Source organism: Uloborus diversus, chromosome 4 (assembly GCF_026930045.1).
Source record: "Uloborus diversus isolate 005 chromosome 4, Udiv.v.3.1, whole genome shotgun sequence".
In the NCBI taxonomy this organism is placed as follows: domain Eukaryota; kingdom Metazoa; phylum Arthropoda; class Arachnida; order Araneae; family Uloboridae; genus Uloborus; species Uloborus diversus.
The window spans coordinates 54,812,291-54,955,461 of record NC_072734.1 but is presented as its reverse complement, the minus strand read 5'-3'; the positions used below and the strand labels follow the sequence as shown (position 1 = coordinate 54,955,461).

At 34.1% G+C, this 143,171-nt stretch overlaps 1 protein-coding gene across 1 annotated transcript; it reads left to right on the top strand.

Moving 5' to 3' along the window:
* The first annotated feature begins 58,392 nt into the window (after positions 1-58,392).
* LOC129220208 (klaroid protein-like) lies at positions 58,393-132,728 on the top strand. The gene is made up of 17 exons (XM_054854573.1): positions 58,393-58,643; positions 87,370-87,527; positions 90,696-90,868; positions 92,513-92,631; positions 111,242-111,415; positions 113,696-113,764; positions 113,863-113,956; positions 114,032-114,102; positions 119,859-119,983; positions 122,302-122,640; positions 123,532-123,587; positions 125,304-125,487; positions 126,437-126,797; positions 128,610-128,725; positions 128,971-129,138; positions 131,687-131,779; positions 132,467-132,728. The coding sequence occupies exons 4-17, from the start codon at positions 92,544-92,546 to the stop codon at positions 132,578-132,580; spliced, it is 2,052 nt and encodes a 683-aa protein (XP_054710548.1). The 5' UTR covers positions 58,393-58,643; positions 87,370-87,527; positions 90,696-90,868; positions 92,513-92,543; the 3' UTR covers positions 132,581-132,728.
* The last annotated feature ends 10,443 nt before the right edge of the window (positions 132,729-143,171 follow it).

Here is a 143,171-nt window from a genome sequence, read left to right as displayed (position 1 = left end):
GAATCACTCATATTAAATTCAAATGATGAAGTACTGGCAGGTGGGGTCAATAATGGGACAGTTCATCTTAATCATTTATAGAATTTAATAGCTAATCTTTCTTAGGGCTAAAATGTACAAATTTTAGAAATTATTATAAACCTATTCTAACAAGACAGTAATCTAAATCTATGACAGCCAGTTATGCTTCATATTAAAGAAAAAATCAGAAAAAAAAAACCTCTTTTTTTGGGGGGGGGGGGGTGGTCCATTCATAACTATGATATAGTGGTCCATTCAGCCCCACTTATACTTCTAGAATTATATTCAGGCATTTTTAATACATGAAACTCAAATAACATCAAAATACATCTTAAAATTAGTTTACAGATATGGAAAGACTTGCTAACACATATACCTGCAGAGCAATAATAGATATTTTTAGCTAGTATTTATTTTACCGAAAAGAAGAAAAAATAAAAATACAAAAGTGACGACCAGCAACAGGCTCTGGGCTCAGCTAGGCTGGTCCTAGTCAATTTATAATTATTAATATTAATATTATTATTACTTTTTAATCAGATTCTTGACCATCGTACTCTAGTGGAAAAATAGCTTTTCTCAAACAATTGATAATTAATTGCATTAATTTAGTAGAACAAATAGCTCTATCTATTAGTGGAATCTAAAATATTTTTATGAGAATACTTTTTCATATTTTGTTAGTGGTCCAAGGCCCATTCATCCCCATGACCCATTCACTACCGCTCTCTCCTACTACACTACTCGTAAATATCTCTGAAATTTTCCTCCGGCAAAACATTACGACAAAGACAATCAATCGATGAGGAAATACGAGGCTGGGAAAAATATGCTATCAACAAAATATAACTAAACAGCAAAATATAACTTGTATGTTACAGCTGGGTAATTATTTTAGAATAGCTCAAATAAATGCATTTGAAAGAATAAGAAACAGTCAAAATAAGAATTCATACTGAATAAGCTATATCGTGATAATATGTATCCAAATTTTATTTCCATTCCTTCAATGAAATCTAGAAGAAATTTCATTGAATGAAGCTTGTGCTCAATCATTGCGAAATGTAAAATTCCTTTTTTAGCGATGAAGACTTCACACAATATGGTCACTGTAGAAAATCTTGAATGTGAAAGATAATGAAAATCCTAAATTTATTGATAAAACGAAAATTCTCAGAATCGGTAAACAACAGCGACATCTGTTCGTGTTGCGCGCTGTAGTTATACTACATTAGGTAAAATGTGTTAAAGGATGAAAGAGTTAGGCTCAAGAGGCGCCTCCTCTCTTCTTGCGAATTGATAGCTTTCCTCTGGTCATGAATCCAGGGATCGAAATGGGAAGATTGGGCGCCGACTATTGGGCGCCGGGAACTTTGGGCGCCGAGCATATTGTGCCCAGTATTCCCGGGGCCTAAAATGCTCGGCGCCCAATGTTTCCGGCGGCGAATTTTGAAACGCTCTCAATGGTTGCGTTCGACGAACCTCACCGGTCAACCGGTAAGTAACCAGTTACTAACCGCGGCGTTCTATGATCAACCGGTTACCTCAGCGGTTACCATTCTAAGCAATTCATTGGTTGATTGGAGCACGTGATCATTAGCTGTCACGTGATTAACTAACCGGTCGCTCTCGGTCGTTCTCATCGAACGCACTCAATGAGTGCGTTCGACGAGCACGACCGAGAGCGACCGGTTAGTTAATCACGTGACAACTAATGATCACGTGCTCCAATCAACTGCTTAGAATAATAACCGCTGCAGTAACCGTTTGATCATAGAACGACGCGGTTAGTAACTGGTTACTTACCGGTAGACCGGTGAGGTTCGTCGAACGCAACCAAAGCTTACGTTACGGTAGCTACCGGTTAGTTAACCACGTGATAGCTAATGATCACGTGCTCCAATTAACTGCTTAGAACGGTAACCGGTTGATCATAGAACACTGCGGTTAGTAACCGGTCGACCGGTGAGGTTCGTCGAACGCAAGGAATGCTTGCGTTCGCCGAGCTCAACTGGTAGTTACCGGTTAATCGATCACGTGACATCTAATGATCACGCAGCGGTTAGCAACTGGTTACTCAGTGGTCGACTGGTTAGGATCGCCAAACAAAACAAATTACAGTACATTGGCGAAATGAGAAATAAAAACGAGCGCGTTCTATTAAACAGCATGGTGACCTGGATACATTAAAGCAACCCCGAGTAAAATGTAAACAGAGTCGCCCCTTTAAATTGTGAGGTAGAAATTGCAATGCGAAATATTGCTGTTTAAAGTTTTAGTTTGTTTTAATTTCACGATTTACTGTTTTTTATGTTGTGAAATATTTCCGTTTTCGTAGGGTTTCTTCTGAATCTTAATTTACGTCTGTATTGTTGTTATGTTTGGAACCCTTTCCCCCAACTACCAATCACTTCTGAAGTGCTCCAAATTCAGAGTTAATTGCAATACAATATAGCAACCCCTTCTGCAAGTTTTCCGGATTTTTCGCATGCCATGAATGTAAGAGAAAACAACGGAAGCGAACAAGTTCAAAGGGTGAAAGAATGCACTAGCCAAGGGCACTCACTTTGGCTCCCCACCCCCCTCTAACTTAACTATCACAGGTGCTATGAATTCAAAGTCAATTATACAGTATTTGCTGTAAACTTCTTTGATAGGGAACATTTTAATATAATTAAGGTTTTGATGCAATCTGCAAATTGTTATCAATTATCAGTTCATTCAGGCAAAATTAACAAGGCCAAAAAAAAAAAATTTTTTTAGAGCTCTGAATATATTATTATCATTAGCATACAAATGAACTCACACCTATTAGGCTATAATGATTTAGTACAGTTAAGGAGTGACACAAGCTCGGAGCATAAAACAATCGAAATGGAAAAGCTTACAGTTCCTGGGGCCAATGACTACTGATTGCGAGTAGTTAGTGGTAGCCAAACGTGGCATTTTAATTTTTTCTAGGAAATGGGGGGGGAGTGTGCAAAGGCTGACACTGGTCGCTCAAATTCTCACGAGCCCCACAGAGCATAGGAGCAGTGACTCAACATCTTCCCACTCTTCCATTCCCCTTTTTATTTTCTTTTTATAAAACTAAAAACTGAGACAGATGAAGGTGAAATTAAATTAAACGAAAAGGATTATATTCTTTCCTGAGATAAAATGTATTTCTTAGATCATTAAATGGTAGTATTTTTTACAGATTTTCTCACGACATTTTTATTGTTAAAAAAACTTTATGAAATAACCAAAATCTTCAACATATTGCTCAGAGAAAGCCAATAAATTAAAGCATCAACAACATAAGAGAAGCGCACTCAGATTGTATTTCAGTTACTATTCTCAAGAATATAAAAAAAAAATCAACAATCAAAGAAACTCATTTTGAAACAGCATGTATTATCTACCATGTTAAAATCTGTTCTGCGTCTCTTTCAATGTGAGTTTATTGCGAATGTTTACAGCAAGCAGAATTTTCCAAACATAACAACAATACAGATGTAAATTAAGATTCAGAAGAAACCCTACGAAAACGGAAATATTTCAAAACACAAAAAACAGTAAATCGTGAAATTAAAACGAACTAAAACTTTAAACAGCAATATTTCGCATTGCAATTTCTACCTCACAATTTAAAGGGGCGGCTCTGTTTACATTTTACTCGGGTTTGCTTTAATGTATCCAGGTTACCATGCTGTTTAATAGAACGCGCTCGTTTTTATTTCTCATTACGACAATGTACTGCAATTGGTTTTGTTCGGCAATCCTAACCGGTCGACCACTGAGTAACAGGTGGCTAATCGCTGCGTTCTATCATCAACTGGTTACCGTATTAATATGCTGATTAGTTGATTGAAGCACGTGATCATTAGATGTCACGTGAACGAATCACCGGTAGCTACCAGTTGAGCTCGTTCGACGAACCTCACCGGTCGACCGGTTACTAACCGCAGCGTTCTATGATCAGTTGGTTACCATTCTAAGCAGTTGATTAGAGCACGTGATCATTAGCTGTCACGTGATTAACTAACCGGTAGCTACCGTAACGTAAGCATTGAACGCGTTTCAAAATTCGCCGCCAGGAACATTGGGCGCCGAGCATTTTGAACGCCGGAAACATTGGGCGCCGAGCATTTTAGGCCCCAGGAATAGTGGGCACAATATGCTCGGCGCCCAAAGTTCCCGGCGCCCAAAATTCTCGGCGCCCAAAGTTCCCGGCGCCCAAAATGCTCGGCGCCCAAAAATCCCGGCGCCCAAAATGCTCGGCGCCCAAAGTTCCCGGCGCCCAAAACGCTCGGCGCCCAATAGTCGGCGCCCAATCTTCCTAGACCGTCCAGGGGTGCCCACCGGGGAGGGGGTTATGGCGCAGACTGCGCCATTGAAATTTTTGGGGGGTTGTTTTGAGGGGTATTTTTTACTCTTTGGGGGTAGGGCTCTTTTTTTTTTTTGTAGGTGGGGGGTCTTCGCGATAGTTAGGGGAGCGCGCCCTTTCTCTTCGGGTTGGGTGGGGACTAGGGTGGGCCGCAAAAAGGATATTTTCTAGAAACAACTTCTAATAGCAAAAAAAAAGTTGTGTATTGCCATTCTAAATGTGGAGAAATTAATTTAAAAAAATAGTATTTATGCCCTCAGATCACGCACTGGCAGCAAAGTTAGAAAAAAAGGTAAAAAATGATCAATTTTCCAATATTTGCTTATAAAAATCAAAATGTTCAAAATTTTTGTTCAAAAACCCTTTAAGACATGCTTCCTTCTAACACTCTTTCCAGACATCTTTAAAAACATTTACAATTTTTAGGTGTAGTATTAGCCGCAATGCTTACGTGAAATTAACCAAAAATCGATGTTTTCAGCTTGTTTTGCACAATGCAGTATTCTTAATTTTGATCCCAGCTATGAATTTTTTTACAATAAACACACACATGTGCACTATACAGCTCTTTGCTGGAAATATAAGTATATTTAATTCCATTAACAATCCAGAGCCCACCACAAGTAGGTGGCTGCACTTTGTATTCCACCTTGCAATTCCAAAGAAGAGTAGTTATTTACAGTACTTATATATTTGTAAAGTAACTTACACTCAAAATAACTATATTATTTTAAACAAGTTTCTACGTTTCGATCAAGGCTTGAAGTTGGAAATAGACTTAGTTTTGGCTTTGATGTTGGCAAACGTAAAATTTTTCATAAATAGATCTATCTCTTGCGTCTTAATACATCAAATGAATTTCTTCAAATTCACTGAGCAGTTCCTCAATCCTTTCAACTGCCCGAGTTTCATATGGGAATTTTTAGAATGCATACTTAGCAAATGTGTAGTTCCTAGAAGTGATAAAACATCCTTGTTCTCCACTTTATCACTGAAGTGGAGGTAAGAAAACACGTTGTTCAATCAATCAACTCCTTAACTATTATAGTTCGAAGCTTCAAATCTTATTGGTGTAAGAAATTCTCTTATAGTTATAGAAGCGTTTCCTGATGGATATTTTTTTGCGTTGTACTGTACACCGTAATGCAACCCAATTCCCTTGTATTTCGCTTCATGTACACTGCCATCCATGACCAGTAACAATTTTTTAAAAATGGCAAATTAAGCATTTCTTTGAATCATCGGATCCACATACAACGATGTTTAAAAGATTATCAGTCCCTGACTGATTGTTTTGTAACATTAAGTAACTGTAAAAGTTCAAGGAAGTTTGTTATCTTCTTTAAATTTTAGCATAATCGAACCATAGAAGCATAAGTTTTAAAGATATAATTTACGAGCTTAGTGGTTTAGTTTAAAAAATAAAAATCCCTAGTACTCCGTTGGGCACGTATTGAGAAATGCTAATGACTGAAAGGTCTTATTTTTTGGAGAGTGAGATCAACTTTGCACTTTCGTTTCTGAATTACATTGACAACATGCAACAAATATACTTTTGCTTGCTTTTTAAGTCAGTTTTTAAGAGTTCTATTTTTTCTGACTGAGCTCTATAGAAGTTAATAATATATAATTATACAGAAACAGTTGAAGCTTTACCAGTGATTTAGTTAATGTTCCTCTTTTACACTTAGACTGTAGAAAGGGTTATTAAACTGGTTAGGGAGTCAGTAGGTTAGATATTTTGGCATGAGACAAAATATAGATTAATGTGAAAAATTTTGCGCTCGCGATCATCAATGTAAAAATTGAGTCACCAGTTCAACTACAAACCTTGATCCAAACGTAGAAACTTGCTTAAAGCAATACAATTAGTGTGAATGTAAGTTACTTTAATTACAAATTATATAAGACCATCAGTAAGTAGCTACTCTTGGCAATTGCAGGGTGGAACACAAAGTGCAACCACCTACTTTTGGGGTAGATTCTGAGCTGTTAATGGAACAAAATATGATTACATTTCTAGCTAAGAGCTTTATACTGCACATTTACTGAAAAAAAGAACTGGGATCCAAAAGAAGAAATAATGCAATGTGCAAAATAAGCTAAAAATGTCAATATTTGGCTAATTTCTCGTAAATCTGCGACTTATGCGCGAACCAAAAACTGTAAAAGAATGCAAATATTTTGAAAGATATATGAAAATACTGTTATAAGAAAGCATTTAAACGGTATTAGAAAAAAAATTTTAACATTCAAATTTTTATAAAAAATATTTGATAATTGACCATATTTTTACCTTTTTTATTCAACTTTGCTGCCAATGCGCGATCTGAAGACGTAAATATTATTTTTTTTAATTTTTTTTCCTATGTTTAGGATGGCAATACACAACTTGTTTTTGCTATTAGAAGCTTCGAATCGAAAATTTTATTTTTTCAGTCCACCCTAGTGGGCACCCTTAATGTAACCGAAATGAATTATGCATCGACCCGTCATTTCAAAATGTTCCAAGGGCAAAGGGTGCTTACTCTATGCATACTACCTGAGAAAACTGAAATGCATACGGGCAGTTCTCAAAAGGTGGGAACAAACACAGACCTCACTTTGAAGCTTCAACACCAAATAACTTTCATTTTAATTAACTCAAAAATTTTTGAGTTAAACTATAATACTGTATAGAGACAAGAATTGACATAAATTATGAAAAAAATGCTCTTCAAATGCCCTTAAAAAATATTTTCTTCGCTAAAAGGCACAATTTTGGACATACCAAAACGGTAACTGAGCAAATGTACCATTAAGATTTTTTTTTAAAAATTATTTCCATACGTTTCAAAAAAAATTAAAGGTATGAATCTTACACTGAATAACTTTTTGTTAATATTTTACACAAATAACAAAAGTAAAGATAGATTATTTACTTTGTAAACGATTTTAAAAAAACGTAAGTTTGAAATTTAATGTATGTCCAAAAGTTACGATCTTTACAATGCTATTATTTGAGAACTAAGTATATGATGTTTCCGTTTTGAAGGTATTTATCGATCCTCAGAATCAATTTTTAATTGTTTTAAAGTGTTTTCATAAGCTTTTATGCAGTATCTTAGAAGAAAGATGATTTTTCTTAAACATACATGTGAGATGTCCAAATGGTGTTACGATCTTGACGCCGATAATTCTGTCCGTTTATTCATAATTTTTGATGATCCACTGTCTTCTAACCTCAATAAAAAAGGTTATTATAATGTTATCTTCTTTAATCCATTGGTATTTTGCATAATTAATACGTTACACATTGAACAATACATAAATTACAGTAGAAACATGGCTGGTTATGTTCGTAACGAAAGCCATTTTGTGCTAAAATCGCCAAGCAAACCTCCATTGGCGACAACACAGTATACGATAAGCTAAAGGTTACCAGAGAGGAATTCCAGTTTGACAAATGTAGTTTATCGTCAGCTGCACCAGTTTTGGCGACTTTATCACCTGCGCTAGCAATTTTTTTATTTTTTATTTTTTAGAGTTAAAAAAAATCGTCTGCAGTTGATTTGTAAACAAATATCAGTTGGTAATTTTCATTCTATCTTGAGATTTGAGAGATAGTAAGCCTTTTGAATTAACAACATGCTTTGAAAAAGTGCTTTAAACAATTTAATTAAGTTCTTTTATAGAATTTGTATTTATATGCTTTTTGAAGTCATTATTGATTTTTAATACCTATTTGCAAAAGGATTTATTGCAAAGTTTAATGCTCACACGAGATTATGTCTAACAGAAGTAGAACAAAAAGTGAGGTTCTGGTAGAAGTACATCCTAAGTTTGGAAAATATCTGCAGAAATGAAAGTTAATAATCCAGAGAAATACAAATGTTATTTAATAAAAGAAGCTACGAGTTTGTATAGTTATTTCCATTTTTACCTTTCATCAACTTCTTCAAAATCATTCCAAAACTTTATTATATGTAAAGAGCAGTATGTATAGCCATTCAAGTACTTCATTTATATCCTCTTTATTATTAAATTTCAAAATTCAAAAAGTAGTAAATAAAATTTTCATTGGAAAAGTTTAAAATCAGGTTAACAATTGTCAAAAATGGTGAAACTTACATTATGATGATGTTCAAAATCCGTTACCTACAGGACAACAATGTCCAAAATCTGTTACCTACAAACAGCTGATTTAATTTGCTAATTAACAATTTTTACAAATACCTGCTGTCTTTTCATGTTCATATATTGTGTTCTAGGTATGCATGCTGTAGAATAAAAGCAAAATTGATGTCAAATTTGAAAATTTTTGAAATTGCTCAAGGTTAACTTTTTTGTTCCCACCTTTTGAAAACTGCCCATACACAAATGTATATTTGTATTGTTTCTAAAAACCACAGGGAAGAAAGTTGACGGGTCTCTAGACTCCCCAAATGACGGGCTTGCAATGCACTCCAGTTTCAAAAACGAGTAAGGATAAATACCTGTGAAACTTCCTCCTCATTCTCTTTTCATTACAAAAGAAAGAAAAACATAAAAAGTCTTGTTTTTAAGACTTACTATTTATTTAGAAGCTAAACAGCTTCACATACATGCCAAGCTATTTGCCTCCGGCGACACATACAGGAAAGATTTACATCACAATAGAAGGAAATAACACCCAGGGCACCGGCGGGAATCGAACTCACTCAGTGGCGTATCCAGGGTTTTTCCAAGGGGTGGGTGGGGGGGTTGATCATACAATGAATTTAAATGATATACATACATATATATATATATATATATATATATATATATATATATATATATATATATATATAATCACCTCAAAGCCAATCTGAAATCCTTTCGGTCTGAATGACTTACATACGGAATAACTGGGAAGCTGTTTCTTACCGGTGTTTTGTTTTCAATCGAATTGATTGAGCTTGAAAGTGATGAAAGAACTGTTTCATGTAAAATTTTGTGAATGGTCTAGTTTTGGGAATTTAAATTTCCTGAAGTGGCCGCTCATACGATATAGGATATTGTGGAGGTGCAGCAAAGCGCCCCCTTCGCAGTTTCCCCCTTCTTATCAATATCATTGCTATTATCATGTATTTCTGATTTTATGGTTTTATCCCCCAGTTTCACCAACATTTAAAATTTCCACCCCCCTTAGATATTTCAAAAGGCGGGATTGAAACTGAAAACGGGGGGAAGGAAATTTCGTGTCCGCGAAACTAGCGGGGCACCGATTTTATGCAACAGTTTTAAAGAAAAATATACTAAAGTCTAATAATATATCACTCCTCATCTTGTTCGTCATTCCCTCAATTTTAAATTTCGAAAGTAAAATATGACTTTTTTTATGAGAATGTTCCGTCCGTTGCAAAAATAGCATCGAAGTATTATTATTCTTACCTCACCTTAATAAAGTTTGAAAAACATTTTTCATTCCCGAGTATGCTCCATTATGTGACAAAACACAAAAAAAGTTAACATGAATAAATTAATATATAAAGTGCAAACATTAAAAAACTTGATACTTACTTGAAAACAAATGCTAGATCAAACTTCTGAAATCAAAAATAAAGATTCAGAATTATTTTGCGTGTAACTGCAAAATTCATATTCCATTATATTTTATGAAACTTTTTTTTAAAGTTAAAGTGCCAGTTGGAACCATTGCCTCATTGCGTTTTGCTTAAACTGACTTTTGTTTATGATTTTCTATTTACTATGTAATCTACTACTATAGAATATGTTTATATTCTCTTATTAGTTACGTATTTTTTGTAATTTTTACCAAATGTTTTTACCTTTTTCTTTTTTCATAAAATTCTCTTTCACTGGAAATGAAGTATTTTTCAAAGGAAATGAGCTAAAGAAATGAAAAATTTTATGAATCACGATCGTCTGCTGTACAAAAAGAAAATATTTAAAGCGATCGTCTGTGTATCTTTCTTTTCATTTGAAATATTTTTACTGATCAAAGAAGAGAGAATAAAATGAACGATCACGTTAGTTTTTCCTTTCATGATCATTACTGCTTGAAAAACCGGAATATCGGTATTTCGAGCTATTTTGCAATTTTGTAATACCAGTTTTTTCCAAAGTAAAATACCCGTATTTTTGGTATTAGCTGAAAGTAATGAATTGTTTTTAATCAAGGAGTTTTCAGTTTAACTTTTTAAATATACAGTGGCTCCCAAAAGTGTTCGTACACTTTGAAATTTTTTAGAAAAACCAATATAACTCGAAAGTGAATTCGAATATGAAGGTCAATATTTTTTCACATCATTCCTATGTCATTCTAAATACAGCCCATTGGTTTTTTTCAAAATATTGACGGATCTTCTTTTTGAAATGGATCAGAAAACGAAGAGACAGAAATAACACGCCACAAAAGTCATCGTACACTCAAATATTTTCGAATAAATTCAAGAATAAAATTATCATATGCCATTTTATTAATATTTTTGCATTGTGTTGACCCTTAAGAGTCATTTGGCTTTAATTTTTTGTTTATTTATTCCTTAATATTGTGCTTATTACTGTAAAATGGCTGGTATTCGTAAAACCCCACAAACACCACTCAAAATTTTTATTTTTTTCCCACAGTAGAGGTAAATTAGTTTGAAATGTCTCTAAATTAGTTAATTTATTTGTTTGTATAGTAAAGTGCTTGATAAAATGCCTTAAAGAAAGGAATCGGACCGAAAACAAGGTAAAAAAAAAGGTCAACCGGCAACGTTGACAAAACGTGATCGGAGATTTAAAGTTAAAAAATTTATGAAAAATACACATTTGAGTGCTGTAAAAGTTTCTGCAGAGTTAAATGAAACATTTTTCATTTAATTTTCACCTAAAATTGTTCGCCAAGTTCTCTGATTAGCTGGATTAAATGGGACCTCTTCCCGCAGAAATTTTCTTGGTCGTGCGAAAAACAGAAAGCTTACGCTTTTCGCCGCAAAATCAATGATAAATAAGCTAAAAACGTTTTAAATCACGTCTTACTTACAGATAAAAATTAATTCAACATTTTTGGTTAAATTGTTGTATAACGGTAAGTAGAAGAAAAAATTAGGAACTTAATCTTAAGAACTTATTTGGATCAGTTAATCAGGACGGTGGAGGTTTTCTAGTGTGAGGGTGCATATCAGCATCAGGACTTGATAGTCTATAATTTTTTGATGAAATAATGAATCATGATGTTCCTTTAAATATTTTAAAAATCAATTTTGAACTCTTAGCCAAAAATTTGGTTATTGGAAACAACTTTGTTTCTCATCAAAATAACGATAAGAAGCACACGGTTTTCAACGTTTGCATCTAGTGCCTCGAAAATTGTCCTATAGTTTAGAAAATACCCCCTCAATCTCCAGATTTTAACTTAATGTAACGTATTTAGAGATATCTGGAGGCTACATTACGAAAATAGGGCTTTAAAACAAAAATAGAGCTAGAAACAGCAAGACTCGAAGTGTGGTTGAACACTTACTCAGAAATTACGCAAAAAAAAAAGAAAGAAAAAGAATGAAATCTATTCCCAGATGTTTAAAAGGTGTTATAAATACTGTATGATATTCTACTAATTAATAACTTAATCAAAAGTTAGATTATTCAATAATATATAGACATTTTATAAAGTGTACGAAGATTTATGTGAGATAAAATTTCCGGCAATTTTTGGTTTTTGAATTTAAAAAAATAAGATTTTAATATTTTTTGAAAACTTTTCATGTAGTTTTGTTAAAAAAATGATCATAGATCTTATAATTAAATACCCATTCCGAAATATTAATTCTAACTAACAGATTGGGGCCTATTTCGTTGAAAGTCGTAAGTGTACGAAGACTTTTGGGAGCCACTGTATACTGTGATTTTAAATGGGCATTTTTTCCCCCGATGGGATAGTACCAAAATTAATCTACTATGTATATGTAAAATTTTCGCTTCTTAAGCATTAATTAATAGAATATCAATAAAAAAAAGTAGTAGAAGAAACACAAAATGATACTTTCAAATCCTAGATGGTTTGATGTATCGCATTTTCGAGCATTTTTGGGAACCATGTTTTTATTCTTTGCACTTCTTTGATCATTTACTTGTGCTTTTGTAAAAGTTCATGTTTTGCAGTTGTGCATATTAAAGGAAAGATCAAAACAATGAACGCTTCAAAATTAAGAATTCATGTATTATACTAGTTTTAATGTACAAACTAGCTCGAGTACGATCGATGCTGATTTCAAATGAGAATGAAATGATTGGTAGGTTTTCTTTACTTTTGCAATCACAATTCCTGAAAGAACTACAACTGTGCTTTTTCACTAGTCCACAAATTATTCATAAGCGAAAATCAGGGGTGCCCATCCTAACTTCTTTCTCCTTTCAAGTAACTGAAAATAATCAGTACGAAATATTGAATACTCCTGAGGAAATTGTCAGAGCCAACTATAGTCTGACTCTGATAAGAAGAGGCATGACCTTGAGGAGAGAGTTGACTCTTTCTTGAGCATAACAACATTTAGAGGAGGATATGTATACACTACATACTACTTGCATAGTTAAGATTTGCGATGTACGCGTTTTATCATGCGTTTAAAGTCAAAGTTTCGTTCAACAAATTGAGAATTTTCCGCTCCCTAGTTGCCCCTCCCCCTCCGCCTCCGAATAACAACCCTGAGGGGGAAGCATTGAAAGGGCGTTTATTGTATAAATGTGTTACCCTATTTAATTTATTTATTTCACTTTATCACAATGACATTTTCGGAGCAGTCAATACATTAAGGATTTAAATAATTTGTAGCATGTATTTCCCCTTACAAAAAAGAAAAATTGCTAAGAATATCAGAAACACTTTTCCTCAAGAAGCTGTGAGGGTTTTCATACATAGTTTTAATGTTTATTCGGAGATCACTTCTGAAGCGGAAAGCTGGGCTCGAATTTCGTTATCTAATAACGGATGCTCACGTGACTGCCGGAACAGCGGAGATAATGGATCGTTTTCGCCGGTTGGTTGATTTGTTACAACTGTCATCAGTGGGCATGTGGCCTCTCGCAGTTTGTTACAAGGGCGGTTATAACGGGCATTCATTTCATATCGGTACGAGCGGCACATGCTTATTCTCACACTGGATGGAGCAAGCATGCTCTTAACTTCTTTTAACTGATGGTAAGTGTAAATGCTCTTGTTATTTCCAACTTGTGCTTTAATACGCAATTTATGCAGTATTGTAGGATTTTCAGGCCCTTAGGCCAGGCGCAAGGGCCAATTTTTGTGCTTTCTTTTCTTTTACTAAAACTTTTCTATTTAATCAGGCCCGTCATTTCGAATTTTACTAAGAGGGTGGGGAGGCAAAGGGTGTATGCTCAAAACGAATTTAATCAGAAAACAAATACCACTCCCTCTTACATGTAATAACAGTATTTTTTCAAAGCAAGCGGCAATTGACACCCCCTCCCTCTCTAAATCACGGACCTCTACTTGATGATTATATTTTCATTATTTAAGAGACATTTTATTTGTAATCGTCAAATAAAAGAATCGTACAACTTCACTCATGTTCATGTACTTCTGTTGGAAATGGTATGTTTACAAACAAACCATCCTGTCAGATCACTTGAAACCACGTGCTTGAGCCAATTATTAGCTATGAAAATGTAATGATGGTTTCGCAACAGCCAATGAAATTGTTGAATCGTTATGACGTCGAAAAATCTGCTTGAATTTCGTAATCGACTTTTAAAATGTTGGAGCAAATGCTGAAATAGATCGAATGCAGGGGTAGGTCCAACACGAGGTAGGTCCATGCAGGGGGTCCCCTTGACCAAAAATTTTGGGAGGGGGAAAATTCGCATTTTGCCCAATTGAACTTAAAATTTTACCGAATGATAAATTCGAGTGAGCACACATAAGTTCATCTAATGAAAAGGGACATTCGGACATTTAAAAAATGATTTCATTTAGTCCCCCAAATATTCCGATCAGACAAAATTTGCTGATAAAGGAATTGTTTTGGGAGGTCGCTGTGACCTCTCGTGACCTACCATCTGAGCACCCCTAGGTCCATAGGGCTTTCTGCGCCATTGAAATTTGTAGGGAGGAGGTTTACTTTAGTGGTTTTTCTCTCCTTTGGAGGGGGCTTTCTTTCTGTGGAGGTGGGCCATTACCCTGGGGGGGGGGGAGGCTTCCCTGTCTAATCCTGAAGGTTATAATAGATTAATACAAGATTCCTACGCCATTGAAATTTTAGGTGATTGCTTTTAGTGGTATTTTTTCTCTGTTATTAGCAAGGGGGCGGTGCAGGGGAGGGGCTTCTACTCCATGTGGCGGAATCTTCGTGGTAATTGGAGGGAGCGGTGGACTTCCCCTGAGCCTGATTGTCGAAGTATTTGACACTGGATAATTTAGTACGATCACCAAACTTAGGGCAGTTTTTGCTTCATTCTGGCAACGTCGGCAATTCCCAAAAAAATTGTTACCCAGAAGATATTTTTGTCGATGATGATGTGGTAAACGAGACGAGACTGCGATGCTATCAGTTCCCAGGGGTTGGTGCAGCGACAGTACACAACAGCAGGGCTGCGGATTTGGAAGAAAAATTGCCGACACCGACTCCTGGATTTTAAAACGTCCGACTCCGACTTTTTTATTATTTATTTAATTTTTTTTCTCAAATCCCGTTTCCTCATGGGAAGGGGGGAAAACTCCTAAACTGACATTGAAACATTAATTCCTTTTTATGAAATTTTCGCGTTGTGTTTTATTGTAAACGTAAGATGTATACAACGTTAGAAATTCAATTTGAAAATCAAATTATCCAATAGTTGCGATTTCTAAAGTGAGATTACTTAAAAATCCCATTCAAAAAAAAAAAAAAAAAGAATAGGATTAAGTTGCTCCCTTTAATGTTTAACTAACAGATGTTGATCAAATACTGTGCTTTCAATTTTTGAAAGCTGTAACTTGAGGTGTTTTTTTTTTATTTTTTTTCCGCTTAGTTAAAAAACTTTTCTTGACAGGTGGCGGTCCTCCCCCCTTCCGGTGACACCCATCTGGTGGGTACAACCTCAACTTCATCTCAGAGTATATGAAAATTCAAATACTTTAATTCTGAAAAAGTTCCCCAATAATATCCCTCTAAATCTTAAATTTCATCTTAAAAATTTCAACGAAAATATTGCACTATATTGCGGGGAGAGATCGGGTAAATGTATGTCTGGAGCAAATTTCACCAAAATGCGGCGATATATAGCTTTATACGAATAGCTTTTACTGTAGCAACATTTCTTGACTCAATTTTTAATTTCAGTTTTATTGGCAGCTGTAGAATTAACCTTAATACGAAGATTTTAGGATTAACTACATTTATTGAGTGTTGTAACTAAGAAATCATGTACTGATTTTATTTTAAACCTTTTAGTGATAACCAAGCTTTCTTAGATTAAGTCTAGATTTAAAAAAAAAAAAAAAAAACATTTATATTTTATCGGATTTTTTGGATTTGCGCTTTCGGACCAAAACAACACTTTATTTGAATTTACCAAGCACACTCAGAAGTTTCCCGAATTGCTAAAGTGATTCATACATTCCTTTTACTATTTTATAACTGAGACCGAGGTAAAAAAAAAACATATTATTATTTTTATTTGAAAGTGATTACTTAGGAAATCTTAGGCAGCAAAACTGTTTTCTGACAGTTGCTATCACTTAAATAAACGTAAAAAATAAGCAAACTAGGATACGGCGTAGGTAGCTGTTACAGAAAGCTCGATAAACAATCAAACCAGCTGATTGCCACAATGACAAGCATTTTCTTATTAGTATCATGTAATCAAATTAATAGGTAGTCAGTTTTTTTAAAAAATGCAAGGAGAGTCAGTGAGAATTTAAGAAATAAAAAAACCCGGAGTCGAAGTCGGCACGTTTCCGAACGACTCCGACTCTTCGATTCCGACTCCACAGCCCTGTGAAGCAGACAGTAACCCTAACGGTATTTTTCTTTTTATTTTGTTTCTGTATACAGAGGGTGCCTGTTAATTGAATCAGTGCTTCATTGAATCAACCGCTTTAATGACTCAAATTGTCAAAAATTGAACAAAATTCAGCTTTATTGAAACAGCCCTTTTATGAAATCCAAACTGTTTGGAGCAAAGGTGATTCATATAATCAGCGGCCACTGTAATAGGAAGTATCGAAAAAAAAAAGACATTTTATGGAAATTCAAAATTTAAAGTTGATAAAAAGTCGCTACTACAGACCCAGATATACCACACAAAAAAATTTATTCAAATTAAAAAATATTATGGTGTGGGCGCACGAGGCCTGAAGTTTATAATTTTATACCAAAAATAAATAAATTCGCAACTCCAGCGCTCGAATACGCTACCTTGCGGAGATTTACAAAACTGCCGACAAAACTAAAACATTGCGTTCCATGTGTTCATTTTGAGCAAAACAAATAGTTTGTTATGTGTATTTTTTTATTTGCGTAATTCATCATTTGGAATTGTCATCCGCAACAGCGTGTAACATCAAAAATATCTGATATAAACTGTGAGTACACATTTTATTTATCTTGTTCTGAGTGAATTTGAATAAATATCAGTTTTTCAATTCGAGGAAAAAAAAAACCGAACTTAACAACATTGATTGGACATTTTTCCTTAACCTAATTCCACATAAATAATTTAAATAACCTTTGTTACTACAGTATCCTACTGAAATAGACAGTATGCAAATAAATTTTCTTGAAAATATTTATTGCAGAACAGATTGAAAAATCCAGAAAGTACGTTAAGAATTTGAACAATAAAAATAAAAGTTCGCCAAAAATCTGTTTATAGGGTTATGGTTTTAAAATTGTGTGAAAGAATAATGTATCTTGACAAGATTTCGCATATCATGTAAATCATTTCCATGACGAATGAATTAAATGCATGATTTCTTTTGATATCCAATCATATAGTCATAGAAATAAATTATCTAGTGTTAAACGTTACTCTTGATAGTCTGCCACGTATGTGCACTATGTGACAAAAATGTCAACAAATGCCGGAAATGTCACGAAACTGAACTTAATATGTACTAATGTATAGAAAAAACGGTACAAAATAAAAATGCCGTTCGAAGTGAACGAAAAATTTATGAATTCCGAATTCAACATCGTGAAAATGGCTGCTTCAGAACAACTTACTGTGTGTTCTGCATAATTTTTTACTTTCGTAATACTTTTTGATTTCTAATCTCTTTCTACATGGGTCAGAATAACCAAAAGACTTTGAAAAATCTTTTCAAATGAATAAAAACCAAAAAATCATACATGCGAACAAAAATATCTATCATTTCCTAAGTTTAGAAGCAATTTATATGTTACAGCGTGCGTTTGTTTTGGTTTTTTCATCGGCCATTAGACAGTGGCTGCAGCGCCCCCTATAGTTTGTTGGAGTTGCGAATAAATAAATAACTCCTTTTTCTATATATCGCTCGTTTGGAAAAAGAGCCACAATACGAAATTTTTAATTTTCTTTTTTTTTTTTTTTTTTTTTTTTTTCGCTTAAAGGCCTTTAAAGGACGTTATCTACTTTGGAAAATAATGACAAATTTTTTGTTCTTATATTAACCACTGGAGAGCACATCAAACTTACCTTTCGTAATGCTAATTACCCGAAGAGTTCAACTTTAAACGCTTCTGTAAAATTTCATTTCTTCGTATTGTGGCAGTCTTCTTCCAAATGAGCAATATATTTTTTTCAATTGTTTTTTTTTTTTTTAACATTTTTAAGTTGACCCATGTTTATAATGAAGTCGAACATGATGTTCTTACACTCTATTCCTGTTGGTTCTTATGTAAAACAACCTCCTAAATCCAAATATGACCATCGTTTTCCCACCACTTTTTGAAAATGGAGGTCTCTTTTTTTTTTTACAATTGTTGACTGTTTTATTGCCAAAACTTTGATTTGGAGGAGAAAAAAAGCAAAAGTCCAAGAATAAATAAAACAATTCAATAAATATTGATCCCCCTCCCCAATAACTTTTGAGAGAATAGTCCGATTCTTTATTTGTTTCGAAAATTTGGCAACACACCTTAGCCCCATATTTTATTTCTTGAACAAAATGTCGTTGAATTTTGAACAGTTTAAAAAACTTAACATTTGCTATTAAGCGGAATTAGCGAATAATTCGAAAATATTCAAAATTGAAGTTCATCAAAAAACGCCTTTTCGGGCTATCCTTGGAGCTTGGAGTCGGAAGATGAGAGGGGTTCTTAGGGCTTCCTTTGGAAATTTTGCGAATTTGAAATCTTTCAGACATTATTTCAGGCTAACTTTGGAGTAGCTGTGGAGGTTCGAGCATCCTGCCACAGAAAGTTTTTTTGGATTGAAATCTTAAATCGTTTTTTGGGCATACATTTCATGACGTTAGGAGAAAGGTCTATAAGGTTCGGGTTCCCGAACAACTTTTTGATACTGAAGTTATAAAAATGCAATTTTAGGTTAGGTTTATTGAGGCGTTAGGAGAGCCAGTGGGTGCTCTAGGTCGGAATTTTCGACATTTAAGGCCTAAAAATGTACTTTTGTGCTATGTTTAGGGTTGCTATGTATAGGGGAAGTGATGGGGATAGGGTGTGGAAGCTTTACACGTAAATATTTTGTCATTCAGACTTTTAAAACACAACTTTAGGGAGTTAAAGGTAATGCACATAGGTTTCCTATCGAAGAAAAGGGGACCGACTACCAGGACCGAATTTACAAATATGCAGCATAACTTTTCTATGCAGCACAAATATCGTTTTTTTTTCCCCCCGACGACATTTTTTTTTTTTTTTTTGTCAAGTAGTCATTTCTCTTTTAAAAATGAATTATTTTTCAAGCATTGTAATAAAAAAGAAGAGGATAAATGTAAAGAGTACGGAACAAAATGCACTTTTACGTGAAATTGCCCTCTGTACTCACAAAGGTACAAAGCAGAAAAAAAAAAAAAAACAGTTACGTGCGAATGCAGCAAACAACTAACTTAGCAACCTATTAGCAAGTATAGTGCAACTTCCGCTTGCCTTGATATCTTCTTGCAGGGGATTGACATTATTCTGAATGCGTTGAGTGTCGCCGTGTCGGTGATTCATCATTAAGAATGAAAATGCCACGCACATTTTTATTACTGAGTCAAGGCCTCCGCAGTTGATTAAGAATGCAGGATCAAATGGGGAGCATTCCACTGTCGCAAGTGTTCAATGATTAATTCGAGCAATATAAGATAAGTTTTATTTCATCAAGATTGTTGTATAAAATACTGCCACAGCCATATCTCTACATAGTATAAAATGAAGTGTCCAAAAAGCGTCTGTTTGTCTAAACTCGCAAAACTCGAGAACTACCCGGCCAATTTCGCTGAAATTTTCACAATTTGTTCCTTTAAGCCCTGAGAAGGTTTTCAGACCAGTTCGAAAACAATTCGATGAATAGTTCTTTTTTTATTCCAATTTAGGCCCAATTTTCACATAAATTCCCAAATATGGGGGTGAAAAATTACTCGCAGTTAGTAATATTATATATCGTTGGAAAGGGAAGAATTTTCCGCGTTCTACGCAATTTGTTTCAATGCCCTAACTTTATTACGGCGGGAGTTATTTGCGTTTTTAGCTCGATTTTTTTTAGGCGTAGCTGAAATTTAGGCATTACTTCCTTCATTAAATAAATCAGTAAAAAGTGAAGGGATTGTCCCACAGCTTTCTTTTTGACGCCATTGGAAAAAGCGACCTTTTTTATCGACCTATGGTCGAAAAAATAAGCTTTTATCTCGAAAGGAAAAAAAGTTACAAGCCTTTTTAAATCAAGTTTAAGAAATCTTGATTCCATCAAATTGTGAACCATTTTCTTTCGCATTTTAATTCCTTAAACTTATTTTATTTTGTGTTTCCATGGTTACTCATTTTAAATCCATCTTTCTGGATTGAATTTCTTAAAAGTATTTTAATATGTGTCGTCATTGTTTGGAAGGGAAATCATGATGTTTTTTTTTATTTATTTTTTACACTTGGTTGTTGAATATACATCACTTGACACAATTTTTATTTTCAAGGTAGATCGGGCAAAGCCGGGCAACGCAGCTAGTTAAGCATAATAAATGTCGAAATGTCGAAAAATGCTCAAAGCTCGTCGAGGAAACAATTGAGAATCATAATTACTCATTTTGAACGGAGTTTACGCTTTTAATATTCATAGCCCCCCCCTCACCCCCCACAAAATGACCTAAATAATCTCTGGTGTTCACAGAATTTTTTTTTTTTTTCGAGATATAATTATCGGATATGGTTAATTTAGGGGGGTGGATATAAATAATTTCAATACTTTTCTGTGGATTAAAAATGAATATTTTGAAATTGAGGAGGGGGGAGAAGGTGTCCCCAATCCACTCATGGATACGCCTCGGTAAATAATAACGCATGTTTACCATTTCGATGCTAAACCAACACTTCGACCTTCTCTAAATTTCTTTGCTTTTACCTGAAATTTTTGCTTTTTTTGAAACTAAATAGCGAATTTCCACAGCTTTAAACAAAGCGCTAATATTTTAGTTCAAAATGATTTTGAAATCGATGATGCTCTTTAGAGTTGGTTGTCGTAACTCCCCCCCCCCCCATGGGGCGCGCTCTTCAGATTCATTGTAACAGGATTTCACTATAGTAGCCCCAAAGTATTGTTAGCTACCTAAAATTAAGAACTGATAGTTATTTAATAATTATTAAATCCATGTTGAAGGAATAAAAGAAGTATGGTTTCAAGTGATTCTGCAATTTAAGGTAACCTTGAGCCATGTCAGGAAGGGAGCGCAAAATTAATTATTTTAGTAAAAGTTGTTCAACTTTAAAGTAGAAAGGTGCCTCTGAAATAGTACCTTTTTCGGAAGATTTTTATCGATGACTGCAATGCTTTCCTGTATCGAATAAGAGAAACCCAAGAAAACTTTCCCAGGCAGATTGGTAAGTTTAGGCCTCAGACCATTAACACATAGATACGTCAAGCGGGTGTTGTTGTTGACGCAGGAATGTTCGCGGGGGGGGGGGGAGGAAGTGAGGGGAGACCACGTGACTCGGTCTTTCCACGGAGAAGCATTTCGCCAGAGCTGCTCTAAATCTCGTCGAGATTTGAGCAATCTTCGATTTTAATTTTTTACCTTCTGCCTGAAATATTTTGACACATTTTTTTTCTGTCACTCGCAAGCGCATAGTTTTCTGATCCACGTGAATAAGTGTTTCCCCCCCCCCCCCCCCCCATTTTTGCAGTTATGCCGATTTAAAAAGGACATAGGAAGAAATCGTCGAAATCCAAAGGCCCGAACCACGCGTAACACAGCGGCGAAATTATTTTATCACAACAGTCATAATCCCCGGATATAATATATATCTTAATATATAAAAATCTTCTGTGCATACGTTTGTCACCATAAGGCTTTTAAACGGCTGGACCCATCTTGATCAAATTTTTTGTATGTAATTAAGTTGTGGCCAGCATGGTTTCGAAGCGCGATGGATTGAATCGGAAACGTTTTTGTTAATTAATTAATTAATTTAAAGATTGGATGGCAAAATCTCCCAAATGATTCATATTTATTTTAACCTATTGTTGAGCGAGAACTGAAATAAATATTTAACCCGTTGCCAAAGGACAATAAGAAAGCCAGCTCTGCTTTTTAATTGAAATTTCATACTGTGATATGTCAACTGAGAGTAGATAAAACGTAGAGAGTGAGAGTGAAGCCTTCATTTCTTGAAAGCAACGATTTTAGGTCCAGTGATATATTTTAAAGTTAAGTACTGCAAGGTTCACGCAAAACGTGTATTCTGTCGTCGTAGTTGAACCATGTGACCGGATTCGTGCTTTAGGTTTTCCTAACCAATTGATCAGAAAGTACCGTACCTAGCAACATTTGTTTCTCGGCTGAAATCCATCTGAGTTTTGGCACCAATGTCAAGAATATTTTAAAGATTATCTAACTAATCAGTACATTATTAAAGGAAAAGATGATGGAATTTAAAGACGAAACAAATTTTATTTTTGTCCAGATAATTACAACAGGGTAGTTCTGTATACAAAAGATCAGTGCAGTGGAAGATCTTTATCTTTGGTGAAAAGAACAAATTAGACAATATAGGAAGTTTTAAAAGTTTTCGTTCAAAAGATCGGACCGATAATCGATCGGAGTTGGCTTTGCTCACTGATCCGCTGGATTACAGCAACGTGGTGACCTGGCGACTTTGGCTGTAAACAACAGAGTTGCGTGATCATTTGTTTGCATTTTAAAGCTACTGTTAATGTTATTTATTGTATTTTTTGTTTATTTGGCGAAATATTTCAATTGCAAAGAACTGTTTTTCGTATTTAAAGAGATTTTAGTCATTTTAGTTGAAGAATGTGTTTATTTTACATCGGAAGGGGAGGGGGACGGATGAGTGATTTTTGCTTATTCAGACAACTGTTTTTACCTTTATCATTTTTCTAAACGATATCATTTCGATTGTTTTATTCTTTTTTCATATGGGGGATGTTGCAGCGGGATTTTCCGTTTGTTCTAGATGGTTATTTAGATTTTTACACTTAATATCTGAGGACGCCTTTTATCCTTTGAGTAGGCTGAAGAAACAAACCATCAAGTACGGGAGGAAAAATAGTTAATAAAACAATTGCTCAGTGGACATAAGATAAATCAAGTTGTAATAAATATACGCATTCTGACACCAAGCATTTTAAACATTTTCTTTTTACTTATTTTTTTTCAACAAAACGGTTTAAACACTTGATAGTTTATTGCTTTTTTTTTTCAACTTTTCAATTTACAAAATTTGAACAGAACAACGTCTGTCGGGTCCTCTAGTAAATAATATATTAATAATAGTTAAGAGTTTAAATTAAAGTGAGTTTCTAGTTAATTCCAAACTGGGTTTTGCATATCTAAGCACTCAGTGGCGGCGATTCGGGGGAGGGGAGCAAGGGGGGCGACTGCCCCCGCACTTTTTTCATCATCAAAGATTGCCTCAACGTTAAGATTAATCTCAAATTATTCGGGGTGAGATTATCCAAACATTAACGTCACCAAATATTGTTTGAAATTTCAGTTTTAAAACTTCAATTTCGAAAGTTTTCCGGGAGAAAATCCCCGAACGCACTCTCTCCTTTCTTTAAATATAAAGATGACCTAAATTTGCGTTATAAAGACTCCATTTTGAGGGGGGGATCAAAAGAGAGTCCCTATATAGCATAAAATTGCGTTTTTAAGACTCCAATTTGGAAAAAAGAAAATCGGAGATCATTTTCTGTAGTCCCCCAAAGGAAGTTCAAGCACTGAGTTCTTAGGCATCAGTTCAAAAAAAAAAAAAAAAAAAAGGGTAAACCTCCGAACCCTTTTGTTCCTCCATAAAAGAGAAGTGTGAAATAACGTTTTAAAAGACGTTAAAAAACGTTTTAAACTTAGCAAAAATTCTGGGAGAGAACCTCAAACCCCTTGGTCTAAGTTTGCTAAAGATGGCTTTAACGTGCTTCTTTAAGAATCAGTTACGATTTTTTTTCCGGGAAGAGCCTTCCTTACTTTTATATTAACAAAGACAGTCCAAACTTCTTCATTTTTAGTATTGTTAATTAGACATTATTAAAACAAAACAAAACATTACGGAGACAACCCTGGAAACTCCTATCCGTTCCCCAAACGTTGACAAAACTCGACTAAAACAGCGTCTTTAAAACTACAATCCCAAAACATTTACGCGAGAGAACATCAGAAGCCCTCCCCCCCCCCCCCCTAAGTCACTCAAGATAACCTAAACTTCAACTTCCTAAAAGAAATTGCCCCCGCACTTATGAGCCTCACTCGCCGCCTCTGTAAAGCACTGGTACACAACTTTAAATTATCCTTTTTAAAATTAAAGTAGCGCATCATATGGCGCTGAAACAAATATTAATATTTTCAAAAAACTTTTAAATCACGCAGTTTGTCGCCTCTAAAATTACATTGGATTTCTAGTTAAATTCCAAACTACGTTTTGCATATCCAAGCACTGATACACACTCTAAATTATTTTTTTAGCATTGAAGCAGTGAATTTTATGGCGCTGAAGCAGATATTCATACTTTTAAAAAATGTTTCGATTTCGAAATTTTCCGCCCCTAAAATCTGACACCCTAGGCAGCCGCCTAGGTTGCCTACCCAGGAGGCGAGCCTGGAGCAACACTATACATCTCAAGAAAATTGCTTAAAATATGAAACAAATAGATCAACATCAAGACAGTGGCGCTGAACTGATGTGCGTGCTGAGAGCTGAGGAAGGGCATTTGGAGATGTATCCCCCCCCCCCCCCCGAAACTCAGAAAATTTTTTCTTTTCACTATAGAACAGGTCTAAAATTGTCCCACCTAAGCATCCACCTAACTCCCCCCCCCCCCCGCTCAAAAAAAAATCTATGTACGCCCCCTGACTGGAAATATGTTGTTAAACTTTTGATTCATCTTCACTTTTAATCCATTTTTCCATTCCGCCAAGTGAGCGAAACATTTTCTTTCCAAAAGTCACGTGACGTGACTTACACTACTAGTTAAAAAACCTACTATACTCGCGTATAGTTCGATTACCGTTGCATCAGTTTTTTCATTGTTGCGGAGCTAGGGTTACCAGAGCAAAGTTTCGGGTTTTGCCAAAAATAATACTCTATTTAATAAACAATTCACGTGTGCCGCTAATAATTGTTTGCAGTGAAAAAGCACCAAACGTGATAACTCGCCAAAAAAGCAACCACTCAAAACACGCGCTCTGATCCAAAATGGCCGATCTTAAGCTCATGCGTCGACTCGTCTATCTTAATATATAAAAATCAATGTCCTGAGATAACATATATATATATATATATCAACGCACAGCCGAAACCGCTGAAGCGTCAGACTTGAAATTTGGCAGACATGTCCGCATGATTACCCGAACAGTAACCACTAAGAAAGGATTTTTCGAAATCTCAATTAGTTCGGGAGAAATTAATTAAAACCCCTTAATTTCTGCGAAATTAGAATCTGTCATTGAAAATTCAAATCCCTTATTTTCGAAGGCTTTCCTCCATTCAAATCATTATTCAGTACTTCATCTCAACTTTTGGTCGTAGCGAACTATAAATTTGATATTGTTTTTGTTTCTCACGTGATTCTTCGAGGGCTTTTCTCAAGTCAAATCATAATGTTTCTGTCTTTTGCTTTCGTTTTTTCAAAACTAGAAACAAAGTTTTTAAGAACATCATCACAGGCGGGACTATCCTTTTGAATTTAGAAGAGTGCAGTTTCCTGTTAAAGTTTGCTTTGCAATAACCATTAATAAGTCACAAGAACAGACATTAAAAGTAGCAGTGATCGATTTAAGAGAAGACTTTTTTTCACACGGCCAATGTTATGTAGCTTGCTCCAAAGTCAGTTCATCAAGCAGCTTAATAACTTTAGCACCAGAAAAAAAAACTTAAAATGTTGTATACAAAGAAGTTCTTGCTTAAACATAGGTATAACAATAAAATGTGGATGGCCTGTGTTTGCAAAGATAATCAATACTTTAAAAGGATCGTTAGTAACAGTTAAAGATCGGTTAAGGACAAGGGCATATATATAAGGAGTCCAGGGGCCCCGGGATCCTCCCCAAATTAGAAAAAAGTTATAGGTAATAAGTAATTATTGTAGGGGATTTTCGAAACTAGGTGCACCAAGCACTGTTAACCCTCTTCTAATTCCATTACCCGAGCAATGCCGGGTACGGGAATGCTAGTATGAAAAACAAGAAAAACCTTATTAATCATTACATTAATAAGCAGCGATGGCAACATTGAAATTAATATGCGCCAAAATTCAAGCAATGGACGACAATTTGAGCAAAATGAATGTTGCTTCTAATTCTGGTAAGTTTAACGTATTTTTTTCAATTATTGAGATCGGTAAATATGATCAAACGATCCTTTCATGTATGTGTGAACTGCGTCAATCCATAGGGAGAAAACCACTACACCCAGTTCAGGGTTCCCCGTACTAAGCGTTTTTAACCGGTTTGAAGGACCCCGAAGGAACCTCTTTTTTTTAACCAGACCAGAAGACGAACAACCCCTAGCGGTATTGATTTGGAGTGGGTACCTGGTGGACTTTGTGCCCGCGACAGGGGTGCCTACCTTCGATCGGCTGACATAGAACCCGGGGCCCTCGCTGTCACGAGCCCAACGCCTTACCGATCAGGCAACCACCACACACACAACCAGAGTGGAAAACCATCAAAAGTTATTCAATGTATCTTTTTGCCCTGTATGGTACAATTTGCTCCACAATATCATGAATTAGGAAAGATTTCGATAATTGGGAACTGAATAATTGGGAAGATTCCCAATTATCGAAATATCCCCATGAATTAGACTTTCAAAATGTTGTAATACGAAATTGCAGTGATTAATAGGGGGTCACTTTTAAAAGCAGGCTTGGCAAGGCAAAGTTGGGTGGAGTATTGGGATTCTTCGCAATTTTGCCAGTTATACCCGCGAATTTCTAGACGCCAAAGGCTAAGAGCTAAATGGATATCAGCCTTACAGATATTGCCATAAAAAACTAGTTATTGCCCAACATTTGGCCACCACACACAAAATTCTAATTCTAGTTATCGAAATATCCTTTAGATTAGCATAAATAGTGTTGTTTAATTTAGTTGGCTGTTTTTTTTGGGTTTTTTTTTTTTTTTTTTTTTTTTTGAACATTTATGGAGCTCTCAGTATTACTTATAATGCGTGAAATACGCTGCCAGCTGTCATTTCCAGCCGAGGACTGCAGTTTCGTGCTTATTAGCACTTCATCAGCCCAGCATAGGAAAGTGACTGAACTGGAGATGGAAAACCTCTTACGGAAGCCAAGAGTGCCAAACAAACCGGTAGTTAACATAATTAGCACTGACCAGACGAGTGATCGATGCAATGGTTCGGTTCAACTCGAAGATTGAAGGCAAGGCTGGTATATTCAGTAAATTACCGCCCAATTAGCCAGGGCTAAAGCAGAAATACATGAAATACACCACCAGCTCAGTCATTTCCAGCCGAGGACTGCAGTTTCGTGCAGTCACTTTCCTATGCCGGGCTGATGAGTGCTAAATAAGCACGAAACTGCAGTCCTCGGCTGGAAATGACTGAGCTGGCGGTGTAATTCAGTAAATTACCGCCCATTAGCCAGGGCTAAAGCAGAAATATTTAGCCCTGGCTAATGGGCGGTAATTTACTGAATGTACCATGCCTTGCCTTCAATCCTCGAGTTGAACCGAACCATTGCTTCGGTCACTCGTCTGGTATGCGCTAACTCTATAATAGCTACCAGTTTGTTTGGCACTCTTGGCTTCCGTAAGAGGTTTTCCATCTCTAGCTCAGTCACTTTCCTATGCTGGGGTGATGAGTGCTAATAAGCACGAAACTGCAGTCCTCGGCTGGAAATGACTGAGCTGGCGGTGTATTTCACGTATTTTTGCTTTAGCCCTGGCTAATGGGCGGTAATTTACTGAATATTACTTATAATGGTTCTTTTTATTTATTTGGCGATTTTTTTTTTTTTTTTTTTCATTTCAATTTAACTACTGGCATGGTTGTGGCATTTCAGCACGGTAAAAACTTTTGAAAACTCGCCAGGTGTACGTTCTACGTTACCATAACTCTGCATTCTACCAATCAACGCCGAGGTAAAAATCTGTAAGCCATATGTAGGGGAACATGGAGCAATGTGAAATAGCGGGGCAAAGTGAAATGGTGAAATATTTACTGAGCGTTTAGCTCCACCTATCTGGTATTATTTTAACTGTATAGTACCATATGAAGTTTATTCCAGTCAGGAAAAAAATACCACCGAAGATTAAAGCATTTGGTAATAACGGCAATTAAAAAAAAAAAATGATACTTACATTGTAATATTTTGGTGTAGGTCAAAAATTATTTTTATTATTATAAAATGATAAAGTTCTTATTTTTAATATTTTAAATATTAATTGAGACCTCCTGATATTCAATGCAGTATTAATTTGGTTAATATTAAGCTTATTTGTATTTTAAATAAATTGTACAATATTAAGCATATACTGGGCAAAGTGAAATAGTTTGTTTCATTTACTCACTCAATCATCCTCATCTAAATAATAGCCGATGTTCGAGTAACCTGCGTGTTTCGACACTCGTGCCACGGCATGATAATTTGATAATGTGCTTTGGTAAGTTTCAAAACAAATTTCAGATTTATTCATTTTGAAAAATCTCAGTCATCTTAACCATGTCACTTTACCCCACGTTCCCCTATAGAACATTTTTTCGTTGCTAATAGGGTCGTTTCCGAAATTTTAAAAGTGTTTTTTTTTCTGAAAGAGCATGCTTAAAAACATATGATTTGATAATTTTTAAAATAATTTGACAAAATTTAGTATTTTTTAACATTTTTTTTTAAAATCAGTGCCCAGATTCAATTTTATTTTTTACACTTCTGCACATAACATCACAAGTGATTAAATGCCATTCACTGATGCCTTTAGCGCAGAGCGCAATACTTAATTCTCTTCTTTACTCATATGCAGTGGCAACGATATGGTTGATGTTGATAGCAAAGCGTAGAGCGAAATTTTTGATTCGCTTCTGAATGGTCATAACCTGGTTGAATGTGTGCCAAAGTACATCCCTTGCGACGTCATAAAAACCATACCCTGTTTGAAAAATCGGACATTTTAAAAAATAAATTAAAAATTAAATGTTAACTTAAATTACAAATTAAATGCCGGGAAAATAAAAGTAGTTTCTTTGTCCATGTTTTTTTTTTTTCTTTGCTCATTCTATCTATCAACTTTAGCTACTAAAAGTAATACTTTTGACTGAAAGAACAACCCCATTGAGGCAGAGTTCTAGTCAGGGGGCTACGGGGGAAGAAACTGCATTTTGTGATAAAATTATGAAACTTGGCACGTTTTTAGACATTGTAAAAACAAAAGTTTTAGGAAGGGAAGACATTTCAAAATCCCCCCAAAAAACTCCTGGCGGATATTCAAACGTTCTTAAATGACCATTCAATGGTTTGTTTCAAGTTTTAAAAAATTACTAGCTTTGTTTATGATTTTTAGTTTCTAGTTTTATTCTTAGTTTTGTAATCAAATTTTATTAGTAAATTTAAAAATAATATGATCGAATTGTCTACTATTTCGGATTTCTTAGGTTCTGATTAATGGGGTCTACTGTAAAGGAGTTGATTTTCTTTAATATAGTGCTTTAAAATACATATTAAAAAATTATCAAAAGACCCCTCAAAAAACGTTCAAGACTTTGATTAATTAAAGTTATGTTTAAAAAAATCAAAATTTTAAAAATTGATAGTAAAATTAGGAGCTTTAGAGATATTTTGATGACTTTTTACGCTTAAGTACCCATAATAGAACTCCCAAAAGAATATACAGTGGGTATTTTTCTAAAAAAATAGAAAATAAAAATTTTTTTTGATTGTTGACCAAAAATGGCCGGCGATGGGGGGGGGGATATGAAATGTCTCCCCTTCCAAAAATGTTTGTTAGAACATTATCTACATGCATGCCAAGTTTCATGATTTTATCACAAAATGCAGTTTCCGGCTATGTTTTCTACCATAGCCCCTCTACTATTCGGTAAGGTGGTCTTGGCGAGTTTTAAAAAATTTAACTTTGGCCTCGAAGCCCTTCCAAAAGGACAAAGTGAGTAAGTCGACAAAAGTCGAACAGAACATGTCAGAAATTTGCAACAGGTGCTTTTGGTCACATTTGTGGATCCCGAAATCGTGAAGTTTGCCAGTGCTGTTCTAGAAGTCACCAGACGCTGTTCTACAGCCAATCCATTATCGTTTTCAACCAAAGCGTGAAATCGTGCGTAAACAGAAAATGGTTTCGCGGCGCTCTTTTATATTGCGTTAGAATCGTGGCACACTCGCGTGCATTCAAGAAAATAATATAAGAGGGCAAAGGGAGCAAAAAAGGAATGAATTATATGCAGTTTAAGATTTTGACGAAAATGTGAGGTTAAAAACTGTGAGGATTGTTAATATTATTTTTTTTATTGTTATTTACTTTTTTTTTCTCTTATATCAAAAACATGCATAAGAAGGAATAACTTTTGCGAACACTTTCAAGTTTTGGTGGAATTGCTCGTTTTAAGACGCACTGAAAACTGAACACTATTTCACATTTTTTTTAAGTCTCTTTCTCTATCGTCAAAAAGTGGTGGAAGGAATCGACTAAAGTTAGACATTCATACTATATACCCCGATGGGAACGGGTGCACCCGCGTGAGAGCCCAAAAAATGAGATTGCTATTCGGAAGTTTTTCCGTTTAGCGCGACTGCTGTATCTCAGAAACGTGTAAACACCTTAGAGCATAAATATAAATGGAGGGAGCAAGTCCAAAAGCTGAGGCTACGACTCCAAGTCGCGTGACTGAACAACAATGAATGGAGATACGTTTTGGGTGAAATAGCGAAAGAAACCTGATTTCTTTCAATGCTTTGCTTCAAATATCTATCAAGTGACTTGGTGTCTGTGGTTCACGCAAGAAAGTATTCACTCCCTCCATTTTATCTCTTTTCAATGGTAAATACACGATTATCCACGGAATATGCTGGCACGGAAACCGCGGATAAGCGAATTTTGCGGATAATCCGCAAAATAGGTTTAAAAAAAACGCTATTAGTGTGTGAAATAACTTCAGTAACCAAAAACTAGCGCACACATTAATACCTAAAAATGAAAAAAATGTAAACGCTTTAAAAGGATCGCTCATTTTTGCATTGGATTACACGCATACGCCAGCAAATCCAATAAACAGATAAATTGAAACAGATCAATCTACGTTACACAAAAAACTTGTTGGAAAAAATAGAGGAAGGGAATTTTTTTGAATAAAGCTGGTCTCATCACTCGTTTACGCGCGTAAGTTGTGCAGATCTAAAAATCAGTGAGTTCTAAAAATAATTTTTGTACTTGTTCTGTTCAAATAAGTACATTTTTTCTCCTGCATTCACAGTTGATCATCGCTATTTTTTTTTAAATTCTATTAAAAAGTCTTATTAAAAGTTTTTAAAATTCTATTTAAAAGTTATTGCGGACATACGCATCTCGCCATAATAGCAAGTAATGTTCTAATTTTTCACCTGTTCTTTTTTGCCTTCTGTTAAAAAATTAATAAAATGTTAATCCTCCCTTTTCTCATGTGCACCAAGTGTGACAACTGAGCAATTCTTTTCATGTGGCTTTGTATTTCTTTTTTAACCGACTTCAAAAAAAGAGCTTATGGTTTCGTATTGCGGCTTTTTATGTGTGTTTTCGAATTATTCCAACACTACTGAACCGATTTGAATTTTTTTTTTTTTGGAAGGGTATACTTCCCAGATGGTCTCATTGTAATTTGGTCTGGATCTAATAAGGGGTCCCGGGGAAATCCAAGAAACTTTAAATTTCATACGTCATGGTCACTTGGTGTTGCTGTGATCGATGTATTTTCACACCTAAGGTTTTGGCTTTCTCTTGAACGATATTTAATTCTCGCGTCACATGGTGATTAATTCTCTCAACGTAATTTTTTACTATAGGTGAATTTATTACTGCGTAGCAAAGCAGTAAATCTTTACTAATATTATAAAGAGAGAGAGAGCGGATTTCTGTGTGTTTATATGTTCGAGGTAATCTCCGGAACCACTGCACCTATTTGAAAAATTCTTTCACTATATGAAAGATGCTTTCTTGCTGAGTAACATATTCGAAAAAATCCGATAAATAGTTATTTTTTAAATTCAAATTCAGACCCAAATTTCACGTAAATTGCCTATTATTGGCTATTAAAGTGGTGAAAAATTGCTTCCACATATTAATATTATATATCGTTAAAAAGGGTAGAATTTTCTGCGTTCTAAACAATTTATTTCAATGCTCTAACTTAATTCGGAACTCCAGCGCTCGAATACGCTACCTTGCGGTGATTAACAAAACTGCCGATGAAACTAAAACATTGCCACGTTGCGTTCTACGTGTGTCTGTTGACGTAAACACAGGCAGTTTGTTCTGAGTATTTATTAACGCAATCGATGTGTCTTAGTTTGCTTTCAGCTACAGAAATTAATTCGTCCCTTAGTAGTATTCGGAACTCCAGCGCTCGAATACGCTACCTTGCGGTGATTTACAAAACTGCAAATGAAACTAAAAGATTGCCACGTTGCGTTCCACGTGTGTCTGTTGACGTAAACACAGGCAGTTTGTTCTGAGTATTTATTAACGCAATCGATGTGTCTTAGTTTGCTTTCAGCTACAGAAATTAATTCGTCCCTTAGTAGTATTCTCGAGCTCCTCAAAATAATGTTAGTTTTCATTATTTCCTTAATAATTGGTGAAAGCGAAAATTCTGGATTAACAAACTTGGATAACGTTATACAAGTTAAAAAATTTTATTGTTTTGTATGAATTTGTAAGAATATGGGTTTTTTTTAATCTTAAATTAATTAAACTTACCATATTTTACAGCAGCATTTAGTTGGAATGGACAGTATGCAAAATATTTTCTTGAATATATTATCGTAGAACAAAATGAATAACCGAGAAAGAATTTACTTTATTCCTTTTATTCTCAGTTGAAAGGTTTCGCCAAATTTGTTTAGGGTTATAGTTTTAGTATAGTGCGAGCAAAGTAGCCTTGGCGAGATTTCGCGTTTTTAGTTGAACCGTTTTTAATTTTTATCATGAGTGGAATAAAATGGTAGTAAGATTACAGAATTCGATAAGTGAAAAGAAATAATGGTCAATCAACTGAGAAAAGAAAACTACCACCATATATCCGTTAGAATTTTGTTGATGATTTGCATAACATGACACAATTAAATCGTAACTCAGAAATTAGAAAAATCGAAACAGAAAATTTTTGAATTAACCGATTCGGGAATTCGAGAGAAATAACTCAGCTACAAATGGAAAACAATAAGCGCTAGCCAAGCAAGGCAAAAAAGTATCATCTTCTTTCGATAACAATTTGTAATGTCATATTGAATTTTCTAGCATTAATTGTTATTCTTGTCAGGCCACAATTATTATTTAGTTTTATCAAGATTTGATAAATATCGAATTCAACATCGTGGAAATAGCTGCTTAGAACTACGAACTACGTAGTTTGCATTAATCTTTGACGTTTAGTAATGCTTCTTGAATTCTCATTTCTTTCTACGTGGGCCAGACCTACGTGGGTTGTGCTATACCCCCCCCCCCCATTTGGCGACATTCGATTTTTTTTGCACAAAATTAAAATATTTTTCTCGCCAATGAGGCGATAATTTTTTATGCATGGCATCCCTGGCCAAACTAACCTGTGTTTAGCAACCCGATGGCAATCTTACAGATCTGTTCAAACTTGTTTACTTGGGTTGTTTGGGTTTCACGCAGGAGAGATACGTGGTGTTGGTTGTTTCGTGCAATATACCTTACAGGAATGCTTATTTTGTGTTAGTTTAAATTCAGTAGTTGTGTTTTGAAGTAAAAACATTAGAAAATGCCAGTTTCTTCAAACTTGAAGGTTAATTAAAAGTTAACTCCAACGTGGTGTGTATCTGTAACGTGACATTGTCATATGATGTATTGTTTTAGACTGAGTGTGAATATTTATACCATATAAAAAGGTAAGTTCTTTATTTTAGAATTCAAAAAAAAACCTCTCACTTCCAAAATTCTTTGTTTTTACAAATCCTTGAGGGGTTCTTGTAGTTTTTAACTTTATTTTTACTGTATGTAAATTAATTTTACAGAAATAGTACGGTTATTTTGTTCTAAAAGTTAATTCTTATCGATGCCACGAATTATTTAGACATTCTATTAACGTGCCTCCTTTAGGTACTGAATTTTATGTTAACAATTGAAAGTTCTTTCGGTTGTACTCTTAAAAATGCTGAATTTTATTAATAAATCTGCACAATAATGGTGCATATTTCACACTTAAAACTGTGTCATTATTGTACACTGAACGGAAGGAGCCACCCTTGGGTGTCTCCATGAAAATATACATAACTGTGACCATACTCCGTTTGTAATGTATATTAACGGCGAGCCAGAGGTCTCATAGTACTTTCGTAATGAGACCGAGGCAGGGCCGGCGAGCCGAGGTCTCATTACGAAAGTACTATGAGACCGAGGGCTCGTATCCCGGAGAAATGATGAAAAAAAATTTAATGCATTAATTTCGACTTGTAATTAATACAATAATTTATTTCATTGTATTTTAATATGTTTACAAAAAACCCCGGCCCTGTACATTTTTGAAGCATATATTCGTGATGTTTTTTGTTGTGCTTTTATGTTGTTTTTATATATATTGTGTTCTGAAGTGCTTTGATCATGTTTTTTTATCTGATTTTTTCCTGTTGGCGCTAAAAAAGCATCGCTAAGAACGATGTATGACATATGTCGTCATACATCGTTTTCTTGGCGACGCTTTCTTGGCGCCAACAGGAAAAAGTCGCCAAGGGTGGGGTATATCACATCAGTTCCTTAATTTAAAAAGAATAAAGCGAAAAAATCATACGTACGAACAAAACTCACAACACTTTAAGCATTTTCTTCGTTACCATGTGCGTTTGTTTTAGTTTCTAAGTCCGCCATTAGACAATGACTTCAGTGCCCCCTATAGTTTGTTGGAGTTGCGAATTACGGCGGGAGTAATTTGCGTTTTTAGCTCGAACTTTTTTAGGCTTAGCTGAAATTTAAGAACTACTTTCTTTATTAAATCTATCAATAAAAAGTGAAGGAATTGTCCTACAGTTTTCTTTTTGACAGCATTGGAAAAAGCGAGATTTTTACTCCAGATCTCTCTCGAACTTGGTCGAAAAAATTAGCTTCTATCTTCAAAGGGAAAAAAGTTACAAGCGTTTATAAATCAACTTCGAAATATATCATTTTGATTCAGTTTGTCAACCATTTTATTTTCGCGTTTCCATGGTTACGCTTTTTGAATCCATTGTATATTTTCTTATTTTGCATCTGATTTCTTAAACTTATTTCATTTCATGTTTCCATGGTTACGCTTTTAAAATCCATCTTTCGCATTTTAATTTCTTAAAAGTATTTTAATATCTGTGTCATTGTCTGGAAGGGTAATTTTTCATGGTGTTTTTTTTTTCTTTTATTTAAGTTTTTCTTTAAGTTATTAAGTTGTTCTTTTAATTAATTGTTGAATGTATGTCACGGCACAATTTTTGTTCTCAAGGTAGACCGAGCAAAGCCGGGCAACGCAGCTCCTAATATATTGTTACAAATTCTGTAAATAGTAATTATTGTAGGAACGTAACCTGTAAATAGTTTCCCGTAATGAATATACAACCCCTTTTTCATATGGCTAAAATATACGACCCCTATTCCCTTTTTGTTCATTGATAAAAGTTGATAACGGACAACGCATTTCGAGAAGCGTGTGGAATATTTGAGAAAATTCTTTTCGGTGTATTTAAGCCGTTAGCGATGGATAAACAGGGAGTTTCGATTGATATTTCGAACTGATAGCATTTTGCTCTGTTTATAGCGAGGCATTTCGCTGTGTTGTTTTCGTATTTGGAAGTAAATACGTGTGTAAACGTTGAGTTTACGGTGTTGTGTGATAATTGCTGATGAATAATTTAGCAGTTGTTAACGGTTTCTCCTGTACATAGTGTAAATAAATTTCCTGTGTTTTTATCAAGAACTGTGTCTTCATTTCAAGAAAGTGGAAGTCGCACCGAATCCGTTACAATTGGCGCCCAACGTGGGGCTTCCTCTGGACTTTCTTGGAGTAAGTGTGACTTTGGACATTTTTTCATAAAGACTTTTTTTGAATTAGGACTTTATTTTTATGGTGATTACTCGCGCAATGGATGAACAATTAAAACAACTTCTTGACGCAATCACCTCTGTGAAGAGTGATATGGCGGCTAATCAAGAACAATTAAAAAGTGACTTGACTGCAAGTTTTACAGCCAATCAAGAACAATTAAAAAGTGACTTGACTGCAAGTTTTACAGCTAATCAAGAACAATTAAAAAATGATATGGCAGCTAATCAGGAACAATTAAAAAATGATATGGCAGCTAATCAAGAACAATTAAAAAATGATATGGCAGCTAATCAAGAACAATTAAAAAATGATATGGCGGCTAATCAAAACCAATTGAAAAGTGATTTAACGGTGCTGAAAAATGACCTAGTTTCTAACCAAGAGGAAATTAAAAACGATCTTACTTCGGTAAAGACTGTGATGGAAAATAAATTTAATGAGATAGAGCATCGAGTTGATGCTATCGAAGAGAAATTTGAAGAAAAATTAAGTTCCGTGGAAGGCTGATGCAATGCTGTAGAAAATAAACTGGAAGAAGAAGATAGAAAATTTCATCAACTTAAAGAAGACATCTTTAAAGACCTGGAAAGGAGATTGGCGGCGGAAAGCAGCTCTGTACAGTTTGGCGCTCCCACATCGGTTGCTCGACCGTCCATTAAACTTGCCACATTTGATGGGAAAACTTCGTGGCAGGTTTACAAAACTCAGTTCATGATAGTGGCGGAAGCGAACGGATGGGACTCTGCTACCAAGGCCTGCCATCTTGCAGCATCCCTGAGAGGTGACGCAGCGGACATTCTTCAGAACCTTCCGGACGGCCAGCGCCTGGATTTCGCCGCCCTCACATCTGCGTTGGAGCTTCGCTTCGGTGAGAAGTGCCAGAAAGATTTCAGCCGACTCCAGTTGAAGTCCCGTTTCCAGAGAACCGGAGAAACCCTGCAAGAGCTCGCGGTGGACATCGAAAGACTGTCTCATCTTGCTTTTTGTGACTGTCCTGCGGATGTTCGAGACAACCTGGCACTCAACTACTACATCGACGGGGTTCGAGATCCGGAAATCCAGAAAGCTCTACGGATGGCGGATGTCAAAGACCTGAGTTCTGCCGTTGTGTATGCGATGAGATACGAGGCCGCCCAAGAGGCAACCCGTGTGGATCGCCATCTAATCCGGACTCAGGAAGCTGATGAGTCTGATTCCAGGTCGTCCCACCTCGCTGAACTTGAGAGACAACTCGGTGACTTGACAAGACATTTGAGCAGCATAACAGCCCAAAAGAAGCAAGAGCAGAAGTGCTGGAAATGCGGTAGTGAAGGACACCTGCGAAGGAGTTGTCCGGCTCGCCAAGCTACGCGAGGGAAGGAAATCACAACCACTAAAGCTCTGCAGATTTCCTCTTCTAGTAGTGGCAGTGATGGACTTTTCATTTACGCACATGTAAATGGGAACCCCTGCAGACTGATTATTGACACTGGAGCCAATGTGACAATCATTAGAACAGATGTGGCTCGTGAATTTGGATTGAAACTGCTGTGGACCTCGCCACGCGTAAGTCCCCAGACTGTGACAGGTGACAAAATTGAGATTGACGGTAAAGTGGACTTGGAAATAGTGTTTGGGAATGCCACCTACCATCATACGGCATTCGTCGCTAATATCACGGACCCCTTCATTCTCGGATTGGACTTTTTAAAGAAATATGACTTCACTCTCGACTTCAAGACTAATGAGCTGCACTCGATGAGAGAAGACATAGCTGTTTTCCCCGCAGAAAGTGATGTAAAATCCGCTCATCAAATAATAGCCCGAACAGATTTATCGATTCCCTCAAGGTCAGAATCATTAATACCTGGCTCCATTGAAGAAACCAATAGTTTTCGATTTGGACTCATTGAATACCCTAACCTAAGCAATAGCCTAAAAGGAGTGCTGGTAGCATCTACGCTTGTGGACCTTTCTAAGGATGTAATTCCCGTGAGAGTCGCCAACGTGAGTGAAAGGCCAAGGAATATCCGGAAAGGTGAAGTGTTAGCAACTTGTACTCCAGTAAACTGCATCATTAGAAGAATCAATTCCCCCGAGACTGTGTCTTCTGAGTCCTCGACATCGAAGTTAATTGGGAGTGCACCCTTATCGGAGGATCAAAGAACTGCTGCGGAACAATTGGTGGACGACTTCAAGCATCTGTTTTCATCTACATCGGAGGATGTTGGCCGTACGAATTTAACGCAGCATAGGATTTACACTGGAGAACACCCCCCTATTAAACAGCCTCCAAGACGACTACCGTTCGCTAAGAAGGAAGAGGTTGAAACTCTCCTGAAAGAGATGAAGGAGAATGATGTAATCGAACCTTCATCCAGTCCTTGGGCTTCTCCCATCGTCTTGGTCCGAAAGAAAGATGGCTCCACCAGATTTTGTGTCGATTACTGACGGCTGAATGAAATCACCAAGAAAGACAGTTACCCTCTTCCACGGATAGACGACACCTTGGACACTCTTTCCGGACACAAGTGGTTTTCGACCCTGGACTTGAAGAGCGGCTACTGGCAGGTTGAAATACACCCTGATGACCGAGAGAAGACAGCGTTTACAACTGGACAAGGCTTATGGCAGTTTAAAGTGATGCCCTTCGGCCTCTGCAATGCACCAGCTACGTTCGAGCGTCTTATGGAGACAGTGTTAAGAGGACTTTCCTACGAATCCTGTCTGGTCTATTTAGACGATATCATCATCGTGGGACGCAGTTTCGAAGAACATCTGGCAAATCTTAGGAAGGTGCTGCAAAAGCTTAAGGAAGCCAATCTGAAGTTAAGCCCGTCCAAATGTAATTTGTTCCGCCGGGAAGTGAACTATCTTGGTCACATCATCTCTTCTGAGGGTGTACAAACCGATCCAGAAAAGGTATCCGCGGTCAAGAGTTGGAGTCGTCCCGAAAACATCCATCAGCTGCGAAGTTTCCTGGGGCTCTGCACGTACTACAGGAAGTTTGTGAAGGGTTTTTCCAACATTGCACGACCTTTGCATAAGCTGACGGAGAGCAAGCAAAAGTTCGAATGGTCCAAAGAATGCGAAGATGCATTTCTACGACTGAAGGAGGCTTTAACATCAACGCCTATCCTCGCCTATCCTCAGCCTGAAAAATCCTTCATCCTGGACACTGATGCGAGCAACGAGGGCATCGGAGCTGTTTTATCCCAAGAAATTGACGGAAATGAACATGTCATCGCTTACTGGAGCAAATGCTTATCAAAGTCGGAGCGAAATTACTGCGTCACCAGAAAGGAGTTACTGGCCATAGTGAAAGCTGTAGAACACTTCCATCATTACCTCTACGGCCGAAAATTTCTGCTTCGGACAGATCATGCCTCATTAACTTGGCTTTTGAACTTCAAAAATCCGGAAGGCCAGATAGCCAGATGGATACAGCGGCTCCAGGAATATGACATGGAGATCAAGCATCGAAAAGGATTATCTCACGGTAATGCTGACGCTTTATCAAGGAGACCCTGTCCTGAGAACTGCCACTATTGTTCCCGAATCGAGAAACAGTATGGAACGACTAGCCCTACCGCCTATCAGGTGACAGTGACTCCAACATCTTCAGAACCTGATCCATGGAGTGACGACCAAGTTCGAAAAGATCAACTTGAAGACCCCGACATAAAACCAATTTTGGAGTTCATGGAGAGTGACAGTCGGCGACCTAGCTGGCAGGACGTTTCCATCTTTAGTCCTGCAACAAAAAGATACTGGGCTTTATGGAACTCACTCCATTTACGGAACGGCGTGCTACACCGGAAATGGGAATCTGATGACGGCGGAGCATCTAGGTGGCAGTTACTACTTCCCCGATCAAGGATTTCAGATGTTCTGAAAGAAATACATAGTAGTGCGACTGGAGGACATTTTGGTGTCTTGAAAACCCTCAATAAAGTTCGGGAGCGCTTCTTCTGGAGCAAGGCGAAGGATGACGTGGAGAAGTGGTGCCATTCTTGTGACGCCTGTGCTGCTCGTAAAGGACCGAAGAAGAGAAGCAGAGGGAAGCTACATCTGTACAACGTTGGAGCTCCTTTCGAACGAATTGGGATCGACATCCTGGGTCCTCTACCAAGAACTGCTGATGGGAACAAATACATTCTTGTTTCCATCGACTACTTCACCAAATGGCCGGAAGCATATCCCATTCCAGATCAAGAGGCTACCACCGTAGCAGAGACTCTAGTCCAACATTGGATCTCGAGATACGGAACACCTTTGCAGATTCATTCCGATCAAGGGAGGAATTTCATCTCTGCTGTGTTTAAGGGCCTATGTCAAATTTTCGGAATTGAGAAAACTAGGACAACACCACTACACCCACAATCGGACGGCATGGTGGAGAGATTTAACCGCACAATCCTCAATAATCTCTCGCTTATGGTCTCCAGAAATCAACAGGATTGGGACAAGAAGCTGCCTTTGTTCCTGCTGGCCTACCGCAGTGCTGTCCACGAGACTACCGGATATGCCCCATCTCAGATGCTCTTCGGACGGGAGCTTCAGCTACCTTGTGATCTCGTCTTCGGTCGTCCTCCGGATGCGCCTTCATCGCCTGAGGAGTACATCCAGGATCTCCAGGCCCGGTTGGAAGACGTTCATAACTTCGCACGAGAGCGAATCAACATCGCGGCGGAGAAGATGAAGACCCGATACGACACAAGGTCTACTGGACATGAATTCAACGATGGCGACAAGGTTTGGTTATGGAATCCCATCCGACGGAAAGGTCTGTCACCCAAATTGCAGTCGCATTGGGATGGACCCTACAAAGTCCTTAACCGACTGAATGACGTCGTAGTGAGGATCCAAAAATCACCTAATGCAAAACCTAGGGTTGTACATTATGATCGGTTAGCCCCATACTATGGCCATAGTTCATGAGTATTACGTAAACAACCATGGTTGATAACATAAAAGTTGTAGATAATTTTTGCTTTTAATGTTTAGTAATATTTCTTGTTATTATTGTGTTTTTTGTATCTGTTAGTTATTAATTAATGTGTATATTTGTAAACTTGTGATAGAAGTTTGGCACCCTTTCTGGGGATTGTACTGCCCGGGACGTGCAGTCCTTAGGAAGGGGGCAATGTTACAAATTCTGTAAATAGTAATTATTGTAGGAACGTAACCTGTAAATAGTTTCCCGTAATGAATATACAACCCCTTTTTCATATGGCTAAAATATACGACCCTTATTCCCTTTTTGTTCATTGATAAAAGTTGATAACGGACAACGCATTTCGAGAAGCGTGTGGAATATTTGAGAAAATTCTTTTCGGTGTATTTAAGCCGTTAGCGATGGATAAACAGGGAGTTTCGATTGATATTTCGAACTGATAGCATTTTGCTCTGTTTATAGCGAGGCATTTCGCTGTGTTGTTTTCGTATTTGGAAGTAAATACGTGTGTAAACGTTGAGTTTACGGTGTTGTGTGATAATTGCTGATGAATAATTTAGCAGTTGTTAACGGTTTCTCCTGTACATAGTGTAAATAAATTTCCTGTGTTTTTATCAAGAACTGTGTCTTCATTTCAAGAAAGTGGAAGTCGCACCGAATCCGTTACAATATAAAGATTTAAAAGCTACTGTTAATGTGATCTTATACATTTTTGTTTGTTAGGCGAAACATTTATTATTGCCAAAGAAAAAACATCCGCTTCACTCGCAAAACGGCTGCGTTGCGTTAGCGTCGGCTCTTGGCACGTTAGGCGCTGAGCAGTTCAGTCTAGGATTATTGTTTTAAGGCAACCGTTAATGTAATTCATTGTTTTGGCGATTTGTTTCGAAAGAAAGGAAACTTTTGATTTCTTTTTTATCCGAGTGAAATGTACGACATTTTCTTCTTTTTTTCTGACGATGATTTTTGAATGTTCCACGGGATTTTTTTTTTTTTTTTTTGTGAGACGAATGGATTATGATAGCGTGGTAACTGGGCAAATTTGGTGATAAACAATAGAGCTGCAGAATTATTTTTACATTTGAAAGATATCATTTAATGTCTTTTTTTTATTTATTTGGACAAATATTTTAAATTGCAGTAAAAACCGCTTCACTCGCTAAATAGAGTTTTAAAGCAACTGTAAATCTAATTTAACGATTTGACGAAAAGTTTTAAACTCCAAAGAAACGTAAATATATATATATATATTTTTTTTTGAAAAGGTTTGTACGCATTTTATACAAAGAAAAACGATCATTTCACATCAGAGGCGGAGGGGGTATCAATTCTTTTTATTCAACGGACTTCCATTAAATTTTTAGCACGAGCATCGCTGTGCGGGTACTGCTAGTTAAATATATTTTGCTACTTTAATAGTTGAATCAATTACCTTAATATTTTATTTACTAATAAATAACTTTATTTAGGCACTAAAATATAAAGTTCTTTATTTAATATTCCAATTTTTAAATATATTTAGTGTTCAATTGAGGGGGAATTGAATACAGAACACCCCTCCCCCATGATTTAATTTATATTCTTTAATAATATACATTATAACTGTGTATGATTTCTGAAGTTTGACCAATATTCTGGATTTACTATTTCACGATGCCGCCAGTTAAATTTGAAATTAGGGTTATATTAATTAGCAGGCTTCAAAAAAAGGAGGAGGTTCTGAACTCGTCGGATTTGTTTTTTCTTTGTACAATGTTCCATAAATACTCGAAGACACCTGTACCCTGGGGCGTGCACAGGGAGGGGGGAGGGACACCTGTTGGCCCGGGCCCGAGCCTGGAGGGGGCCCAATATTTTTGTAACTAACGTTGAAATATAGAGGTAAACAATATGGAGAGGGGCCCGGAAAAGTCATTTGTGATGGGCTCCAAAATTTCTGTGCACGCCCCTGCCTGTACCGATAAGGAAAAATCTTTTTTTATTTGAAACAGCATAGTTCCTCGGCGGTCTAATGTTAATCAAGTTCAGGTTTGATGAAATTGAGGGAACTCTTCAAATATCATACTCACATTTAAATCATTTTGTACTTTATTAACTTTGTATATCGTCTCACTTAGTGAACCGGTTTTTATGCTTTTTTTTGTTTAGTGGTGGTTTTGTTTAGGGGTTGGTCTAACTTAGGTTCCAAATTTTTGATTTACCCTATTTGTTCTTTAGGGAAAAGTTAAGGGTAAAACAATAAATTTCATGCAACTTCCCTCACAAACGATTAAATATAAAACCCATTGATAAACAAAGGCCATAAAAGAAAGGTTTATACTTTCTTTACCTATAGTTAAAGAAAATACTAAATATATATATTATTAAGAGTAATGATAATGAAAATTTTGAATTAAGGATTCTCTGAAGCACACATAAAATTCATTCTAGTGGAATTTTTAATCTTCATCTATAGTGGAACCATGTGAAGAAACGTGCGACTTTTATCACGAATTACATGACACTAATTGCGAAACATAAATTACAATTTACAATATTACAATTCTAAAATTTATAATTTTACAAATTTCAACTTAAAGCGATTTCGGGTTTTTTTTTTTTTTTTTTTTTCTTTTCTTTTTTTTTTTTAGTGACTCGTGCATTTGCTTTCGGAAAGCAAACTTTGATCAGGTTGAACAAATGATGAAGACATTTTTTTTTGTACATACACTGGTGTGCAAAAATTAAGGACGAAGTCGAAAAATTAGCATATCAGCTGAACGAAGAGGCAGAGCGGACAGAAAGACCAATCAGGAGATTAAGTAAGGTGATGTACGGTAGCACATGCGCAGATATGCAGGCAGACGTAATGGGAGAGTGTCTGAGTAGTATAAAGCATGTTGTCGGTGTAAGATCAGTATTTCTGGCAAAGAGATTGCACGCTGTATAGCAGAATCAGACCGAGTTGCTGCCTCAGCGAGAAATGGCGAATAATCAATCTGTTAGACGATATCTGGATGCTTTTACCCGAGGTCAAATCATTGGGAAGTTGGAGGAAGGCCGCAGTGTGACAAGTGTGGCTGCAGAGTTCGGATTTGCTCACAGCATCGTTTCACGACTTTGAAGACAATTTTAAACTACAGGAACAGCTATCCGGGGGTTCAGTAGTGGTCGTCCACGAGGAACCACACCCGCAGATGACCGGTATATTGTCGTACAGGCCAGAAGAAACAGGCGGCAGACAGCGGGAGAAATCGCTAGACACACGACACAGGCGACTAGACGACCGATATCGCGTTTTACCGTGGCCAGAAGACTGCGCGGTGGTGGTCTGTTTGCACGACGCCCTATACGGTATGTATCTCTAACGCCTGCCCATCGGAGAAGGCGTTCTCTGTGGTGCCGGGAACACCGGAATCGGAGAGACAATGAATGGGGACGAGTACTCTTTACAGATGAGAGCAGATTCAGTCTGAGTAGCGATTCTCATCGCATACTCATCTGGAGAGAGCGGGGAAAACGCAATCATCCCTCGAACATCATTGAAAGGGACAGGTATGGAGGTCACGGTGTTCTCGTTTGGGGAGGTATCATGCTTGGTAGTCGTACAGACCTTCACATCTTCGACACAGGTTCAGTCAACGGGACCCGTTATTGTAACGAGATTCTTCTTCCATATGTGCGTCTTTTTAAAGGCGCTATGGGTCCGCAGTTCCTTTTCATGGACGACAATGCACCATGTCATCGCACAGTAGCTGCCGAACAGCTCTTAGAGAGTGAGGATATTGAACGTATGAATTGGCTGGCACGATCTCCGGATCTCAATCCCATCGAGCATGTATGGGATTTTCTAGGCAGACGCTTGGCAGCTCGTACCTTACCACCAGTAACGATTCGGGAGCTTCGATTGGCGTTGCAAGACGAATGGGCAGCAATGCCTCAATAGTCCAGGATCTGAAGGGGGTTGAGCATGCATGGAAAGGCTGACGCAGTATTATTTCTGATTATTGTTACAGGCACGATGGTGATTATGAAACCACATGTCGTCGCCCCCCTGGGTGGTCGACAACCCCGTGGGAGGGGGGAAAGCAGTGGGGGAGCCGTTTTCTAAAACACTCATAACTCGGGAACTATTTGAGATAAAACACTGAAAAAAGTGGCAATCGACGCAACAAAACAAGGGCTTCATAAAAGCTAAATATAATTATGGACCTGTCTTTGTTGGTTTCTGAGTAAAATTCCATTTTTCGCAAACAAGCAAAATTTTTGAATAAAATGCGCAAAACAAACTTTTTTTGACCAAAATAAATTCCAAATCAAAATTGCTTGATTTTTTTTTCAAATAATGTCCAAAATATCATTATTCAGTTTGTTAAAATCATTTAAGTACTGTTAACGCGTTGAAAAACAAAATGACAGTAGCAAGCTCGAACACAATTCGCATTATAGTTCAGGATCTGAAGGAGTATTTTGAGCATGCGTGGAAGACCTGACGCAAAATTATTTCTGATTAATGTCACAGGCACTATAGTGATTATGAAACCACATGTCTTCGCCCCCCTGGATGGTCGACATTCCCGGGGGAGGGGGGAAAGCAGTGGGGGGAGCCGTTTTCTAAAACACTCATAACTCGCGAATTATTTGAAATAAAACACTGAAAAAAGTGGCAAAAGAAGCAACAGAACAAGGGTTTGAAAAACCTAAATATGTTATGGTCTTATCGTTGTTGGTTTTTAATTAAAATTCCTTTTTTAGCAGCCATGCAAAAATTTTGAATAAAATATGAAAAGCTTTTTTTTTCAAGGATAAGTTCTTTTTAAAAATTATTTAACCGTTTAGGGAATCAATAAAACCTGAAATTATTCAGTTTGTTTAAAACTACTTAATTATTACCAACGTGAGCGTTAAAAGCGAAATAGAAAATGCAAACACTTGCCTAAATTAGCGCATTGAATAAAACGGCAGTATGCTAAGGAGAAAAAAATAGCCTTATTATCCTTATGACGAACTATTCATTCTTCAGTTTACAAACTTATTCTAATTGCAAAGTATTTAACTATGGCTTTAATCTTGTTATATACTGCTTTAAATTTGAGAGGAACTATGGAACCAGGCCCAGAGTAGTTTCAATTCAAATATAATTTTAATTTATTTCTATTAATTTGTGTTTTCAATTTGCACAAAAGGATATTGCGGGTATTATTTTGCGGATATTGCTTTTTACAATTTACTCAACAAAGAACAATGATACAAGAAATAATATGTACTAAATAAATATAAAAAATGAGAAGCTTGAGCTTTTATGAAAACGAATATAAATATAAAATTATACACTAGAGTTCTAAAAAAACTAAATAAATAAAATTAGTAAAATAATGCGTATTAAAAATTATTGTAGAATATCAATATGCATACATAAAGCATTAATATATCAGAAATTCTGAAAGCTGGATCATACTCTTTTTTCTTGACTTGTAATTGTTCTATTGAATCGTTCTCCTCCGAGTATTTTGTAGTTTATGGGTTTTTGCTTTAGTCTTAAAAGCACAGTATTTACAGCAAGATGAATTATTAATAAAACAATTACAAGATTATTTACAGTTCTTGCTTGCGCAGGGTGGAATTAAACTCTCTGGTAACACTGGCTGCATCATAAGGTGTGGGGCTTTATTGTTTTATTTTCATTCAAGTCAAACCCAAACTTGGTTACATCTAAAGGCACTGCTAAGGTACAGGGGAATTGATTCAATAGTAGTTGAGCAATACTTCTTAGCACATGTTGGAAAGAATTGCAGGAGCATGGTAAAGAGCTGATATTATATTTATTTCTGATGGAAATGACAAGAAATTATTGTAATGTACTTTCCGGAACTTCTGGTTTTCAAGTTATGAAAACGACAGTGAGATGTACCGATCGTGTTTAATGTCCACTCGTGTAATTTGACTATTGGAGAGAAAATTTTATTATTTTTTATTTGGAGACCTGCAAAATCTTTGCTACATTTGAAAGTAGTGTTTGGGACATTATGGACTAGAGTCATTCATTCCATCGATAACTTGAACTTTGTTCTTAAAATAGGGTGCTTCTTCCAGAGTTTTGCTGCAAGAAGTATTTTCAATTACATTCACGAAATCGGACCTCGCGCTTTGCTTCAGTGAACCATTCTGATGAACCTAACATAGCATTGGGCTTATTGTATGGGAATTGGGAATGATTTTTAGATGTACTAACATCACTTTTGAGCTAACGTTTCCCAGGTTAAATGTTTTTTTGGTTTCCTTTTGCTGTTTTGCAGTCGCTATTGAAGACATTGCCATTGCAGGACTTCTCTGGATTAGAGACTATTCACATTTTCTTTAACGTTCCACTGAAATTTTGATGCTGCTTATGTGGCAATAGCCTCGCTCACTATGTTTCATAACTCAGGTGTAAAATCTGCAAAAGGGTTATCCTGATCATTTATCCTATCCGTAATTACTTCGTACTTGCAAACTTGCATGTTTTAATTTTTAAAAATGACCCATTGTGACCCATACTAAGCAGCTATAATGCGTTAAAGGTTAAGTAATTACTTAACTGGGACATTGTTTTGATAATATTACGAAATAAAACCGCCACAAAAGTTACTTTGGTTTATGTCGAGTCTTCAAGGTACATTCCGCAAACTTGTTTTTTTTTCCTTTTGTGAATTACCTCAAATGCTTTTTGAGCTTGCTTTTATTTCCCTCTTCAACGCTTTGATAATATTTAAGTAATTTTAAACAAACTGGATAATGATATTTCAGATTTTATTGGCTCCTTAAACAGTTAAATAATTTTGATAGTTTGGAAAAAAATGCGTATTTTATTCAAATTTTTTGCTTGTTTGCGAAAAGTAGAATTTTACTCAGAAATTAACAAAGATATGATCATAGTCATATATAGCTTTTATGAAGCCCTTGTTTTGTTGCGTCAATTGCCATTTTTTTCAGTGTTTTTATTTCAAATAGTTCGCGAGTTATGAGTGTTTTAGCAAACGGCTCCCGCCACTGCTTTCCCCCCTCCCCCGGGAATATCGACCATCCAGGGGGGCGAAAACATGTGGTTTCATAATCACTATAGTGCCTGTGACATTAATCAGAAATAATTTTGCGTCAGGGCTTCCACGCATGCTCAAATTTCAGCATCTTAGTCCAAAAAACGATGCTTAAAGCAGGGAGATTCAGACTTTACCGCGAAATAAGAATTCCGCAAATTTTCCCGATCTTTACTCGAAAATTAGGAAAATTTTCCTATTTTAGCTCGATTCTTTTAACTAAAAACGAAAGACATAAAACGCAGTCTGGCATAATTTTATATTATCTTCCCGATAATTAAAAAAGACTTAAATTACAGTAGAAGCTAAACTTTGCGAAAAAGGCGGGACACTCCAATTATGAATTCATCAGTTTTTTTTATAGTTGGTCGCTTGAAAAAAAAAGCGCGTTTAATAATGCTAAAAGAAATTCAAAAGGAAAATGTTATTATTTTTTGTACAAAACACATTTTGAACACATTTCCGATCATTTCGAAGAGAGTTCCAAACCTTTCATTTTTCCTTCTTTTCAAAATAGTTTATTTTCTGTACAATGTTTTAAACTTTTAAAAAAATAAATAAATAAAACCCACCATATGTGCCGCACCTGCAGTATCCACCGCATCGGCCATTCATAAACTTTTTTTTTCTCGTAAGTGCCGCTGCGCTAACGTCCGTAAATACGGTATAGTTTTGAAATTCTTGTGTGCATTGAGCTATTAGGAATCAAAGGCAGGTGGGAGACTTGCTCCTAGTGGTATCTCTCATCTTCATAAATAACACTTTTGTTACTAGATTTATTGCACTTGTTTTTGTCCCTTCTTTCAACAGAGCATTTCCAAGAAGCAGCGAATTTGCTAGTTTTTCCTTCATTCTCAGAAATTTGGATACCCTATTGATTTCTTAGGAAAAGAAAGCTCCCACCAATGTATGATCTGCAGTGGAGGTATTATTCCCAGAAATATAAGAGCTTATGAATGCAAAGATATCTGCTAAAAGAAGCTTAGTTTTAAAATTTGCAATTTAGCGTAGGGGTTTGCATAGATAGGATCACATAATTGGCAAGAAAATTAGTTCCTTGTAACCCAAAGCATATACCTGCAAGTATTTATTTCTTGTGATTAAAAATGTTTTTTTTTTTTTTTTTTTTGAATCCGGACAATCCCCGACCCGTTTTTTTTAAGCAATCATATTGCTTATTGTTCTCACTTGACTGTTTTGAATTCCTATGATTTTATTTTCCCTCCGCCTCCCTCTGCAGCACCACCGCCGATCGGCCTCACGATGCTGCTCCTTCATCGAAAACCGTCTCCACCCAGGTTGCGTCCATATCCTACACACACACACACACACGCACGCATACACACACACATGCACGCATACACACGCATACACACACATACATACATACACACACACACCTACAAACACATACACACACGCATACCTACACACACACACACACTCTCCTACTCCTTCCACACACTCATGCCTGCACACAGACACACCTACATACACACACACACACACTCGTGATTGCGAAAAACATAATTTGAATTCCAGATGTCAAAATTCAAATTATTTTTTTCTTTTTATTTTTTTCCCCCGTTATAGATAGGCTTGCCAGACGTCCCGGTTTTCAAACAAAATCCCAGTGTCCGGCCGGTTTACATCATGTCCAAGGTAAAAGATAAATTTGATTACAGATGACCAAAAAAGTCTGTTATTAACTGTGAAGAATTATTTAGGATAATTACTTTGTCATTTGTAACATTGACTAGTAAAATTAACATCGGATTAACTTGTAAAGATTTTTACAAGATTAAAACCTAAAACAACTTTTAAAAAAAAGTCCTAGTCAATGAAAAGTACATGTAAGTATTGTTCACATTTTTATTCCTCATTCAAAGTGTTTTACTTTTCCTAAAGTAACTTATAAATATTAACATGTAGGACATAAATGTTCAAAATTTTCTGCTTGTATCATTTATTATTGCACCTGTTTTAGGTTCATAATTAGTAACCATTTATTCATAGCATTTGGAATTCTCTACTCTATAAAACACTCTGAAAACCAGCCAGGAGTGTGTACTTTTTTGAATATTCACGACGTTAGGTAGGAGGAAGGGGGGCGTCCCGGTTGAAAATTTCAGAAATCTGGCAAGCGTAGTTATAGACAATGATTAGCTTGCAGATACTTTTGAGTTGAGTGCGCAGAAACTTCATATTTTTACCTGACTCTGCTAAAGATTCCTGGATTCCTTTAGATAAAGAGCAAAATATATTTTACTAGAGACCACGAATTTGAAAGCGACTTTTCAAAACGTGCTAAACTTCTTTTTGCAGTGTGCTCCAGGAGCCCCTTTAGCATCTATATCTGTGCAAGTTGGTACAAGTTAGTTTGGAATCCAAGAAAGGGATGCTCTTCATTGCGCTTTTTTTTAAATATCTTGGTTACATATTTCTATCAAGTTCTTTTTGTCTTCGGGCGGGAGCGGGATTGTGTTCTAATTGTGAACTCTTTACTTAAATTCCATTTTCTACGGGAGGGAGAGGGGGACTTTCATTTTGCTCGAAACGGAACTCGAAACTCGTTTTTCAATCGGATTCTTTCTAATGGACGATTGAAATCGTTGCAATTCAAATTCGATTGTGAAGCAATCTTCGGGGGTTGGTTTGCGCCAAAGAGCATGGGGTGGAGCTCCATTGTATATGTGTATAAAATAGTGCGATTAAAATTAATTGAATCTCGTGGGCCAGTGATAACGCATTTAGCTGGAAAGCAGTAAGACCTGGGTTCTAGTCCCAGTGTTGCAGTAACTGGGCAAACGGGGTTATGAGGTGTTTATTGTGACGCCAGGAGCAGATACAGACAATGATTTTAGGGGGGGAATGCTGAAGAATGACCCCCCCCCCCATGAGCGAAGCTACGGTTTTGGGCCCCCTAATACGACATGAAGGTCACCAATTAATTTCATTAGCAATGAGAAGTAGTATTTGAAATATTTACTTTTAAAAGTAATTAATGAATTGAAAATATTTTAAAATTGTTTACATTTTATAAAAAAAAGTGTTTGAACACAATGAGGGCTGATAATGTTATCCACGGTTTGGGAGGGGTCATGACCCCCATGACCCTCTCTTTGTATCCGCCACTGCCTGGAGCCCTGTCATGAGTGCCAACACATGTGACTGAAGAATGCTGTTAACGCACTGGTTTGCTGTCCTGTGTAGGACCTAACGGTGACCTGTCACGGTGCTGTGGATCAATATTAGAAGTGACGTTTTGAATATGATTGCACTCCATAACGGCATCCCAGCCGCTGAAAAGCAAAAGCATAAATCGGTAGTTCACAACGTGTTCTCCATAACCTTACAGAAATGTTATTATTGCCAAATTCGATCTGGATTCATTTCTGAGAGCAAATCTGGATCCCTTCGGTTGCAAACAAATCGCTTCGAACTCGAACCTACTCTTAAGTTTATGCGGCAGTGTGAATGTGTCCTAATAAACCCTACTTTTCAGCAGCACACCACATCGACAGCTGGAGTGATGTTATGGGGTTCTGCTGTGTGTGGGACATGATCACCCGATCACCCCTAATATTGATTTGCAGCACTATGACAACCTAACGGTACATTTTTGTCATGCTTCAGTCACATGAGTTGGCACCCATTGGAGGACTTGTTTTTAACTGGGCAATGCTCCGTCACACACAGCAAGGTAGAGGGAGGGGGGGGGAGCTTCCTCTTCCGCAGTATCACCTTTTTTGACCTGCGTGATGTTATGATTTGTCACAAATTGAGCATATCTGGAATGATTTGAGAAGATAAATTGAACAATCTATGATTTTGATCGAATTAGTTGTACTTCACATTAACTGATAGGAGTTGACCTAAGACATCATATGAGACTGCTATACAGTCATCCCTCGCTACTTCGCGCTTCAACTTTCGCGCTTTCACTACTTCGCGGTTTTTTGTTCTTTTTTTCAAATTCAGTAACTAGCCTTTTGCATGCACTCGTGTCAACTTTTTCCTACAAAAGAATAACAATGTATGTCTTTTTAAGTAAGCTGAACTCTTCTGAGGCGTGTAGTTGTACTAGTTGAGAGTGGAGGTATAAAATCACCGAAGAAAGTGATGGGAATCGCTGTCTCATTTTAACCGTTAAACACTAACTGAAAGTATAAACCACTGTATTATTACTAGGAGATGTAAATACGTCTATAAATGGTGTTCAACAATGTTGTATACGGTGTATACTTAATATCTTTAATGAGGATAAATGTAAAGAGGAAGAACGGGGGCTCATACAGTCACTAACTGGCAATTAATTCATCATCGAACAAGTTGAGCTATTTTCATAGTAGATAGATTATAAGAACTTCATATGTGTGTGTGTAGTTTATTTCTCAATGATTAACAGTGTGATATATATTTCGTCTAATTTTGTGCAATATATTAAGTAATACAAATGTAATGGTGGCAAATGATGCTGTTTCATGTCTAGGGGGCTCCAACTATGTTAGAAACCTATTTAAGTTGTCGTAAAGTAAGTTTCATGCACTCTAATTAGGAAAATATTCGGTTTATAAATACAGAATCCTACTTCGCGGAAATTCAGTTATCGCGGTAAAGTTTGGAACGAACTAACCGCGATAAACGAGGGTTAACTGTACTTCAATGCGTGACTGTATCATGTTGTACATTCATGGGCGGATTTATGGGGGGGGGGCGAAGGAGGGCAATCCCCCCCCCGTCTTGGAATGAATTAATACATAGTAACAATACACTTTCCAAAAGCTTAAAAGAAAAAAAATCATGATTTTTTTTTCTTTTTTGAATAGTTCAGAAGCCAAAATGAAGAGAATAGTGACTGTCCTTTTCTAAGGGGGCGGAGGGAGGGCAGGGGCGGCATTTCAGCATTTCATTTGGGGGGTCCAGTTTCTTAAACATGAATTACCTCAGTATGGAACAAAACACATATTGGCTAACAGCAAGTAATCATGGTATGGGGGGAGGGGGAGACTGCATAGTTAAAGAGCCCCCAGAAAAGATATTTGTTGTTGCGAGATATGTTTTTCAAAAATAGTATGTATTTTTAAAGAGTATCTATGAAAGCATACTATGCATGAGCAGCTGAAATGTGTTTCTAGCGGAAGAAAGTGATGAACACTCATTAAATAGTCACACTTAAAGTATGAGCGCAACAATGAATGTAAAATACCACGGCATTTTCTTATGAAAATCATACAGCCACACCACTGCACGGCCTCTCATAAACCATCGTTATGCAGAGCACACAAGAACGATAGCCTATATGAGGAAATTACGTCTTTCGTTAAAACTAACCATGATTCTTCATCAGTTTTTTTTTTTTTTTTTCTGTTCCGAAAAGGCCCGTAAAAGCTTGATGAATTTCTAATAATTTAAAAAACGGAAAATACTTGCTCTTGTCTGGAAATGTGTCAAGTTTCAACCATTACTTAGTACCAGCAAGATTGTTTTTCTTCAACTTTGATTGGCGATTTACGTAAGTTGAATTTGCTCACTTTTTATTATTCCTCTGAAAAAATTTGGGGGTGCAACCGCCCCCTCTTGACCCCCCTATTTGCCGCCCCTGAGGGAGGGGGAGATAGGCAGAAACTATACAATGTACTACAAGTAGTAAAGTGTTCAGCGTAATGCTGAAATGTGTTAAAAACGACTACTTTGAACTGAAAACCATTAGGGCAAGTATATAAGGGTCATTCTCCAGAAAATGTAACTTTTTAACTCAAATATTTTTTAATTTCGAAGCCTTTTGTTTTCTTTTTTTAAATTCTTACATGAAAGTGTTACCTACTAACGACAAACAATGGCCCAGCTAAGTTCCAATTATTTTACTCAAAAATAAAAAAATATTAAAAAATGCCTTGTTTTCGGAAATAAAAAAAAAAAGAAGAAACTTTTAATGTTTAAATATTGTGGCCAATTTAGTATCAAAGTAGTAATTTTGTTAATTGTGCAAACAGTGAACTACTTTAATGATTAGTGTGACTCTAATATTAAGCTCTCTTAATTTAAGTACAGCTTAATTAGTCGATGTCCCTTTAGTTTAAATGTGTGTTAAAAAATAGTATTTAGTAAATTTGAGAATATACTGAAAATTTAAAATTTTGGTAGAATGCCTTTTGTTGATGTATTTCCCCTTCATTATTTATTTTCACCTCAGAAATAATGACATTGATTAATTTACATCCCTGAATTTCAGGGCCTGAAATTCACGTTCACGGAGGTGAGAAATCACATTAACCACGCTTAGTTTTTAAAGCAAAATCTATCTTCTTGTTTTTTTGACAAAAATCTCACAACTTCTTATGGCTGAAAATAAACAAGGGGGCCCCCTTGTATCATGGAAAATAAAATTTGATGTCATTATTGCCACATGTTAATGAGGAATGGCATTTTGTGCTTCAGTAACAGAGGTGAGAATTTATTGTGTGACACAACTCCTCGTCCTACTAAAACTAAAACACAATATTAAAAAATTAAATATACTTAAACAATTGGTATTTGAGTCTCTTGAGAAAGGAATAATAAATAAGTATATACTTTTAATTAAACAAGTTATAAAGCAACATAAACAGTCACACAAGGTGTGACTGTTTATGTTGCTTTATACTTATGCACATGTTGCATTACACATATGCACATGCCACTTTATATTTTGCACATGCCACGGAGGTGAGAATTCACATGTTGTGAACCAAAAATATACTAAAATAAAAATTATTATTAAAAAATTGTTGGCAGGTTTAAATAGATATATTTTTGATGAAATTCAAAAGCATTGTTAAATGAATTGTTTCTTAAAATTTTTACTGCGAAAGGCATGTGACTCAAAAGTTACTTTTTGAAGAATGACCCATAAAATATCGACTGAATGAGCTATGTATTCAGCTGCAATACTTAAAATAATCAACGGTTATTTCAACAAATTAGAATCTGAAATAAAGATTTTAAAAAAAAAGGTATTACCTTTAAACTAAACAACTTATAGCTTAGGGCATTTGCTTTGTTGAAGGCCCCCAACTCCCGAAAATTCCACGATTTGTTCTTTAACAAAAAAAAAAGAAAAGAAAAGAAAAGTATTTGAAAAAATTAATTTCATTTTGAAGCGCTTGAAAACTTTGGAAAAGTGTGGATACAAACCATAAATTTAAACATTTATAACAAATGGGAGGGGGTAGAGGGATAAATGCTAAAGTATGTTAAATTTTGTTCTTTGCCTCATCCTGCATCAAAAATGCAAAAATTATGGTTCTGACGTTTCTGTAACATGTTACTTGAGATAAATTGTTGTGACTCACATGTATCATATCTTGCTGTTTATTTTATCCCTAATGCAGTGCAGTATTTTGGAAATTCTTTTGCACTGCTTGCTTTTATCTTACTTCTTCATATTGTTAATCTGTTCAGCACGAGGGAAAAAAAACACTACCTCTATTCCTTTTTGTTTTCTGCACTGCTTGTAATTGAAGAAAAAGTTGTTGAAATGATAAATCAATATATAAATTTTTTCTTTTAAACTTGAAGTAGTTGTATCTTACAAAGTTAGAACAATACTGTAAAACTGTAAAACCTAGTACTAAATTTCAGAGACTGAAAAGGGAAAATGAAGCCCAAAATAGTTTTAATTGTTCTTAAGTTCTTGAAACGGATTAGATGAGTTTTTGAAATTCCTAAGCAAAGAGTGCTTCAAATTTATTTCTTATCAAAATGTATAAATTATGAATTGTTCAAATAGACAGCATGTTTCTCTCTTGTTACCTATTTTCTAAATCTATACACCATTTCTTTTAAAGCACTTTTTACTATTGATCATTTTTGTATTTAATTCATTGTTGTATTTTTGAGTGAGTTGAAAGCATGATCAAAAACTAATCGAATTGAACCAACAGCCGATATAAGCAAATAACAATGCAAAACCTTCTATTCTCCCTCGCTTTTTCCCTCTGAGGACTGCTGTCACTCATTTGTCACCACGAAAACAATTTTTACCGTGTATTATCGTAATTTGCAAAAGAGTATTTTGCTATATTTTTCTGAGATTTTTGTAGTTCCAATTACACCTTATAAGGCTTAAAAATGCAGAATTTTAGAGCTATTTCAGAAAAATTCCTCAGGGGAGAACCCCCCTGACCCCTTAAAATTGGGGATATTCTATACCCTACTTAAAAGGAACATTATTTCCCATCATATTCCAAATGTATAATGCATAATGGGGGGGGGGGGGACTCGAAAATATGGCCTTTTTTGCCACCGACAAAAAAGGTGTTTGGACTACAAAAAAGAGACTCAAAACTTAAAATAGCGTAGGGCCACGTTAAGTCTAAATCTAGCCTTGATTACAACTAATATTGCTCAAAAAAAAAAAAAAAAATCCTGCCCCCCTAGGAACTCAGTTCTAAATCCGCCTATGCATTCATGCTAGGGTTGGTTCAACAGGGTACTTAAACCTCCATTCATTTGGGATTTTTCCAGTTATAAATGTTTATTTTATTCTCATTTTGTAATCAATGTCGCCTCAAGTGTAAAATTTTGTTTCATTCTGACTGCACCTTCTTGGTGTCGCATTTTGTGCAGCCAGCAGTGAAGAGTAATACCAATAACGCAAGCCACCATTTGTCCAATATTGGCTTTAGATCGGCATGCAATAATGGCTCAAGAGTGTGATTGCAATGTTGGCCAATATAATATTGTCAAAACGTATCCGCTATTTAGCCAACATAACGCCAATACTGGGCTTGGATCGGCATGCAATAATGTCTCAAGATTGCAATAGCAATGGTGGCCAATATTGTACAAATATTTCCCCTACGAGCTTCAGCCAATATTGGTGAAAATCGTACTTCAACCAAGTACAATATTGCACCAAGATTCAATGCTACTTGGGTTATTATTTAGTCAGGGTTGCGCAACCCTAAAGGCAAGCGCGCACCCACCTGAAAATGACAGGTATTCCTCAAAACACCCCCCCCCCCCCTTCTAAAAAGTTCAATGATACAATCTGCGCCATGAACCCCTATAGGATCGCACTTCTGATTTAGTCACTATGCTTAAACTACTATTTTGTCACATTCATACACTCCGTGTAACTCATTTTTGTTAGAATTTGAATATTTCTTAATTGTCACGTATCCAGGGGTGCATATCCCCCCTAGAGCAAGGACGCACCTCCAAATTCACGAAGGGGCAAGGAGCAAGGGCAAGGAGTCCCCCAAAAGAAAAAATTACCCCATCCCCTAGCAGAGCACCTCTAATGTATTAAAATAAAACACCGATTTAGAAGTATGTATATATTTCGAACTGTTTAGTTACACAAAAAACGTCGGAGGACTTCAAAACTGCGCCTTGCCTCCAAATACATTGTATCTGTTTATTTACGTTAATGGAACAAAAGTATCCTGGAAGTTAGGACTTCTTTCATGACAGAGTTGTCTTAAAGCGAAATAATGCAAAAACAATATGCATTAAGATTTTTTTTTTTTTTGAGCAATCACGATTGCTTATTGCTTTCATTTCACCGTCCTTGATGTTGTGGTTCCCTTTTCAGCTTGGACCAGGGACACCAGCACCACCGCCCACCGGCCTCTGCACGCGCGGCTGTCCCCCGGTCTGAGCAATCCGCTTCTCCTGATCGGAGGCGTCCATGTCCTACACACACGCACGTTCACACACATACAAACACACGATTTCACACACATACACTCACCCAAGCCTACAAGCCTACACACACACACACACACACACACACAACTATTCACACGTAACCAAAGAGTAACTGCCCAGGAGAAGGGGCAGGCTTGGGGGGACAGGAGCCGTTTCTAGAAACAATAACTCCAATGAGTCTCCAAACTGTCGCAGTTCGTGATTGCGAAAAACATAATTTGAATTCAAAATTTCAGAATTCAAATTATTATTATTATTATTATTTTTTTTTTGTGTGTGGAAAAACTCTCTTCTTATTTTGATCATGGCTATACTCCATGCCAACTACAAATTCTCAGCTGTCCTACTTTTTCACACTTTTTAACTGTAACCGTGTTAGCTGTACGATCCGTTGATCTGGTTTGTTTGTTTAGTATTTTTTTCTCATTTTAAATTTGACATTACTCTTTGCTCACTGTTATATTTAGTAAAAGAGTCGCGGAGGCGGCTGATCAGAATAAAGCGGAGCAATTTCTTAAATCTCTTTTACAGTGTTATAATTTTTGACACTGTTATGAAGATGATTTCGTAAACATGAGGAAATCTTGTTGCATTGAAGAAGGTGGTATTTGTTCAGAATCGTCAAGCTCGATGGTCTTGCGAAGTGCTTGCTCTCATAAGCATTCACCAATTTTAAAAACGGTCAAGGGAGTCAACATTCGGGAATCCACCCCGAAGCCAAGGTAATAAAAAATCTTTTCTCTCAAAGCAATTCTGAATTATCTTTAGTTTTTTGTTCAATATGAGACTGGATTATGGGAACAAAAAATGTTTTTGCATATCTTGAGTGATTTATGTGTGTGTTTTTTGCTTTTGATGGCTGACATTTCTCTGGGATTCGAACTCGGGCGTTAAAAGCTGTTGAACCGTAGCCAAAACTATTGTTTATGTTTATTATTCGCGTTTTATTTGAAAATTACTTTTTAATTACATATTTTAGCTTTACAATTTCAAAACATTAAATTTCGTATTTTTTAACTCAAAAATTGCTTGTGAAATTTAAAACATTAAACACATACCAAGTAATTCTAATATGACTTTGGTTTGATTTCCTATTTATTTACTTATTTAAAGAAAGTTTATTCACAAACAAGAAGGGTTGGCAAGGTTTTGGACAGTACGGTGAAAACCCTGGTTTTTACCGTCCTGTCCGAAAGTGTCCAAAACTATCTTTAGAAAAATTGTATTTTGTGAGAAAACATTAAAAACAGAATAAAATGTATTAAAGTAATGTTTTATATTGAACATTTATTCAATGAGAACATTTAACTTATTTATGCTGCTGATTTTAATCTAGTTACATAGGATAGAAGTTAAATTCTTGATTAAAATTTCAATTTGTATGCATGAGTTTATTTTATTTTTATCTTTTTTAGATAATAGTAACTGCATTCAAGGGTGCCTGTCTGGGGAGGGGGGGGGGGGGGGGTCATGGTGCAGACTGCACCATTGAAATTTTTAGGAAAGGGGGTGTTTTGAGGGGTATTTTTCTAATTTTTTGGGGGTCTCCATGATAGTGAGGGGGTGCACCCTTAGGGGGGTGGGCACCCCTGCGAAATTTTCCTATGTTTATGCATGTGTGCAGATGAAAGCAGCATTGGCAAGGTTTTACCATCTTGTTCAAAACCCTTGTGTCTGAAAGTGTTCAAAACTATTTTTTGAGAAACTATGTTTTGTGAGAAAATATCAAAATCAGAACAAAATGTGTCAAAGTTATATTTTGGACTATTTAATGTAACTTTTTTTAATGTGAACATTCAAGTATAAATATATATAGTCAAACCTTGATATCTCAAACCTCCTTATCTTGAAACCCTTGATGTCTCGGAAAAAATATTTTCCCTAGCATTTTCTATACAAGCTCCTATGTATTTTCCATAGTTATGTCGAAATTTATTTTTTTCGAAACCTTTGATGTGTCAAAATTTTTGCACAGAAGCAAAGTTCAATTGTCGTTTTTCTTTGACAATTTTCGTAGTAAAACCAGCTACAGGGACAATTGCTTAACGTTTTTCATCCCTTTTCTTAGAAATTTTGTGAATAGGGGATTGAGGCAAAATAATAGGGGAGTGTTGGTATGAGGTTGGGGGGGGGGGGGGTGCTGTGTTTTCCCCAGAGTTTAGAATCTCTCTCTCAAATGTTGTCCACTTTGAAGAGAGGGAGTCGATTTTTCGCCTTTCAGTTTTCAAGCAAAAACGGAAAAAAGTGTTCTTTTTCATCATTATGCTTTTTTTTAACTCTCACAAAAAGGCTGCTGAGAACTTTTTGAATGTGGGGTTATTGGTTGAAGATAAAATTAGGATTATTAAATTTTTAGGTGAAAAAACCAAGTTGAAATTGTTGTTCATTTCAAAATTTCATTCTGTGCACTTTTGACAATTATAAAATTTCAAAGCTTGTAAAATATTGAAGACTACTTTATTGATCGTAATTCAAAGTGATCCCATAGTACATATATGAATGCATATTGCGTACTGTGTAAAAGGGAAGTTGCAACCTATTAAATGTTCATATTTTGGCTATTGGATATTGTTAATTGACCCTCAAAACTAAAAAATTCACCATCGCCGCATTTTAAAACACCGTGGTTGATTTTTAATGAATTTTTAAAAATCCACGCACAGAAGTGCGCGCTTCTGAAACGTCACAGGGCGCGAATGGGCAGCCTTCCGCCGAAAATCCCTTGTTTTCGCTAGGAACATTTTGAGTGCGCTGATATTTTATTTTGTAGAAATTCAATAATCCTTTTGAACACACTATGGAGGCCGGATTCGTTAAAGCACAATCTAAATAATCTTCCTCAAGTAACACCAATGAGAGATTCGAATATTTTCGAGAGGATGAGAGGTTTAATGTTCCAGAAACGCGAGGAGTTAAATGTGAGGAGAAAGCCTTTTACGTTTTGTCTTCGAAGTTGAATGCGTGACCTTCGATTCTCCCCTATCGGAAGAGGGTATGACGTCACTTCCTATGCCATTTGACGTCACAAGAGCTTGAACTTTAAAAATTAATTTAAAAAAAACTACTTATCGTATCGCAAAAATTTTTTCACCTATGATGTTCATACATGTTACTCTATCATATAAAAATATAATTGAAAAATCGAAAACTTCCCTATTGTGAGAGTTACAAGTGTAATTTTTTTAAAACTTTGAAAACTCAAAAACTCAATATCTCAAATTTTTTCTACGTCCCGAGAGATTCGAGCTATGGAGGATGTACTGTACGTAACTTATTTATGCAGCTGATTTTAACCTAGTTATGTAGAAATTAAATTTTTCATTAAAAATTTCAATTAGTATGCAGGAGTTTTTTTTTTTCATTAACCAAATTTTCCGACATTTATGCATGTGTGCAAAAGAAAGTGTTCAAAATATAGTGCAATAATTGACTTAAGTGCAATAAATTACAATTTTTTGTAGTTACAGAATGTACTATATCAAAAATATGAACTAAAAAAAGAATAGCACAAGTTTTATATAATATAAGTGTTTAGTCATCAATTTCTTGTTCTTTAATCTATGATTTAAAAATTAATTTTCGTTAAAACATCCTGGTATAACTTATTTGCAAAAACCATATAAAAAATAAGTCGGTTTTTTTCCACCTAAGTATTGCACATTTAATGACATTCCTTTCAGTTATAAATGAAACTGAAATTAGTTGTCTTGGTAGTGTTGTGAATTTTATTTCATAACTTTACCAACTGTTACATAAGGAAGTTTTTATGCAATAGTTGTTGGCTACTTTTTGAAGTAAAACATTTTTTAAATAAACATTTTGGAAAAAAATATTATCAAACACTCATTAATTAAATCTCATTAATATCTATATTTATGCATCATGGATATTACAGCTGTGGCGGATTTACTTGGGGGACGGTGGGAGCGACCGCCCCCTCCGTGACCGCCATTTTCCAAAACCAATAATATAGAATTGAAAGAATTACTAGCAATCACTACTAGTTTTAATAAAGTACATTCCACAAATTTGCTTTAAATTAATTTTAGAAAATTAGTGTAGTCGAGGATGGACAGCGTTACCCAATTTTTATTTGAACCTAAGCTTGCCTCTTCCCCTTTTTTCGAATTTTGATAATTTTAATATTTCTATATGTGTTTTTCAACCTTTTTCTTCCAGGACTACACTATACTGGTATGATAAGACATTGCTATGATTTAGAACAGTTGTTTCCAACCCTGGTGGGGATCACCCCCAAAAAGGCAATTTGACACACAAGGCGGTGAAAATTCGTTAGAGGCGATTAATATTTATTAAAAGACAGGATAAGGGGGGAGGGCATTTGACCCTTTGCCGCTCTACATGACGGGTCGGGGGGGGGGGGGGCTTTCACTGTCCACCTTGAATAGACTGTAAATCTGCCCCTGTATTACAGTAAATACAAATTGATTAGATTATTCCTTCAGCTTTAGCATAGTTTTGGACGGTAAATACCACTTGTCCTATTCTAAACCAGTTTTAGACAGTCCAAAACCCAACCCTGCAAACAAGATGTCACCAGGTGTATTGTTGCTAACTTTATGGAAATTTAATTTTTATGGGAGCTTTTTTTTTGTTGTGTATGACATTTGTAAGTTTTTTTTTTTTTTTTTTGTAACAACCCGATTCTACTACAAAAAATAGTTTGCAAGTTTTTTTGGACATCATATTAAACAATTTTTCAAATGAAATGACAAACGCTCAGGTTTTTGAAGTGCGGGATTGAATCCGATACTACAGCAAAGTCTGTCATTACATATCGTTTTTGCAAAGAGACAAAAAAAAAAGCACCAATATATATCTGAAACTGGGATGTAATCAAGGTCATGAAAAGTTCATTTTCATACAGAAGAAAATAAGTTTACTGCTGATCTTTTGTGGTAAAAAAAAAATGATTTTTAATATTTTTATTGCCTTTTGATTAAATAAGAGTTCCAAGTTGCAACTTTAATTTCCATAAATTGAAATGAATAGAAAACACCAGTTTTGCTCCTTTACTAAAAAAAGAAACATTTTCTGAGAAATACACTATTCAGTGGGTTTCAAATTTAAAGCAAGCTTTTTTTTACTTTTGATTTTTTGGGGTATGATCAAAAGGCATGATATATCCAACTGGCAGGTACATTTTTTTAAACAGTTTGTGCTTCAGTAGCCAATAGCCACACAGAGAAAGTTTTGGACTATGTTCAAAACAACCCCCCCCCCCCCCCCAAAAAAACTGATAAATATTTTTAAACCGGGGGGGGGGGGGGGGTGAAGTTTAACTTCACATTTTGGAATTTTTTAAAATTTGTATATGCTTAAATGTTGTGCTTTCGTTTCTAAAAGAATACTATTTTGTTCTTCATACTTTTTGCCATTTTACTTTTATGGGTTAGGAAGAACCGACAAAAGTTATTAACGATAAGTTATTAGTTTATTCTAATTAACACGCTTTTATTAGCTTAACTTGTATGTTTGTGGGTCCAACTTTCCTTTGGACAAATAAGTGTTTTGTTAATTACTTTATATACTTGTCTTCCAAAGATTATTTTTAACTTTTTAGTTCATTTTGCTACTATAAAGTATGTTTTTTTAGTTTTTAAACTATTATTTTATTTCTCCTAGAAGAGAAAAATTGCAAAAAAAAAAAAACACTTTTACGTTTACCCCCTAGTTAGCGGGGGGGGGGGGGGGAGAGAGAAATTTTACTTTGCTTAATTTTTGAAGAAGTGGGAAAATGAAATGTAATGAATCATTTATGACCAGAAATGAGATGTTGATATTTTTGCGTAAAAAAAAGTTCAGTTTTTACGATCGCGATTTTCGTAAAGGTATCATTTTTGTGAGTGCCATTTTTGTACAGGATTACAGTGGGTAGATAATTATTAGGGACACTTCTCAAATTCTCTTATTTTCAAGTTTAGGCTCTCTTTTTGAAGAAATAAACCACGAACCACATTTTTTTTAAATTCTGAATTGCTGCTGGTATTATTATTATTGCTTTTAGAAGTGGCAAAACTCTCTGTCTGCGTCATTTTACAAATACGTGAGGTTATTCCACTTTTAGTTTCTAATGAGAAAAAACTGCTGTGTTGTCGTGAAGTTAAGTATTCTAGAATTATTTCTTTGAAAGTTTTGGTGTCTGCTATAATTTATATGTAATTATTACTTATTAATAAAGCAATGTTACTACAGTTTGCGATTAAATTTCAATATTTGATTTATATTGTTGCTTGATATTGTCAAAACTGTTTTTTAAGAATGGACAAGGTTTTAAACATGTCTCCTAGAAAGTGTAGGGAAACACAAGCATTGCTACTTCCTCCCACACATACCCAGAGAGGTATTGCAAGTATTACAGGTGTTTTAAGGTCAGTAGTTAGATGTATCAAAATTAAAATTGCCCAAAACATGCCATAGGAAGTGAATCACTTAGGAAAATGTGAGGAACTGATGTGATATACCCCACCCTTGGCGACTTTTTCCTGTTGGCGCCAAGAAAGCGTCGCCAAGAAAACGATGTATGACGACATATGTCATACATCGTTCTTAGCGATGCTTTTTTAGTGCCAACAGGAAAAAATCAGATAAAAAAACATGATCAAAGCACTTCAGAACACAATATATATAAAAACAACATAAAAGCACAACAAAAAACATCACGAATATATGCTTCAAAAATGTACAGGGCCGGGGTTTTTTGTAAACATATTAAAATACAATGAAATAAATTATTGTATTAATTACAAGTCGAAATTAATGCATTAAATTTTTTTTCATCATTTCTCCGGGATACGAGCCCTCGGTCTCATAGTACTTTCGTAATGAGACCTCGGCTCGCCGGCCCTGCCTCGGTCTCTTTACGAAAGTACTATGAGACCGAGGGCTCGCCGTTAATATACATTACAATCGGAGTATGGTCACAGTTATGTATATTTTCATGGAGACACCCAAGGGTGGCTCCTTCCGTTCAGTGTACAATAATGACACAGTTTTAAGTGTGAAATATGCACCATTATTGTGCATATTTATTAATAAAATTCAGCATTTTTAAGAGTACAACCGAAAGAACTTTCAATTGTTAACATAAAATTCAGTACCTAAAGGAGGCACGTTAATAGAATGTCTAAATAATTCGTGGCATCGATAAGAATTAACTTTTAGAACAAAATAACCGTACTATTTCTGTAAAATGAATTTACATACAGTAAAAATAAAGTTAAAAACTACAAGAACCCCTCAAGGATTTGTAAAAACAAAGAGTTTTGGAAATGAGAGGTTTTTTTTTTGAATTTTAAAATAAAGAACTTACCTTTTTATATGGTATAAATACTCACACTCAGTCTAAAACAATACATCATATGACAATGTCACGTTACAGATACACACCACGTTGGAGTTAACTTTTAAATAACCTTCAAGTTTGAAGAAACTGGCATTTTCTAATGTTTTTACTTCAAAACACAACTACTGAATTTAAACTAACACAAAATAAGCATTCCTGTAAGGTATATTGCACGAAACAACCAACACCACGTATCTCTCCTGCGTGAAACCCAAACAACCCAAGTAAACAAGTTTGAACAGATCTGTAAGATTGCCTTCGGGTTGCTAAACACAGGTTAGTTTGGCCAGGGATGCCATGCATAAAAAATTATCGCCTCATTGGCGAGAAAAATATTTTAATTTTGTGCAAAAAAATCGAATGTCGCCAAATGGGGGGGTATATCACATCTGTACCAAATGTGACAGAAAGCATATCATCAATGCTCGTACCTGCCACAGCTATCTGTGGCAGCTATCTGTGATATTTCTCAGAAAAAATCGCAAAAGGAGTGTATATCATCTTACTTATGAAAGAACAGAGCACAAGAAAATTTTGAAATTTTACAGTTGAAATGTTGGTTTTTAGTTAATTTCAGAGTGATTTTATTGCACTGTTTACTGGAATGATGGGTAAGGACTTTATATCATTTTGAGGAAGTATTTTACAATAATAGTCATATTTTTTGACTTTATTAGCCATGGTTGTTTCAAAGATAAAGAAAATTGCAATGTTACACCAATACATACCCAATTACAAATTATAAAATTATTAATAATGCAGCGCTGAAAAATAGTTAAAGGAATGTTTTTATTTTATTTATGTAATTATTCATTATTTTTCTTTTTTAAATGGAGAAATACTTCTTAATTCGTGAGCACAATTTCTCTCACACTGGCAATGTGTGGTGACTGGGTCACACAATAAGCTGCCTGTTATTGTATTTTTAGATTTGCTTTAGAAGTAAATTTACTTGCATTGTAGCTGTAGAAAAATATAAGTTGTTTTATGAAATTCCTGAGGAAAAATATATATTTTCTCCTGATAATATATATTTCATTTAGGGTAGACCGACCAGTGAGTGAACACCACCCAGTGAATGAACAGCGCGTCATTAAAAAAAAATAAGCTTCCAAAATTTTTTTTTCTGAATAAATTCACTACAAAAGCGTTCTTTATTGATATTCTAAGCTATCTGATACCTGATTGGTTACTTTGGATACGTATTATTTTCCTGGAAAAAATTTGAAATTTTTACTGCCGTGAATCGTTCTTTCTCTCTTTCAAAATAATAAGGCTGGTTTCGTGTTAGCAATTATTTTGATACATATTATTTTTATTAAATTTTATTTTTTAACTCTACGAAAGAAATATTAAGTATACATATTTAGGCTATGGATTTAAATTGTCTCGGTCAATGCAGAATGCGTAGATTTTCAGGTAGAGGGGTGTTCAGTCAATGGGTACGAAAAATTGCAAAAACCCAGTGAATGAACAGTGGTAAAATTTCTTTTGATTTAAAAAGAAATTTGAAGTTTCTTTGAGATATTTTCATTTTCGTACTTTTTTGTAATGCAGATAGTTTTACATGCTTATTTATTTATGTATTTCATAGTATACTCTATAATTTCTTTATTTTTGTCCTTGCAAACAATGCACTTTTTACTGAGTTTTATCTTTTATCTATCTATATCTCTATCTGTATATTAACTTACCTACCTACATCTATCTTTCCATATCTTTATCTCTCTTTATAGATAGACAGGTAGATAGAGAGATAGAGAAATAGAAATATATATACAAAGAGAGAGAATAGATAGGTAGATATGTATGTATGTTTGTATATAGATGGATAGATAAATAGATAGAGGAAGATATAGATATATAAAAAATAAGAGGTAAATAGATATATAGGTAGATAAATATAGAGATAGAATAGGTAGGTAGATAGATAGATTGATAGATTTATTGATAGATAAATAGATAGGTAGTGGTTCATAGATAGATAGCTAGATAGAGAGACCAATATAGAGACAGATAGCTAGGTAGAGAGACTGATATAGAGATAGATATTAGATATATAGACAGGTAAATAGACCGATAGATATAGATAGGTAGATATATTGATAAGGAGATAGATAGATGGGTAGATAGACAGGTAAAAAAGCAGGTAGATAGATAGATAAATAGATTGATTAGGATAATAGATTGGTAGATATTTAGATGTACAGACAGATAAATAGGTAGATAGTTAGATAGATAGACAGATAGATAAGTATATAGATAGATATACAGATAAGTAGATGGATAGATAAGTTATATAAATAGTTAGATAGATATATAGATAGATAGATATGTGGAAAGATAGATAAATTAGTACATAGATAAGTATATAGATAGATAAAGTACATATGTAGATAGATAGATAGAAAAATAGATAAGTACATTGATAAATAGGTAAATAGACATAGAGATAGACCGATAGATGTGTAGATAGAAAAATAGATAGAAAGGTATATTGATGGATAGAGATATAAAAAGATATAGATAGATAGATAAATAGATATAGATAGTTATATAAATAGATAGATAGATAAATAGATATAGATAGTTATATAGATAGATAAATAGATATAGATAGTTATATAGATAGATAGATAGATCTCAAAGAAACTTGGTTTCTTTTTTGAATCAAAATTTATCATGTTCATTCACTGGGTCGTTGTGCCATTTTTTCTTTAAACACCTAAAAAAGTCGGAAGCGGTACCATTTAAGTTCCCGCAATTTTTTAGAGATATTTACATAGATCAATTAAAATGTTTTAACTATCACGATCTGTATAGTATAGAATTAAAAATTACTAGGATTTTTAAAAAATGAAATTGTGCTTAACTGTTCATTCACTGGTTGGTCTACCCTAAATCTTCTTTGAAAATTCAACCAAAAATGTTGGGGGTGTGACGCACCCCCTGGCACCCCCGTAAATACATAAACACACGCCTACACACACACACACATGATTGCGAAAAACATCATTTGAATTCCAGAGATCAAAATTCAAATTTTTTTTTCTTTTTGTGAATAAAAATAGCTTTGTAATTGCAACAATAAGAAAGATAAATCTTATTAGACTGTCGTCTCCGTATTTCGCTTGATTTCAATTGTTGGAAAATGACCAGAAAATTGCGATGATTTAAACTTTTTCACCGTTGCCATCTTGTGTTTGTTAACAAATAAATGTTTGTAATTATTTTAAGCAAGGCTTTTAAAATAATTTTCATTCTTTGCTTTGCTTTTGAGATAAATCGAGATTTTGGGATGGTCGTTAAGTTTTGGCGTTTGTAATTTTGTTTTTGTTGGGAATATTGCTTCCTCATCAAGCAGAGGCGTAGCTAGACCCGACTTTCGGGGGGGGGGGGGGTTCTTTTATATGTATATATATATATATATGTGTGTGTGTGTGTGTGTGTGTGTGTGTGTGTGTGTGTGTGTGTGTGTGTGTAAATTTTTTTAGTATTAAAAAAAATAAGAGGGAGGTGAATCTTACATACTTTGGAATGGGGTGCCCCAATTCCGATACTTGTGTCAAACAAAACAAAAGCCTAGAATTTTTTTTTTTTAATGTTATGGAAAATTTAACTTTTTTTTCTTTTCCCTCCATTGAATTTAAAATGAAATTTTCTAGCAACGTCTTGTCAAAACCAATCTATCCAAATCAGGGGGAAATCAAATATCTGATGAGCGTGTTCCGTTCCTTTCAGTGTGACTGCTTAATTTAGAGGCTAACTCACATCTACAAAAGCTGGCATCCCTGAAAGCTAATAGATACTTCCATTTCCGCCTGTAAACTGGATGTTTGACTTTCAATCTCATCGGTGGTCAGACTATAAAGATATTATATTAATAAAGATGTATCTATAAAGATATTTATTTTTAATTTTATTAGCTGCTTTAGAATTTACATAAATATCTATTTGAGAGAGCAACAGCAATTTTCGGGTATTATAAACAGATATCTTTTTTATTTTCTACTTTTTAATCCGAACCAAGCTAATAGAAATAATCTAGATTCATCTCGTTTTTAAACATTTTATTCATGTAATGCTATGCAGTTTTCCTTTTGAATTAAAATAAAATTACCTTCAGAAGGGTCCGATCTGACGCTCTGTTATCTGGATTAGTACTGTTCTTTGGTTGCTCTCTTTCTTAAAATTGTGATCCTTAGAAAACCGAAATGATAGGAGTAAAAAGAAAGTAAGATTTTTTTTCAAGTGATGAAAAAAGGAAAATCGTAGACTACTGGCCAAGTTAGATTTGCTGCAATTGCTAACCTCAAGAGGATAAATAATGAATCCAAAAAAAAAAAAAAATCAGGGACCAAAAAGCAATAAAGGACTTTTCTTGAAAAAGATATGCTTAAAGTTTCTTTTACTGTCAAAATGATTCCTTAAACTCGCAATAAAGCACTTAATAATGTAATAATAGAATATATACCTAACAAAATTAATAAAGAGGAATTTTAATCAAGAGCCCATATTGTTTTTAGTATCGATTTCAAATTTTCACCATCATATTTCAAATTTCTATAAAAAGTTTCTTAAAGCCTCCGTAATTCAAAATCTCTTTATCTCGATTTTTTTATGTGAAATTCGAAATATACAGATTCGACTGCATGCAATATTCAAACTGCGCGGCTCATAAAATTAAACATATTGTTACAAATTCTGTAAATAGTAATTATTGTAGGAACGTAACCTGTAAATAGTTTCCCGTAATGAATATACAACCCCTTTTTCATCCGGCTAAAGTATACGACCCCTATTTTCTTTCCTTTCGTTGATAACGGTCTACGCATTTCGCGAAGAGGTAAGAATGTTGTGGAAAATTCTTTTCGGTGTATAAAAGCCGTTAGCGATGGATAAAGAGTTAGTTTCGATTGAGATTTCGAACTGAGTGCATTTTTGCTCTGTTTATAGCGAGGCATTTCGCTGTGTTGTTTTCGTATTTGGAAGTAAATACGTGTGTAAACGTTGAGTTTACGGTGTTGTGTGATAATTGCTTAATTGCTGATGAATAATTTAGCAGTTGTTGAAGATCTTTCCTGTACATAGTGTAAATAAATTCCCTGTGTTTTTATCAAGAACTGTGTTTTCATTTCAAGAAAGTGGAAGTCGCACCGAATCCGTTACAATTTGGCGCCCAACGTGGGGCTACTTCAGGACTTTCTTGCAGTAAGTGTGACTTTGGACATTTTTTCATAAAGACTTTTTAAATTTGGACTTTATTTGTATGGTGATTACTCGCGCAATGGATGAACAATTAAAACAACTGCTTGATGCAATCAACTCTGTGAAGAGTGATATGGCGGCTAATCAAGAACAATTAAAAAGTGACTTGACTGCAAGTTTTACAGCTAATCAAGAACAATTAAAAAATGATATGGCAGCTAATCAAGAACAATTAAAAAATGAATTGGCGGCTAATCAAGACCAATTAAAAAGTGATTTGACTGCAAGTTTTACTGCAAATCAAGAACAATTAAAAAATGATATGGCGGCTAATCAAGAACAATTAAAAAGTGATCTGACTGCAAGTATGTTGGCAAATCAAGACCAGTTAAAAAGCGATTTAACGGTGCTGAAAAAGGACTTAACGGTGCTGAAAAAGGACTTAACGTCTAACCAAGAAGAAATTAAAAATGACCTTATTTCGGTAAAGACTGTGATGGAAAATAAATTTAATGACATAGAGCATCGAGTTGATGCAATTGAAGAAAAATTTGATACCGTTGAAAGCCGATTCAATGCTGTAGAAAATAAATTTGAAGATGAAGATAGAAGATTTCATCTACTTAAAGAAGAGATCTTTAAGGACGTGGAAAGGAGATTGGCGACCGCGGAAAGCAGCTCTGTACAGTTTGGCGCTCCCACATCGGTTGCTCGACCGTCCATTAAACTTTCCACATTTGATGGGAAAACTTCGTGGCAGGTTTACAAAACTCAATTCATGATAGTGGCGGAAGCGAACGGATGGGACTCGGCTACCAAGGCCTGTCATCTTGCAGCATCCCTGAGAGGTGACGCAGCGGACATTCTCCAGACCCTTCCGGACAGCCAGCGCCTGGATTTCGCCGCCCTCACATCTGCGTTGGAGCTTCGCTTCGGTGAGAAGTGCCAGAAAGATTTCAGCCGACTCCAGTTGAAATCCCGTTTCCAGAAAACCGGGGAAACCCTGCAAGAGCTAGCGGCGGACGTCGAGAGATTGTCTCATCTTGCTTTTTGTGACTGTCCTGCGGATGTTCGAGACAACCTGGCACTCAACTACTACATCGACGGGGTTCGAGATCCGGAAATCCAGAAAGCTCTACGGATGGCGGATGTCAAAGACCTGAGTTCTGCTGTTGTGTATGCAATGAAGTTGGAGGCCGCCCAGCAAGCAACCCGCAAGGATCGCCATTCAATCCGCGGCGTGAAAACTGATGAGCCTGATCCGGTTTCGTCACGTTTTGCTGATCTGGAAAAGCAAATAAAAGAAATTGCAGGAATCCTCAAAAGGAATTCGGCTCCCAAGGACCATAATGGACAATCACTTAAGTGCTGGAAATGTGGTGGCGAGGGTCACTTACGAAGAAACTGTGAAGCTCGTCAAGAAACCAGAGGGAAGAGCACCTCTCCCTCGCAGGTCCAGGAAAACTAAGCCATGGCAATCTCGCGGGGCGGAGGTCGCCAAATTGGAATGAGCCCCATCTTAAAGTTTTCCAGATTTCATCGACGAGTGGCGGCAGTAATGGACTGTTTGTTTACGCATATGTAAACGGGTTTCCCTGCGAACTGATTATTGACACTGGAGCCAATGTTACGATCATTAGAACAGATGTGGCTAGTCAATTTGGACCCTCCAAACTGTGACAGGTGACAAGATCGAGATTGAAGGTAAAGTGAACTTAGAAATTGTGTTTGGAAATGCCATTTACCATCATACCGCATTCGTTGCTGCTATCATAGACCCCTTCATTCTCGGATTGGACTTTTTAAAGAAGTATGACTTCAACCTCGACTTCAAGACTAACGAGCTGCACTCGACGAGAGAAGACATAGCAGTCTTTCCCGCAGAAAGTGATGTAAAATCCGCTCATCAAATAATTGCCCAAACAGATTTATCAATTCCCTCAAGGTCAGAATCATTAATACCCGGCTCCATTGAAGAAAGCAATAGTTTTAGATTTGGACTCATTGAATACCCCAACTTAAGCAATAACCCAAAAGGAGTGCTGGTGGCATCTACGCTTGTGGACCTTTCCAAGGATGTAATTCCTGTGAGAGTCGCCAACATGAGTGAAAGGCCAAGGAATATCCGGAAAGGCGAAGTGTTAGCAACTTGTACTCCCGTAAACTGCATCATTAGAAGAATCAATTCCCCCGAGACTGTGTCTTCTGAGTCCTTGACATCGAAGTTAATTGGGAGTGCACCCTTATCGAAGGATCAAAGAACTGCTGCGGAACAATTGGTGGACGACTTCAAGCATCTGTTTTCATCTACATCGGAGGATGTGGGCCGGACGAATTTAACGCAGCATAGGATCTACACTGGAGAACACCCCCCTATTAAACAGCATCCAAGACGACTACCGTTCGCCAAGAAGGAAGAGGTTGAGACCCTCCTGAAAGAGATGAAGGAGAATGATGTAATCGAACCGTCATCCAGTCCTTGGGCCTCTCCCATCGTCTTGGTCCGAAAGAAAGATGGCTCCACCAGATTTTGTGTCGATTACCGACGACTGAATGAAATCACCAAGAAAGACAGTTACCCTCTTCCACGGATAGACGACACCTTAGACACTCTTTCCGGACACAAGTGGTTTTCGACCCTGGACTTGAAGAGCGGCTACTGGCAGGTTGAGATACACCCTGATGACCGAGAGAAGACAGCGTTTACAACTGGACAAGGCTTATGGCAGTTTAAAGTGATGCCCTTCGGCCTCTGCAATGCACCAGCTACGTTCGAACGTCTTATGGAGACAGTATTAAGAGGACTTTCCTACGAATCCTGTCTGGTCTACTTAGACGATATCATCATCGTGGGACGCAGCTTCGAAGAACATCTGGCAAATCTTAGGAAGGTGCTGCAAAAGCTTAAGGAAGCCAATCTGAAGTTAAGCCCGTCCAAATGTAATTTGTTCCGCCGGGAAGTGAACTACCTTGGTCACATCATCTCTTCTGAGGGTGTACAAACCGATCCAGAGAAGGTATCTGCGGTCAGGAGTTGGAGTCGTCCCGAAAACATCCATCAGCTGCGAAGTTTCCTGGGGCTCTGCACCTACTACAGGAAGTTTGTAAAGGGTTTTTCCAACATTGCACGACCTTTGCATAAGCTGACGGAGAGCAAGCAAAAGTTCGAATGGTCCAAAGAATGCGAAGATGCATTTCTACGACTGAAGGAGGCTTTAACATCAACGCCTATCCTCGCCTATCCTCAGCCTGAAAAATCCTTCATCCTGGACACTGATGCGAGCAACGAGGGCATCGGAGCTGTTTTATCCCAAGAAATTGACGGAAATGAACATGTCATCGCTTACTGGAGCAAATGCTTATCAAAGTCGGAGCGAAATTACTGCGTCACCAGAAAGGAGTTACTGGCCATAGTGAAAGCTGTAGAACACTTCCATCATTACCTCTACGGCCGAAAATTTCTGCTTCGGACAGATCATGCCTCATTAACTTGGCTTTTGAACTTCAAAAATCCGGAAGGCCAGATAGCCAGATGGATACAGCGGCTCCAGGAATATGACATGGAGATCAAGCATCGAAAAGGGTTATCTCACGGTAATGCTGACGCTTTATCAAGGAGACCCTGTCCTGAGAACTGCCATTATTGTTCCCGAATCGAGAAACAGTATGGAACGACTAGCCCTACTGCCTATCAGGTGACAGTGACTCCAACTTCATCAGAACCTGATCCATGGAGTGATGACCAAGTTCGAAAAGATCAACTTGAAGACCCCGACATAAAACCAATTTTGGAGTTCATGGAAAGTGACAGTCGACGCCCTAGCTGGCAGGACGTTTCCACCTTCACTCCTGCAACAAAAAGATACTGGGCTTTATGGAACTCACTCCATTTACGGAACGGCGTACTGTACCGAAAATGGGAATCTGATGACGGCAAAACGTCTAGGTGGCAGTTACTACTTCCCCGATCAAGGATTTCAGATGTTCTGAAAGAAATACATAGTAGTGCGACTGGAGGACATTTTGGTGTCTTGAAAACCCTCAATAAAGTTCGGGAGCGCTTCTTCTGGAGCAAGGCGAAGGATGACGTGGAGAAGTGGTGCCATTCTTGTGACGCCTGTTCTGCTCGTAAAGGACCGAAGAAAAGAAGCAGAGGGAAGCTACATCTGTACAACGTTGGAGCTCCTTTCGAACGAATTGGGATTGACATCCTGGGTCCTCTACCAAGAACTGCTGATGGGAACAAATACATTCTTGTTTCCATCGACTACTTCACCAAATGGCCGGAAGCATATCCCATTCCAGATCAAGAGGCTACCACCGTAGCAGAGACTCTGGTCCAACACTGGATCTCGAGATATGGAACACCTTTGCAGATTCATTCCGATCAAGGGAGGAATTTCATCTCTGCTGTGTTTAAGGGCCTATGTCAAATTTTCGGAATTGAGAAAACTAGGACAACACCACTACACCCACAATCGGACGGCATGGTGGAGAGATTTAACCGCACGATCCTAAATAATCTCTCGCTTATGGTATCCAGAAATCAACAGGATTGGGACAAGAAGCTACCTTTGTTCCTGCTGGCCTACCGCAGTGCTGTCCACGAGACTACCGGATATGCCCCATCTCAGATGCTCTTCGGACGAGAGCTTCGGCTACCTTGTGATCTCGTCTTCGGTCGTCCTCCGGATGCGCCTTCATCGCCTGAGGAGTACATCCAGGATCTCCAGGCCCGGTTGGAAGACGTTCATAACTTCGCACGAGAGCGAATCAACATCGCGGCGGAGAAGATGAAGACCCGATACGACACAAGATCTACTGGACATGAATTCAACGAAGGCGACAAGGTTTGGTTATGGAATCCCATCCGACGGAAAGGTCTGTCACCCAAATTGCAGTCGCGTTGGGATGGACCCTACAAAGTCCTTAACCGACTGAATGACGTCGTAGTGAGGATCCAAAAATCACCTAATGCAAAACCTAGGGTTGTACATTATGATCGGTTAGCCCCATACTATGGCCATAGTTCATGAGTATTACGTAAGCAACCATGGTTGATAACATAAAAGTTGTAGATAATTTTTGCTTTTAATGTTTAGTAATATTTCTTGTTATTATCGTGTTTTCTGTATCTGTTAGTTATTAATTAATGTGTATATTTGTAAACTTGTGATAGAAGTTTGGCACCCTTTCTGGGGATTGTACTGCCCGGGACGTGCAGTCCTTAGGAAGGGGGCAATGTTACAAATTCTGTAAATAGTAATTATTGTAGGAACGTAACCTGTAAATAGTTTCCCGTAATGAATATACAACCCCTTTTTCATTCGGCTAAAGTATACGACCCCTATTTTCTTTCCTTTCGTTGATAACGGTCTACGCATTTCGCGAAGAGGTAAGAATGTTGTGGAAAATTCTTTTCGGTGTATAAAAGCCGTTAGCGATGGATAAAGAGTTAGTTTCGATTGAGATTTCGAACTGAGTGCATTTTTGCTCTGTTTATAGCGAGGCATTTCGCTGTGTTGTTTTCGTATTTGGAAGTAAATACGTGTGTAAACGTTGAGTTTACGGTGTTGTGTGATAATTGCTTAATTGCTGATGAATAATTTAGCAGTTGTTGAAGATCTTTCCTGTACATAGTGTAAATAAATTCCCTGTGTTTTTATCAAGAACTGTGTTTTCATTTCAAGAAAGTGGAAGTCGCACCGAATCCGTTACAATATTTAACAATTTGCAGAATCTGTGACAAAGAAAGGCTGCCTATACGTGGATTTAACAAACAATCTCATTTCAATAGCGAAGTGTCAAATATCACTCAATTATCAAAAAATTGTCGCAGCAGAGGGAGGCGTCTTTATACTTGAGGGTCACTCATAGAGCAGATTTTCAATGGCATTGGGGGGGGGGGGGGGAGAGCGAAGTGAATTTTTGACCTTTGTTACAGAGAAAAAAGTCGTAGTGATTTTTTTTCTTTTTCTTCTTTTTTTCTTTCTCTTCCCTCTTCTTTTTCTCTTTTTTTGAGACTGACGTTTCGGGGGGGGGGGGGGGGTTGTCCCCAAAATCCCTCCTTAGCTACGCCCCTGTCATCAAGCATGAAGAGGGATTAGAATTATGAGAAAGATATTTTTTTTATTTAAAGATTTTAGTTTCAGAAAATATTCTGACAAGGCTCCATACCGCCTTTCTTTAATATCTTAAGCAATGGGTCTTTTAAACGACACTTTAAAAACATTTAAGTGGAAAATCCCCTGAGTATGAAACATTGCTTTAGTTTTTTGAACCATAATTTTGTAACATTTTCCATTGAAGGGCTTCATATTTTCCTTCCCTTAAATCTTCATTGTCTAAAATTGCGTTTTGAAACTTCAGTTTCGAAAACTTGCAGGGGGGAGGAAAAATTGATTTCAATCTATTTTTTTAAAAAAAATCGATCAGGGACAGTCCCTGAGCTCCATCCTTTACCCTAAAATCAATAAACATGGCCTATAATCGAATTTTTAAGGCTTCAATTTCTAGAAATTTCTACTGAGACCCCTATATCTTTTTTTGTCGTAGCATCTGCCAAGAAAGTCTAAAATTGCGTTTTTAAAACTAAAAGTTTTAAAATTTTGACCAGACCCCTACCCTTTCCTATCAGATCAAACATTTCTTCTTCTTCTTTTTTTTTTTTTTTTTTTTTCAATGTGCCACCCTAAAACTTTTTTCTGCTTACGTCACTGCACGCAGGGGAAAAATTCCAAGGAATTTGGTGGGAACTAAGCAAAGGAGAAGTGCCTTGCGTTTGATTATAAACAATTATTTTCTCAGAATTTTATATTTGTTTCAATGATAAGAAACGAATGTTTTGGAGACTGGGAGATGGGAATATTTTCGTGCACTAGGAAAAAGTTGAAAATCATTGCAATGATCATCTATTTTGTGTGTATATGACGGTGCATCTACGTATTTTCCTGCGTATTATCCGAGGGCGGTCTATAATCCGCAGATCCTAAAATCGGCTTGAAGAAAATGAACTTCGTATAATCCGCGGATAATACGACGTAAAAAAAATTTGAATTTAACAAACTAATTCAGCAACTAAACTAAAAACGTGGAAAAGTAATTACTTTGAAGTTATAATCAAAATCAATCTGAAATATAGTCTAAACAGATAATGATTTCTTGAAATCATGATTATAGTACGCTAATTACTAGAAAAACAAAGAGTCAAGACAAAAGACCAAACGATCTAATCTTGTGCATATGAAGGCTTCCTCCTTCACTGTATTGTTTTTTATTTTACATGGCTATGTAAAATAAACAACATTCAGGCTGCGTAAAGTCTCAATCGGTGGATCCTAGTGTAAATATTGAGTTTCAATGCGTTGGTGTTGAGAAAAAAAATCACAGATAATCCACGGCAGCGTATAATCGCACCTCATTAACTTTGCACTTTTTTAACAGATAACCCGCAGATTATATGCAGGAAAATACTATGTTACATAAAATGATGGGCGCCTTGCGGCGTCCCCTCATTTCGTGGCGCCCGGGGCAATTTCCCCTCTCCCCCCCCCCCCCCTTTGGGACTGTCATGCCTGTTGACCCGGTTCCGAGCCTGAAAGAGGTCCGAGATTTTTCAGATGAGGGGCTAAATATATGTAGGGACGTAGGGGTGAACAGAATAGAAGGGAGAAGGGTGTAAAAGTCATTTGTGACGGGCCCCAAAATTTTTGTGCATGCCCCTGGTACTCACTGGTTGTGACAGATTCAACTAAATACTGTCAGTTGGCAAGATATTTCATTGGTCTATTGTAAATTATCGCTATACGAGTATTTTCATCTCAGAATCGCACAAAAAAGAAAAAAGCATGTCTGCACTACGATAAACTGAATCTGAAACATGACAAAATTTTGACTTAGAAGAGAGAGTTCCTGAAGGCGGAATTAGGACTGAGTTGGGGGGGGGGGGGCAGGTTTCTTTCTTTTCTTTATTTTTTGAGCAACATTAGTTGTAATCAGGACCAGATTTATACTTAACGGGGTAGCTAAGATATTGCACGTATGAGGTTCCTTTGTAGTCCTAAAATCACGAACGATAGTCTTAAGTCTACAGTTGAGGACTTTGACGCAAGAACCAGTTTAGTACAAACTTTTTTTTTAAATTTATTTTTGCGTGGAGAGAATATAGAAGTTCCGATTGGTGCAACAACGGGACACAAATGTAAGATCAAACCTCTTCTTTCTAGTAAATAATGTGGGAAAGATTACCTTTACTTTACCTTTTTACTGGACACTGATGTTATTTGTTGGTCTTACCATAAATGAGTGAGCTGGACTTACCTGATTTTTGCATCAAGGCCCTCAATTGTGTTTTCTCAAATTTAAATACCAAAAAATTGCTAGACAAAGTCTTCGAATCTTCGCCATTCCCTTAAAGTCAGCAAAGATAGCTTAAAATTTCACTTTTTGAAATTTTCGTGGGAGAGCTCCGTAACCCTTTTATCTGCACTATAGCCTAAAATTGATTTCAGTTTTAGAAAAAATGCCCAAAAGGAACTAAAATGTTTCCCCCAGACCAAAAAAAAGGGGGGGGGGGGGACAGTGTGCTGTTAGATAAAAGGGTACTTTTTAAGAGAAGTTTTGTAAACCACAAAAGGTGCTTTTTTACTTTTTGATTTTCTAGGTACATTCAAAGTTCATGTGTTTTCGATAGTAGTAATTTTTAAAATGTTGAAAAACTTTTTGATGTTTAGTTTTAAAAGTAACGCAAAAAACATTCAGACATATTGTGATCAGATTCTTCTGAACGAGAGAGGGACGTTTCAAGGACAGGTTTGTGTGAATCTTTACCTTTTGAAGAAAAAAAAATCGCTTTTGTGAAGTTTTGTTTAAACTTTTAAGGGGCAAGGAAGGTTGATCAAGTTAAGGGTCAAAGGTTAGCTTAAAAGCGGAAGGGCACGGTGCAATCCTAAAAAAAACTTGGGGGAAACACTCGGGAAACAAGTACCCTTTTCTTTTAATATTTTCAAACATATTGTAGCGGATCCGGCGCGACTTCCACTTTCTTGAAATGAAGACACAGTTCTTGATAAAAACACAGGAGCTTTATTTACACTATGTACAGGAGAAATCGTTAACAACTGCTAAAATAATCACCAGCAATTAAGCAAATATAACTCAACACCGTAAACTCAACGGTTACACTCGTATTTACTTCCAAATACGAAAACAACACAGCGAAATGCCTCGCTATAACCAGAGCTAATACACACTTTCAGTCCGAAATCTCAATCGAAACTCTCTTTTTATCCATCGCTAACGGTTTATATACACACTAAAAAGAAATCTCTCAAAGATTCCAGAAAATGCTACAACGTTCTACAACTACACTTTTACACTTTCATTGATAAAATCAGTGAATAAAAAAAAGAATAGGGGATTGTATACTTTAGCCGAATGAAAAGGGGTTGTATATTCATTACGGGAAACTATTTACAGGTTACGTTACTACAATAATTACTTTTTACAGGATTTGTAACAATATAAGATTACTAGAGGACCTGACAGACGTTGTTCTGTTCAAACTTTGTAAATTGAAAAGTTGAATAAACTAACAAGTGTTCGAACCGTTTGGTTGAAAAAAATAAGTAAAAAGAAAATGTTTTAAGCTGCTTGGTGTCAGAATGCGTATATTTTATTACAACTTGATTTATCTAATGCCTACTGAGCAGTTGTTTTATTAACTATTTTTTCTCCCATACTTGATGGTTTGTTCCTTCAACCATACTCAAAGGATAAAAAGCGTCCTCGGATATTAAGTGTAAAAATCTAACTACCCATCTAGAAAAAACGGGAAATCCCGCTGCGACGTGACTCATATGAAAAAGAATAAAACAATCAAAAGGATATCGTTTAAAAAAATGATAGCAGTTCTCTGAATAAGCGAAAATCATCATCCCTCCCCCCTCCCGATATAAAACAAATGTTCTTCAACTTACATGACTAAACTCTTTAAAAACCAAAAACAATTATTTGCAATTTAAAATATTTCGCGAAATGAACAAAAAATACAATAAATTACGATAACAGTAGCTTTAAAATGCAAACAAATAATCCCGCAACTCTATTGTTTATGGCCAAAGTCGCCAAGCCACCACGTTACTGTAATCCAGCCGATCAGTGAGCGTAGCCAACTTCGATCGATTTGCGGTTCGATCTTTTGAGCGAAAACTTTTTAAACTTCATACATTGCTTAATTTGTTCTTTCCACCAAAGATAAAGGTCTTCCACTGCACTGATCTTTTGTGTACAGAACTACCCTGTTGTAATTTATCTGTACGAAAATAAAATTTGTTTCGTTTTTAAATTCCATCATCTTTTCTTTTAATAATATACTGATTAGTTCAATATTCCTTAACCCCTTCAGACCGGGTGTCCGGTGTACCGGACAACCAATTTAAACAGCTGCTAATCATTTAATAATTGATTTAATTAGTTGATTTTTTTTTTGTAGTTGACTCTTTACATTCTGCTTATTATAATCTGTGAAATAATTTTTCGTTTTGGGATTGACAACACTGACATATAAGGATTGAGAGATAGAGAGTGGCTCATTTTTCCAACCATGGATTTTCATCTGAAAAGCGAGGTTTTTTTCCTGATTTTTTAAAAATATATAATCTTTAATTAATCGTTTCAAACGCTTATATTATGTTTTATAATTGTTTGTAAAACATTTTATAATAAAACTAGAGGACCCGACAGACTTTGTTCTGTTCAAACTTTGTAAATTAAAAAATTAAAAAATTTCAATAAACTATCAAGTGTTTGAACCGTTTTGTTGAAAAAAAATAAGTAATAAGAAAATGTTTTAAGTTGTTTGGTTTCAAAATGCGTATAGTATTTATTACAACTTGATTCATCTAATGCCCGCTGAGCAGTTGTTTTATTAACTATTTTCTCTCCCGTACTTGATGGTTTGTTCCTTCATCCATACTCAAAGGATAAAAAGCGTCTCAGATATTAAGTGTAAAAAACTAACTACCCATCTAGAACAAACGGTAAATCCCGCTGCAACGTCTGCCATACGAAAAGAACAAAACAATCGAAAGGATATGGTTTAAAAAAATGATAAATGTAAAAACAATTCTCTGAATAAGCGAAGCCCCCCTTCCGATGTAAAATAAACACATTCTTCAACTAAAATGACTAAACACTCTTTTAAAACGAAAAACAATTCTTTGCAATTTGAAATATTTCGCCAAACAAACAAAAAATACAATAAATTACATTAGCAGTAGCTTTAAAATTTAAACAAATGATCACGCAACCCTATTGTTGCTATATCCAAAGTTTCCAAGCCACCACGTTACTGTAATCCAGCCGATCAGTGAGCAAAGCTAACTCCGACCGATTAGCGGTCCGATCTTTTGAACAAAAACTTTTAAAACTTCATATATTGCCTAATTTGTTCTTTGCACAAAGGATAAAGACCTTCCACTGCACTGATCTTGTGTACAGAACTACCCTGTTGTAATTTACCTGGACGAAAATAAAATTTGTTTCGTCTTTAATTCCATCATCTTTTCCTTTAATAATGTACTAATTAGCTTGATAATTCTTAAAGTATTCTTGACATTGGTGCCCAAACTCAGATGGATTTGAGTCGAGAAACAAATGTTCGGCACTTTCTGATCATTTGGTTAGGAAAACCTAAAGCACCGATCCGGTTACTACTACGACGACAGAACACACGTTTTGCGTGAACCTTCCAGTACTTTATTTTTAAATATATCACGGGAACTAAAATCGTTGCTTTTAAGAAATGAAGGCTTCACTCTCTTTTTCTACGTTTTATCTGTTCTCAATTGGCATATCACATTAGGAAATTTCATTACAAAAAGCACAGCTGGCTTTCTTATTGTCCTCAACGGGTTAAATATTTATTTAAGTTCTCGCTCAGAATAGGTTAAAACAAATATTAATCATTTGGGAGATATAACCATCCAATGTTTAAATTAATTAATGAATTACCAAAAACGTTTCCGATTCGATCCATCGCGCTTCGAAACCATGCTTGCCACAACTAAATTACACACAAAAAATTTGATCAAAATCGGTCCAGCCGTTTGAAAGCCTTATATGGTGACAAACGTCCGCACAGAAGATTTTTATGTATTAAGATTTGGTTTCATTTTGGCCACTAGTGGCGATATTTAGAGAGTTAACCATTGAATCACATCAAAATGTCCAATATTGGGAAAAATTAATCTGTATAAAACTTTTTTTGCTTCAGTTCGCAACAAATTTGGGGCAAAAATATTTAAAGTGTTTCTTTGCTTACTCCAAGGCACTACTTACTATTATCATTAAATTGAGGTAAAAGGAAGCCATGTGATGCACACATCAGCTCGTTTTGATTAGTATGCAAACATGGCTCAGTTGGTACTTTTCGTTCTTAGGAGGTACCAAATAAAATTGAGTATATTGCCTGCACTGTTTCAAAAATACTGATATTTCGCGATGCGAACGCGAATTCTTTTCCATGCATTATAATTCACCGTTTTTATTTGACCAGGATGTATTTTTGATAACAATGATTAAGATATGTACATTTCAAAAAGAATACAATATGAAGATTGAAGAGTTATTTTCAAAAAAAATAATAGACAAATCAATTAATGGGGAAAAAATACGCATGTTGCTTCCGAGACGAATTGAATTTTAACAATTCTATTTACAACTTATTTACATCTTCAAAGTTTTCGCAATTGAAGTTCTTTGTTCTGTATTACATGAGTGAAAAATCAAAAGCTTGCATATTTCGGCGCTAAATAATGTGCATCAAATTTGAGATTGATTCTATCTCTTCAGTAAACAACGATGACGTAATATAGGTAAGAAAATTTTTTTTGGCTTCTTTCCAACGCCGTGGGAGAGAACTTCCGCTTGCAATGTAAAATTTTCTCAAGTATTTCCGACAAACCGCGATTTATGAAAGACGTCATCTTGTATAGACATTATGAGTTGATGAAAAGGAAACCGTTTAGGTTTTTAAACGCCATTTCTTTTTAACTTTCGGAAATTACAATGAAACTTTAATGTTGTCAAAAAACCTTCACTTCCTATCAATCATTTTTTCAAGATTTTTTGTACTGCTTCAAAGTTTCTATGAGATAAATTCTGTTAAAATTCTTTTATATTGTTTATGTTTTGTATTTAAAAGTTTTTAAAAAATTCGGAAATAGTACTCGTAGTCATAATAATAATGTCAACATCAATCACAGTGTGTTTGCAGTTCGTTTGCAGCCTTGAAATTTTACTTCAGAGAGTAAGTATGTGCAATAACATATGTACAATTGTGCATAAATGTTCATGTATAGTCGAACCTCGTTATCACGACACCTTAGGGACTGTCAACAAAGTGTCGTCATAACCGGAGCGACGTCATAACCGGTGAATAGTTTAAAAATTCATAATTAAACAATAGTTAACAACAAAATTAGATTCAATGAAGAAATGAATAGCGTTTACATATGTTTTTAATTAGATTAAACCAATGCAAATTTGAATTGTTGGTAGATATAGCAAAAATTTATTTAAAAAAAAACTTCTCCCCCCCTCCCCCCCCAATTCTAAAATACTTTCCAATAAGTGTTTACGAAACTTTTTAATAACATTTTTAACACTACTCCTTTCCAACAAATTATCAGCAAGAAAGAAACCAATTCAAGACTTCACTTTTGTTCGCAATTTGATTAGATTTTGACGGCTAAACCCCACCTTTCGAAGGTGAAAAAAAACTTTGTAATTCTTTTATCCATTTCAAAGTTGTGTATCCCTTTTCAATCTAATGAGGAGATCTTATCTCTTTTTCTCTCATTGGAGAAGCTAGTAGTGACCACCTACAGCTTCAGGTAGCTATGATCTTTTTCTTCTTCTACTGTTTCCCTTGTACAGTATTGCAATCCACCTGCTTTGAATTCCTTTCTATTGTCCCTCATCCTGTCAAATTCTGAAACCTGTAACTTTCAGAACTTATCTACTCCCCCCCCCCCTCCCCGCCATTCTTGAGATGTCGTGCCTGGTTAAATCTCTTGTCAGAGTCTGAAGTTCCTACAACAAACATTTCCAGGTGTTTTCATTATTTTACTGAAAATTTAACAACTGCAAAGAAGTATCTGATCTACTCTGCATAGCTCGAAGTGTCGTAACCTGAGTTGCACCAAAAAAGCTGTCGTAAAATCCTCTTTACGACATTGATTCGCATTTTACTCTTCATATAGAGCCACTTAATATTAAAATGATACTGCAAAAGTTCAGGACTTAGAAAAAGTCCGGAGTGTCGTGAAATCCGGGTGTCGCAATAATGAGGTTTGACTGTATTGACGTTTTGAAGCTAAAAGTCTGTCATCCATTGACTCTTGTATGCAAGTAAAGAAAAAAGTTCCACATTTGAAATTAGGAAGCAGTATTTGCTATCAATGGTTTATTAAAGGGCGGTTTTTTGCCACTCCATTTGAATTTTCAAATGATTGATGGGAGGGGAAGTATATTTAGCAATTATTACTGCTGCAATGTATTAACAATGTTTCACAATATTTGCATTCAGTCAGCTTTCTAAAACTTTCATCTTGGGAATCAGTGTCTGCTTTTCCTGTGAACAAATGATTGAAAACAATATTTTTCTGTCATTTATTTGTACATTTCGTAATGTTATGTTAATTACTATTGCTCTTCAAAAAAAAAAAAAAAAAAACACCAAGACGGTTTGAAAAAATGCTAAGCATCAAAATTATTCACTTAAAATGACCTTTAGAAGATTTAAAATGTTTTTACTAAATGACTGTCCTATGAATTTTCAATTCATAGAAGAAATTTTATTTTCATATGCATCATGATGCATGAATACAAAATAAAACTTGCATGAATTGGAAAGTAACGACATTCACATCCAGATTTAAAGTCTAATTTCTAAGACAATGTATTATAATTGTATTCTGGTGTTTAATTTCACTTTTTTGCTTTTAATTTGTAGCTCAGTTGATGATGTTATAAGCAAGCACTTAAACATCATGGTCCAAGTAGGCGTTGTTAGGAAATTAATAATATTGTACTGCATAATTTCAGCTTCTCCAAGCAGAACTTTTATATATCCTGTGGTATTTGAACAGGGTTCTTGTATTAATGATATTTGATAGGAGGTGTAATACAATGTTTTTTGTTCATTTTCATTTGCAAAAAGAGAATCACTTGTACGTTTCAAAATTCGGAAATTAATTTTTTTCCAGTCTACCCTAAAAAGGGGGCTCTGATCGCAAGTAGAGTAGATTTAATGCAAACTCACATAATGGAAAATTCAGTACAAAGATTTTTAGAATCTAACAACTTTAATTGGTAAAAAAAAGTTAATTGTTCTTGTTGAGTGCTTGTTAATTGGATTGTACCATCGTTGTATACAAAAAGGATAAAAATGATGCATAGCAAAAGTTCTTAAACATAATGTAATAAATTATCTGAATAATAAAATAAATTTTTAAACTGATAAATAAGTTTAGATTCTGTGTTAAAAATACTTATATTGTGTGCACTTGACTTATTTTTGTTTTACAAGGTCGGGCGAAAATGGAAGAAAAAAAGTCAATTTTTGGTTTATTTTGTGGCTTTTAGAAAATTTGAAGAAATTACTCCATTGACCTAAAATTTTTAGGTTATATTAACCTTACATAGAGTTAAAATTTGCACTTCTAAACATTTTCAAAATAAAATATATTTTAAATTTTGTAAAAATAGTTCAAAAAAGATAAGATTTTTTTTTTTTTACAATTTTGAACATTTTTGGGGCGATTTTGGAACCTAGAGATATTATCCTAGGAAGCTAATATTTTAAGGGTACCCTATTGATGCTAAAGAGCAACTTGTTAGACCCTAGGCATTTTGAAATTTGAAAATTTATTTTTTTCACTCCACTGTACCCTACAAGTGCCCGTCATCTACGTTAGAACTAATTTTCAAAAATAAAGAATTCTTAATTCAATTAAAATTTAAACACTGGGATAAATTTACGTGAATGTTCATATAATGGATTTCAATAAATAAATTTAGTTTAATAATTAGTTTAAAATATGTTTTTACATGAAGAATGCATTGATAAAAGTACATCAGGATCTGCTGAAACAAAGAAGCTGGCACCACATGAACATAAACTGGCTCCTTGATATGAAAGTTTGGTTAAGAAGTTGGGCTGGTACTGCCACTACTTGAGAATTTTTAAAGATTTTTTGCTTGACTAGCTGTTTCTAGTAAAACATACCATGTTCACCCTTTTCCCCTTTCCTGGCAAATTATATGTCTGCTATATTGGTTCTGTTGTCACTAGCCAAAAACTCTCATAGTTACATTATGCTTCCCTATTCATCACTCCTCCTTCCAAAAAAAAAAAAAAAAGGGCGATTTTTCTTGAAAACTTTGAGCTTTCTCATTTTTCAAAAGATGGAACCATTGAAGGGGGAATTTTTCTTCTCACAAAAGTTAGTGGTGCCCGCCTGTTTTTTTTTTATTTTATTTTATGTTTGTTTATGGTATATTTTATCTAATTTTTTGATTTTTTTTTTTTTTTTTTTTTTTTTGCCCGGGGGGTGGGAAGTGTAGATCAAGTTTGCTGCATTTAAAGTTTGTAAATTTCAACAATGCATTTTTATGATGCCAATTTGTTTGTGTATTTGTAATTGTTGTGCTTTCCAATTGACTTTTTTTACTTTTTTTTTTTCAATTGCATCCATAAGGATAATTTTTACTGGTAAGTTTATACTTTGTCATTATAAGGTACAGAAATGTTATATAGTGTTTTGTTGAAAAATATATATATTTCTAAATATTTTTTTTCTTTTCTCCAGAAAAAGAGATGATGAAACTAGTCAAGTGACTATTAAATCAAGAGGGGCACAGTAATTTACAAATTTCATCTATAATAGGAACTTCATTTAAAGAACTTGCTTTTAAATCCATTGAAGAATCATATTCTTGTTCAAAGGAGATCTGTAGTACTTTAGAGGTTTGTACTTTTGAAAACTTATTTTTAAAATCTTTTTAATGCTTAATGCAAAAATGTGTAAAGTGGCGAATTATTTATGAAATTGTATTGCAGAAATAGATAGGGGAATGTGGGGCAAAGTGAAATAGTTAAGATAACTTAAGGGAAGATGGAGCACATTGGTCAGCTTTTTTACTTATCATTTTTTATCTCATCGAAAAATTTAATGAGCAGTTCGATTTTGTACAATAAGTTTCAATAAACGCTTCTCAACACCACGGATTTTTTTGGAAATGTTGAATTGATAAACCTTTTTCACATCAATTTTTTAACAGAACCTTGTAAAAGAGGACCAGCATGCCCCACGGGTGGGATATGTTGGTCCACCTGGTGAAGAACTTTAGGCTGCATAACTCAAACAACATTTGTTATCATTTTAGTGATAAATACTATCAAACATTGTATCTACCTTATTCTCTTTTTTGTGTAGAGTGAAAAAATATAAAGTTTAAAGATACTGCCTATATATATGGCACTTCGAATATAAAATAGCAAGGTAAAATAAAACAATTTACTAAAACATTCTCAATTCTAAAACACCAGTAAAAAGGTTAAAATTAAAGCTTAGCAAAAGCTGGCCCAAAGACCCCAAGTCCTGTTAGTCATCAATGACGAATGGTTGGCGCATTTTACGTGAAACAAGCGAATGAAACCAGATTTCTTCCACAATGCTTTGCTTTAAAATCTATCACGTGACTTGGGGTCTTGCTTTCATGAATGAGTCTTCACTCCCTCCATTTTATCTCTTCTCAATCCATCAGCCACTGCACTGCAGTCCGCATTGGGATCGTTAAAAGACTAGAAGCTTCGTACAAAGAGTGCTGTTGGCTTGTACTTTTCTGTACGGTGAAAATTTTTCCCTTCTTGTAGATAGATGATACAGTGTCACATCCTGTGAAGGCGTATATTGCAAAGAGTACACCTTTCATATCTCCAATGCTTTGCTGAATGTCCGAAATAGTACACCTTTTCCTGCTAATTGCCTTTCTTTGGTACTACCATTTTCAATTTGTTTTCTGATGGTGTGTGAACAGTCAATAAGACTAGTAAGTTCGTATCATCACCAATCACACACAAGCTAAAACTCCATTCTTAGCTTTGCCAATCGCTGGTAAAACTATTAATAAGTCAGCATCTCCTGATGCTTGATGAACTGTTCAACTGCCTTATTGCAAGTGCATTGTAAGGAGAGAAATAAGACCAATTTTGTCCTTAGCGTTAGCTAGAAATTCACTTTGGTTGCTAGTTACATTGATTGAGTAAATTGTTTGATTGTGCCGAAGTTTCAATATTGAAACTTTGAAATAGGGCAACCCTATGATTGGAGCACTTTTGCTTATGCAACCCTATACCATCGGTTTTATAATATTTTTACCTATATTTGTTTATATAACTTATGTGGAAACTTGCTGAGGTTAAATTACCCATTTTTGGCACCTTTTTTGCCCCTGGCAACCCTGATTAGTTCACATGCAACAGGTAGGGCAACCTTATTTTTAAAGTTTTCTTTACAGCTTTTATACTCTTCATTTATTGACAATTTTTGGAAACTTGAGGGTAAATTACTCATTTTTGGGCACTTTTTAACCTCTGGCAAACCTTGCTTAAGGACCGGAAAAAGGTAGACAGCCTTACTTTAGCACTTTATGTACAGCTGTTACTCTTCATTTATGACAACAATTTCCGGAAACTTGATGAGGGGTTAGGCATCTCCCTCATTGAAAGAAAACCTTTTATCGCCTGACAATTTTGATTAGAGAGTCGAAAAAGGTAGGCAGCCTTAGTTTAGCGTTTTATTTCCGTCTTTTGCTCTTCATTTATGGTAACGTTTTTCGTAAACTTGATGAGGGTAAATTACTCATTTTTAGGCACCTTTCAACCCCTGGCAACCCTGATTAGTTCACATGAAAGAGGTAGAAATTTTTGCTTTCACTTTTTATTTACAACTTTTACTCTTCATCTAGAGTAACAATTTTAGGAAACTCGATGAGGGTAGGTCAAGCCTAGTGGGATCCCATGTGGTGCCTCTCTGCTTTTTTTTGCTACAACACAACTGTACAATATTACTTTTTAATAAAATTGTTTAGTTATTTCTGTTTACATAGTTGTTAGAATTTCATTTTTCCAAAAACTCTACAAAAATTTTCTACTTTTACTTCCGGCGTAATTCTGGAACCATTCACGTAACAAAATAATGCTAAGGACCATTTTATTCGTATTTTAGTGTAGATTATTTTGTATATTGCACTTTTCACGCTAAACGCCAGTTTTCTAAGTATTTCCGAAAAACGGATAAAAACTTTATACCGACTTCTTCCCCTCCTCCCCCCAAAACCCAAAGCTGAAAAGGGGGTAACTTTTTACCAAACAATATGTGGACAGTATACAACAATTTAAAATTGGCAGGAAACTTTTACTTTGGATGTTGAGATTTATGTCTAATTACACTGTACTAGTATAGTTCTGTAAATAATTGAATTTTTTGCAAATATTTTAATTGTATTAATACTTAGTTCCATAAGAAATTTTTCAAACGCAGATGACTGTTGCTGAAGATATGTTTTGCTATTACAGGGTTCATTTGTTCCTTGAAATTTACTTGAATTTTGGTTTTAATCCTTACAATTCTTTGATGCTTAATTTTTAATATTTCTTTCATTAAATGTGCTTTCTGTTTTTTTTTTTTTTTTTTTTGATTAAAGTAATTTTAAATCCTTTAAATTCTTTCCAGTGAAGTTAAATATTCACAATCACTACTTGATTGGAACATAGTTTAAAAGTGGCAATTTAAAATTTTTTTGACAGTTGCTAACTTTTTCTACACTTTTAAAATTTGGTTTGAATGAAAGGTTTTTGTACTCTTTTAATTGAGGCAAATTGTTTTTGTGACCATACATTTTTGTATTTTTTATCCCAGTATATATTTCTTGCATTTGCTGATTATATCAAGATTGTTACTACATAAATAGTGCTGGAAAAACTTTGTTTATTAATATTGCAAGAAATCTCAGCATCAGCCCAACATTTAGTTTTCTGTAAAAGTTTGTACTAAAGATGTCTTCTATTAATAATAACATATTAGGATGAAAGTTACTTTTATATAATTTATTTATGTAAAATATCTTCTAGTCTTCTAGAGAAGATAGCTTTACAGTCTATGATGTGAGTTCTCTGAATTCAACGTGTGCAAAAGAGCAGAATTATCATAGAATCGCCATCTCCAGTGATTCTCATTTGAATGATAACGCTCTGCAAAAAGAGAAATGTAGTGATTATTCCAGTGGAGCAGAAAGTGATCTGAGGTGAGTTTTCTATCAGCCTAAATGTCATCCTTAATTCACCCTGTTTTCAGTTAGCATCTGATTTTGGTTATGTTATTACTTGATTAATATCTTAATGATTGCATATTTTTCAAGAAAACTAAGAAACGAAATTAACCAATTATCTCTAATTACAAGGCCATGGGGGGGGGGGGGGGTCATAAAATAAAAAATCAGAAAATTAAATCAGTGAAAAAAAAATTGGATTGTTTTTCTTTTTGGTGCATTTTTTGAACCTTTCATCCTGAGAGTTGAGAGGGGAAGAAATCTCACCCAGTCATTATGACGAGAGCAGAGATGGAAGGGGTTAAGAACAGAATCAGAATTTCAGAAAATATCGAGGAACTAAAAGATACAAATTTTAGAGAATCTTATGAGTGTTCGTTAGGGAAAACAAATCATTATTATTTTTTTTTTTTTAATGTTTTTGTCATAAATTTTATTTTAAACACTAGTGGCACCCGCACGGCTTTGCCCGTAGTGGAAAATTAAAAGGTCTTTTGGTTCGCCTGGTATATTTACAAATAAAATATACCAGGCGAATAAGTTGAATTTCTTGCCAATTGGCTTGCCCATGTTACGGTTCCATGTTGTGATAAGTTGGTAATTTACTTGTCCATCTTATGATAATTTTGCTCGGGTAAATGTTATTAAAATTGTAATAAAAAAAGAACAAAATCGATATTTTGAAAAATCGTTTCAAAGTGCACACCCCCATGCTACAAACTAATTCTGCGCCAAATTTCATGAAAATTGGCCAAACGGTCTAGGCACTGTGCGCGTCATAGAGATCCTGATAGACTTTCAGCTTTATTATTAGTAAAGATTAATGCTGATTTTTTGTATAATATTTTTTTAAAATACTTTAAAACTTCAGCTGTTAATTTTCATTTATAAATTAAACCTCAATATCACAAAACTCACGGGACAGGAAAAAAGAAGTTTCCCTTGGATTTTTTCAATTAAAATCGACTTTAAAAAATCCTTACTAATATTATAAATGCAGAAGTGACTTTGTTTGTTACTTTTTCAAACCTTAACTACTCAACTGATCATCATGAAATTTCGTATACACGTTTTTCAGGAGTGCAGAATAGGGCATAGGATGCTTGTCATAGATAAAAGTTTTTTTTCAGACCAATTTTACAGAAAATTTTCAGTTTTTTCAGAGTATCTCATCAAAACAAAGTGATTTTGATTGATTTTTACAGCATGTTAAAGCCCTTAAAATGCAGCAAAATGAACTTTACCCAAAGTTTGAGGGATAGTTAGAACACCCCCTAATGCCCTAATTCCTCATTTTAAGTTGTTTTTAGCTTATGAAACAAGGCTTATCTTAATTTTTGAAGACTTATAGCCACAGTTTAAATCAGATCTCTGTCCAAATTTGACAGGGAGATACTTTAACACCTGAGAAGGGGGTGTCAAACACCAAGAAAGTACCAAACTGTTGGAATTTAAATTTTATTACCCATGACTCTTTCTCCCCAAAGTAATCATCATATTCCATCAATTTTAGTTTCATTGAAAAGCCTGTGAAAAATGCCCCCTGTGACATATACACTTTCACTTATATGAGTTATGAATTCTTGAAGCTTAACGCTAAATTTTTCAATTCCTTTTCAGCAAAAGTGTTTCGAATGATATATCTTGGAAAATGTCTAGGGGCCAAAGAACCACCAGAAGTTCTTCATCTAGGAGGACTATTTCTGAAACAGACTCTGAAGAAGAATCTTCTGTTCAAAGTAAGATTTATCCCACCAAAAACATTCTGTAGAAAACTAGCCAAGTCGCGATGGAACTGCTTGTTTATCTCTAAAAAGTAATGAAATCTAGACCAGGGATCTGGCCAGAGCAAATTTGGGTCCGTTAACGAACCCTTCACAAAAATCCGATCAACCAAAACGGACCTTTCACAAAAATCCGATCAACCAAAACGAACCTTTCACAAAAATCCGATCAACCGAAACGGACCCTTCACAAAATTCTGGTAAACAAAAACAGATCTTTCACAAATTGTTTATTGAAAGAGCAAATCTCAAATCAAAATAATACAGCATATTTCAAGTTAAAGTAGAGGAATCAACTTATACGAAATCAGCTAATTTTGCAAAAGGAAAAAAAATCGGCACTCTTGTGATGCTCCTGCAAGCCATAAATAATTACTACCGCCAAATAAATATAATGCCTGTTGTTGGTTTCTTTGAAAGAAATTAACAGCTAAAAGTCAGTTTGGTTTATAATTTTGCTTGTTTGTTTTATGCAGTGGTGTTGTTGTAAACTTCTTTGGAAAAGCGTCAACATTCTCTGAATAGGCGTAGTAAGCACTTTTCTCCCCACTCATGATTTAATCATCAATAACATGCAGCGAGATGAATTTAGAACTGCAAAGGATAGTATGGGTGAGGCGGATGTGATCGCTTCAGATAGGGTTACAAAACGTAAACTTATCGGCACTTAGTATCTGGTGATGTGATGTTAAACTGTTATTTTGGGAGAAAGTTATATGGGTTTGGTTTTTCGATACTAAAAAAGGTAATAAACTTTAAATAAACTTTTATTTACCGTTATTTTTTTCTATAGATGTCTACATTTTGAAAAACGCAATCTTTTTGCATCCAATATGAGAATCATATTTTATTCTTTTTTTCAAGCTAACTTCGCTTTATTAGGATGCAAATAAATGAAAAGTCTCTTTATTTTTGTAACAAAGCTTATTTCAAGTTTTTAAAGGGGAATTCCATTTTCTTTTATGAGTCAATAATTAAAATGCTGAATCGATGGTTTATTTTTTATTTTATTTATTTATTTATTTTTGCTTCAACTGTGTTCAGATATTAATGATATTTTTATCATAGGACTCTAAAATGCAATTCAAAAGTAATTTTATCAAAAATACTTATTTTACAAGCCGTTTTTATACTTTTGATTCCTTCACTTTGAGGATTGCAATCTCTTTGCATTTGCTGTGGAAATCTGATTTTTCGAATTTTCGATGTTTAGTACGCTTAGTTAAGAGGTAAACAAATAAAATATTTTTTTATTTTTGTGAAAATCACGAAGTTTATAAGGTTTGAACGAAACTCTGTGCTCTTAAGTAGTGTATTGGGTTAAAAAGTTAAATGCTGAACCCCTGCCTAATTTTTTTTTCTTACAGTTATTTTAAATACTATACAAAAAACATTTCTAGTATAATTTAACATGATGTAGAATGGTAGATAAATATTGATACTTGAGGGGTGCATATCACCCAGGGAGCAATGCCTCCCCCCTCTCTTCAAATACTAGAAAAACACTCAAGAATGATATTCTCAACAGAAAAGAGAGAAAACACTCAACTTTAAGTGTCAATGATGCAGTTTCCACCATCTCAAGAGTCTAAACTTTCGTTTTTAAAAGAAAAATTTTTTTTTTTTAATTATTTGATTTTTCACAGAAATAATTGATTTTTCACAAAAAACGGATCCTGTGAAAAATCCTGGACAGACCCCTGTAGACAAAGTCATGACAAGTCTAAGGTTCCTTACTGCGATTTCTTTATTAATATAGTTAATGTTGTTTGACTTGGCCGTTAAACATTCTTTATACGTTAGTGGGTACAAGTCAATTTTGTTTACAAGTTTTCCAAGTGGCAATATTCCACTTTCAATGGGTAGCGGTTCTGGCGACAGATTGGTGCAATGGTGTCATGGAGCACCCGGTTTTGTACCCTTGTGTACCCTTTAACGGCCAAGTCACACAACATTAACTATAATAATAAAGAAATAGCAGTAAGGAACCTTAGACATGTCATGACTTTGTCTAGATTTCATTACTTTTTAAAGATAAACAAGCAACTCCACCGAGACTTGGCTATTTTTTTACAGAATGTTTTTGGTGGGATTTCACTTCTTTTTGTAGAAACATTTAATTTGTGTAATGTTCAAGTAGACTAAAGTTATGCTAGATTAAATTAGAAGCTGTGTCCCACTACGCTGGACTTTTGCAATGAGTCAATTTTTTATGTGCCAACAGTAGAAGGGGCATTACCATATCTCTAATACAGCTGAGGGTTCTTCATTAGATACTTCAGACTTTCGATTTTTGACATCAAATGAAGCGGCCCACCAAGTTGAATATTTTTTGCAAATGCGGTAGGTCGTTCTCTAATAGTTTGGTTGGGCTCTTGTGTTTTCTAATCAGGGTTTCTCAAGATCTTCGATTAGCCTAGTTTTTATAGTTTTCCCTTTATGTGGTCATTAAACCCTAACTCTGTACCAAATTTCACCTCTGAGTTTATGGGAAGTACTAGTTCTATTTTGATGATCATGAGTGAGTGTCATAAATGAGAAACTTTGCTTTTGCTTAACATCGGAACTAAATGACCTACAGACTTGAAATTTTGGATTTTAAGTATGTGATTATAGCTTACTGGATGACGAAAATTTCTGCGTTCTGGTCTCATCCAGAGGTTCTCAAATAGGGCCTAAAAATGCGGCGAAATGGTTCCAGTAAAGGATGGTATGACAGTGTTTGCTTCGCGCTCGACTTGGTGGGGGCACTGCCGTGCCCCTCAATGAAGTATGAAATATTCTTGTAGAATTTACATGACCTTAAATCTTCTGAAGTTCTTTATAGTAGTAGTTTGAATTCTTTCATATTACAATTCTCTTTGAGAATGATGGTTTACTGAACCAAATCAGTATGTTTACAACTGCTGGCAAAGTTTAGCTGCATTGATCCATTAATCAGATTATTACCTCTGAATGTTTTTTTTTTATTGCTTTAATTTTCTATATTAAGCACCATGCATTTGTTAAGTCATTTTGTGTTTAAGTGCTACTAATTATACTGAAGAGGCAGAGAAGAATTTTCACTGCTAAATACTATTTTGTTTAGGGTTAGGGAAGATGTTTTGGAAGATTCTATGGTGGTGATGGTTGGACTTTTCAGTCGGAGCATTAAAAACTCATGGCTGAAACTTTTTCAGTTCTGACTCAGAGTTTAGGAGGTGTTCAACCGATCAATTCCAGAACTCTTGTATTAAAAAATGAGCCGCTCAGAAGCCAATGTGGTTAAATCCAAAACACAAGAATTGAGAAAATTAATGTTTTTTGATACATTAGTTTTTAAAATTCTTGGTTTATTAATTTAATTAGAAAAGTGTATAAAATCTCTTTTCGATGTGTAAACTCTGCAAAAAATCGAGATATGTACAGGATGTGTAAATAAAAACGTAAGTATTTATTGAAATAATGACAGCATCTTAAAAATTTTAGGACTTATACCTTTTGGCAGCTGAAAAAGATAAGAAATTTATGTAAAAATAATAAAATAGCATTTATTATCATAAGTTTTATGTTTATTCATCACAACAAACACCATCTTCTTCCGAGTTATTTAAATGTAAATCTTGATCTTCATGTGTTGTCCTTAATGTCCTGTAAAAGTCGTGTTTAATTGGAGGTATATACTTTAATAAACATATGATGTCTTTTTTGTTTCTCTTGAAATTGTTCTGCCATTAGGATATAATATAGGTTGAGTTATATTTTTTAAATTTACTGGCCTATCTATTTTTTTTTAAATATCAATTACATGAAAGGTATCATCCTCGTCAAAATTATGTTTGAACTTGAGGCTGCTTGGGTTTGTCCTTTCCAATTTTATCCATCTCATATTAAGCCAATTGACTGTTAGTCCACCTGTTGATTTTTTTCTGTTGGTAACAGCTTCTTCCAATAGTTTTGTGGAAAGAAATTCTTGTTGATTCATTTCGGCAACTCTGAAAGGGTTCTATTTTGCATCTTTTACTATTTTGTATTATATGATACCAGTCACTAGGTTATAAATATACGATTTTTTTTTTTTTTTTTTTTTTTTTTTGCATAAGCTTCTACAACTGCAAAATCAGTATCATTGGGCAAATAACTGTGCCCACTTAATGAAACAGTTTTTATATTTCAGTTCTGTCCTGAACATGAATCTGAGTACATTATAATGTTTTGAAAATCCTTTGCGTACAATTTAATGTGTTTAGTTAAACACTATGACACTTCTTGTGAACCCCGCAATGCTTGGGTTATAGGCTAGACATACATGTAGCCCTCGTTAGCCTTTAAATCATCCAAGATTGTATACATATAAGTTTTTCTTGTAATAAGTCATTGATGTGGATAGTTTCAGAAATGGTAATGCTTTTTCTAAATCAAAACTAAACACGTATATTTCGTCTCAAGCTCTTAGTCGATCATTAGCCATACTATTACGGGCAATTTCTGCATTTTGCAAGTGTTCGTCATGTTCAATTTCAGCTGCATTTTTTTCTTCATCTGTTGTAGATTGTTTTTTATTAACAAATAATCAGATTTTGCACAAGTATCTTTTGGAGGTTGCTAAAAAATGTAAGTTAAATTTTGTCGAAAATATATGGAAATAAAACTTTTCCTTTACTTGTACAATTTGCTCTTCATTACATTGTTTGACATACAGGTGATACATTTTTGCAATAGAAAGATCTGAATTTAAGTATCTGCGTCTGGGATTATGACTTATTGTACTATGAATTTCTTGTTTTTCAGTGTTGCCAACAAATATCGAAAGAAGAAGAATAATTTAATTTTTATTTTAAAGTTTATAAAAAAATATTGATATAAGTTGGACTTATTCACAATGGCTTCTGAAATTATTATACAATATATTCAGAAGCTATTAAAAAAAGGGCTGTCTAACCTAGAAAAATGTAACCAACAAATAAATCCTTTAATAACTAAGAAGATTATTATTTATTTCATCAAAATTTCCAAAAATCAGAAAATATCAAAAAATGGACTTAACCGCATTGGCTTCTGAGCGGCTCAAATGGCATTAAATGAACAGGAATGTACATTTTGAGTTACATAAGGGGAAACTCATGTAACGCAATGAGAAATACTTCATGAAAAATAAGCAAAGCTTAACCCCACAGACAACAAGTGACTTTAAATACAAGAAACAATTCCTTACCACCTGCAACCAAAGTAAGCATACAGTGACTGTGAAATGAAAAGGGGAATTATACTTATCAATGCGTTTAAAAACTTTCATATGTCATGAAAGTTTTTTGTTAAAGAACTTTTGTATAATTTGCCATACTTTGTTTAAATATCCATAACAACAACTATTTGGGAAGTTGCCTTTTTTTTTTGGTGGGGGGGGGTTACAACTTTTAGAAATTCTTAAGTATTTTTTTACTTGCAACTAGAACTGTTCTAAGTTTAGGTCCATTTCAACTCAGTAAACTTTTTTGCTTTCTTTGGTTTTCAAAGCTTTTTTTCTGTAAAATAAAAACTTTTTAAAGTTGAATATATTAGCACCATTTTTTTTAAATATAATATTTTATAACTTTGGCAGGCAATGTAATTTATGGAATTTAAACGTCTTTGATGAGGATATGTATTATTAAATGATATCTCAACATAGAGTATAAAATGAAGTCTCCAAAATGCACCTGTTCGTGTGAACGCGCAAAACTCGAGAACTACCCGGTTGATTTCGCTGAAATTTTCAAAGTATCTTCCTTTCAACACTGGAAAGGTTTGCAGACCAGTTCGAAAAAATTTGATGAATAGTTCTTTTTTTATTCCAATTCAGGTCCAACTTCAACATTAATTCCCGAATATGGGGGTGAAAAATTACTTGCACATATATTAATATTATATATCGTTGGAAAGGATAGAATTTTCCGCTACGCAATTTGTTTCAATGCTCTAACTTAATTACGGCAGGAGTTTTTTGCGTTTTTATCTCGAATTTCTTTAGGTTTAGCTGAAAATTTGGCACTACTTTCTTCATTAATTCATTAAATGCATAAATAAAAAGTGAAGAAATTGTTCCACAGTTTTTTTTTTTTCTCACCATTGGAAAAAGCAACATTTTTTGCTCCAGATCTATCTTGACCCCAGTGGTTTTCAACCTTTTTCATGTTGCGACCCCCTATGTGTCCTTCTCCATATGTGTGTATATATATATATATATATATATATATATATATATGTATATATATATATATACGGGCTGCAAATGGGGGGGTCAAGAGGGGCGGTCGCATCCCCAAATTTTTTGCGCAGAATAATAGAAAATGGGCGAATTCAATTTATGTAACTCGGAAATATATGTTCATGAAAAAAATCTTGCTGGTTTCTCAGTAACTATTTGATGAAACTCGACACATTCCCAGACTATAAAAAGTGTTTTTCGTTATTTGGATAATGACTTAGGAATTCATGAAGTATTTTCCGCCCTTTTCAGAACATAGAAAACTGATAAAGAACCATGGTTATTTTTAACTAAAGGAGACATTTTCTCATATAGGCTAAATATTTCATACTTGTGTGCCCAGTGTAAGGATGGTATGTCCAATATGAGAAGCTCGTGCAAAGTAGTGTGGCTGCATGGTTTTCACAAGAAAATTCCTTGATATTTTACATTCACTTTATACTCATTTTTAAGTGTATATTTAATGAGTGTTCACCGCTTTCTTCTGCTAGAAAAACGTTTCAGCTGCTCAATGCATTATATGCTTTCAAAGAAACTTCTTAAAAATGCATATGATTATTGAATTAAGAAAAAAAAAAATATCAACAAATACCTGTTATGGGTATAATTATGCAATCTCAGAGTGACACAAAATGGTCTTCAAGAGTTAAAGCCATAAAAAAACATTCCTCTATAACTTCAAAGCAGTGATTTGACGACTGGAAGAATTATTACAAAATGATTCTTTCAATGGTGAAAAAGCTCATGCCTTTTAGCATGTTTGACTTCGTTTGAATTTTTATTCAATTTGTTTGTACTGAGGAAAGTTTTTGAAAAATACTTTACTCTATCAAAACATCTTCAATCCACTACCCTTAATTTTCGGACTATTTAAGCCACAGTTCAATCTACAACTGATCTGTGCACCACACTACCATAGTTCAATCTACAATTGAAACTGAACATGTATTTTACATAGATGTATGTTTCAATCAAGTGTGAAACTTTTCAAAAAAAAAAAAAAAAATCCCACAAAAATCCACATGATCATGTGAAGTCAAACATTGATTTTTTAAATTTTGTATGAAGTAATAGATTCAGTTTCGAATGAAATTAACACAAGATTTGATGATAATTATTTTTCTGTATGGTTGGTTCTATATTATCTAGATTGGATTTTTGAAACAAAAAATAAAATGTTTCAATTATGAGTAAAATTTTTAGCACGAGGCAAAAAAATTACAAGCAATATACCAATACAGACCTGTTATCACATCCAGAGACTGTAGTTTCGTCCTTGTTATGGAGTCATCAGTCTGGAATGGTGAAACACAGAGCTGGAGGCAGATGAGATCTCATTAAAGCTGAGAGCACCGACGAGACTAGATTATTCAATGATGAAAAATTAAGCCCTCACAATTTTTGAAGTTGCCTGGGTGATTTTTAAGAGCAAGATATAAAAAGTGTTTTCATACATCACTTTGTTACTTCAATCATCTTAGCTAGTAGAGAAAGATTTTTTTATGTCTCAGGAGGTTAGAGAATTATTTTCGAAGCACAATGAGCAAAATATTCAAACGAAGTCATACATGCTAAAGGCAGGGTGGCGACAGATCAGGGAGATCAGGGAAAAGTCCGGGAACTTTATTAATCAGGGAAAAGTCGGAGAAATATCAGGGAATTTTGAAAAAATAACAAAAAATCAGGGAAAATTGATTTTATGAAAAAAAAAATTTTTTTTTTGCTTTACAAAATTAAGTACTCTAATTCCCTACACATTTTCCGCCAAATTATCCCTTCAAAAACAAAGTAAAATTAATGAGGTGCGATTATACACTGCTGCATATTTGTGCATCTTTTTTCCTCAACGTCAAAGTATTGAATCTTACTTATTAACCACAGGATGAACTTCCTAAGATTGCTTCTGTGTCTGTTAGGTTATTTATTTTACCTATCTTGAAATTTCCTTTTACGCTTTCAATGCTACGTAAAATAAACATACAGGCAAAGAGGAAACCTTCATTAATGCCTTAGCTCCTTTGCCTTTATTCCATTGTCTCAAAGTAGTTAGCGTACTGTAATCACGATTTCAAGAAGAAATCTTTGGTTTTTGAATTAATACTATAAAAGCTTAAAAGTTATTACTTCTTCGCATTTTTAATTTAATTGCTAAAATTGAACTTTCAATTTTTTTTGCGTTATACTATTTGCTGTCACCACAGATTATAAAGGTTTTCTTTTCTTTAGACTTAAGTGATTCTTTAATTTTATAACCAAGTTGTATTCTTTTATATATTTTTAAATTAACTAATTGCTTTTTTTTTCTTGCATTTCAAAATTGTTTGTTACAACTGCAATCTAAGATTTTTTTTTTTTTTCATTACATACTGAAATCATTTGAAATAGAGTTAACCTGTGTACTTAAGTAAATATCTTTATTTTTTTATTGTTAAAATGCTGTATTCGTACATTAAAACCTATGTTCTTGAATAGAGAAAAGCTCCCTATGAATGGATTTCAAATGGTTTCATCTGTTTTGCATAAATATGTCAACTAGTTATATAAGAATAACTACATTACTTCTATTCTTTCACTATTGCAACAATTATTATACTGTTTGAAAACTTAGTTCAAAATAATTTCTATCACTTTTTAGTTCTAACATAAATACACATACGTTTTTAAGAGTAATTTTAATAGGTTCTTAAAAATCTTATTGCTAAATGGTTTCTGAAAGTAATGTTTTTTTTTTGTTTTTTTTTTTTTTTTTTTTGTAAATTTTCTATAATCTTTCCATGTAGAAAAATTTAATATACTGTTTTGTAGGTTTTTTTCCCTAAAAAAATTGACTTGATATGTTTTTTTTTAACCATTTTATTAAAAAAGTAGCATCTTTTTAAAATATATCTTTAGTTCAACAACTTTACCCAATATAAAACATTTAAAATACTGCATTTTATACAAACATACAATGGATTTCAAGTAGAGCAAAGAAAGAAAACCATTATCATTGGTAACGTAAATCAAGAAAATTTGGTGAACTTAATCAGGGAAAAGTCAGGGAACTTTTTTTCACAGTTCCTGTCACCACCCTGTAAAGGGCATGAGCTTTTCTACCATCTTTAATATTTAGCTGTACTGACAAAACAGCACGACACTGGACACTGATAGATTAGTAACACGATTCCCTGCTCTTCCGAATTCGAAAAATCATGCATTAAAACTTTTCCAAAAGGTATAAAATCTTGAGCATCGAGATGTTTTGTATAACTTATTAGAAAGTGAATCAAAATTTTAATTATTTCTAAACACTAATTTTTATTCATATTAAACCGATTTTATGACCACTTCTTGTTAGCTAATGTGTGCTTGGTACCGCACTGTGGTAGTGTACATATTTAAGAAACTCGACCCCCCAAATGAAATGCTGAATTTCCGCCACTGTATATATATATAAGCATCAATAAAACAACAAACAGACAAGGTTACGACATGGATAAATGACAAAGATGAAGCCAGTACTCTTCAGCAGTGAAAACTTCATTCTATGGTCGAAAGACCATAAAATTTATACTAAAACTAACAATAGGATGTCCAATTCTGAAAAAATTCCACATTCGGGATTACATTGGGCAAACGGACCACATGTGAAAAATGAATGCTGAGTTAAGAAACTAAGACCTAAAACTAAGCATTGGGGTTTCGTCTTGGACATTAGAAGCCAGAGCTATCGATAATGTCCCTCCACTGTACCGCCAGCAAAAATCTAAGTCTTACCTATGTATCCGGGTACAAATGTAGATCCATATCCATCAATACCATTTCCGATCCAGTTGATAAAAATAAAATTAAAACAAAACCAATCCAATGCACAAAAAATAAATAAAAATGTCATTCATAAAAACCTTTTCCTAGGACATTCCAAGTCGACCGAAAAACTTAACTCAAACAAGCTGATGTGTGCATCACATGACTTCCTTTTACACCAATTTAAAATTTTCCCCATTATTGGCAATTTTAATGTGATTCAATAGTTAACTCTTTAAATATCACCAACAATGGCCAAATGGAAACCAGATTTTAAAAAAAAAGAGAGAGAACTCAATTCTCTCACAATTTTGGTTGTGTTGGTGAGCTTTCTGCACTGATGAAGAGGCTCCATTGTAGCCTTGAAATAGCTATATGCTGTATCTTCTCCAATATTTGCTTTATTTACGTTGTTTTTCACTTTAATCATGGTACTGTCCTGTTATCTATTTTCTAAATTCGCACCAATTTTTTAAAAGCATTTTTTACTATTGATCATTTTGTATTTAATTCATTGTTGTATTTGTGGGTGGGTTAAGGGCTTGCCCAAAAACTAATTTAATTTAACCGACAGCCCGATGTAAGCAAATAACAAAACATAATCTTATCTTCTCCCTCGCTTTTTCTCTCTGAGGACTGCTGCCACTGATTTGTCCACCCGAGAACAATTTTTATTTTGTATTATCGTAATTGGCAAAAGAGTATTTTGCTATTTTTTTCAGAGATCTTTGTGATTTGAATTGCAGAAGGCTCCAAAATGCAGAATTTTATATCTATTTTACAAAAATTCCTACGGGGTGGAATCCCCCGGACCCCCTAAAATTGGGGGTCTATTGTTTTCCCCTTAAATTGAGGGTTCTATTGGTGTATTCTACTTGGTATATCTAATTGGGTATATTCCCTACTTAAAAGGGACACCATTTCCCATCATGTACCATACATATAAAACATAGTGGGGGGGGGGCACTTTGGCCTTTTTTGCCATCGACAGAAAAGTTGTCCGGGTCTACAAAAGATACCAAAAACCTGAAACAGTTTAGGGCCATATTAAGTCTATATAAAAAATCCAGCCTCGATTACAACTAATATTTCTGAAAAAAAAAAAAAAAACTCCTGCCCCCCCAGGAACTCAGTCCTAAATCCGCCTATGGATACCTCAAAATTTAAATAGGGAATAAAACCTAATTTAAACGGAATTTAAGAGTCTTTTATTCAAATATTTAAAAAATTTTAGAATAGAAATGATCAGTTTAAGATCCGTCGAAAAAAGTAATGGATACGGATACAGATCTTTATTTTCCCTCGGATATCCGCGGACACGGATATCCGGAACACCACTAGTGCCTATACATTCTTAGGCACTTATCCGCGTGTGGTCGGGTTGAAAAAAAAACTTAACATTAATTCAGGTGTGAGCAAAATGGAAATTAAGGCCGAATTTTGAGTGAAATTTTTTTCTTGAATACAATACTTCCTTTTTTGTAAAAGGAAGTAAAAAACATCATCAACTAGAGTCCTAACATGTGGTTTACTCTAGAAAAATCATAATTGTGAAAAATAAGATGATTACAGTGAAGCGAAGTGTTGGTTAAAGGCTATTCCAGAGAAAATATTATTTACGAGATTATTTGGGAAATGGTTTTCAAGTAGTTTATTTTTAAGTAGATTAATTTCTTGGTTGAATGCTGTAACCATGTTATAGATTCTTTTGATTCTGATAGCTTGTGAAACAATGATACCAATAAAAACTTTTTTACGGAGGCAAGAAGAAAAACTTTGTAGACAGTTAACATTGAATTGAAATTCGCGTCTTTTATCATAAATAGTGGTTTCACAGTTGAAGTCAATATTAATTTTAATGTCAAGGAAGTTAAAAATTTTACTATTGGAACTAGTCTTTTTTAATGTGAGGGGTTATCATAACACCCACACATCATATATATACAGTTGGCTCCCTGTTTAACAACGCTCTATTTAACGACTGTGTGTGTGTGTGCACGTAGAAGTAGGCATTGCATATATTTTACATCATAACTCAAAGTGCTTGAGTTATTTTATGCTTTATGGGTAACACTCTTATTGCAGAAATTAAAAAAAAAAAAAAAAAACATAGTCACTGCAATATTAAACATGTATTTTTGGCACTTTGAAAAGTCTTGCGTCCTAGCAGTGGCAAGTGCAGGATTTGGTGTTCGGAGGAACTGAGGTCTTAAAACTGATATAGTCTTAGTGTCTCCAACTTTGATTGAAGTGAAACAAGACATTTTCTTTTAACAAGGCCTACTTGTGGACAAAAAATTGAGAGGATGGCGTTTGGTAGCCACTCAATATTTTTCAAACGTATATATTGCAAAAGAGAGAAAGAGAGTCCAGAATTTTGCTTGGAGGGGTGTAGGATCATTACTAGCATATGAGCAATCAGATTAAGAGAATTGCATTATAAAAGCAGAGAAAGACAGTTAACAATATGGACCTATAGTCGTAAATGGGTCATTCCATGTCAGTTCAACCACACCCCAACACCCACCATCTCAGATTTCAATGAAATTTTATATACTTCTACTTTTCATAGTCCTAAGTAACCTCCTAAAGTATTTCTTCTCTATTAAAAATAGTTTTTATTTTCTGGCCCTTCAAAGTTTTGCGATTTTACGTTAGTTGTCATTTACAGTTCTCTGAGAATGAACAGCAGCTGTTTGCAAAAAAAATTATTTCTCAATAACTAAAGATAAAAAAATTTGGAAATTTTTTTTATTACATATTAAGATTTCAAGTATTTCAGAAAAAAATATGTCAAAATTCTAAATTTATATTCAGCGTTTAAAAAAAATTAACAAACTGAAAAATTTTAAATTTTTTCAATAAAAAAATTCTAGTCAAAATTTTAAAATTTTGACATGAGGGTCTAAATTAAAATAATTTATATATATTTTTTTAACTATCATTAACATGTGTGCTAACATATAAAATGAAAATCTTTAGGGGACTTGGAGGGATTCTGCCCCCCTGCCCCGCCCACTATTTTGATAAATGAAAAAAAGTTGATCACGATATTAAAACTAAGTTAATAATTGCATTAAAGAAAATTCAAATATTGAAATACATTGGTGTTTGAACTTAAATATAAACATTTAAATACTCAAGATTTTTTTGAATTGTAAATAATTAATTAAATTAATTGATAACAAAAAATAAAAATAAGATATCGCGAAATTCGAAATTTTCCTACAACAATTTATGCATACTAAAAATTATTGTTAAACTTAGGGCAACATAGAAATTAAAACTTTTCATCTAATTCAAATTTATACTAAGTATTAAAAATCCTATAAATACCAGCTCAGAGCTTTTAACTTGATTCATTAATCTAATGAAATATCAAACTGAAACTTCTTAGATTTGGTTTAACATAGCAATTTATTGGGTATGAGTTTAAAATGGTTACCATTGCCCAAAATATTTATAATTAAGGCTTTGCAACAATCTTATTTGACCCTAAAAGTGTGTTTTGTTATCTAGAGTGTTTCTATGATCATAAATGGATCCTAATAACCTGGCATTTGTGCAAATGACAGGTATTTTTATGTTACACTTCACTAGTAATTTTTTTAGATGTTTTTTCTTTTTAATATATTTGCCTGTCACCTCCCTAACTTTATGGTTGCTATACTAGCTCCCAAAAAGGAACAGCTGGTATTAGATGACAGCTGATCAGCAAACTGTATGGTTTACATTTATAGTTAGTTGTTTATATTATGACTGTGAGATTGGTAACTACTTTTTATTTTAAATACACTTTCTTTTTCTTGATTCCTCTTTCAACTGCTGCATTAGTTTTATCAAGGGCAGTATGTTCTTTTAAGCCACTTTTTATTTTTTGCAAATGATTTATAAACATTATATATATTCCATTTTAAATACAGTGAAACTTCAGTAACTGGACACACACTGATAATTCAGGTAACTCAACATTTATTTTTTTTAGGGTCTGCCCAATGCTAACTTCAATAGCCGAAAATCTTTAAAACTTGACACTCATTTTGCTAGAACCCCTATAAGTCAACATCCAATTGCTATTCTCGTTCAATTCATTCTTTCATATTGACCTTTTCTCAAAATTTTAGGAAAGTTCTTTCAGAGAGTTCTATCTTTTATCCAGGGGAGTCAGCAACCACTCTGTGCTGTTAATGCAATTCTGATAGGGTAGGATAAAATGTACCCCATGGGAGGCCTGTAAAGAAAGAAGGCACCATTACTTGTTTTCTAAACAAGTGTGAGCAGGACTTGTTTTTTCAACAGACCTGACTAACAAGAAGCTTTTATCTCTTTTCAACAGTTATGTATTAATTCCTCACAAGATATTCAAATCTATTATTGATTTTATTATGTTTTTTCAAAGAAAGAAAACAAAAAGAATAGAAAATTCATTTACTGGAATTAATTTTCATAATGTGTGAATGTTAAGCATTAATAAGTATAAGTGATACAGACAGAAAACTTTTAGGAATTAAAATTTTGGAACCCCAGTAAGTTGAGGAAAAGTTGCGAGTTATGTCATTAAGCTGGGAGGGGGGGGGGGGGAATCTGGACAAAAAAAAAATTCCATGCAAGTAATGATTTGTTTTCCAATTGTCATTGAAAAATATAAAAATCCATTGAATATGACAGGTGCATAAATACTAATTTATTTCTTTATTTGCTATGAGGGAAAGGGGGAAAGGTAATTTACTTTATTTAGAACATATTATTACTAAACAATGAGGTCATTAATTTTTAAGGGAGGTTAAATGTAATTTCAAGAAATTAAAAGGATTAATTTGTCGTTGTGCGGCAGTAAAACTATAATGGAAAAACAGTTCCACTATAGCAATTTTTCTCAAACATAAGGGGGGGGGGGGTGGATCCTGAAAGTACAAGTAATTTCATGATTATGAATTGGTGTTACGACTTTACTTTTGTTTCAACTTGTCTGGACTAAAATGCAGTAATCCGTATGCAGATATTGTTGTCTGCAACTTTTGAATTTCATGATATCTTATTTTAAGAATGTCTATATTTTAAACAATTCTTAACTATTTAAAATAAAAAAATAGCTTTAATATTAAATTTATATGTTTGAGTTCAATATTTAACATACTTTATACTTAAAATTTTAAATAATTGCTGGAAACTCTTGTTTCAAAGACATGGAAGAACTTTTCTCTATGATGCTTTCGTTGTTTCTAGGGCGAGGGGACAGAATCCCTAAAAGACCCATAACTTTTTTCATAGGAAAAGTTAGGGCACATACTCATGATCATTTTTTCTTTAAATCATGATTTTTAAAACTGACCCTGATGTTAAAAATTTAGAATTTCAACAATGGTTTTTTGTGACCAAAAAAAAAAAAAAAAAATGTTTAATTTTCTGATTTTTAAAAAATTCGTTGTATAAACTAAGATTATTATAAAAAATTTTATAAAAATATTCGAAGTCTTAAGATTTTTTATGAAAATTTTCAAAAAGCTAATATCATTAGATGCTGAGAAACATTTTTTTTTTCATTAACAACAGCTCAGTTAGTGTCTTTGAAAATGATAAAAAAATTCAAAATCGAAAAATTTCAGAAGTCTATAAAATTAAAATACATTGAGATTGAAACAAAAGAAACTAGGGGGTTGCTTTTAACTACAAAATAAGGAAGTATACCAAGTTTCATCAAAATCTAGATGGTTGGTGTTAAAATCCCATTTTTGTGGTTGATTTGACAAATTATAAACTATTTCAAATAAAATAGAAGCTTAAATATTATTTTTTTTAATATTTGAGTTCCATATTCAACACACTGTATATTTGAATTTTTGTCATAATATTTGACAGTTCTGTTTTTAAGAATATGGAAGAGATTGTATGATGCTTTATGCTTTTTTTGCAGAATGTGTGAAGGGGGGGGGGGGGGCAGAATCCCTTGAAGTCCCCTAATGTTTTTCATTGGACAAGTTAGAGTACATATTCATGATAATTTTTTTTAAAAAATCATGATTTTTAAAGCCGACCCTTTTGTTGAAATTCAGTTTTTTGCCAACACCTTTTTTTGAAAAAAAAATTCAAAATTTTCAATTTTCAAATTTTTAAAATTTTTTTGTGTAAACTAAGATTATTAAAACATTTTTTATCAATATGTTCAAAGTCTTTCTATTCTGTGTAAAAAGTTTCAAAAAGATTATAGTATTAGTTACCAAGAAATAATTTTTTTCATAAACAACAACATCTCAGCTTGAGTGTCTTGAAAATGACAAAAAATGTAAAATCGCCAAATTTCAAAAGATAAAATCAAAATGCATTGATACTGAAAGAAAAAAAATTAAGGGGTTTTTAACCAAAAAGGGATGAAGTATACCAAGTTTGATCAAATTCCGAGACGGTGGGTGTTAAAATCCCATTTTTGTGGTTGATTTGATGTGGAATGACCCAAATGTAACATTCGCGAAGGTCTTCTCCCGGAAAATGTTCGAGATTGCATTTTTATAATTGTAAGTAACGCGAAATCTGGTGATGTGAGAAGGAGGAAAGGTTTTTGAACAGTTCAAGCTCGAAGACTCTGTCTTGAAATTTCTTGAAATTGAAATCCTTAATTTGAATTTTAGATAATTTTTAACGATAGGAAGGGAATAGGATTCTCTAAATTTTCGGAAATGAAAAGGAAATGTCCTAAAAAAGTGCAGATGTAGACCATCTTTGTTGAAATTAAGGGAAGGTAAGGCATTTGGGTTACCTTTCAATAGAATACTTTTGAATTTGAGGTCCTATAAACACAATTACAGGCCATCTTTGCTAACTTTAGGAAAAAGTTTGGATTTGGAACCTCCTCCTTGAAGATTTTTGGAATTGAAGTTCCAAAAACTAATCTTTAGAAGTGGTTTTAATGACGTGGGGGGTGAAAGGATCAGGGGTACTCCCACGGAAATATTTCGAAATTCCAAAAAACAGAATAGTTGGTTATCTTTGATGACAAAAGGAATTGTTTGGAGGTGTTCAACCTGGAACTTTTTTTGAAATTTCAGTCCTAAAAGCGGGGCCTCAGTGACTCTTGTGGTAGAAGCTTTGTCTTCTATGCCGGAGGTCTTGGGTTTGATTTCCGCCGATGCCGTGGGTGTAATTTCCTTCTCTTGTGTTGTAAATCTTTCCTGTGTGTGTGGCGGGAGGCAAGGTGCTTGACACGCAGTCCTCTATGTGTGTGGAGCTGTTTAGCTTCTAAATAAATAAATGAATTCCTAAAAGCGAAATTTTATGCAATGTTTAGTTATGTGAAGGGGGAAAGTAGGCACTCCCCTGGAATTGTTTTCAAAATTTAGGTCCTAAAAGCCAATTTCTTGGCTATTTTTGACGCAGTTAGGGGACGGGATGGAGTTCGGGGCTCTTCCCTGAAATATTTCCAAAATTAAGTCCTTAAAAACACAATTACAGGACATTTTTCGGACTAAGAGATAATCTCTCAAAGAAATTATTCAGAATTGAAGTTCCAAGCACGAAATTTTAAATGATGTTAGAGGGATGAGAATTCGGTACTCTTTTGCTGAAATTTGTAGAGATTGAAGTCATTAAGTCAAAATTTAAGATAATCTTAGAGGACGTTGGGGATTAGGTTCTCTAGTATAAGGTGAGGGGGAGCGGGGTTGCTACTGCCCCTTAGTTTTTCTTCTGGATTTGCTACTGCGTTCAAGTATTGATGAAACTCTAAAATAATTCTATTTTCCCCTTTGTATTTTGAGTTTTTTAACTATTCAATGATACATTTTTAAATTTAGGAATAATGCCGTCCCTCCCCCCTAAGAAATGCTTCGCCCACAGATTGGGAACCCCCTGCATGGTCGAAACACTAAGCTTTTATTTCCAAAGGAAAAAAAAGTTACAAGTCTTTTTAAACCAAATTCAAAAAATCTCATCTCCATTCAAGTTAACCATTTTATTTTCGCGTTTCCATGGTTATGCTTTTCAAATTCATTGTTTCTTTCTTCCTTTCATTCTCAATTTAATTTCTTAAAAGTATTTTATTATCTATCGTCACTGTTTGGAAGGGAAATTTTGCATGATCTTTTTTTTCTTTTATTTAAGCCTGATTGTTAGATATACATCACTCGACACAATTTTTATTTTCAATTTAGACCGAGCAAAGCCGGGCAACGCAGATAGTCTCGTTATAAAAAAAATATCAGAAATTCTTTTAACTGCATGAGTTTAATACTATTGTTTTGTTTGGTACAGGGAAAAATGACATAAAATTTTCCTTACACTTTACATTGGCAAAGATTAGCGATTTATTGATTCAGTAAAATTAAAGCGCTTCTTTTTCACCAAAGCGTAGAGATAAAAATAATTACTGAACTGCAAACATTTAATTTATATTCGAATCTTTCTACAATTATTTTTTGTTTTGCCTGCCAAAACTTATTTTTCCATTCTCTTTTACATTTATCTTTTAACGGTTTTTTTTTTCCTTCATTTTAAATTGAGTTGCTAAATATTGTAATATATTGCGGTTGTGTTTACAATAATAACATTTTTTACTTACAGGAAATTTGATAACAGGAAGGTCTGACCTAAATTCAAATGTTAATTTAGCATCTGCAAATCATGGTTTTTTCAACCGTGGAACTCACAATCATAATAATATTTCTTCAAGCTCTCAAATGATGAGCAGATCCAATTTAGCACTATCATCCAATAATATGCGTCAACATTCTGAAGGTAAGTATAACTTTCTTCAAAGTTGGCAATTACAGTATTCCTTAAATTCTAAGTTGCACTTTACTAAGTGCCCGCCTTATAATAGCTTTTCTTACAAAATTACCGTATTTGCTTCCCTCTAAAGATTTATAAAAGCAGTAAGATATAACTTTTGTTGAAGAGGTGGGGGGGGGGGGAACCCTTTACTCTTCCACGCCAGCCATTTCCTATAATTTTCGAATCAGTATGCTAGTAAACGAGATCCAAACTGGTTTTACATGTCTTTGTGCAAAAAATGAGCTGCTCCTATTCGCAACTCCAACGAACTATAGGAGGCACTGAAGTCACTGTCTAATGGCGGACTTAAAAACTAAAACAAACGCACATGGTAACGAAGAAAATGCTAAAAGTGTTGTGATTTTTGTTCGTACGTATGATTTTTTCGCTTTATTCTTTTTAAATTAATTTTCAAAGTCTTGCGGATATTCTGGCCCACGTAGAAAGAAATGAGAATTCAAGAAGCATTACTAAACGTCAAAGATTAATGCAAACTACGTAGTTCGTAGTTCTAAGTAGCTATTTCCACGATGTTGAATTTGATATTTATACATTCTTGATAAAACTAAATAATAATTGTGGCCTGACAAGAATAACAATTAATGCTAGAAAATTCAATATGACATTACAAATTGTTATCAAAAGAAGATGATACTTTTTTGCCTTGCTTGGCTAGTGCTTATTGTTTTCCATTTGTAGCTGAGTTATTTCTCTCGAATTCCCGAATCAATTAATTTAAAAATTTTCCGTTTCGATTTTTCTAATTTCTGAGTTACGATTTAATTGTGTCATGTTATGCAAATCATCAACAAAATTCTCACGGATATATGGTGGTAGTTTTCTTTTCAGTTGATTGACCATTATTTCTTTTCACTTATCGAATTCTGTAATCTTACTACCATTTTATTTCACTCATGATAAAAATTAAAAATGGTTTAACTAAAAACGCGAAATCTCGCCAAGGCTACTTTGCTCGCACTATACTAAAACTATAACCCTAAACAAATTTGGCGAAACCTTTCAGCTGAGAATAAAAGGAATAAAGTAAATTCTTTCTCGGTTATTCATTTTGTTCTACGATAATATATTCAAGAAAATATTTCGCATACTGTCCATTCCAACTAAATGCTGCTGTAAAATATGGTAAGTTTAATTAATTTAAGATTAAAAAAAACCCCATATTCTTACAAATTCATACAAAACAATAAAAATTTTTACCTTGTATAACGTTATCCAAGTTTGTTAATCCAGAATTTGCTTTCACCAATTATTAAGGAAATAATGAATACTAACATTATTTTGAGAAGTTCGAGAATACTACTAAGGGACGAATTAATTTCTGTAGCTGAAAGCAAACTAAGACACATCGATTGCGTTAATAAATACTCAGAACAAACTGCCTGTGTTTACGTCAACAGACACACGTGGAACGCAACGTGGCAATGTTTTAGTTTCATTTGCAGTTTTGTAAATCACCGCAAGCTAGCGTATTCGAGCGCTGGAGTTCCGAATTTGTATCCTTGAAGAGGCAGGAAAAAGATGACATATTGTTTTTTATAACGAAGATTCCACCTCCCATTTCTGCTGATACTTCCCTTCTTCTCCATGCTTCCTTGTGATTTTTGTATTTTCCAGTGCTTCTAAAAATAATTAAGAAACTGCTGCAGTCATCTCACATTTATGTAAGGAACTAAAATTAGTTTCGAAAGCCTTATTTCTAGATACCCTTACTTATATCAGGATAATGCAGATGAGATAATACATACAGTTTTTATTTCAAATGAAATTGGAATTGATTATAACTTATTGATTTCATAGAGTAAAACAGAGGTAATGGCATTTGAAATTAAATATCTCTTAAAAGCCAATATTTTTTTTAAAAAATAAATCAGTGGAGCAAATATCACAAAGACGTATCTTACCACGACTAAAACAACAATGTACAAAATAGACCATGTAACTTACGGCAGACTATAAGAAGAACATTACAAAATACTGAAAAAGATAGTACTCTGCTCTCTTAAGAAAACATCTCAATTAAGGATCAATTTTTGCTGGACAAGAGATCTCATTTTAGAGAGGTTTTGCTGTAAATTATTTACGACCTCAATGATTAGATAAAACTAATGAAGTTAATTGCCATTTTTGTCTTATTTCAACAAAAATTTTAGGCAGAACCCTGTGAGGTTTTTTTTTTTTTTTTTTTTTTAACCAAATTTGTTAAAAGTCAACATTTCTGTCTAGGAACTCCTGAAAATAATAGAAGATCATATTTTCCTGAATCTCCACAGCTGAATGTCTCAGATGTTCAATGTAAGCAGTATTTGTTAATTTTGAAGTATGGTAATTCAAACAGCCTGCTTTTTGAATGCACAAACATAATTTAATTTTTTATTGTTTTTTCTTCTTAGATTCTTATTTTGATAGAGCTAGATGGTTCATATGGAAGTGCATTTACATAAAGATCATAAAAAACATTAATTTTGATGTTTGGTGTCTGTCTAGGTATTTAATTTTTTACATTACTGATTGCATAACTATCTGAATTTGCCCTATAAATGATCCAAATTTAATTTTCAGGTTGCATAACTATGGTAAATCCAAAGCTATTTTTATGTTACTACTACCTCTCTTACTATTTGTGATATGGGGTGAGTAAACTTTTTTACTCATTATAGTTGTTTAGTATAATTTTATACATGTTATTTGATAATCTAGAGTTTCAAAAAGTATTTTTTATCTAAGATTTTATTGATACCTTGTTACTAGAATAGTCTGATTAGCAAATGTGTACAAATTTATTTAATTTAATGTTCTAGTGTCTCTGAAAAAAAAAGCCATGTTAAACTTTTACCTTTTGACAAAACTTTTTTTTTTGTGGAAAAAAAATTTCAACACATAGCTTACTTGAAAAATAATTACTAGATCAGATTAAGTGCAGAACTTGATATTAAAGTTATATGGTCTAATATTGAGACATACTTCAAACTTTTTTGTTCTACAGCAGATCCATTATGATTATAGGTTCTTTCAAGGATAACATATGCTGTCTAAGAATTGTTTTGTTGAAGCAGGGCTCCCAAATGGTCCGCTTTTCCCGCCAAAGTCCGTTTTTTAGGGTAAAGTCCGCTTTAGACCGCTTTTTTAACATTTTGGTCCGTTTAGTCCGCTTTTATATTGTTTTTACTCATAAATCAGATTTTAAAAATTTTCATTACATTAAAAGATACTGTGTGCTGACGTTTGTTACGCCCGAACACGCGACCGCGGCGCCATTTTTCTATTGAACCTAACTTTCTGGTATTATTTCGCTTCAGATTGACGTCATTACTCCTCCTTCAACCGCTGTAATATGGAAATCTAGCAAATGGAGAGGTTTGGGGAGGAGTTATGACTTCAAATCAAAGCATTTTGCTACCGAAATTTCTCACAGGTTCGTACGCCCTTGAAAAACCTTGAAAAAAATCAAGAATGTTTCATCATTGCAATTTTCTGAACTTGTGTTCAATATGTAGTATCGCGAAAAATTACTTCCTGCGTTTGCGAATTCAATCTTTTTGCATCTTGTTAATATTTTGATATTTTTGACAATCGAAAGTTATTTTAACATTCATTAACTTAGATTAGCTTATTTTATGATTAATTCCGATAGATAATGAACTACTTTTTTTTTTACTTTCTTCTATATCTAATATATAGAAGAAAGTATTGGATTCGTGCAAATTTTCGAATTTCGAATTTTGACGGATTCGAACGTTTTGAGGTGTGCTGAGTCCATTTCGACCATTTTTGGAAAATGTCTGTCTGTCTGTCTGTGTGTGTGTATGTGTGTGTGTCACGTCTGTGTGTGACCAGTTTTTTGTGGCTGCTCTACAACAAAAACTACCGCATGAAATCGAACGAAATTTAGTACACATATGTGCCCCTATGTGAACTTGTGCCCATTAGTTTTTGGCGCGAATTCCTCCAAGGGGGGGTGGAGCAATGGGACGTTTTTCGAGTTACGCGTGCTTGCTATTCCTCAGGAAGTTACTGGCGGAATCAAACAAAATTTGGTCCATATGTTGGTATTAACAGGAACAGGTGCTGATTCAATTTTGGTGTCAATAACTCAAACGGGGGTTGAGCTATAGAACGTTTTTTGTCGTCAATTGTGACTGCTGTATCTCAAGAAATAATGAACGGAATGAAAGAAAAATTTATCGGCAAGTAGCCCTTAGTGGGTATAAGAACTGATTTTATTTTTGTGTTAACAGCTAAAAAGGGGGTAGCGCAATCACCCGTTCTTTTTTTCCATTTTGAGTGCCCTATCTCAAGAAGTAATGCTACGTTCTGGTTGAAATTTGGAATATATGTGAATCCATATGTAAACAGGCTTTGGTTCTATTTTGACGCCGATCGCTCCAAGAGGTGTTGATTTTTTTTTTGCGAATAAAAATATTTTTATTAATGCAACAATAAGAAAGATAAATCGTAATAGATTGTCGTCTGCGTATTTCTCGTGATTTTAATTGTATGGAAATGATAGGAAATATTATCTCAATGATTTAAAATTTTTAACTGTTGCCATCTTATGTTTGTTAACAAATGAAATATTTGTAATTCATTCAAGCAAGGCTTTTAAAATAACTTTCAATTTTCGCTCTTTGCTTTGCTTTTGCAATAATTCAGACATTGGGTCAAGTTTTTGCATGTGTAATTTTGTTTTTGTTGGGAATATTGCTTCCTCGTCAAGCATGGGGAGGGATCAGAAAAGAAAAAAAAGAAAAAGAAAAATATAGAAGGAAGTTTCGTGATGGCCACAGCATACTAGTTTTTTTGGAACCATGGTAACATCAACTTCGCCGAAAATTGCTTGCTGGGTTTTGATAGTTCAATCTCTTTGCATCTTGTAAATATTTTGATATTTTTGGCAATCGGAAGTTATTTTGACATAACACCTCCCTAGATTAGCTTATTTTTTGGTTAATTTTAATAGACAATTAACTTTTTTATTTTTGGAACCATAGCGACATTGAACTTTCTCGCACTTCGCAGAAAGTGCTTGTCGTGTTTGAGATTTCAATCGTTTTTCATCTTGTAAATAATTTGATATTTTTGTCAATCAGAAGTTATTTTGACACAATCCACCATAGATTAGCTTATTTTTTGTTTAATTTTAATAGATAATAAACTACGTTTTTTTCGAAACCGTGGCAACATTGAACTTACTCGCACTTCACGGAAAATTGCTTGTGTTTGAGATTTCAATCTTTTTGCATCTTGTTAATGTTTTGATATTTTTGCAATCGGAAGTTATTTTGACACACGCCACCCTAGATTAGCTTATTTTTTGTTTAATTTTAATAGATAATAAACTTTCTTATTTTTGGAACCATAGCAGCATTGCACTTACTCGAACTTCGCGAAGAATTTCTTATGTTTGAGATTTCAATCTTTTTGCATCTTGTAAATATTTTGATATTTTGCGCAATCGAATGTTATTTTCACATATGCTATCCTAGACTAGCATATTTTATGTTCAATTTTAGTCATGTTTAGTTTTAGAGAATTTTTTTTTTTTTTTTGGAAATGATGCCAACAGTGAACATACTTCGCAAAAATTTGATTCTCGTGTTCAAGATTTCAATGCTTTTGCATCTTGTAATTATTTTAATATTTTTGAAAATTGGAAGCTGTTTTGACATGTGCTACCTCAAATTATATTATTTAATTTTATTTTTAAAAACTAAAACTTTGTATCCTTATTTTTTTTTTTAAATACTCAAAATGAGTATTTTCAATTTGAAAATATAGCTCTATGAATCTGAAATTATACATTTATTTATTACATTAAGTTATCTAGTAAAGTTTTATCGCTTGAGCGCATTTGTATATTTTTGAGTGTATGAGCTTTAATAAAAAAATTCCTTTCTCACTAATTTTTATATGTACATGAAGACAGTTACAATACTTTTTGGTGCCCGAACAACTAATACATACATATGAAGAAATGATTTGGATACTTAGCGTACTAATAAATGATTTGCAATCCTCTAATATTTTTAAACTTAGTCAATCAGTAGCGTAGCCAGAAATTACCTCCAGCTTTGGTGTTTGATCATAAACTCTCATATGTATATAAACGTACCATATGTAGGCTGGAAATATGTGTAAAAGCCAAGGGCTGTGGAGGGGGAGGGGACCTCATGGCCTCTAAACTATAGCTTCTTGTCTTGCGGTACCTTATATCAAAATAAATTCTCTTTAAACTGGTTATGTGAAAAATTTTGTCAACTACTATGTGCTAAGGTGTTTACTGTAATAACTATATCTAAAAAGTCTTTATTAGGCATGCACTAATTCATCGCTCACTTAGGTGATTATTTTTAATTAGCCAGTTTTTACCTGTTAATTAGTAGAAAATTTATTTTACAATTAAAGTACTCTGTAAGATGGTCAGTTACATGCTTGCTTGTCACCCCCCCCCCCCTCCCTCCCATTCAAATATTTGTGTAAATAATATAATTCAATGGATAAAAAATTCAGTTGTGCAGAAGGTGATGAGGATTTATCATTAAAAATCATTATATGGTTAATTAACAAATTATCTTCATGTATTTAGTGCCAGGCAGCTAATTTGCCTTTTGGTGCTTCCCTGGGTTTAACTATGAATGGTCCTCTCAAGGTCCCTCTTTTTAATCCTAACTGGTCCTCTTTGGTCCCCTTTTTGATTCAAAGTGGTCCTCTTTTACCCTTTTCTATGGCTAAAATGTGTCGGGAGCCCTGTTGAAGTGATTTTAAAAATGTTTTAGATTGGGTGGTATCAATGTTTGTATTTAGATGTTTTGTAATTGTGATTCAAGTTTCCTATTACAAACAACAGTGCTTCAAAAAAAAAAAAAAAATCTGCCAAAAAAATGTTTTTTTACCCTGAATTTACCATGCAGAAGAGGTTTGCCAATTTCTTCTGGATTTTGAAAGGGGTTTACAAGGAAAAAGATTGTGTATCACTGAGTTATCACATTCCACAGTAACTCTGACCTTTGTAACTCATTACTGCAGGGTTTGGCATCAAATCCCAATTGCTTGTAATTTTACAACTAAAGATTAATTTTATATAGCAGAATGAATAACTAAAGAGGAAATGAGTGTAAAAAATCACAACTTGAAATTATGTGGGCATTTTGAATAGAGACATACTGAGTAGCACTTTGGCCGAGTAGCCGAGTACCGAGTACTCGGCCTTTCATTACTCGGCCGAGTACCGAGTTACCGAGTACTCGGCCTTTCACTACTCGACTGAGTTACCAAGTACTAATTACGTTTTAAGAAGGACCACCGACACACGTGATGAATTTTGAACTTATTGGAAGAGTTGTATAGACCTCCTTGTATGTATAATAGTTTTTAAAACTAAATTCCTGCTGAAATTTAATTACGCATCATTTAAAAAATTTTGTTTATGTCAAAAATTTTACAAAAAAATTATATTTAAAATTAAAAATACATAAATAAAAGGTATGAATCAAGTTGGAATTAAAACAAATTATACCAATTATAGTTATAGTCTGCCAAACATAAATAATTTTTAAAAGCAAATAAAACAAATGTGCAGGAACACTGCAGACACGTGTTTCTGCGATATAAGGAACGTCTTTTTCAGTGCATAAAATGTGAGCTAAAGAATGTAAAGACATTTGACAAAAGAATCCGACTTTTGTCGGATGCCTTTAAAGCCACGAGCTCACACTTTGTGCATTGAAAAAGGAATTTCTTATAATGCTATAACAGATGTCTGTAATGTGCTTTTAACGTTGTTTTATTTCCTCAAAGGTATTTTTATAATTCTTATAACTAATTTTTGTTTGTAGCAAAAATCCATTTTTAATATAAAAATTCCATATTTTCTATACTTACTTTTTTTGCACAATTTTTAATAAATAAGTTTTATTTACTTTGGGGACATTAAAATAGAGATTTATTCCATTGAAGCATTACAAACTTCATTACTCTCAAAATTTAAATTTGACTTCTATAAATGATTGCAGAATATTATATATGCTTGCACTTTTTTATAAATTTTAATATCTGTCTTGGACAATATTCAATTTTTTGCAACTACTCGGTATTGGCCGAGTATCGGATCAAAATTTGGCCGAGTACCGAGTACTCGGCAAATTGGCCGAGTAGGCCGAGTACCGAGTAGTTACCGAGTACTCAGTACGTCTCTAATTTTGAATAATTATAATTGCTGAAAGAAATAAAAACTTCTTGCCGCTTTTCAGCTTGATGTTTTTTGGAAAGTGATTTTCACTGGTGTGATTTTCTTCAATCGTACTTGACACATTGGCTCATATAAGACTAAATATCATTTGTAATACTTGTCGCTTTAGTATACAATCGTGAATTTTATTGTTTGCTTTAGGTTCCATGCAGGAAGAATGGCAAACCTGCTTGGCACCTTCCACCGGAGCCATGAGTTATGGTCTTCATTCCATAGCTAATTTTGCTTCATTTCTACCATTTTTGAGAAGTTATTCAAGTCATCAAGTAAAAATACATTTTTTTTTCTTTTGCATTTTATACTCCTTTCTAGTGTATTTTTTGATTATCTTATTATATTATGAAAATCTACTGATGATGTCGCAGCAGCCAGTAACATCGTTGAAGCTTCATGACGTAGAAAAGTCAGGTTGACTTTCATAATCGACGGTTAAAATTTCAAGCAAAGGCTGAAATATACCAAATGCTCTGGTTTCCATTAGATTAATATAATATTAGAGTAGCAGTGTATACAAATTTGTTGCATAGACTGTTTTTGAATTTATTTGACAAAATCATTTGAAGTCAAAGTAGGTCCCAATGGTGAGGAATGTTTTGATTTTTTAGATGTTAGGCAATTATGGTTTCATTCTGGCAATATCGGCAAGGATAACATTTAGTGCCCCTAATGTATAGTTATTTTGAACTTGCTATTGAATCTGCACCTACTGAGCTATATACGTAGTGAGTATGTAGTGAAAAAGAGTGGTGAGTTAGAATTGCGAAGCAACCCAAATGGAGCTGCTTGCAACTCCTAGAGGGTTGGTGAGCTGAGAGCAGGCAGGAACAGTAGTCTCCTAGTACCTTGCAAAATGTTCTGTCATTTTCAGGCAGATTGTCTTACAAAAAATGAGAAAGTAATGTCCATAAACTGTATTTATACAATCTCACTCTTACTTTTTTTTCTGTAAAAGCTTTTAACAGCTCAAACCTGGGTAAAACAACTGGAAAAGTGATGACTTAGCTTTTTAAATCACAAGCAACCTAAAAGTTACATGAGAAACTACAACACTTGGATATTCACTCTTACATGCTGGTGTTTTTGAGGGACGTATTTCAAGTGCAAAGCCAAACTTTAAGTCAATTTAAAAAATTAGTTATTTCAAAAAAAAAAAAAATTTCAAACTTATCCTCATAATTCCAATCAACTGAATTGCCAAAGCTCTTTGACTGTATTATCTAGTTCTGATCCAGGTTTTTATTTTTAGGTCCGCATTTTGTGAATAAAAGAAGTTTATTGGAACTTTTATCCTTTTGTGAAAACAAGAACTAGTTTGGGGGGGGGGGGGGTCTTTCGTATTATTTTGTGATAAAAATCTTATATCGTAAAGAACATGTTTAGCTGTTACAAATCTAATCTGAAATCCCTTTGGTCAAAAGGACTTCACTTGAAATGAATTGAATGTTGGAGGGATTTTTTTTTCCTCCCAATGTTTTGCTTTTAGATTGCTTGCGCTTCAAAAGTGATGAAAGAATTGTTTTTACAAATGAAATTTTATGATGTGAAATTTTGTGAAGTTTCCCATTTTACAATATAGAATATTTGTGAAGGACTGCAAAGCGGATCCAATTTGCATCTGAATTGTCCCCTGATCATTTTTGTGTACTCATTTCATACTAGACAATATTTCCTTGACATTTATGTTTTATTTGTGTCTGTTCTACTGCAAATGTTATTTAATAATGAATTTTTACAACAGTAGGCATCTTCACAAAATTATACACATTTTGGAAAATAGATCTTTTGAACATTATCGTAGGAAAGTGCATAACACTAATTTAAGTTGATTCATCTAGAAAGACAAAATCTTGTTTAATTAAATAAGTATTTGTTCCTTTTTTTTCGCTCACAATTTAGGATGTTAAGTATCATTGTAAATTCTGGAAGACAGGAAAGACAGCAATAAGAAGACAGGATCTTATTGTTGTCTAATAAATTATATTTATTTTCTCCTGTACAATTTTAGTTTGTTAATTTTTTTTTTTTTTTTTTTGACAATCACATGCTTTTCTTTAGAGGTGAAAGACTTCTTATTTTAGAAATTGTGGGGAGAAATATTTTGAACTGTTGAAAAAAACTAAGAAATAATCAAATTTTATAAATTTTAATTATAAGATGTTGTTAGTTTTTAAAAAATATTGAAATTTAATGTTTATAATTTAATTTTTAAAATGAAAAAAGGCTGAAATTTAAAAAGATAAACTTGTAAACAAGAAAAAACAAAAGTGCCCTTTAGCAGTCAACCAAAATTTAAAAAATTTATAGCTTTGTTGAATTTTTCCACTAAAAGATATTATTTTTATTTTTTCTTGATTGGAAGTGCATTTTTGTGTATGTGTTTGTGCTTTTTTTTTCTTTCTTTTTCTGCTACATGCTATTTTTATTTCCAAATGTTTGAAAATGCAGAAAACAAAATGTTGATGAAAAATTTTGTTTTCTGCATTCAACTTGAGACACTTGTTAACTCATTGTTAATAAATTATAAAACACCTATGACTTAGTTGTTTCTGATAGTGATTCAATAAAAATAATTCTTATATTTCAGGAAGAAGATATTTCTTCTGCTCAAGATAGTCAAATAACTCCAGAAACTACTCCAGGAGCAGCTTATTTGTTCTCTGGTTTGTCTAACTTGTTCTTGGGCCTCTTCTATAAACCTTCCGAAAATCCTGCTAACAACCCTGAACTTTCTGAATACATTTCCCTAAAGAAAGAAAGCAAGGAAGAAATTCGCCTACTGGCTGTAGAAATTTTAAAAGAAGAAAGTCGAAATTTGTTAGAAAGTTTTAAAGCTTCTCTTAGTCATTTGCCTCACAATGGTGAAAAGGAAGAAAATGAAGAGAAATTTAAAGTGCAGATCGATGGTCTTCAGCAAGAAATCAAAGTAATATATTTGTATTTTTTTTTCCTCATTGTTTTCTTTGGTTTTTTCCTATTCTGGAATGAGATTCTTCAGAGTTTTAATCATTTAAACCTTTTGCCCATTTTTTCTCTCTTTTGTAAACCTAAAATCGCACCAAGCAATGTAGGCTTAGCTCAACATTGTGATCTAAATTTCACCATTTGTCAGTTTTGGTAATTTTTTAAAAATAATCTTCTATGAACTACTTCTTTGTCTACTACATGATGATAGACAATCAGGAATTTGTTGTAGCAAAATTATTTTAACAAAATATTTAATCTGCATCGTTTATTTAAATTTTTAAATGTATACTTGAATATTGTATTGTTTTGTGAAAAATAAAATGTAATGCTTTTTTTTTAATTTAAAAACTTTTATGTGTGTTTTTAGACTTTTTGTTCATATATCACTTGTATGCTTGTCCCAATTAAGTTAATTTTTAGATTTCAACTGAAATAATTTTTTAGATATTCAGTAGGAAAACAAGGAATTGTTTCTTCATTTTTCATTACATGCAGAAACTATATTGAGAATGTTTAATTTTGAGCCTTACCATTTGAAGTTTTAAACAATAATGCAGTAATTGATTTATGTCTTGAACTCATGTGAAATTCAAATGTAACTTCATGAGTTCAGTCAATCAGCAAAGGAAAGTCATTGGTAATAGTTCCTTAAACTATACCCTGTGTAAACAAGAATATCAAAATAAATTGCATTTGGGCCTTGATCTGGCTGGGATCTGATGCAGTGAATATTTTATCATTTAAAACTTTTTAATGCATTTGTAGATTGTGATTTAATAAATAATAGACCCAATACATAATTTATAAATTAATTTTTGATATTTAGTAAATTGACTTTCTCTTATTTCAGGATTTTAAAGAAAGAATTGTAAAATTGGATGAAAGTATTAAATTAAACATTCAAAGGTAATAAACATTTACTTCTATGTAGAAAATTGTTTCAGCAGCTAGCTAGAATTGTTGATTATTTTAAACTATGAAATGAATTCATAGTTTATTTAAAACTAATCTGTAGTTAAGGTGTCAATATAAGGTTTTTAGAAAGGAATATTTTTGAAATAAATGCCATGAAATATGCCATGAAATATGTGCCAGAAATGACTAATTTGACAAAACTAACAGTATTGATCTCGAGATAAAATCAGCTAATTACTCATGGGCAGGGCAAAATAAATTGCTGATGTTACATGATTTTAATAGACTCTGCTAAAATATTTCAATTAACAGTAAAACCCTTTAAGCGTCAATGTTCCCAAATAAGAACATCAATCGAAAAAAATTGTTTAAAAAAAAAGTTTCGCTTTTGAGGATTAAAAAAAAATTCTATATACTATTAAAAGCATACTTGATTTTTTAAAGAAAAATTAATAACCTCTTATAATAATTATGGCTCACAAAAATTCGCAAAAACTTCTGTTTTTGTCAATTTTTTACGAAGATTAAAGAAAAAAATCATAGAAAGTTTTTTAAATGTCTAATGTTAATGAACAAACATGACAGAAAAAAATTGCATCATAAATGTGCTGTCTATAAACTATCAAACTTCTATGCTCCAGATTGGGAACATTGGCGTGTTTCAGTATACAAAATCGGACATTTTTTATTGCTTTATTAGTTCTGTAATATGCAAAGTAAGAGTATCATAATTGCTGTGAACTACTATTGAAGCATGTAAAAACAAGTTGATGACATTTCGATCTTCAACTTGTTCAACTTCCCGTTTTTTTTTTTTTTTTTTGTCCCTTCCCCATCCCACCCTGGCCTCTAGTTTTGGGATGAAAGTGATTTAGGAAAACCCACTTAGTACCTATAAATGGAGATATTTGCAACACTTGGCTAGTTTTACTTTGTATTTCCTAATTTCAGAATTTTTCTTAAAGTTGTTTTCCACTGAGTTTTCAAGGGGAAAAAAATGTGAACGGAAAACTGCTTTCAATCATGTAGTAATGTTTTAAACAGTTGCACGATCTTTTAATTAATTTTCCTGGTTTCAGAAAAGTTTTATTCATTATACAATAAATATATGAATTAAACTAAACTTTCAGTCAAAATTTGTACCAGATTAGATGTATATTATATTGCTGCATATTACAAACAATACTATTATATTTCACTAAGTATGGCACTCTTTTTTTGTTACGCCAAAGTTTGTTAATTTTTTAAATGTCAGTATTAGGGTCAGTATTGGTCAGTATTTTTGAAATTTTGGTCAGTTAAGTCAGTATTTTTTGGCCCTCCAAGCAGTTTTGTAATCTTGATTTGGAATACCTGCTAAAAGTTTCGTATTTGTAAGTACAATACACCTGTAAAATATTATCAAGTTTGAACAAAACAACTCCTTGAGGCCTCCACGAAGGCTTGAATTTCTCCAAGAACAGTCAATTTTTAGTGATCAAAAAAATAAATTTTAAGAAGCTCTTTTTTTTGCTACACGTTTTACAAACCACTTGTACCATGTAATATCTTCTACCTATGTAATCTATATTCCTCTATATAACTCCGACAGTAATATTTTCCAATTCTTATGTTAAATTTGTCTTATATTTTATCAAGATTTCTCTCTGTCTTATTTTGATGTTATCTATTTCTTACAAAGTTGTGAAAGTTGAATTCTTCTTTCAGAATGAACAAGTTAGAAACCACAAATGAGTTTGAATCAAATTTGCAACAAAATGTGGATTCTATAAATGCAAAATTGAAAATCTTAGAGGAAAAAATTGGGGCAATTGGAGAGGTGAAAAAATGTTGTGATCATAAGTGGAATTTAGAATCAATAGAGATAAGTCTCATTGCAGCCCTGAAAAAAGTAAGTTTTTTCTTTAACATAAAGATATGCATTTAACAGAGCATAAATTACTGCTAGACACAAAATAAATTACTTAAGGTAATTTATCCGCATTTCTAAAAGTTATAATTTGCATAAACTTGAATTTTGTTATTCATCCATCAATTAAACACTATTGTTATACTAGTTTGCAGATTGGCATTACCCATTGTATATTTTTCACAACAGTTTATGTACGTTAATATGATGCGAGCTCCGTTTCTCATGTAAACTATTTTTGAAAGAAATAACGTTCACGTGACTGCATTAAGAGGACATCACTTAAAAGTTCTCAAAAATTGGTGAATTGTTAGAAATTCAAGCAAAACTTTTATTTAAAGTTTTGTTCCATCTAATGATGCATTGAGTTTATTTCTATTATTATTAGAGACAGTAATTTAGCCATTAGTGTGATCGAAAATGAAATCATAGAAATGGAAAATTGAAAAATTTTGTACACTAGATATTTCAAGACTACATGATGGATTCATATGGGTGGTATCACAAAAAGCTATTAAACTAATACTTTGCTTTGCATAAACATTTATAATAAATCAAAAATTTAAAATTGATGCAAGTGTATTATGCACAGCAATTATCATTTTCTTAAAGATAATTGAAAATTAGCAGAAGAGAGAAAATTCTATCTGTGGAACGATTTGTCGGGCTGATCTAGATAGCTTTTAACGCGTATTTAATGTTAAACCACTTTTTCATTTAATATCTTGCAACAACAGGATAAAAGCTACAAAACACAAAACAGATGATCATGTAGCTATACTTCAGTTTCTTTTTATACTGGTCAGAAATTGTTCAAGACTCGTCAAAATATAAGAATAATTATGATTTAGCGACAAGTTTTATTGTATGTGTTTATTATTATTGCATGTGTGTATTCTAAAAGTTTAATTGGCTTTTCCCCCCCCCTTAGATTATTAAATCTGAATCAAAAGATAATTCTACATATCAATTTTTGTATGACTGGTTAAATTCAAAATTTGTCAATCAAGAAACTGTGACTGAGGAAATCAAATTGGCTGTGCAGCAACTGAAGGCAGAACCGAAGACATCACGGCCTAATTTTGAGAAAATCATAGAAAATCTCGTTTTGAAGCAAGTTGAAGCTATGAAAGCCAACTTAACTTCTACAACCACTGCTCAAGATTTCAGCAGCGAACGTAGCAGTTCCAGCGTATTTTCCGAAGATAATGTGGAAAAAATGATCAAAGAAGCTCTTCTCATTTATGATGCCGACAAAACTGGAAAAGCAGATTATGCTCTTGAATCGGGAGGTGTGTTAATATTTTCATTTTTGCTTTAAAAGTTTGATATAAGTGCACAATTTATGATTGTTTCATCTTAAAAGTGTGTTGAGATCTAAAATTAACTTAATATCAAAAAAAAAAAAAAAAAAATGTTCAGCGAGCTTGGCAAGGTTTTGGATACTATGATAAAAACCATGTTTTTTTCATCCTGTGTCCAGTGGTATCCCCATAGGGTATAACTCCATATGCACCGTATACTTTCATATTATAACATACTAGCACTCCCGTACCCTGCATTGCTCGGGTAATGGAATTAGCTGGGGTTAACAGTGCTTCGTGCACCTGGTTTCGAAAATCCCCTGTAATAATTACTTATTACCTATAATTTTTTCGAATTTCGGGGGGGATCCCGGGGCCCCTGGACTCCTTATATATATGCTTAACCGATCTTTAACTGTTATTAACGATCCTTTTAAAGTATTGATTATCTTTGCAAACACAGGCCATCCACATTTTATTGATATACCTATGTTCAAGCAAGAACTTCATTTTTAGTTTTTTTTTCTGGTGCTAAAATTATTAAGCTGCTTGATGAACAGACTTTGGAGCAAGCTACATAAAATTGGCCGTGTTGAAAAAAAAGTCTTCTCTTAAATTGATCCCTGCTACTTTTAATGTCTGTCCTTGTGACTTATTAATTATTGCAAAGCAAACTTTTATAGGAAACTGCACTCTTCTAAATTCAAAAGGATAGTTCGGCTGTGATGATGTTCTTAAAAACTTCGTTTCTAGTTTTGAAAAAATGAAAGCAAAAGACAGAAACATTATTATTTGACTTGAGAAAAGCCTCGAAGAATCACGTGAGAAACAAAAATAATATCAAATTCAAAATTCGCTATCGACCAAAAGTTGGGATGAAGTACTGAATAATGATTTGAATGGAGGAAAGCCTCTGAAAATAAAGAATTTAAATTTCAATGATAGGTTTTAATTTCACAGAAATTAAGGGATTTTAATTAATTTTTTCCGAACTAATTGATATTTCGAAAAATCCTTTCTTAGTGGATACTTTCGTAATCATGTGGAAATGCCTGCCAAATTTCAAGTCTGAGGCATCAGCGGTATTTGCTGTGCGTTGATATATATATGTTATCTCAGGACATTGATTTTTATATATTAAGATTTTATATACGATCGCATACACATATCGTGCATGATGGATTACATGGAGTATGCTCTAAGAAACATTGATGGGAACATCACTGCGTGTGTCCATTGTGTCCAAAACTATATTTTTAGTGAAATTGTACATTATGAGAAAATATCAAAAACAGGATTCAGTCTATCTTATGCAAAGCTTATATAAGGCAGTGAGAAGGAAAGGGAAGTAAGTGGATTCTTTAAAGTTTCAAGTAAAATGCATTTTAAAGTTCAGATCCTAGGTAGACTTTCATTGAAATATTTTCTTAATCATGCTGTATAACAGTGCCCATCAGAGCTACTAGTACCATCTCTTAACCTAAAACAGAGGAGAAGTTCTCCTACCATTTGTACTGATTATCTCCAAATTTTTAAATTGGAACTTTGCATTTGCCTTATATGGTCTTCGATAAAACTATACAAATACTATATAACAACTTCATAAAAATTGCATTTACAGATCTATCAACTTCCCTCCTCTATTACTTCCTAATTTAAATGTGTCCTCCAGTCATAAAAAAGTTCACCACTTCTGTTCTATGCCGTGTTTTTCCTTACCAGATAGTATAATTTCAAATGAATTATTATCTTTTCAACTGTAATGTCTTTTAAAAATTATGAAGTGTGTGTTTTGAATAGGTGGAAGTATCATAGGAACCAGATGTTCTGAAGCATATGTCGAGAAGAGTGGAAAGTTCAGCATTTTTGGTTTGCCTCTCTGGTCTCTTTCTAGTTCTCCCAGAACTGTCATCCAGGTACTATTTTTCTTTCTCATATGCAAGTTATGTTATGGAGATGTGAGTTGAGAATATTCTTCATCAAATATTCCCCGGGCAAATAAAATTTGGATTATAATTTTTTTAAAGTAAATTTTTAAAATTAATCACTACTATGAAATTCCACTCTTTCATCATGTTGAAAGCATGCTTTTTTTGAAAAAGTTGAATGAAAGTTAAACTACTGAAGTTAAAATGTTAACTTCCTTTTTTCATTTTCATAGCCAGGTATGCAACCAGGTCAGTGCTGGGCTTTCAAAGGTAGTCAAGGATTCCTCGTCTTGGAGTTATCTTCTGTGATCTATCCATCTGGTTTTACTTTAGAGCATATTCCCATTTCACTGTCACCCACTGAATCCATAGACAGTGCACCGAAGGAGTTTTCTGTTTGGGTAATATAATTAAAGATACCTAATGAATGCCTTTTTTTTGTCTTTTAGCTGTATTATAATATAGATTGTACAAAGCAAAATAATGATCAATGTAGGCAATAGAGAAACATAAAAAGTTGCAAATGGGGAGTCTTTAAATATTACCCCTCTAGGAATTATCTTATACCTCAAAACTGTGTTGTTGTTTTTTTCCATTGTTGCATTAAATATCATTATTCATTTTAATGTAATAAGTGGAGTTGGAGGATGAAGAACATACATGGTGAAGCTTTTGCTAGCATATCACCATGCTTTGATGAATCGTGATATTTTGAAAATATTTTTTTACTTATGCATTGGAACAAGGGACCAATCGTAAGCAATGTATATAAGTAAAATAGACCTATAAATGCAATTCAATTTTTTTTTTAATTCAAAATATATTTAAAGTAAGTAACAAAAATTGTGAAAGGAATAGTATTCTCATTTTAATGGCTTAGTTTGCCAATCAAAAACGACGTTAACCCAAATAATGTTACAATGAAATAAAATTTACCTAATTTATATGCTTAATTTTTAAAATTATTTCAAAAAAAAGGTATTAAAAATTTATTTATTTAAAAAAAACCTTTTTATCCCATTACATGGATTAAAGTAGGTACATCAGAATTTGATATAAGATTAATTTTGAAAACCGTAAGTTTAAAATCAATGAGATGGGGGGGGGAAGTAACATTTTGCACAAAAAAAAATATATATTAATTTCATCTAGAAAACTGTTGTATTGTCCTTGTGTTAAAAAGCATAATATATATGGTACTAGAGGATCCGACAGACGTTGTTCTGTTCAAACTTTGTAAGTTGAAAATATAAATAATTTTAATAAACTATCAAGTGTTTGAACCGTTCTGTTGAAAAAAATAAATTTAAAAAAAAATGTTTTGAGCTGCTGTGATGTCAGAATGCGTATATTTATTACAACTTGATTTATCTAATGCCCACTGAGCAAATGTTTCATTAAATATTTTTTCTCCCATACTTGATGGTTTGTTTCTTCAGCCATATTTAAAGGATAAAAAGCTTCCTCAGATATTAAGTGTAAAAATCTAACTACCCATCTAGAACAATTGGGAAATTCCGCTGCAACAACCACCATATGAAAAAATAAAACAATCGAAAGGATATCGTTTAGAAGACTGATAAAAGAAAGGTGAAAATCACTCATCCTCCCCCCCCCCTCCCGATGTAAAATAAACACATTCTTCAACTAAAATGATTAAAAAATCTTTAAAAACAAAAAAAAAATTCTTTGCAATTTGAAATATTTTGCCAAATAAACAAAAAATACAATAAATTACATTAACAGTAGCTTTAAAATGTAAAAAAATGACCACACAACTCTATTGTTTATAGCTAAAGTCGCCAAACCACCACGTTACTGTAATCCAGCCGATCTGTGAGAGAAGCCAACTCCGACCGATTAGCGGTCCAATCGTTTGAATGAAAACTTCTTTTTAAGCTTCTTGTATTGCCTGATTTGTTCTTTCCACCAAAGATCAAGATCTTCCACTGCACTGATCTTTTGTGTACAGGACTACCTTGTGTAATTTATCTGGACGAAAATAAAATTTGTTTTGTCTTTAAATTCCATCATTTTTTTAAATTTAATAATGTACTGATTATCTAACTAATCCTTAAAGTATTCTTGACATTGGTGCCAAAACTCAGATGGATTTCAGCTGAAAAACAAATGTTGCTAGGTATAGTACTTTCTGATCATTTGGTTAGGAAAACTTAAAGCACCGATCCGGTCACATGGTTTAACTACGACGACAGAACACACGTTTTGCGTCGACCTTCTAGTACTTTACTTTTAAATATATCATGGACCTAAAATCGTTGCTTTCAAGAAATGAAGGCTTCACTCTCTCTCTCTCTCTATAATTTATCTATTCTCAATTGACATATCACAGTAGGAAATTCCTTTACAAAAAGCAGAGCTGGCTTTCTTATTGTCCTTCGGCAATGGGTTAAACATTTATTTCAGTTCTCGCTCAATAATAGGTAAAAATAAATAATAATTTGGAGATATAACCATTCAATGTTTAAATCAATTAACAAAAACTTTTCCGATCCCATCGCGCTTCGAAAACCATGCTTGCCACAATTTATATATATACAAAAAATTTAACCAAAATCGGTTCAGCCGTTTAAAAGCCTTATGGAGACAAACGTCTGCACAGAAGATTTTTATATATTAAGATGACAAAATCTGTGCACTCCTTGATTTTACCTTTTTTTTTTTTTTTTTGAATTAACAAATTATTATTGAATAGGAAAATATGTACAATGAAATGACACTATTTTAATAACCACACTTCATAGTTTTTCAGTTAAATCAAAAAAATATATATATACTGGCATGAAAAATTAGCATCAAATCATAAAAAATTTTCATTTGTACAAGAAATGGAAATAAATAATATTTACTATTTTTAAATTTAGTTTTTTGTCTGTAGTTCATTAAATTTTGAATAATAATTTCAAATGTGACTTATTATATTTTCAGGGTTTGTTGTCGGAAGAAGATAATTCCGGGAAAATGCTTGGAAAATATTTGTATGATATCAAAGAAGATCCTCTCCAATATTTCCCGATTCAGGTTTCAAAGTTTTTGTATTTTTCATTTTTTAATGTCAAATATTGCTTCGCTATTTTTCCGTTTTTTACGACTGGCTGAGTTTTAATTTGCTGCAAGTATATTTACATAATTCCATAAGTTGAACAAGTACAATTCAGTGGACTCCCTGTATCTGAACACACTCTAATGTGAATGCCCAATATTCTGAACACATTTTGAAAGTCCTGGCGAATACATATGCATTATCCAGTCTCCCTCTATAATGAACACCTCCATAATCTGAAAACTTTTGTTTGATCTCTTGAGTGTTTGTTCAGAATAGAAAGAGTCTAACTACAGCACATATTTTTCTCAATGAAGTATTTACAGTTTTCAGTTTTCAATATCTGTGTCAAGTAGGTGTTAGATGACCGTCAGGAAAAGCCAAAGAGTCCTAAAAATGTCCTGAAATTTTCCGCAATTAAAGTAATATTTTTATTTTTGAAAATCATAACTATATCAGTTGACCCACCAATTTATTCTATACATACGAACACTGACAGTAATATCAAACTTCATTTATTAAAAGTCTACAATTTTTTAGTGTATAAAAAATTGTAATCTGATGCATTTAATACAACAATGATTATTTCATTTTATGCAAATCATCAAATTTGTTTCTGAACAATATTTTGTTTTTTACTAACGCATGTATGCTCGTCTTTTTAGAATTTCATCGGAGAGCCTTTCCAGTATTTAGAACTAAAAATTCACAACAATCATGGAAACATGGATTATACTTGCTTGTATCGTTTCCGAGTCCATGGCAAACGAGCAAGGTGAAGTTAAGTCAAGTGCAGTGATACCATCAGGATGTGCCATAAAGCTTCCTAATGATTAAAAACTTTTAATGGTGCTTGTCAATTGTATAAAAATGTATATAAAATTGTTTTTAAGAAATCAATATGTAAATAAAATATTATAATTATTATTTTGGAGTTCAAGTTATAGCTAAAAATTGCTCATCTGATCAAGCACTAATTGAATAAAATAGTTTCTGAGAAAGGCTCGGAAACTTCCTTATGAGTAAAAAATTTCACATTTTCAGAAGAGGGACGAACAACCATATGAGCTACAATCTGGAAAATCTACCAAAAACTGGCCCATTTTACTAGCTTTCAGATGATACAACAACAAATCATATTGGGCTTTAAGTTCAGCAGAAATTCAGGCTTTTGTTTGAAACAGTGTAAAAATCTGCATTCGTTGAAAATGGAAAACTAGTGAAGAATTGCGCTTTTCTGTTTTAAATCTTCTGTTTCATGTAACTATGTTGCTTTCTTTGTTTAAGAAAATAATTTTATATCAAACTAGAAGTACCTGCACAGCGATGCCTGTGCTTTGAATTAAAGAAAGACAAATAACATCAAAATTACATTTGCAGTAGCTTTCAAATGTAAAAAACTGCATAATTCATCACTAAATTCGCCGTTGACACCAAATTCGACTTTTGAATTCCCTTTCATAGGAACATAGTTGAGTAGTCAGTTCGTCTACAGTTCTTTTATCTTCTCCTAAAAGCAACCAACTGGACTTGAATGATATGAAATCATTAGGTAATATATCTAAAATCTTGCAGTTCAGTAGCTACTCTGGTAATACAGCCTCATCTTGATTCTGCAATCCAGAATTGAGCTCATTCCATAGATTTTTCAGCCTTGAAAGATGAGCGGCTATATCCTCGCTATCATTCTACTTGAACTGAAAAGACTGCATGTATATATTATAGAGTCGATTTTCTAATGATGCTTCATAAAACTTATGCAATTCTAACCAAATTTCTTGAGTATTTTCAAAGCGCATTACCTTTTGAAGCGTTTCTTCTGTCATTGAATTAGTTAAGACGACCATGGCATTGTTATTGACTTTTTGATAGTCTTCATGTCAGACTCGTACTTTGTGCGAGCAGCAGCATTTGCATCCGCAGGCATATCTGGCAAGATTAAATCTCCTTGAACTATCTCCAATGCACCTTTATGGCAATTCAAAATAAACTTAATTTTGTACTTCCATACTTGCCAATCACGCTCCCCAGCAAGAGGTTTATTTGGACTTTAGCGGTATCCATGTTTGGGAAATCCAAATCTTAGGCATAATGCATCGAAAAGAAACTCGTTGATTTTCGCTACTTATCGCATTACGGAGTAGAAAGTGATATTGCATCCATAACCTGAAACGTTTTTAAAATCTTATTTGATAGAAATGGAAGCATCATGAGCACTATTACAGACAAAAACACTCATATTTATTACTTAGATACATTGCATGGTTGCTAGCAATAAAAACTCAAAACATATTTTCTCGCCTAGACTGTTGCTACTCGAGAAACACTAAATATTTTCTTTTAACACAATTAATTGTTTTATAAACGAATATTAACAGCAAGATTTTTAAAATTAAAACCGTTTAACCGCCAAACTATTGATGGAAGATCAAATTTGAGTAATTTTTTGAAATTATGTCTATTTATGTCTAGTAAATACAGAAATAAAATAAAATTTCCAGAAAATTTTTTTTTACTATGTTTTTCAGTGTGTTCCATTTTTGGAACATTGGCGCTTTGCATGAAGTTTTTTTTTTTCCAGAGAATTTTTTGAAACTAAGAGGTTTTAAATGCGGTTTTTATCTTAGCATACTTTATTACGGAAAAAATATTTTAAATTGCATTTATGTACATACCGGAATTCAGAAAATCCAATACAGAAATATCTAAGGCCCATGATATGAAAGGAAGCATTGCTGGTGAAGTCGCTTGTCGCAATGGAAACATTTCTTCGTCGTATTTTTTTGCACACCGCACAACGTCCTTGGGATGCAGATACAATATAATGTCCATCAGACATTCTTGATTGTTTATGTAAATGACAACGAGGCCCTGGATGACTTTCCACTTGTACTTTTCTTCTTAGGAGGTGAGTTATTTCTCTTCGGAACTCTAAATGCTTCATCTTGACCTCGTGTAGCTCATAATGAAGTAACTAGCTACAACTGAAATATTCAGAACATTACTAAAAAGATTCCACCACCATTTTTTACTCCTCAAATGAGGTCTGTAGCTCCCTAAAAGTATATCCAAGACATCCACACCCCCCATTCCTTCATTGTATCTCTCGATAAGATGAGGTTCTGGCATATCTATCTTGCATTTCTGCGCATTTAACGTTTTACAGATGCAAGTGGCTCGTGTGTATAACAATTAGATGCTACTGTAACCACTGCATTATCATTCCAGCTAAACATGTACACTGATCCATCAGATCGATAGTCAAAATTTCCACGATCTTCTTTAGAAAGGGCTTTTTTGGATTTCAGTTGACAATGACCAGTTCGATTTTCACGAATTGTTCCTGTTGCTCGTACACCTTTTTTTGATAGCTGAGAAATTAAGTCATATGATGTAAAAATGTTATCAAAGTATACTTCATGCTTAGACGTGTCAGTCAAAACTGATAATAGATCATTTACAACTCTGGATCCTAATTGCACATCAGGGAATCCTTCTTTTTTACCTGAATAAATCTCCATGGAATATGGGTAGGGTATCCACTTGAAGAGCACAGCATCCAAATTTTGAAGCCGAATCTTATTGGTTTTCCTCTAATAAACATTTTACATGAATGCCGACCGTAGTAGGGAACCATAGATTCATCTATGATCAATTTTTCATGAAATACACCAAATTGTTGAAGGTTTTTACACAATTCTTCGTAAATAGGGTATACTTTTCCAAGTTTGTCATTTTGTTTTAATTCATGGTTGTCCATCAAATGAAAGTTTTTTATTTTTCGAAAACGATTTCGAGGCATAACTGTTGGTACAATTGGCACAGATGTATCTTCTGCACTGCTCCAATACATATCTTCAGAAGTAACGGAATGGTACCCGCTCAATAGCAGGTAAACCAAAAAATTGTATAATTTCATCTCTGTCAACATCTATTGATTCTCCTTTTTGCAATGCATATAAGTTTGTCATATTTGCCAAGTGTTCAACATACTGCAAAGGTAAAATTTTAAAAAATAAATCAATTGGAGATAAATCCACTATATTCGGAAATGCGTGTTAAAGTGGTTCAATACTTTCTGACGAAATCAGTTTCTGAAAATTAGCTTTCTTCTCCCAAGTTAAATCCATTTTCATTCTTTTTCTACTTTTATTTCTTGATAATTCCAACTTTTTCTTTTTTTCCGTTTTCATTTGCTTTTTACATTTATTATCTAATGATTTCAGACTTTGTTCTTCCTCCGATTTTTTTGTTAAATTTTCACGAGAGTTGGCGGAAAAAATGTCCACCTGTCCACATACATCAATTGGTGTAATAGGTTGTAACTCGTCTTCTAGAATGTCTTCTTCCTCAGTGATATTGCCTGGTTCATCAGGGGGTAATTGGCATATATCTACATCTGACAAATCCGAATCTGACAATGTCTCTAAATGAGCAACAGCTTGTTCTACAGTAAGAAATCTTGTAGACATTTTTTAATATTTATGAACAGTTGGTATACGTCAAACAGAATTTCGTTTCGCTCGAAAACAAAGCGAGCGAATCATTGAACTGCATTTCAAATATGAAGAATAAAATGCTCACTAATATTCAGGGGCGGACTGGCTCTAAACTTTTAATGTGGAAAAAAAAAGTCATGCCGGCCCCATCCAAAAAAGTTTGATTGTAGTTTTCCAAACCTAAAATGTTTTTTGTTTGTTCAAAAAAAAAAAAAAAAAGGTTCCGCCAGCAGCCCTCACCTCCCCCCCCCCCGCTGAAATACCAAGATTTATTTTTTTTTTTTTTCAGAAATCCTTATTTAACTTTTTATTTCAAGCAAACTAGTGGGCAGATTGATTTAAACTAAGTATACAGCAAACGCCCATAGTATACAGATGATATTTCAAGGATCTAACTTTCTCAAAAATATTTGCAAGCCTAAATTGCTCTACGCAATAAAAAACCACTGAAAACTGTGTGGCTTCTTTGAAAATCCGCATTTAAGAGTATTTCGTTTATTTAAAAGTGAATAAAAATCTTATTTAAAACAAAACGTAATACATTTGAGGCAGTGAGAAGCAAAGGGTTGTAAGTAGACATTTTCAAGTTTTGAGTAAAATTCGTATAAAGATTACATCCTAGGTAGACTTTCATTGAATTTTTTCTAAATCATGCTATACAGCGGCACCTACCAGGGCTGCTGGTACTATCTCTTGCCCCAAGACAGAGGAGGGGTCCACCTACCATTTGTACTGGTTATCTCCAAATTTTCAATTTTTCCTCTTGCATCCCATGCTTCTCACTACCTCATATGGCCATGAGCGGTACTATTTACCCTTTAGAAAAAAACTCTTTTTTTTTAAAAAGTCTTTTCTTAAAATTGTATTGTACGTATTCAAACTAATGAAAAATTTCATGTAAACCAAACGTAATGCATCCGTTCAGAATGAATAGGTACATCACAGATCATGAGAGTGAGAACTGATCGGAAATATCGGATAAGCCCGAATTAAGCTACAAAAAAAAAAAAAAAAAAAAAGAGTTTCGCCCGAAAAAGTCGCCATTTGTCTCAGTGAGAAAACTGATTTTCAAATGTATCTCTCAAAATGTTATCTAGTGAATGAAATTTATTTGTCAGGTTCTAAGAACTAAAGTGAAAATCATGGGATATACACTTGGGGTGGGGGGGATTGCGGTCTCCTCCCCGGGCCCTTGGTTTTAACGTAGATTTAGATTACCAATAATTTTAAGACGGTAGTTTATATGCATGTAAAGATGGTTATGACGAAACTTCCCTCCCCTCTCCACAGAAGGCAAGTTCTGGCAGCGCTTGTGCTTTATGGTATATGTGTGGCCTATGCTACATATTAACTTGCCTTTAATAATAATATTCCACTGACTCACAACGTTTTCAAGTAAGAACAATTTATTTATCAGCTTCCAAGATTTAAAGTGAAAACTAAGAAATGTATTGGGAAAAGCAATAAGATGTGCGTATTCATTTTCGTAAGTAAATATGTTCAACTAGAGTTTAACCTACGAAGATGTTCAACAAAGTGAAACTCAACCGCTTAAACCAAAAATATAACTATTTATACTTCTATTGTACGAGTTTACATGCTTGCTGAAAATAAATAATAATCGAGTAACGAAAGAAAGCACAAAACAGAAATGGTCCGATTTAAACCTTTTTAATAACATAAATTAAACGAAATTAATGAAAACGAAATAATATTTGAAAAAAAGTTACTCAAGAGTAATAAACTAAAAATGACAAAAATAATATCAAGAACCAGTAAAAATGTTTTCATACAAGGCCTTAATTTCGCCAAACTGAAAAATCTAATAATAACTTTGTAAATTTCAAATTAGTGCTAAATCTTATCATTTTATCCGGAAAAATTCTATCCGAAATTTGAAAGTATGCTATTTAACGAATTTAAGCATTGCATTTATCAGTTTGACACTGAATAATAACATTAAAATTGGAAAGTATATGATGATAAGATTTTTAAAAATGTACTTTTCGTACTAGTTGCAATATGGTAGTGCTACTTATGAATTAAAAAATAATAGTTTCTGGGAATACTGCATTTCAGATTCGGAAATTTAAGATTCGCTTTCAAGATTGTAACATTAAAAATATAAGTAAAAATAAATACGTTATTTATGATTAAAATGGGCAAAAACACTTAAAGCAATCACACTTATCAATCTAGCTAAGAGAGAAAAATCTATAAACAAGCATCACAAATCAGTTAACAGGAAAATACTTCAAAATAAAAGATTATTTGATGAAATATTATTAAATACTTAAAATATGGTTAAAGAACCTAATATTTTTTTTTTCTTCTATAACTTAGTATATCTCTTTAAAAGATAGGGAAACAAAATTTTACAGTATTTGAGATATAATAATTACTCAAATTTTTCAACATTCCTTTTTAATTTTATCAAAATATTTCCTTCAAAGCATGTAACTTATATTTTTTTCCTTAAAAGTAATAGATTATGAATATCCGTTAATGACTACTTGGTATTAAAGATAAAAATAAAAGAAATCGGGAGAAAAAACACATTTCTACAACATCAATCTTTCTTACAAAAAGTCTACTTTGTTCAGCAACAACATCAATGGTATCCTCTGAATCTATTTGATTTAAAATGTCCTTCTCTACAGGCATCAACATGAGAGCTTCTAAATTTTCTTGAGAAAGGATTAGACAAAAAATCATGAGTTTAAAAAAGAAATGAATTAAGTTCAGAAGGGCCATGCACAAACATACGAATTGTACTCAGGGCAGGTTCTGGATACCGGAACAAACCATTCTCTCTCTTTTTTATTTTTTTTCTTCAAGTTTAAACTGCCAAAGTTTTTTATTCTTCCAAATCCTAAATTTTATTCCAAAAAAAGGGGGGGGGGGCTGGAAGAAAAATGTTCTGCTGTCTTTGAGAAGTATATTAATAATCTTAGTTTATTATTTCTTTTCAAAAATTAATTACTCTTGAAATAAAAAATATAATAAATGTGTGTAACAATAAGTGGATAAAATTGGTACAGTATTTAGGCTTTAAATTAAATTTAAGTACAGTAAAACCTGTAGAGTTGACCACCTGTCTATCTTGACCACTAATGTACGCCAAATTTGGTTTGGAGTATTGTAAAAAAAACCTTTGTAAGTTTATCACTTGGTTTATTTTTTAAAACTTTCTTCAGTAAATTATTTTATTTTATTATTTATTAATTTATTATTATTGTATTATTATTATTATTATTTGATAGCTTTCCAAGAATGTTTTTAATGCTTTGCTGACGGACTAGCATTTTACTAACTAAACCATCAGCATAAAGTTTATGCTGCTCTTTATTCTCCAAACTTGTTTTTCATTTGTTGTTCTATTTGAGATAGTTTTTTGTACTTTGTTCAATAAAAATAGGTGTCAGTAGAAAAGTACAAAGTGTTTTCTTTCAGTTGCAATAGGTTGTGGCAATACTGGAATTGCGCTAAGGCCCGGATCTGTACATTTTGGGACCTCTGCAACAAAATTGGTAGGGCATCTCCCTAGTGGCCCAGTATCTATTTGTAAAATTAATAAGTCTTAATGCTAGTTTTTCTTTTTTTTTTCTTCAATTTCTAGGGCCATCAGCCCCCTTGAGGAAGTGCACTGCGAGTACGCAGATATGGGCTTGCTAAAGAGCTCTTCTGGCTTATTTCGGGTGCAAGGGATTAAGATATGTTTATGAACTGAGAGAGTCGAGCTTGTTGCTCTTTGGGCTGTAAGTGTTACATAAAAAGGCTTCAAAAAGAAAGTTTTGAACTTGGAATTAATAATAAGTATAAAATATTAAAATTAATTGAAAAAGGAGAAAGCCAGAGAAAATTAGCTGGCACATATGGAATTTCTAAAACTATGGCGTCTAAGTTTAAAACAAGGAAAAAAATAATAAAACTATTTGAATAGTATTTTTAATTATGGTTTCACTTTCAATAACGTTAAACAATGAAAGTTAGTTGAACAGAAAGAGTAATAAGTGTGAATTCCTCGAAAAATGAATATACGGTGCGAGAATGACAAAAAATATTTCAAAAAATCATTACTGCCCTTTATAAGTTGACCACAAAAGTACTGCACCGCGAGTGGTCAACTTACACAGAGTTCACTGTATGCAAAAAATACCTAATATCGATTTTACGTTGCTCTAAAATTTGCTTTTTTCAAGGAAGAAGGTAAGGAGGGCGACGGATAAAAAAATGTTGGAAATCACTGTTTTAAATATTTATACTGTTTCTACTTTTATAAATTTTATCTTTGCTAAACGAAAATAGATGAATTGGACGGTGTTATACAAAAATGAGTTATCCAACAAAAATTTTCAAAAAAATAAGGAGTTATTCACATAGGTTGGCAGATAAACTGATACACTACGGGGATACAAAGACGATTTAAGCCAAATTCTATTAATAGCCATCTATGAAGTTCAATTTAGAACTCAATTTACTCAAAAGTATTGCTTGGTGGGTTGACCCATTTTTGTGTAACATCGTCAATTTGTTATAATTATAACCGATAGTTCAAGCGCTTATTATTTAAAGTGCTGATGAAAAAAATTAAAAAACACATGATGATTGAAAATATTAAACTTACCTAAAAAAATTCTTGTCACCGTTGGATTTAAAACACATGCAATCCCAGTGAGCAGTCAACACGGTGTATAACAAATGACTCGTTTTTTTCCTCGGAGACGAAATTGAGGAGTTCTCAAAATTATCTAATTGGTTGAGAAAGTCGTGAATCTATCTATTGCAAAGTGCTGGGAAACATAAAAAAACAAAAAAAAAAAAAAAAAGAAAACGAAGGATGAAAAGGAGAAAAAAAAGCTTTTTAGCAGACGTTTTGCTCCTATTCATTCTATTCTTAGGATGGCGCCTTTCTCTTATTTCATTTGAAAAAGGTTCAATGTAATCTTTTCCCAGACAGTCTCAAATCGTCTCAGATGACCACAAAAAAAGATCCCTACCCCCAATAAAACTCCTTACAAGAATTCCAGGAAACATCAATCCCGAACAGATACGAGAGACACCCATGTGCACCCATAAAAGCCTGAAGGCTTCGCTTCGGACGAAGAGCACCCAACAAAGACATTGTTTCGTTTTCCCTACGTAACAAGATACGGTAATAGTTAGGCAAGAACAGAGTAACGTCCTGAGAGTGACCATTGGAAAAGGAGCGGCTGTCCTCCTCTCCTTCCCCTCACCCAAAAAAGAGCAGTTCTGGCTGCAGCCCTCGACACAAGAACGGCCGGCCTAGCTAAGAACTTTTTTTTTTAAATAAAATTGAGGAAAACGGCACGTACACATTGAATGCACAGAAAACGGCCCGAGTTAAGGACGGCCCATGTGGAATTTTCCACATCTCACACGTGGCCAGTCCGCCCCTGCTAATATTATTTTTTATTATCACGTGACAATGCAGCTGTCCGAGCAAGTGTGGATTCGGAGCCATATCATCCGTCAAACAGTAGACTGTTATTATTTTCTTTGCTAACGAGACGTCATATCCTTTCAAAATATAAACTTACTTGGTTTTGCCAACATCTACGTCAGAGTACATTCAAAATGAGAAGAAAAAAGAAACATATATTACGAAAAATGAAATTTCCCCTTTGAAGTCGAACGATTTACTTCTTGGAAATTTGACTCCCTAAAAGCGCCAATGTTCCAAAATCTGAACATGTTATTTTGAAGGGGTACACCTTTTGGAAATATCATTGTATATTTCTACAAGCATTTTAAAATCATACATTGAAGTATTTTTCACAACTATAATAAATATTATCACATTTTCTGAAAAAGCCAATTTTTGGTAAATTTTATAGAAAAAAGTTGCAAAAAGCTAAGAAAACACTCATCTTTGAAAAAATTGCAATAAATAATTGAAAACATACAAACAATCAAGCAGGAAATCAAAAAATACTTTGAAATAAGACTAAACTGTGTTTAAAAAAAAATTGTTTATTTTAACGTTATTTCTTGGGAAAATTTTCTCAGTTAAAATATGATGTTTCATTTTTGGAACATTGGCGAGGTAAACGGTTTTAAATAAAATGTAAAAAGTGACCAAGACTACAAGTAATCACCTCGATGCAAATAGTGAAACAAACGTTTTTACTCAGGTCTCAGAATTTCGATTTCAATCAAGTTGAATTATTAATGGAAATTGAATATTTCCAATTCGCAACTCCAATAATCTAAAGGGGGGCGCTGCTGCAACTGTCTAATGGCGGATGAAAAAGGTAAAACAAACGCATGCCGTAACTTATAACTTGCTTTGACGCTTAGTGAATGACAGTAATTTTTCATCGTTTTGTGGAAAGCTTTCTTTTCTATTCTAAAATTTGATTACATCATAAACTATCTGAAGCCTGTAATTTACCCCAAAGAAAACACGTGTATCGGAAAGTTTTACCTTTTTCTTTAGTACTGTTAATCACCGCAAGGTAGCGTATTCGAGCTCTAGAGTTGCAATGACACACAATGATGTTTAGTTAATTAAGAAAATATCCAATGTTTTTGAAAAGATAAAACTGAGTGAGGCTTTACCACAATATTTTTAAATTGAAATAAAAGATAGGGAGAGAAAGAGTCCCCAAACCTAATACCTTACTTTCATGCAGCCAAAGGTAAACCAAAATTATGTTTTTAGAACTTTAGTTTTGGAAACCATCTGAAGGAAAGTTACCAAACAACATCTCTTCTCCTAACATTAGCAAAGATGACCCACAGCCACAATTGAGTATTTAAAACTTCATTTTTCTAAAATGATCCAAAAAAGAGGATCGAAAGCCTTATTTCTTCTCCTAACATCACTCAAGGTACCTATCGTTACGTA

What these genes read in the sequence shown, in the direction of transcription:
- LOC129220208 (XM_054854573.1), top strand. Translation starts at nt 92,544, where the DNA reads ATGTCTAGGGGCCAAAGAACCACCAGAAGTTCTTCATCTAGGAGGACT. An exon ending in TTATGCTCTTGAATCGGGAG is followed by an intron (nt 126,798 to 128,609) that starts GTGTGTTAATAT and finishes TGTTTTGAATAG; the next exon opens with GTGGAAGTATCATAGGAACC. An exon ending in CTCCCAGAACTGTCATCCAG is followed by an intron (nt 128,726 to 128,970) that starts GTACTATTTTTC and finishes TCATTTTCATAG; the next exon opens with CCAGGTATGCAACCAGGTCA.